The sequence below is a fragment of the Macrobrachium nipponense genome, chromosome 23, assembly GCF_015104395.2.
Source record: "Macrobrachium nipponense isolate FS-2020 chromosome 23, ASM1510439v2, whole genome shotgun sequence".
NCBI lineage: Eukaryota > Metazoa > Arthropoda > Malacostraca > Decapoda > Palaemonidae > Macrobrachium > Macrobrachium nipponense.
Genome location: NC_061090.1, coordinates 49,245,792 through 49,389,970, shown reverse-complemented (window position 1 = coordinate 49,389,970; position 144,179 = coordinate 49,245,792). Strand labels below are relative to the sequence as shown.

At 43.5% G+C, this 144,179-nt stretch overlaps 1 protein-coding gene and 1 long non-coding RNA gene across 2 annotated transcripts; one reads left to right on the top strand and one right to left on the bottom strand.

Annotated features, from left to right (window-relative positions):
* Positions 1 to 28,980: 28,980 nt before the first annotated feature.
* LOC135197823 (tigger transposable element-derived protein 1-like) lies at positions 28,981 to 31,706 on the bottom strand. The gene is made up of 4 exons (XM_064224967.1): positions 31,540 to 31,706; positions 31,130 to 31,428; positions 30,789 to 30,837; positions 28,981 to 29,866 (listed from the first exon to the last, which is right to left on the bottom strand). The coding sequence occupies exons 1-4, from the start codon at positions 31,704 to 31,706 to the stop codon at positions 28,981 to 28,983; spliced, it is 1,401 nt and encodes a 466-aa protein (XP_064081037.1).
* Positions 31,707 to 44,769: 13,063 nt separating this feature from the next.
* LOC135200358 (uncharacterized) lies at positions 44,770 to 94,414 on the top strand. Its single transcript, XR_010311269.1, has 3 exons — positions 44,770 to 44,907; positions 66,740 to 66,909; positions 94,329 to 94,414. It is a non-coding gene; the product is annotated as an uncharacterized LOC135200358 (long non-coding RNA).
* The last annotated feature ends 49,765 nt before the right edge of the window (positions 94,415 to 144,179 follow it).

Genomic DNA, 144,179 nt, shown 5'->3' with positions numbered 1-144,179 from the left:
GATAGACCAGTATGGGTACTGGACATCACCGAAGTCGAGAAGAGGGATAGGTCGTGCGACTATTCCCTTCTTTTCCTCTGAGGTAACTGCATGACTTTTCCTGCGAAGTCAAGCATCCAGGGGATGGGGATCCGTGACGCTCGATTTCGTACCGAACTTCGTAGCGAAGACTCAGAACCCTTCGGTCCCTGACGATCGGTTCGAGTTCTTCACAATCCCCTCCCTAATGGACTTCACCGCCTTCGATGTGAAGGAGATGCTGCTTTGTCCTGTGAGGGTGCGACGGCACTATCTGAAGAAACTTGACACCCCAGGCTGAGTGTTGAAGCCTCTTCGTTAGCACCAGGATGACCTAGAAGAAGTACATTCCCTCGCGTTCCGCAAGAACTTCTCCGTGGCGCAGGTACTGAAGGCAGGGGTCTGGTCCAACCAGACCACATGCACCTCCTTCTACCTTCGGGATATTGCCCACAGGTCCTTGGATCTTTTTCCTTGGGACCCCTTGTGGCTGCTCAACACGTTGTGTAGCGAACCCAGACCCTCGCAGGCTGAACAGCATCGAGTCCTGGTGTGACTGTAAGAATGGATGAGTGAATGAGAGTGTGACTGGCTCCTCTTCCCATCTTTTTCTCCCCCTCTACCTGTGGGTAGAGGAATACGGTCGTCACCCTGCTGGATAAGGACGAGATGCAGGTGAGCTACTCGACAGAGCCCCATCCTATCCCTGTCACTAGGGATGGGAGCGAATATCCACCACTTCCCCCAACAAGGGAGGGGAAGTGGAAGCCAACAAGAGACAAACCCATAACTTTATGTTGCCTCTTGCAAACAGGAACATGTTTTTGCTTGCTGGTACGAAGAGATACGCTCGCCTCTCTCTTAGTACTTGGTCCAGAGGTCTGACCATTGATCCTGCGGTGCACACCCCGATCAAACGGACAGAGGCTTGGATCCCTCCCTCGCTCTTACGACCAGGGAGGCTTCCAAGGTTGGACGAACACCGGTCTGTTCACAAAGACTTAGATTCCTCCCACCAAGAAGTGAGTCTTCCTATTGTTAAAGGACCGATGGTTTGTATAACGTATCGGAACAAATGACAATTTGTCGAAAATTGCATTTTTCCTAACTATACAAACCTGAGGTCCTTTACATATACAGTGTTCCCCCCGTATTCGCGGGGGATGCGTACCAGACCCCCCCGTGAATAGTTAGAATCCACAAATGTTTGGAACCCCTATAAAAGCGCTAAAAACAGCCTATTTTGTTAGTTAAAACTTAAGAAAAACCACTAAAAATGTTCATACTTGGTTTTTTTAATATTTTTATGACAAAAACTGCATTTTATGATGAAATTGATCACAAAAACCAGGAATTTGTGGATATTTCTCATAGAAAAATACCGCGAATGCGCGAATTTTCCGCGAATAATGCGGGGAAACGTTCCCGAGAGAAATCCGCGAATGTGTGAGTCCGCGAATCCGGAGAACGCGAATACGGGGGGTCCACTGTAGTCCCACCTCATGCCACCCTCACTCTGCAGTTTTTGCTTGGGCCTAAAGCAAAAGTGATTCTTCACCTCCCAGCCGCAGTGCGCGCGCACTATCGAACAAGCAGTTAACTACCGAACTCCCTTGTTCGAAGCTTACGACCATTCGAGCTGCCGCTAGTTACCTTCCTATTGTTAAAGGACCTCAGGTTTGTATAGTTAGGAAAAATGCAATTTTCGACAAATTGTCATTTCGCGGTATTTTTCTATGAGAAATATCCACAAATTCTTGGTTTTTTTATCAATTTCATCATAAAATACACTTTTTCTGGGCTCAGCTCGTGTCGGCCTATGAAAGTATCCTTAATATCATTCTTTCTAGGTAAAATTAGCCTAAAATTACCAGAGAAAAAAAACAAAATAAGAAAATGTCAGTAAAACTGACTCGCTCACTAAAAGAAGTGTCGGTATGATAAAGGGGAGCGAGTGTGGAACACTACCACGAGCCAAACACCATTAGAACTTCCTGTCAGAATCCCCCCAAGAGAGAGCTGATACCAACGGGCGATGCAGCCTCTACTACTACTACTAGAGGACGCCACCGGACGGCAGCGCCCCTAGCGGATCCTTAAATTTTTAGCGCTAGCGACATCTTAAATTTTAGCGCTCGCCTCCCATTTCTTGTGCTCGTGCTTTTTTGGATTTTATTCGTAATATCTACGATGGAACGCTCGAATGCAATTGCCACGGCTAAGTTTATGTAACTCATAAGTAACTTTTTTACCATAGTTTTTATCTTCCGGGTACCAGTATTTTCCTTCTTAATATGGTCATATACGGTTCCCCGGTTGTCTCGTGGCGGCCATGCCGCCTCGTAAGAATTCCCGGTCCTCCATACTGGGACTTCTTATACTTATGGGCTTACGTTATCACATTCATTGTTTTACATCGAGTTTTAGCTAGTTCAGCCCTCCTACCATTCTCTTAGCTTGGTATTTAGGGCTATTATTATTATTTCCGGCCCAGCATCCCGGCTCTTGCTCTACATCGGCTATCGCTGGCTCCGAGTAGGCTCCTGTTTCTTGGAACAGTCTGCCTCCTCCTGGGCTTCTTTCTCTTTTTACTAAAAGTGTCTCTTCCACCTTTCGATGTAATTTTATTTACTTATTTAGGGTGTTAGGCTAGCCTAGTGCTTGTTCCATGTATTGGTACAGCTTGGTTCACGTGGCCCTACCACGGTTGTGTTGCTCGCGGCCTAGGCCACTTGCGGTCACGTTCCATAGCACCTTACCCTGCCCCTTCCTCCCTCCCTCTGATGATAGGGAGGAGCTGGGGGACCCCTTGGTTGTTATGACAACCTCATCGCCTTCTCTCACACTTTCGGAGGTGTCCAGGGGTCCTCTCAGCGGGGGTATAGGGCGACCACTCTGAGGTACCGGGTCTCCATGCGGGTAGTTGGTGAGGCGGGGAGGAGTAGGCCACCCTCCCTCCCCCCTTTTTCTCGCTCCGCCGTGTTTCGCCGAGACCTTCCTCCTCCCCTCCCAGTTGCTCAGCCACCTCCCTCCATTACGATACGAAGGAGCCTTCCCGTCGCAGCCGGGGCACCTTTGGTTATAGGTTACTGGCTCCGCTAGCGGCAGGGATGGGCACTACGAGTGGTCGGTTGCTTGCCTACTATATCCATTCTCTGCCCCGCTACCGGAAAGGGAGCTTACCCTTACCTACGCACTCTTCTAGTAGACGGGCGGAGAGAAGTTGTTTTATTTTTGTTATTTTAAGGATATATACCCTAATTATAAAGATATTTTACAATGGAATTGTGTTATTATTATTTTATCAACCATCCCCGCCATTTTCCGTCGTGGTTTTCCATTACCACCACTCCTAGTTGGTTGATTCTTGTGCTTCCGCATCGGCGGAGCCATAGCCTATCTTCCAACCTGGTTACCACACGTATTTTGGCGGGCTCTGGTTTTATCTAACTTTATCGCTCCGGCACCAGCGGAGCATATGTTAGGCTGTAAGTGTTTACTTGGTACTCATGTACTTTTTTCACTTACAGGCTACCAACTGCCAGGTCCCAGCCTGTAATGCGACGCTTTACGACCCCTGTGGACATGACGAGTGCAGGTCCCACGCCCCTTGTGCCACGTCGTTCAACGAGTTGATCGTCTGGCACCCTGAAGCCTGCGCCATATGCTACGACCTAGTCGGTCAGCTGGAGATGGGGTAAGTCCATTATAGACTTACTTATGATTTTACTAACAACTTCTAGTCGTAAGTTTGTTAACCCCGTTCCACAATTGGCAGCTAATCTCACCTTTCTTTCAGGCTAGCGGTGTGAGGGAAGTCGCCCTCGCCACCCTGAAAGCGTGGGTGGGCGTCTTTGGGAAAAACGCCGCCAAGGGCCAGCCCTACATTTTGGATAGGAAGCTGGCCATCCAGATCTTCCCCGCGGGCAAGTCGACGGGTTTACGTCGACCCCCATTGTCCGCTGCCCCACTGATAGCCTCCATCCAGCAAGACCTCAGCAATCGTTTGGGGTCGTAGCCTCACAGGAGTCGGTTTCCGGACGTCGCTGCCCTGGACCTTAACCTAGAGCCCATGGCGGTAGGTGGGGAGGATTTTGTTGTTGTTGAGGTAGGTATGTCGGGCGCCCAAGGTCTTTCCTTGGGCGCTCCTGGATCTTCTCCTGTCCCTCTTCTTCCGCTTCTTTCCAAGGCTTTGCGGGATCCGAGATCCCTATTCGCTCTCCCGCTCTCTCTGTACCTCCTAAGGAGAAGGGAAAGAGAGAACCGAAGACCTTATCTAAGTCGACTTCTAGGAAGTCGTCTTCGTCTTCTTCGGCTAGGAAGTCGTCGACTTCCTATGCCGATGCGGTGAAGGCAAAGCCGGGCTCTTCCCAATCGAAGAGCTCCAGAAAGCAAGGCTTCGAAGGAGAAGGCTCGCACTCCCACCGAGTCCACTGCCTTCTCCCGCCTCCGCTGCTTCCACTCCGGCTATGCCGGCAGGGGTAGCAAGCACCAGCACCTGCGATCCCTCTACTGTCTCAGCAGGGGTGATGGAACAGGTGGGCGTGCTAGTAGGCTCCAAATCTCCGCACTGGGAACGCGGTTTCGAGCAGATGTTGCCCAATTGTCAACAGTCTGTCTCAAACTGGACAGTCAATCCAGGATCTCTCTAATAGAATGAGAGAGAATGAGGACCGAGTAGCTGGGCTAGCTCAGGCTCCTTCCCCAGTCTCCCCTGCATCTAGCACGGGGATTCTTCAACTTCCACCTTATGACTCCTTGCCAGCTTTCTCTATGGAGAAACCCATGGAGAGTAGCTGCCTACGCTCCATTCAAGGACGGAATGATTTCTATCCCGGAGTGTGGAACTCGAAGGATTGAGGACTTCGAGTTCTACCCTCGGGTCTGTCGCAGCCTTTCCATCGGGTATGCTAGGCTGACGCCAACGGCTCTCACGAGAGAAGACAAAATCTCTAAGGAGTCAGTTCTTTACAGTAGAGATCACGCCCAGCGGGAATGGGTTCACTGCCTTGAGGACTGGGAGTGTACTAACACTAAACTCCAGGCCTACAAGAGTCCCTTCACTATTTTCGCGACGGAAGAGGAGGTCTCTCTCCGTTCGCCACGAAATTGGTGGAGAAGTCTCTTCAGGCAGTCCCTCAAGGATGAGCCCATTCCACAGTTGAGGGAGGCGGAGTCCTACTTCTCCTCTCTTCCCGCCTTCGGAGAATTGTGGGAAAACCTGCCAGCTACATTCACGCTGGGTAAACTCAAGCCGGACTGCGCCATGGACCAGTTCGGTGAGAAGTTACCTAGGCTGCCGGATTCCCTAATCCAGGCAGAGTTCGATGCGCGAAACTAGGTTTGGCAGGTCCCGTCAATTCCCTCTCATTACAGAAATGGCTGCTCTTTCCTACGCTACGGAACCGCTGTTCAAGATTCTGGCGAAATCTCAGTTTCAGACGGTTCTGACGGACGCTTTTGACTTCTTCCAGGCTAGGAGGAACTGCCGGAAGCATGTCCTACAAGAGTGCACAATCAGGCATGAGCCTAATAGACTCTTGGCTGCAAGCATGTGGGAGCGGATCTCTTCCCAGAGTCCGCAGTGAACGAGGTCCACCACGAAGCTCTAGACTAACCAGGCTTAGAGCTAGGTGGGGTATTTCCTCAAGAGGAAACAGGAATCCGTTCCCTTCACTGCTGGCAAGAAACCAAAGAAGGCTGGTAAGAGGTTCCAGCCTTATAAAAAACTCCAACAACAGCAGCAATTTGTGCAGGCAGTCCCAGTTACCCAACAGGGACAACCTTCCACCTCTAACCAGAACCAACCTTTCCTCCTGTGCCCCAGCAATCTCAACCATCCACTTCCTACGCTATCTCGCCGGCCTTCAACCCTGCTTATGAGGCTCAAAGGCTACTCTCAACCGAGAGGTAGGGCGAGAGGTTACTTTCGTCAGCGGTGGCGCAGGAAGGGGCACGAGGAGTAGACAGTTCAGAGGAGGGCGTGGTGGCCAACCCGCCCATCAGCAATGAGGCTCCCCAGGTAGGAGGGAGCTGTTCCTCTTCCGCCACGGTGGGGGGTTCAGCAATTGGGCACAGAGCATAGTGTCCAAAGGATTAGGCTGGAGTTGGATCAAAGATCCCCTCCAATCCAAAATCATTTCATCAAGGTACCGTCAAAGGAATTGATAGATTACGCGGAAGAACTCCTTCAGAAAGGAGCTATTGCGAGAGTCAAACATCTAAAATTCAAGGGCGCTATTCAGCGTGCCAAAGAAAAGGCTCAACAAAAAGAAGGGTAATCTTAGACTTGTCAAAGCTAAACTCTTTCATTCGCTGCGACAAGTTCAAGATGCTTACCCTCTCGCAAGTAAGGACCTTACTTCCGCGTGGAGCCGTCACATGCTCATCGATCTTACAGACGCATACTATCATATCCCTATAGCCAGGCACTTCCGCCCATTCCTAGGATTCAGGCTAGGGAATCAGACATTCTCATTCAAAGTGATGCCCTTCGGTCTGAATGTAGCCCCCAGGGTATTCACAAAGATAGCAGAAGTGGTTGTACAACAATTGAGAGCTCAGGGAATCATGGTAGCGGCATACCTCGACGATTGGTTGATCTGGGCACCAACAGTCGGGAGGGAATGTCTCGAAGCCTACCAAAAAGGTAGTTCACTTTCTGGAACATCTGGGGTTCCAGATAAACAAAACGAAATCCAGACTTACTCCGGAATCTGTTTTCAGTGGCTAGGAATCCAATGGGATTTGTCTTCCCACAATCTATCAATTCCAGTGGCCAAACGGAAGGAAATAGCAAAATCTGTCAGGCAATTCCTCAAATGCAAACAAACGTCAAGAAGAAACCAGGAGAGAATCCTAGGGTCTCTTCAGTTTGCTTTGGTAACAGATATCCTTCTGAAGCAAGGCTGAAAGATATAAATCGAATTTGGCGGTCAAAAGCAAACTCCAAATATCGAGACAAGTTGTCAGTAATTCCACAGATCCTTCGCAACCAACTACGGCCTTGGTCAAAAGTAAAGACTTAGCCAAGAAAGTACCCCTTCAATATCCCCTCCCAGTGCTAACCAATTCACACGGATGCATCCCTGTCCGGGTGGGGGGGATACTCTCAGTTCAAACAGGTTCAGGGGACTTGGTCAGTTCAATTTCGCCAGCTCCACATAAACGGGTTGAAGCAATGGCAGTATTTCTTACTCTGAAGAGACTGCTTCCCCCTTCCCGAAGAAGTCTCATCTAAGGCTAGTTTTTTGGACAGTGCAGTGGTAGTTCATTGCATCAACAGAGGAGGGTCCAAATCCAAACATGTGAACCATGTCATGATAGCCATCTTTGCATTAGCAAACAAACACAAATGGCATCTGTTGTGCCACTCACCTGGCAGGAGTAAGAAAGTGATAGCAGACGCTCTGTCCGGTCAGTTCCTCTGGAATCAGAGTGGTCTCTGGAGTTTTCGGGTCGTTCGGGAATTCCAGTGGGTAAGCCGGAGAGTCCCAGGTCTCCAAGTGGATCTCTTCGCCTCACAAGCGAACCCACAAGCTCCCTTGCTATGTGGCCCCCAACCTGGACCCTCTGGCTTATGCCACGGACGCCCTGTCGTTAGATTGGAATCAGTGGAGGAGAATTTATGTTTTTCCTCCAGTGAATCTTCTCTGAAAGTCCTAGACAAACTAAGGTCTTTCAAAGGGATAGTAGCTCTGATTGCACCGGACTGGCCCAAGAGCAACTGGTATCCTCTTCTCTTGGAATTGGTCTCCGACCTCAACGGATCCCCAATCCCAAACTATCCAACAATCAGTACAAATGAGGACTGTGTTCGCTTCCTCAGGAACTCTCCAGACCCTAACTTTATGGACTTCATGAAGTTTGCGGCTAATAAAGATGCTGACATTGATCCACAGAATATTCTCTTCCTAGAATCAGATAAGAGAGAGTCAACCATTAGACAATATGACTCAGCTGTTAAAAAATTAGCATCTTTCTTGAGAGAATCGAACACTACAACCATGACAGTTAATTGGCTATATCCTTTTTCAGATCCTTATTTGAAAAAGGTTTAGCTGCTAGCACGATTACCACTCATAAATCGGCTTTGAAGAAAATCTTTCAAGTAGGTTTTCAGATAGATTTGACTGAATCTTATTTCACATCTATCCCTAAAGCTGTGCTAGACTTAGACCTTCCAGAGGCCTACTACAGTTCATGGTTCTTAAATGACGTCCTCAAACTAGCTTCAGATACTGACAACTCATCTTTGTACATTCATAATGCTCCTGAGGAAGACATTATTCTTATTAAGCCTAGCCTCAGGAGCTAGAATTTCAGAACTGTCGGCTCTATCCAGGATGCGGGTCATGTGGAATTCCTCCCATCAGGAGAAGTTCTACTTGCTCCGGATCATAGCTTTTTAGCCAAAAATGAAGATCCTCTTGCAAGGTGGGCCCCTTGGAAGGTTATCCCACTTCCACAGGATCCTTCTCTCTGCCCAGTATCAACTCTTAGAGCCTTTCTATCTCGTACTTCTTCTAGATCCTCAGGTGCTCTTCTTCATGAGAGAAAAAGGTGGTACCTTATCAGTTAAAGGCATTAGACAGCAAATCCTTTACTTCATTAAACAAGCCAACCCTGAGTCATTCCCAAAAGCACATGATATCAGGGGAGTAGCCACCTCAATTAATTATTTCCAACATATGAAACTTTGAGGATCTTAGAAAGTATACTGGATGGAAATCCCCGACAGTCTTTAAACGGCATTATTTAAAGTCCTTGGAATCTTTTAAAGTTTTCAGCAGTAGCAGCGGGAAACATAGTTTCCCCTGATACTGTTAGTAGTTGTAGTATATAGATCCAGGTCTCCTTTCTACCTACATCAACCAACATGCCTCACCCTATCGTCAGGCTACTCAACATCATAGCCTTAGCCGTTGTATCATATAGTGGTTTGTCCCTTATTTTTTTTTTTTTTGCTAGGGACATCCACATTTGTACTGATAATGTACTTCAGTGTACCTACCCTTATTTTTATGCTAGGGTAGGACACAATATGTTTGTATATATTCACCATTTTATGTTAATGATGAACTTCAGTCACAATGTGTTTGTATATATTTTGAATATTTGTATTGATGATGGATTTCAGTGTACCTACCCTTATTTTTATGCTAGGGTAGGACACATGGGTGTATATATTTTGGAATTTTGTATTTTTGTTAAGTAAATCCCAATTTTTCCTTATTTTACATGCATCTTTGTAATTTACTTTTAATTACCATTTAAGTACTTTAAGATTACTAACATTTTATTATTTTACTGTTAAAATAATAGTTAGTTTAAGTGCTTAATTTGTATGCTGTAATTGATTTACTTATATTATATCCATCATTTTAAATTGTTTTTCATTGTTCCCTTTTCCATCTTGTCTGTTTCTCTGGTACTCTTTCATAGGCCGACACGAGCTGAGCCGAGGGAGGGATTTTGACGAAGGAAAAATCTATTTCTGGGTGATTGGCTCGTGTCGCCCTATGAAACCCCCCCTTTTTTATAGTTTGTTTTCCCCCCCTTGCAGGACAAGATGTATTTAACTGTTTATTTAAGGATGTCCGCTAGGGGCGCTGCTGTCCGTGGCGTCCTCTAGTAGTAGTAGTAGAGGCTGCATCGCCCGTTGGTATCAGCTCTCTCTTGGGGGGATTCTGACAGGAAGTTCTAATTGGTGTTTGGCTCGTGGTAGTGTTCCACACTCGCCCCTTTATCATACCGACACTTCTTTTTAAGAGTGAGCGAGTCAGTTTTACTGACATTTTCTTAATTTTGTTTTTCTCTGGTAATTTTAGGCTAATTTTACCTAGAAAGAATGATATTAAGGACTTTCTCAGGGCGACACGAGCCAATCACCCAGAAATAGATGTTTTTCCTTCGTCAAAATCCCTTTTATACATTCAACTTACCTGTCAGATATATACTTAGCTATTAGACTCCGTCGTTCGACAGAAATTCGAATTTCGCGCACACACTACAGGTAGGTCAGGTGATCTACCGACCTGCCGCTGGGTGGCAGGAATAGGAACCATTCCCGTTTTCTATCAGATTTTCTCTGTCGCCGGTACTGACAACATTGTTGTTAGTTCCTCTGGCTGAATTTCGTTTTTTGCATCGCAATTGATCTTCGTGTTGGCTTTTTTGGTGACGTATTTGGATCGTTGTATTGGCATACGCTATTGTGGACTGTTGATTGGAATTGATTTGGAAATTTTTTTAAGATGTCTGACTCTGGAAATGTTGTGAGAATGTGTGTGAATGAGGGCTGCAAGGTGAGAATGCCGAAAGCTTCGGTGGATCCTCACACTGTTTGTAAACTTTGTAGGAAGTATGAATGCTCTTTAAATAACACTTGTCAAGAATGCAAGAGTTTGAGTGTTGAAGGATGGAAATCTCTAACTTCTTACCTAAAGAAGTTAGAAAGAGACAGGGTGAGGAAGGTTTCTTCCAAAACCTTGCCTAGTTCTAGATCTAGCGATCAGGTTTGTAATATTGTACCCTCTTCTCCTCTTATAAATATTGCTCCTTCTACTCCTGTTTCAGCCCCTTCACCTTTCGTAGGTCCTGCTGATTCTACATTGGAGATTGCACATCTCAAAGCTACCCTTAAGAAAATGGAACTTAAGATGCCGGCAATGAAAGGTAAGCAAAGTGAATGTACAGTGAACAGTGCAGTGGAGAGTGACATAAGTGTCCCTAGTGTAGTGGAGGGGGCGTCTGACTGGCTCCACAATGCTCCCAGGCCTAGACCTCTATCAAGCTCCCAAGCCCAGAGGAGAAGGAATGTCAAAAGCCGTACGGAGGTTGTGGAGGATCCCCACCAGTCAGACGTCCCTTCGGCAGGTTCTGTTACGCCTCAGACTGCCAGAGATCGCTACTGTAAAAGCGTTCTCCGAGAATGTTTCTCTTCTTTGGAGACTTCATCTCCCAAGAAGAGGATGGAGATCCACGGATCTTTCCCGGCCCTTGAAGAGGAGCTGGAAAGCGTCTCGTATAGATTCTAGTCCTGAGCGTTTTCCTGAGGATTTGCCTTCGGACAGGAAGAAAGCTAGAAGTTTGTTACTCTCTCCTGCTGCTTCGTGGGATCCTGCACCGGACCGTTCTCCTTCCCCTCCTTTGGACAAGGACAGAGAAACGACGAGGATTCTTCTTAATATGCAGGATCGGATCACTTCTCTTGTTGGAGTACTCTCCAAAGATCCTCCAAGAAGGAAGGATTCTTCTCTTCCCATCAAGAGGTCCAAGTTTTCCTCTTCTGTACCTCGCTCTATAATGGATAAGGAAGCAGAGCGTTCTCCTCACTCCAGACTCGTTCGCAAACGAGAGGCTCGTTCTAGAGAGTTGTCTTCGTCTGACAGCGATTCTCCAGTCAGGCGCGAGGCGCCAACCAGGCGAGAGCAACCTGCTAGTTCTGATTCGTCGTTCTATAACGAACCTCCCTCCAGGAGTCAGGCTCCTGCCAGGCGCGAGGCGCTTCCCACCAGGCGCGAGGCTCCTTCCAGGAGCGAGGCGCCAGTTTTCTCCCAGGCGCGAGGCGCCAGCTAGTAGCAATTCCACGATCAGAAGTGTATCTCCTTCCAGGCGCGAGGCACTTCTTGGGCGCGAGACACCAGACAAGAGAGAAGAGCCTCCTTTATACCAAACTTCTGTCAGGAGTTTATCTCCTGTTCGAGTCGTTTTAGCAATGGAACAACAGACTTACGCTGGACCTTCGAAAGTGACTGTGTCCACTTCTACTTCTCAGGGTATTTTGAAGAATACTTTGGAAATGCAAGAGAAGAGAACTTCCAGATCTGTCAGTCCTTCTCCAACTAGAAGCATTTCTCCTCGAGAGAGAAGGTCTCCAGAAGACGCGCCTTCCAAACGGGCTCGTTCCCCTTCTGCTACTCTTGAATTAGAGGATGTATCGGATGAAGAGACTCCAGCGAGTGAAGGCCTCTCTAATTATAAGGTCTTGGCTTCTCTGTTGCTACAAGAATTCGGAGACACTTTGAATCCGGCAGCTCCTCCTTCACCTAGATCTCTCTTTTCAAGTACCAAGGCACCCAAGTCGTCTTCATTTTTGAAAATGAAACCTGCTATCTCTATGAGAAAAGCTCTTCAATCGCTTAACTCTTGGATGAGCACGAAGAAGGAAACACTTAGAACGGTGTATTGCTCTCCTCCTTCCAAGCTTGTGGGCAGGAGAGGCATTTGGTACAGGACTGGAGAAGCTATGGGTCTGATGCTCCCCTCCTCTGCGGAATCAGACTTCTCGAGCCTAGTGGAGTCTTCAAGGAGACACTCCCTTAATTCTGCCAAAGCTTCTTGGAGCATGTCAGAGTTAGACCAGCTCCTCAAGGGACTTTTCCACGTCTTAGAATTTTTTAATTTCCTGGACTGGTCTCTTGGGGTGCTGGCTAAAAAGACCCGGGATCCGGACTTTCTCGACTCCGAGGTTCTTCATAGTGTCTTGTCCTGCATGGACAAGGCAGTGCAAGACGGTTCGGGAGAACTGGCGTTCTTATTTGGATCAGGAGTGGTTAAGAAGAGATCACTTTATGGATCTTTTCTTGCAAAAGCTGTCTCTCCTACTCAGAGGTCAGCTCTGCTGTACGCTCCCCTGTGAGATCACCTGTTCCCTTCTCAGTTAGTGAAGGATATCTCGCGTTCACTCTCTGAGAAGGCAACTCAGGATCTCCTGGTCCAGTCTACTAAAAAGAATCGCCCTGCAGTACCAGTTGCCAAGAAAGCTTCTCGTACTCCTCTAGTGCCCTTTCGTGGAGGCTCCTCATCACGACCCTCAACGAAAAGGAAGACCTTTGATAAACGAGGAAGGTCTTCCTTCCGTCCGTTCAAGAAATCCAAGTAGGACTCATGTCCTCCAAACACCTGTAGAAGCCTAGGCCATGAGGAAAGCCGACTCCTGGACTCTGTCTGTTCTGGGGAAGGGGTACATCATCCCTTTCCAAGACAGACCTCCCTTATCTACAACACCGAGGGAACTGTCGGCAAAGTACAAGGACCCTGTTCTGAGAGAGATGCTCCTTCAGACGGTGGAAACGATGTGGAACAAAGAAGCAATCGAAATAGTGCAGGACCCTCACTCCCCGGGATTTTACAACCGCCTTTTCTTAGTCCCGAAGGCTTTGGGGTTATGGAGGCCTGTGCTAGACGTAGACGTGAGCATTCTGAACCGCTTCGTGGAGAAGAAGAAATTCTCCATGGAGACGTCTGCTTCGGTTCTTTCAGCTCTGCGTCCTGGAGACTGGATGGTCTCCCTAGACCTTCAGGATGCTTATTTCCACGTTCCCATTCACCCATCGTCGAGGAAGTATCTTCGATTTGTGATACAAGGCAAGATCTTTCAGTTCAGGGCCTTGTGCTTCGGCCTGTCTTCGGCCCCTCAGGTATTCACGTACCTGATGAGGAATGTGGCCAGATGGCTTCATCTAAAAGGGATCAACATCTCCCTTTATCTGGATGATTGGCTCATCAGGGCCAAATCAGAGAGCCAGTGTTTGGAGGACTTGACTACGACATTGAACCTAATTCAATCTCTAGGATTGCTCGTCAGCCTCGAGAAATCGCAGATGATCCCCAGCCAGAACTTAGTTTATCTGGGGATTCGGATGGATTCTTGGGGTTTTCGGGCTTTTCCTTCCCAGGAAAGGCTCCTTCGAGGCTTCCAGAAAGTCTCGAACTTCCTAGGGAAAGAACACAGCTCAGCGAGGGAATGGTTAAGCCTTCTGGGGACCCTTTCCTCGCTGGAGCAGTTCATTTCCCTAGGGAGACTTCACCTACGCCCTCTTCAATTCTTCTTAAGGAAAATGTGGAATTGGAAGGAAGGGCACTTGACGGACTCTTTCTCGATTCCCTTAGAGGTAAAGTATCACCTAAAATGGTGGCTGGTCCCTCTAGAGAAGAACAAGGGCATGTCTCTGGCTATTCGGAACCCCGACCAAATATTATTCTCAGACGCATCAGAGACAGGATGGGGAGCGACTCTAGGAGCAAAGGAAGTGTCAGGCTCCTGGACGAAGGAGCAGGAAGCCTGGCATATAAATTCCAAAGAACTGTTTGCAGTTTACCTAGCCCTAAAGTGCTTCGAACCAGAAGTCAGAAACCAGGTGATGCAGGTCAACTCAGACAACACCACGGCGCTGGCCTATATCAGAAAACAGGGGGGACCCATTCTTTTTCCCTTTACAAACTGACAAAGAAACTGTTAGTATGGGCAGAAGAAAGAAACATTACCCTCCTGACAAGGTTTGTGAAAGGAGAGAAAAATGTGAGAGCGGACAGGCTCAGCAGGAGGAACCAAGTCCTTTCCCACAGAGTGGACCCTCCACCCGCAAGTGTGTCAGAGCCTTTGGTCCCTGTGGGGGAGGCCACAGATAGACCTTTTCGCAACGTTCCTATCCAAGAGGATAGAAAACTTCTGCTCCTCGGTAGAAGACCTCAGAGCAATAGCGGTAGACGCCCATCTGCTAAACTGGTCTGGCCTAGATGCCTACGCCTTTCCCCCGTTCAAACTGCTAGGGGAAGTTCTCAAGAAGTTTGTGGCATCAAAAGGGACGAGATTAACCCTCATCGCCCCGTTTTGGCCCTCTCAAGATTGGTTCACAGAGGTACTGGAATGGACGGTGGACTTCCCCAGATCTCTTCCAAGCAGGACAGATCTGCTCAAACAACCCCACTTCGAGAGGTTACATCAAAACCTCCCCGCTCTCGCTCTGACTGCCTTTCGACTATCGAAAGACTTGTCAGAGCGAGAGGCTTTTCGAGCAAGGCTGCAAGTGCTATCGCCAGAGCCCGAAGATCGTCAACTATTCGGGTTTACCAATCGAAGTGGGATGTGTTTAGAAGATGGTGTAGAGCGAAGAAGCTGTCCTCCTCCGATACCTCTGTGACCAACATAGCCGATTTTCTGATTTTTCTAAAGGAAGAATCTCAGTTATCGGTGTCAACCATAAAAGGTTATAGAAGTATGCTTTCAGCTGTTTTTAGAAATAGAGGCCTGAAAATAGCTGAAGACAAGGACCTTCACGACCTGATAAGATCCTTTGAAACTTCTAAGTCCAGATCTCCACGTACACCTAGCTGGAACCTGGATGTGGTCCTAAAGTTCCTGTCATCTGAAAAATTTGAACCTCCTCACCTTGCATCGTTTAGGGATTTAACACAAAAATGTATTTTCCTGTTATCTCTTGCTACGGCTAAAAGAACGAGTGAAATCCATGCCCTTGATTCTCGGGTTGGATTTAAGAAAGATTCTGCTATCTGTTCTTTCCAGACTCTGTTTCTGGCCAAGAATGAGAATCCTTCAAAACCCTGGCCCAGGAGTTTTGAAGTGAAAGGTCTTTCAAACTTGGTGGGAGAAGAGCTAGAAAGATCACTGTGCCCAGTCAGGGCTCTTAAGTTTTACCTTAAGAAGAAGAAACAACTTGGAGGTTGTCAACAAGGTCTCTGGTGTGCAGTAAGGGATCCAAAGAGACCCATGTCCAAAAATGCCTTGGCATTCTTTGTTAGGAGCGTTATTACAGAAGCTCATGAAAAATGCACTGATGACTCTTTCTAAGTGCTTAGAGTGAAGGCTCATGAGGTAAGAGCGGTTGCTACGTCGTTAGCTTTTCATAGAAACATGTCTATGAAAGACATCTTAGATGCGACTTATTGGAGATGTAATTCAGTCTTCGCATCTCATTATCTAAAAGACGTCAGAGTAACCTATGAGAAATGCTTCTCTCTCGGTCCGTTTGTGTCAGCGGATACGGTGCTGGGGCTTGGAGCAAATACTGATCCTTAAATTTTATGTGTGTACGTAAACCTTCTTGTTAGATATGTTCTTGGTTTTCTACTAGCAGGGGTGCTTGATGTCGCACGGGCGGCCGTTGCCTTTGTCAGTAAGGAACTAGGGAATGTATCTGACTAGTAGGGATGTACAAAAAATTTTTTTTCGTGCTATAATGTATGCGTGCTTTTGTGGTTCGAGTTATTGGTTGTTTGTGAGGAGTTTGGGGATAACTCCTTTCAATCTTTAGAACTAACACGGGTGTTAGGTTCAGGTGATTGAGATCGGTGTTGTGCTCCTTGAATAAGGTTGTTGTCAAGTTAGTGGATTAGCACCCATTGACAAAGGCCTTTGAGGCTGTGCCGAGTAAGTGGATAAGACCCCTTTGGCAGATCCACAAGAACTCTTAGCCGTAGATCAATATCTCGCTGAGGCTCTTGAGACGAAGCAGACTCCTGGGCAGTAGCCATGAAGTCTTCCGTCTAATCAGGTAGGAACCAAGGTTTATTTTGTTTACCTACAATGTATGTTGTGATTCCTGTCTATTTCAGTAATTAGCTGTCTCTTACCCTCCTCCAATGGTGTGAATCAGCTAAGTATATATGAGGGCCCCAGAACCAGAAAGTCGGATATGCCACTTCCACGGATTTGGAGTTATGCATACTGGTAGATTTGGCAACCTTTTCTCTGTGTATTTGAGGCATTTCTAGGCCATTCCACCATTTACATACGGTCGAAATTCCTACTGGGACAGTCGGAATTATTGATTTTAGCTACAGGAAAGAACATGACTTCGAGCGGTGCTGGCAGCCGCTCGGACGCTTCATGAGGACCAGATCGACGCATATCACTAGCGCTGATTAAGCCAATGAGAGCGCGCGTCACTTCGCGGGTAGCGAATTCTAGGCCAATGAGCGTTTTTCCCCATAAGGCGCGTGTAAGCATCGACCAATCACCGCGCAGCTTACAATCTCCCGCCCATGTTTACATCTCACTTCAGTGATCATAGCGGGAGATTACGATTATCCGTTGTGTTGTGCTGTTATTTTGTCTAAATTACTCTTTATTTGAGTACATTATGTCTTCCTCTGGCAGTAATAATAGTCGTAGTACTAGTAGTAGTAGTAGTAGTAGTAGTAGTGGATGAGGGTCACAGCTGGTAGCGATATTTGGAGCTAACAGACTGCAATCTGATCGAGTTAAGTCCCCTTCACATTGCAGCTTCTATTAAAGGATGGGGGCCCTAGTAGTAGTAGTAGTAGTAAAAAAAAATTATTATGATAATATTATTATTGTGTATTATTGATGGTTAAACATCATGGTGATTCAAGGTTATCATCGTCAACATCATTATTACAACCATCATAATATTATTATTTCTATCATTATTATCATTATGACAATAGTATTACTATTCTATTATAGTATTTTCTTGTGATTGATTATAAGTATCGATGTATTATGATGATGAAAGGTTATCATCATCAGTGTCATTATTAGTACTAATATTATTGTACTATCATCATTATTATTATTACTATTATTATCATCATTATCATTATTATTATTATTATTATTATTATTATTATTCCCATTGTTATTATTATTACTATTATTATTATCATTATTATCATTAGCAATACTCGGTTTCTTATCACAAAAATGTATCGTCTTTTCAGCACACTATTATTACTTATCCATATTATTATTAATAGTATTATTATCATTATTATTACCAGTATTATTACTATTACTCTTATTAATATCATCATCATTATTACAACAATATGATAACACTTTATTATCGTTTAACACATTCAATTATGGTTTAAGTGCTTGTAATGACTCAAATATTTAAAAAAAATGGGAGTTTGGCAGACATTTTGAATGCTAGCGCGCAAGCGCACCCAACAATTTTTTTCAAATTTTCACAAAAAACTTATAAAGAGTATAGCTTTCATATGAAACTAAGTTTAAATCGATATCTTTCTTAGAAGCAGAGTAATGAATGATAAACTTTGAGGCCAATTTACTCATTTTTTAAAAAGTGGCATATACGACTCTCTGGTTCTGAGGCCCTCATATCTGACAGGTAAGTTGAATGTATAAAAATGATATTGTTCTAAAGGGTCCACAATAATACAAAGTGTAAAAAGTCCATGTATAATTTTAAAGACTATACAGAAAGCTTTCGAACCCTTCCCTGGGTTCATCTTCAGTCCAAAATGACCAGGGAAGGGTTCGAAAGCTTTCTGTAAAGTCTCCAAAATTATACACGGACTTGTTACACTTTGTATTATTGTGGACCCTTTAGAACTTTATATATACTCTCGTGATAGAGAGTTTTTCCCTACAAAAAATGATATTGTTATGATACAATAAAGTTTTATACATACTTACCTGGCAGCTATATACAATTAATTGCCCACCCAGCCTCCCCTCAGGAGACAGGTGGTAGAGAAAATCTGATAGAAAACGGGAACGGTTCCTATTCCTGCCACCCAGCGGCAGGTCGGTAGATCACCTGACCTTCCTGTAGTGTGTGTGCGAAATTCGAATTTCTGTTGGACGACGGAGTCTAATAGCTAAGTATATATCTGCCAGGTAAGTATGTATAAAACTTTATTGTATCATAACAATATCATTTTTGTGATAAAACTATTATAAAAACCAAGTATACAAATTGTTAGTGGGTTTTTCTTGAGTTTTAACTAACAAAATAAGCTGTTTTTAGCGTTTTTATAGGGGTTCCAAACATTCACGGGTTCTAACTATTCACGGGTGGGGGGGGGGGGGGAGGGGGGGGGTGTCTGGTACGCATTCCTGCGAATACAAGGGGACCACTGTATACTCGCGTATCATGCGACTTTTGGAGCTAATTTTAAGGCGGTTGCATCTTACATGAGATATAAATTCGAGTACGTATGTAATAATCATATACAGTGGTACCTCGACATACGAAAGGCTCAACTTACGAAAAATTCGAGTTACAAAAGCAAATACAAAGATTTTTTTGGCTCTACATACGAAAATAGTTCAGGATATGAAAGGTTGTTGCTATAAAGTCCCAAGATTCGCCCGGACCACCGATAACAATTTTAAAACTCGCGCGCCGCCAACTGAGTAGACTCGCCACCATCCTCCCGCTCTTCCATTGGTTCCTGATGCTAGTCACCGCCATAAGATCCTGCTCTCCTATTGGTCAGCATCTCTCCCATGATCCCATCATGCATCTACGTAGTGGCATGCTTTTTTGGCCACTCGGCAGCAGCATCGTTATCGTAAGCACGCGAAATTCGTTCGTTCTATACGATACCGTTTATTAATGTAAATTCATTAGTGATTTCGTTGTAGTACAGTGGGGCATCCCTTAATCGCGGATCAGTATTCACGGATCCAGTTAATCACGGGTTTTTTCTTGGACCGCTTCTCATGCTACATCACTGGTACATCGGGTTTGAATCGCTGCATCACGGGTTTGTTGTGTTGCGTATGCGATGTTTTTCGGTAGGCTAACCCTACGGCCGCGGTCCAATAACTACCAACATACATTAAAAGACTCATATTAAGATATTAACTGACAATAAAGGTAATAAAACCATTCTCACCTTATATATTATTGTCCTATCTTCGTAATAAATATCCTATTCAAGGTTTATGTACGACGTTCATTGGTAGGCTAAGCGTAGTTGCAGTGCGATAACCACCAACATACATGAACAGATTCACATTATGACATTAACTGACAATAAAGGTAATAAAACCATTCTTACCTTATATATTATAGGCATATCTTCAAAATAAATAGCCTATTGTTCCGACACGGGATACAAACCTTTCGGTCCTTTTACAATAGGAAGGTTACTAGCGGCAGCTGGATAGGTCGTAAGCTTTCGAACAAGGGGTTGGGGAGTTAACTGCTTGTCCAACAGTGCGCGCGCTGCGCAACTGGGAGGTGAAGAACCACTTTTGCTTTCGGCCTGCTGGTGGATAGACGTGCTTATCTTCGCTCTCTGCCCGCTTTTTCGTTGTTTGCTTTTCGTATAGTTGTGTTTCTTTTTCTGTTTACATTGTGTGACTGAAAATTGTAAGTACAATTATTCACTATTCTTTATTATTCAATTACATTGAAGTGATTTGTTTTGGATCATGAGTTCTCTGCGCCCTCCTGTACCAACGATTGCAGGGACTGAAGGGCGTAAGTGTGGGAAATTCAGAAGTTTCCCAGAATTGATCCTTATATTTTATGTGCTTGGTGCTGAGGGTGAGAGCGTGCTCGCGCCAAGCCGTGTATTTTGGGTGAATGTGTAAGTGAAAATTGTAAGTAAGTACTCCTTTTTTTTTATTTTTTTTTTATTTTTGCCCTGTGCGCTCGGTGCCGAGGGCGCGAATGCGCTCGGCACGAGCCCTTTATTTTGTATGAAGTGAAATCGCAAGTGCAGTATTCTTTTTCATTTTCATATATTATTTTGATTGCATCATATTTATTGGATCAAGGTTTCCGCTCTTACCCGGGAATTGATCCTTCCCCTTTTAATTTGTGTGAAAGTTAAATCGCAAGTGCAGTATTCTTTTTCATTTTCACATATTATTTTGATTGCATCAATGCATCATGGATCAAGGTTTCCGCTCATAATCGGGATGGATCCTTTCCCCTTGCGCTCGGTGCCGAGGGTGCGAATGCACTTGACCCGAGCCGTTTATTTATGTGAAATTTTGGGTGGAAATGTGTGAGTGAAATTGTAAGTAAGTACTCTTTTTCATTTATATTTTGCCCTGTGCGCTCGGTGCCGAGGGCATGAATGCACTCGGCACGAGCACTTTATTTTTGTGTGAAAGTGGAATCGCAATTGCAGTATTCTTTTTCATATATTATTATTGATTGCATCAATATTCATTATGGATCAAGATTCCGCTCAGACCGGGAATTGATCCTTATGCCCTTGCACTCGGTGCTGACGGCACGATTGCTCTCGGGCCGTGCCGTATATTGTTTTGGGTGCAATGGGTGCTGTGCGGGGGTGGGGAAGCAGGGGCCTCCCCCCCCCCCTCAGCTCCCGCGGATGGCCCTTCCCTTCGGGGGGGGGGGGGGGGGGGGGGGCGCCTGTTATCCGGGTTCTTCTCCTCGCCTGATCTGTCGAGCGCGGAGGAGGGCGCTTGGTGCCCTGACGTACAATTGTATTCGGGGTCTGCCGCTCGTTCGGGGTGGGGCTCCCCCCCCCCCCATCACTCTACTAATGCTTCCGCAGGTACTACTGCCACGAGGGATAACCTTGGTCAGGTGTGGGCGTCCTTCGGTCTGCAGGGCGTGCCTAGTGTCCAGGGGCTGCTGCTTTATCTGCCTGGACCTGCTGCGGTCACCCATAGAGCGGTGACCACGATAACGACCTTGTCGACTCCAGGGTACGCCGCCCCTCCTCACCTGGTATACTCGCCTCACGTGGTAACAGTCTCGCCTACAACCGCTGTGCAGGGCCGTTCGCCGTACCGAGGGGGGGCGTGCTGCCGCCGCTCGGGGTTGCCGCGCTGCCGCGACCAGACTTTCATTGCCTAGAGCTCGCCCCTGGACCTGCCGCCAGTACCAGGATGTCGCTGGCTGCTGCTCCACCTCCTGTCTTACCGGTGCTGCCTGCTGTACCTGCCGATACTGTGCTGGCTGTCCCTGCCGTTGCTGTGCTAGCTGTTCCTGCCGATGCTGTGCTGGCTGTCCCTGCCAATGCTGTGCTGGCTGTGCCTGCTGTTCCTGCCGTTCCTGAGATGCCCATACCTGCTGACGTAGTCCCGGTTCGTGGTGGTGCTGCCCCAGACTTTGGTCTGTCTATACAGGTGCGTCCGGGCCCTGTGGCTTCGGCTACAGCAGCCCCGGCTTCGCCCTGGATGGCAGATCTTACGTCTGTCCTGAGGAAGCTGACGAAGTAGAGGAGGAAGGTGTCTTCGTCGTCGGCTGCCGCCTCTTCCCCTTCGACTTCCAAGGCTTCACAGCCGAGGAAGAAGAAGGTTGCCTCTTCCCTCCTAAGAAGTCTCTCTCGGGAGCTTCTCGGGACCCGTCTCACCTCGGTGGGACGGGGGGTTTCTTCCGCTGGTCCTCCTGCTCCTTCGGGAGTGGGGCCCATCTCTTCTTCCGCAAGGAAGAAGACTACGGGGACCAGAGGGGTACCGGCTAACACCGGTACTTCCTCGGCTGGTGTCAGGGGCTCTGCCACTACACCAGGTTCCGTCTCGGCCTCTCGTCCGCGAGAGATACCGAGTGTACCGTCACCTACCAGTGACCGTGCAGCCAAGAATCAGGCGCCAGAGCTCGCTTGGCGCCAGTTTCACGGCACGGAGCGGTAGGCTGGTGAGAGCCGCTCAGGCGCCTCCCACCAGGCCAGCTTTCACTCTCGTAGCGACCGGCTGACTACCTGGGTTGACGTGACGGTCTCGGACCGGCCACGGGCCGAGGCTGGGAAGAGATCCCCCCGATCGCCGGCGGTGCCAGCGGTGTGATGCGCAGTGAGAGCAAGCATCAGTCTCACCGTGACAAGGGTCTCTGCAGGTCGCCTGACCGTCGCTTCTGTGGGAGCGAACGGGTACGGCAACCAGCAGCAGTTCCCCTGACACACGAGATCAGGGCCAATGTTCTCGGTCCAGCCGTTCTCCCCAGGAAAACGACTCAACTAGGCCTGCAGCTCGATCCCCACCACGGGTTGGCGATCGCCTGCAGCCCTCCAAACCTGCTGGTTCAGCCAGCAAGCGAAGGGGAGCGTCAGGTCTTCCTCTCCTGTGCCTTCAACTTCCTCGGTTTACACTGGGAAGAGCGAGGCACAGCGTCGCAGTAATTGTGAGGGGCGCGCCCCGCACGATCCCGTCATGACGCCGTATGTACCAGGCACGATCTTCGCACCGACCAGGACGTACGCGCAAGTGGCAGGAGGAGACCAAGAGGGCTGTCGCTGTTCCCCTTCCTTAAGGGAGAGGTTCTCGGAATATGCTCTTGTTCGAGGGGCTTGACGGTCCTACTCTGCAAGATGCTGTGACTTCCGAGATCCAGAGGAACTTTGCCGAGGTTATGGCGCTGATTCGTCAGCACAACGACCTCGCGGAAGGATCGCCGCTCCCACCAGCAGAGCCCACGTCTCAGCTCGAGTCGTTTTGGGGCCCGAAGAGGGAACCTAAACTGACGGTGGGTCTGCCGCGATCGGAGCTTGCCGACTGTGTTGAACCAGGTAGTCTCTCTCGTCTCCGGACAAGAAGGCTCTCTCAGATCTGGCCGGTCGAACAAGCTACTTCCACCTCCTCTACTGCGACAGCGGCGTTTCTACGTGTCTTCGGACACCGTATTTAAATACCCCTTCGGTTCTCTTGAGAGGTTTCGACCTCGACGAGGACTGGAATGAGTCTGAGGACGGTATCGGCTCTCTCCTGTCAGGTGTCGATCAGCCCCACCCAGACGACGTTCACAGTGGCGGCAGACCCTTACCTACAGTGCGAGTTCGTAACCCTCCTTGGGAACACGTTTTATTCTGACGGTCTGCGGCGATGGCTGCTCGTACTCTCTTCTCCAACTGCTAGTTCCGCTGGGAAGGCGAGCGAGTATCCAATTCCTCCCCCATTCCCTCTCTCCTTATGGCTACAGAGGGAGGGATCCTACAGAGATTTCTCTGTAGGATCCCACGTTGGGGACTGCGCTACCGGGGGGACCTTCGGGTCCTACCTGACATAAGCCCCGGTCGTTGAGGAGGGATCCTGCCCCATCCTCGATTTCTACGGGAATTGAGAGGACCACCAGCCGATATCGTTTGACGAATTCGGTGGGGGTTTTGCAGAGTGCTTAGAATTCTGCGGAATTTCTTGCACTCTCAGAGTGTTCGAGTTTTTTACGATCTCCAAACACTTAGGCGAGACCACGGTCCAAAGTGAGCGAGACGAGAATCCCCAATAATTGTTACACGATAATCGGGAACCTCGCCTTTGCTCGAATTCCTGGAATTTCTAGCATTTGGAAGAAGACTGCTGCTGAAAGAAGAGTATCTCACAGTAGGTGACCAACCTGGAATAGAGAAGAACGGACGGGAACATCCAGTTTTGCTTGAACTGTCGTCTTAGGTATTCTGTTCACCATTGAAGCTTTCCTTCGGGGAAGACTTCTCCTTCACTCTCTTGACTAGAGAACGAAGGCGGTCGATCTCCAATCCTTATTCTCATTCCTCGAGTGGAAAAGAATTTAAGATGGAGGTCGTTGTACAGAACCTACAAATATACTACGTATATTACCCTCGCGACATGATTCTGTTAAGCAGTTAAATTGTCCGGGGGGTAGGCGCATACCATAGGTAACTCTACGGATTGTGACAGACGAATTGTATCTTGATTGAACTGCAACTCGGGGCTGCCTGCAACCTCCCAGGAGTTACCGGTTTTGATTTTAGATACTTGCTATTGTCACGACAACACCAAATCAGCTTTTGTATTTACCGAAATCCATTTCGTTTAAATATACTTGCTCGAGCGTATTTTTTATGCTCGATGGTTCTAGCCGAACGCATTCCGTCGTGGAATGGATTACCTGGTAACTCAGGATGACGAGTCAGCGAGAGCTACTGCGTATTGAACTGCCTGATAGCAGCTCAGTATCAGCTGGGTCTCCGAGATGCACGGTCGGTTATGTCTCTCTCCCCTGCTTTGATTGACTACCGAACCGTATCTCTGCCCAACAATCACGGACTTAGGTCTCTGATTAACCCTTAAACGCCGAAGCTGTAAAAAAAAAAATGTCTCCCGTGTGCCGGAGGTGTTTCAGAGTGAGCGCGGAAGTGGAAAAAATATTTTTTTCAAAAAATCACAGCGCGCTTAGTTTTCAAGATTAAGAGTTCATTTTTGGCTCCTTTTTTTTGTCATTTGCTGAAGTTTAGTATGCAACCATCAGAAATGAAAAAAATTATCATTATCATATATAAATAATGCGATATATGATAGCGCAAAAACGAAATTTCATATATAATTGTATTCAAATCGCGCTGTGCGCGAAACGGTTAAAGGTAACAAGTTACTTTTTTTTGTTTGTTGTAATGTACAGTAAATTGCAATCATTTTGGTATATAACACATTGTAAAACCATAAAAGCAAATATTTTTTTTCAAAAATTCACCATAAATCAAAATATTGTCCTAGAGACTTCCAATTTCTTTCAAAATGAAGACAAATGATTGAATATTACTTTACCGTAAGAATATTAGCTTACAAATGCAGTTTTTGACCATATCTGACGAGTTAAAGTTGACTGAATGTCGAATTTTTTTATATATATTTTTTATATGCAATTATTTCGAAAATAAGAAAACCTACAACCTTCAAATGTTTTTCGTTTTATTCTAAATGAAATTGCACACATTTTCATATATAAAACTCTATGAAATGACTAATATGAAACGGAGCAAATATTTCGAGAATGGAACGTACGCATTTCAGAGATTTGTGGGAGAGAATCCCTTCGCGGAGGGAAGGAAAGTTTTTTTTTTTTTAAATTCACCATAAATCTAAATATTGTGCTAGAGACTTCGAATTTGTTTCAAGATGAAGATAAATGACTGAATATTACTAGACTGTAAGAGTTTTAGCTTACAATTGCGTTTTTCGACCATTTCGGTAGAGTCAAAGTTGACCGAAGGTTGAAATTTTGGCACTTACTGTTATTTATATGAAAATATCTCAAAACTGATAAAAGCTACAATCATGAGTATTTTTTTGTTGTATTCTACATAAAAATGCGCACATTTTCAGATATAATAATTCATCTAACGGCTAATTTAAAATGGTACAAAAATTATGTCAAAGTGACGAAATAATTTCTGAGATGTGTCACAGATACTTTTTAGTGCGGTAAGAAAGAAATTCGCGCTTGCGCGCCTGCGTAACGATTGTAAACAAAACAACACCTTGATCCGTGAACTCCCAGCATCCCCCAAGGCGCATGATTCAAGAGTTTTTGGCTGGTAGGCCTAAAAGTATTTTTCCGCGAATTTTTTAAAAAACTTTTGTATGTTGACGTAAAATACGTCTAGTCGGCACCCGAGAGACAAAAAATGTCGACGTAAAATACGTCCAGTCGGCGTTTAAGGGTTAATGGGGATTCTCGCGTACATGAAGGACCATCTACTGCTGTGACGCTCGATTTCATCGCCTTCGACATTGCGAGAATTTTCAACAGAGATATCTCTTGGACTTTCATCTTTCTGTTTACCGCACGGTAACAGAAGTCTATACTAGTCTCCCGCTGCATCGCACTGCGATAATGCGAATGATTTTTGCAGACATCTGAGTTTGTCTTCAAAATATCTCGTATTCGTAGGTGTGCAATTGTCCCAGTACCCTTACCATCGACACCCACCATGGAGTGTCGGTGTCCTATCCACTACCGAGAAGAAGAACTTCACTGCATGGGGATAGGAGAATGCGAGACACTTCGCTGCAGACGGATAGACAAGTATGGGTACTGGACATCACCGAAGTCGAGAAGAGGGATAGGTCATGCGACCATTCCCTTCTTTTCCTCTGAGGTAACTGCATGACTTTTCCTGCGAAGTCAAGCATCCAGGGGATGGGGATCCGTGACGCTCGATTTCGTACCGAACTTCGTAGCGAAGACTCAGAACCCTTCGGTCCCTGACGATCGGTTAGAGTCCTTCACAATCCCCTCCCTAATGGACTTCACCGCCTTCGATGCGAAGGAGATGCTGCTTTGTCCTGTGAAGGCGCGACGGCGCTATCTGAGGAAACTCGACGTCCCAGGCTGAGTGTTGAAGCCTCTTCGTCAGCACCAGGATGACGTAGAAGAAGTACACTCCCTCGAGTTCCGCAAGAACTCCGTGGCGCAGGTACTGAAGGCAGGGGTCTGGTACAACCAGACCACTTGCACCTCCTTCTACCTTCGGGATATTGCCCACAGGTCCTTGGATCGATTTCCTTGGGACCCGTGGTGGCTGCTCAACACGGTGTGTGGCTAACCCAGACCCTCGCAGGCTGAACAGCATCGATTCCTGGTGTGACTGTAAGAATGTATTAGTGAATGAGAGAGTGACTGGCTCCTCTTCCCATCTCTTTCTCCCCCTCTACCTGTGGGTAGAGGGATACGGTCGTCACCTTGCTGGATAAGGACGAGATGCAGGTGAGCTACTCGACAGAGCCCCATCCTATCCCTTTCACTAGGGATGTGAGCGAATATCCACCACTTCCTCCTACAAGGGGGGGGGAAGGGGATGCCAACAAGAGACAAACCCATAACTTTATGTTGCCTCTTGCAAACTGGAACTTGTTCTTGCTTGCTGGTACGAAGAGATACGCTTGCCTCTCTCTTAGTACTTGGTCCAGAGGTCTGACCATTGATCCTACGGTGCACACCTCGATCAATCGGACAGAGGCTTGGATCCCTCCCTCGCTCTTACGACCAGGGAGGCATTCCAAGGTTGGGCGAACACCAGTCTGTTCACAAAAGACTCAGATTCCTCCCACCAAGAAGTGAGTCTTCCTATTGTAAAAGGACCGAAAGGTTTGTATCCAGTGTCGGAACAAATGACAATTTGTCCAAAATTGCCTTTTTTCTAACTATACAAACCTGAGGTCCTTTTACACATAGCCCCACCTCATGCCACCCCTCACTCTGCAGTTTTTGCTTGGGCCTAAAGCAGAAGTGATTCTTCACCTCCCAGTCGCGCGGCGCGCACACTGTCGGACAAGCAGTTAACTACCGAACCCCTTGTTCGAAAGCTTACGACCTATCCAGCTACCGCTAGTAACCTTCTTATTGTAAAAGGACCTCAGGTTTGTATAGTTAGGAAAAATGCAATTTTGGACAAATTGTCATTTCAAAGAATAATTCCACATCACTGCACTCAACTTATCATCGGAGTGGCCAGCCACAAAATGTAAGCATATAACCATATGAAAATGGTTTATGTATACGGTTGCGTTCAAAGCGACATTTTTTGTTTGATAACCTTTTAGAAATTTTAATAGTAGTAGTAGTGTAATTATGGTAGTAATAACATTAAGGCTAAAATTAATTCGAACTTCTTTATTATTTTGGCAGTAGTATTCGTATATAACTTCTCCGAACAATGAAGTCATACAAACGCTATTTGTCATAGATTATCGTAAGTATTGCTGTTTGCTATTGGCGACGAAGCGTAAACGAAATACGTAAAAGCATTTTTTACCTTTTATATTATCGTCATATCTTCATAATAAAAAGGCTATTCGTGGAGTAATTCCATATCAGTGAAATAAACTTTTATCTATGCAAGGCCAGCCAGCTGAAAAAATGTATGTACGTATATGAAAATCAAATTATGGTAGCGTTCACAGCAAGATTATCTTTCAAAATTTTTATAGTACTATTCATGCTACGTAGTAATAATGTTTGGAATATACGTAGCATTCATTTTCAATACATTGTTATGGGTTTGTGGCAGTGATAAAAAAACCAAAATAACATTTTCCTTTAAGTCAAAGCGTTTAGGAAAAACATGACATAGAATCGGCTTTGCGACTTTGTTCATTTTGATATTTTTAACGGTACAATATCATTTGTACTACTAAAACCATCTTCACATGACTAATTTTTTGTAAGATATGTGCTGTTGCAAAAGCTAGCTTATACATAAAAGGCTTTTATAATTTAAGTCATCTTAGATATACATATGTACCCAACTTCATTGTGGGGAAATTTACTACTGTTTCCTCGGATATTGAAATACTTTAGCATCATTCAAACACTTTAATAATATAATGCATAAATACTAGGCTATACATATATACATCGTATACAAATACTATATAGAGTTATATACACATACTTTTATATACAAAGTTAATCATATGAGTAATGATCAGACGACAGCTGTGCACTGAACTATGTACGTACTACATACCTGTATAAATAAAAAGAAATTTGTTAAAACCAAATACATTAGTATATGTGCTGTGCCACCTTAAACTGTCATGCTAAATCACTTTATGTATATGTATAGCAATATTTCAAAGTTTAATGGTAAATATTACATAGAGCAAATTGGTACTGTACTCACCAGTGATCAATGTTGACTGAAGATACTAATGATGGTGAATTAGCTGTGCAGTCGAATGAAATGAAGATAAGACTGCACAGCAAAGCAGAGGAGTTACGTCTCCTCTGGGGACGTCCCTTTCTCCTCTTCAGGAGGGATTTCAGGGGCTGGAGGGGCCTTCTTCGCCACTGAAAAGTAGCTTGTGATGGGCAGCTGCTGCACTTGCTTCTTCATGGTGCTCAGAAGGTGTGCATAGGGGCTCAGTGCCCCATCAATGCTATTGACGAACTTTAAGGCACGTTCTACGCAAGGATCCCGTTCCAAAATGGTCTCCTTCGCCTCCTCGAACAACCTAATATAATTGTTCAGGAAGTCCAAGGTAAGACCCCCATCCTCATCCCCCTCGTTCCCTGAACCTGTTGAGTCTTCGTTGTCGTCGATGTCAGAGTCAATAATTTCTTCCAGATCCTGGTCCGTTAAGAGTTCAGTGTGTGTGTCGATCAGGGATCCCACTTCGTCCTTGGTGATGTCGTCGAATCCTTCTCCACCAAGGATCTTCGCCAATTTGACGGCATTATCTATTGCCAAATGCTGAATTTCTTGTGGAGAAAATCCCTTGTAATCGTTCACACACTCCGGCCACAACTTCTTCCAGCAGGAATTCAGGGTCTCTTTCTTCATATCCCTCAATGACCTATCGATGACGTTCAGACAGGTAGCGATCTTGAATTTTCGCCAAAAACCTTTCAGCGTGAATTCACTGTCATCATCCATTGCCTTGACTAGGTGACCGAGGGAGTTCCGGGTGTATAGTGCCTTAAAGGCACGGATTACGCCCTGATCCATGGGCTGCAGAAGAGAGGTGGTGTTCGCAGGGAGGAACTCAAGCTGGACTCCCTCATAACAAAGATCAGCAGGGTGGCCGGCGTTGTCCATAAGCAACAAGACCTTGAACTCCATACACAAGTCGCTGAGGTATTGCTTAACTTGTGGAATGAAGCTTTGAAGGAACCATCATTCCGTAAGGACTTTGGTGATCCAGGCCTTGGAGTTATGCATCCAAAACACCGGCAGCGTATGCATATTTTTATTCTTGAGGGCCCTGGGTTTAGCGGACTTGTAAATTAAACCTGGCTTCAACATGAAGCCAGCCGCATTGCCACACATGATAAGGGTCACCCTATCTTTTGTGTTATGGAGGAGTTATGAAGTTCCATTTGACAACGTCTGTGAGAGAGAGAGAGAGAGAGAGAGAGGGTGTAATTGCTGCGTGGATAGTTAATGACTGAATTGGTTGTTGGTAGGTTCTGGGCTGTCTGCTGGTCCTGTTGATTGTTAGAGTTCTGTGTTTTGAGTGTTTTTGAGTCAGTCTTTAGTCAGAACTGATGATGTTCAGTAGTGTTGGTAGAGTTCTTTGAAGGCATTGAAAGTCGGTTAAGTTTTTGTGTGTACGTATTTGATTGTTGTTTGCTTGTTGTTAAGTTAATGTTTTTTTTTGCTTAGAGTTGTTGTGCCTGTGCTGTTGTGTTGTTTGTGCAGTGGTCTTTTGTTGTGTTTTGTTGTTATATGTGATTTTTGTGTTGTTGTTGGTATTTCTGTGACCTCAACCAATGGACAGCACAGGATAGCCCTGAGTAACTGGATTGATTGGTAAGTACATGTGTTTTGTTTTTTCATTTGTTTTTGTATAGTGTTGGTAGGTACATGTGTTTGGTTTTTTGTTTTGTTTTGTATAGGTGTAGGTCAATTGTCCTGCTGTATTTGTTGTGTAATGAAGAAAATGTGATTGAGGGGGGATTTTGGCAGCTGGACTGATTAGGTATATGTGGGGGGAATTCTGCAGCTTGTTTTTGAGCTTGTGATTCCGCCACAGTGTGCCTTGAAACCCGAGGCTCTGGCTTCGTCTTTCATGATATATGTACGTGACGGCATCCTCTTCCAGAAGAGGCCAGTCTCGTCCATATTGAAGACCTGAAAAACATAAAAAGATTAAAATGAATAAAGTATATAATGCTAATGATGTTTGAAATTTAAAAAAAAATAATAATAATAAATAAAGGAATTCAGTTAAACTATGTAATAAAAGTATAAAATCGTATACATAAAGTTAAAACCAACCTGTTGTGGACAGTAGCCTTTGTTGCTGATTAGCTTTTTGAAGGTTTCTGGATATTTTTGTGCAGCGTTCACGTCTGCCGATGCAGCTTCGCCATGCAAGGAGACATGCTTGAGCTGAAATCTATTTTGAATCGCTGAAACCAACCCTTGCTAGCTTGAAACCCCTGAAGAGCTGAAGAAGGTCCTGCTTTTGGCTCTTCTTCATCTGAGGCTTCGTCGAAGCCTAAGAAGTCTGCTTCTTGAGCTACGTCGCTGCCTTCGGTCTCGCTGCCATTTGAAAATTTTGCGTAGAGCTGCCGTGCCTTCTCACATATGAATACATGACCAAGGGGAACATTCTTCTTACGACAGTCGTGTATCCACAGTGCCAAGGCAGACTCCATGCGCACCACATCCTGGTCTCGCACAGTACTCATTCTCTCGACCTCCTCCTTCTGGATGGACCTGAAAATATAAAGAAAATTCATTAATTAATTATCGTTACAGCATATATACGTATACGTATGTGCATTATTTGTACATTATAAGCACTTTCGTTGATAAACGATTACATACCTGACTGTACTTTCATTGACTGCAAAATGGCGACCTACGGCTGCAAAGCTGTTGCCTGCTTTAAGCATATCAAGCAATTCCACCTTCTGCTGGAGGGTCATGACCTTCCTTACTCGCTTAGGCTCTTTGCCAGAAGCCTTACCAGAAGCAGGACGTTTAGGAGCCATGGTATGGGTCAATATAAAAATACATGTAACTGGAGAGAATTAAAAAGATGCTAACTGAACGATCTAACGAACGCGAACGAGGGGTCTGGACATGAGATTGCCACATATAAAGATTCTCTCGCTCAATTACGTACTTTGCGAACGCCCAGGCTCGCTTCTGCATGTGTTGATCTTGGGGAAAACATTTATTCAAAAGACAAAAATACACATCACAGTACGCATTTATTAGTTTGTTCCTGTGATTACATTAATACTACAGCATTGTACTTTTATTTGTACGTACAGTAATAATTTTTTATCATAAATGTGTATTCATTCACAAAATGCTATTAACCTAAAAATGCGAAAGATGACTGCCATACATCCAATCTTGTTTGTATGCATGTACTATCGCGCACAAAGTAATAAATAGTAGTTACACTGTCCCACAAACTTCCCATATATTTCATATACTCTAGTAAAACCATAATAAAACACTTTTTGTACTGTAAATATAATTTCAAAATCATCTTACAAAACACAAAAAAATGAAAAGTCGTATGGTTGCGTAGTAGTACGATGCGCGGACATGTTCAGTCCAGTGTTACCAATTTTGCATTTTTAATGATACCCTTCATTTTCTTGAGGTAATTAGCAAGAAAATTTTCAGTCTAGCATCTGGCAGGAAAACTTGCACTTTTTTTTAAGTACATCTAGCATACGTATTTTGACATCAAATCTTTGCACTGTTAAGTTGAATATTTCTTTTATTCTACTATATTTGATATATCATGTAAGAAAAAAGAACAAAATCTTGCAAAACCATTTTCAGGAATTAAACAGAATAGGTTTCAAAATTATTAGGAATTATGCAACATAATGTACAAGTACACTGTGTATGTTAGAAACATGTTTGAATCGAAAAGGAGAGCAATCGGTTGAAATTGGCTGGGTGGCATTGTTGTGTATTATGTGATTTTTTTTTAGCCTTTTATGGAGCAAAATCTAGCAAGAAATTGCCATTCCCATTTGGCAACACTGACCTACCACGTTTGTCCAAGTTTTGTTTGTTGTTGTTATTAAGTGTGGTGTTTGCCGCATTCTTTAAATTGTACCCATATAAATGAGTTAATTATGTGGCATCCAAAAGCCCTGATTCTTTTACTCTTATGGGAAAGACGCCTAAAGGTCAGATGAAGGTTTTTACGTTGAATATATTAACGTGTTGTGACGAAGGGAAGAGATGTTTCGCTGCATACTGCTGGTAGCATTATCGATATTATATTCTTTGACGATTGCACGGCAAAATCGTCGCCATCTTTTATCAACATAGATTGTTGGTGAGTACCCATATGATTTACATAATTTTGATAGTTCTCTTACCACTCATCCTCTCTTTCCTTGTAAAAAAAGAGGCCCACCATGCATATGTAGGCTTCTAGCTGTAATCCATAGGCTAGTAGGCTACATATGTACAGTACAGTGGTCCCCACGTATTCGCGGGGATGCGTACCAGACCCCCCCGCGAATAGTTAGAATCCGCGAATGTTTGGAACCCTCCTCTAAAAATGCTCATAAACTCCTATCCTAAACATGTAAACACCAAAGTATCCTTACAAAAACCATCCTACATCAAATATACATAAAATATCCTATTATGGTTCATATTAATCTTTGAAATATTATTAATACTGTTTTAAAGTAAATCTTACATTTTATGTTTATACATAAATACATACTATGTATGTACTGAATGACTTAGTTATGTATGTGAAAATAATTCAGTCCCCCCATAAGTATTCAGTCATGCACGTTTTCTTTCATACTGTTACTATTTGAGACATCCATTTTCTTTTTACAAGGGAACAATTGCATACAAGGGAACAATTGCATGTGAAATCACAAATACCAAATGTATTTTAAAGTAATCTTAAACATTTTACCATTAGAAATATATAAACAGCCAATAGCAGAGAGAGAGAGAGAGAGAGATTACATAAAACCATTAAATTTGTTGACCATTGTATGGCATTGTCACTTTCTCAGCTCCGAGCATCACTGGAGTTGAGGTAGGGAAATTGATACAGAAAAAGACAAAGGGAAGAATTTTCATTTGAAATTAGTTATCGTATTGTTACTACATTAAATTATTATTATTATATTATTATTCTATTATTATTATTATTGATTATTATATTATTATTATTATTATTATTATTATTATTATTATTTGAAAATAAAATAAACACGTGCATCTACCATAAAAAATTCTTTCATCTCGGTAAGAAAGAGGGGTTATCCTTACAAGTGAAATGGAAAGGTCATTTTGATCTCTTTAAAACACTACCATTATGAATTTTGTAATTATTATTACAAAATTCATAATTATTATTATTAAATAACTGAAGTTATCAATAAACATTTTACATACTAGTACCATAAAAATTCTTTCATCTCGGTAAAAGAGGAGAGAGAGAGAGAGAGAGAGAGAGAGAGAGAGAGAGAGAGAGAGTAGTTTATCTCTCTCTGTTCTCTCAAAAAATACTTATAACGCTTCCAGCGAAAGAGAGGGAGGGGGTTACCACTATGACACATTATCTTGTGTGGCAAAAGAGAGAGAGAGAGAGAGTTAACCTTAATTAAAAGTGACATGGATAGATTACTATTGTATTTCTTTAAAATACTATCACATAATATGAATTTTGTAATTACAGTTATTATTATTATTATTATTCATAGTATTATGATTATTATTATTATTATTAATTACTACTTATGATTATTATTATATTATTATTACATTATTATTATTATTATTAGTATATTATTATTGGAAAGTATAAAAAACAAATAGTAAAAGTAAAAGTACTATAAAAAATCTCAAGTCTCGGTAAATGAGAGAGAGAGAGAGATGAGAGAGAGAGAGAGAGAGAGAGAGAGAGAGAGAGACGAGAGAGAGAGAGAGAGAGAGAGGAGAGAGAGTGGGGGTGGAAATTTCATGAGCACTTGATGGCAGCAACAAATCAGCTCCTTCCCCCTCCGGTCACTTAACTTGATACGTATATCTGAGTTTTAGTACCTGGAGTTAGAGAAAGAATCTGACTGGGATTTCCTTCATTCTTCCATAATTTTTAAAATGTATAAGCTAAAATTTTACTAATTCACTATGGTATTTTCTTTAATGAATTGATATTATTGCTGTATAAATTAATATTAATATTTGAAAATAGTAAATCATTTATTTATCATACAAAAAAACATACATCTTTGTAGTAGAGAGAGAGAGAGAGAGAGAGGAGAGAGGACGAGAGAAGAGAGAGAGAGGAGAGAGAGAATTATTATTTTTATTATGTGATATCATTTAAAACTTTTAATTAAGCCCCTTACTAAATACAGTATTAATTCGTAAATTATATTTGAAATTAGTTAAATCATTTTTGTATCATAAAAATGTATTTAGTCATGAAAATAAACATAAAAATACACTAATTAGTGATTATTTTCATCGGAAAATTCCGCAAATGGGCGAGTCCGTCCGCGAATAATTTCTAGATAGGTTCCAAAGAAAAATCCGCGAATGTCTGAGTCCGCGAATCCGGAGAACGCGAATACGGGGGGATCACTGTAGTAGTACATATACTACATATATTTTTAAGGCTAATGTTGTAAAATAACTTTAAAACTGTCTTGAATTTAGTTTAAGGGGATAGTTGAAAACATATTTGGTGTTTGAACTAAATTAGACAGTTATAAACATTGGAATAGTGGTCGTGGTTGGGTTAACTATTAAAGTAGGCAGTTTTAAGCAATTTTTGAGGGGAGTATCAGGATAACACGCGTATTTACTTATCACGGGGGTTTCTGGGCCCTATCCCCCGCGGATAACGAGGCCCTACTGTACTACTTTATCGCGTTGTGTGAGAACTTTACTACATACGTATACTACATAACTTAATTACGTACAGTATATACGTAGTCATGGGTCCCAAGAAAGTTGAAGTTCACGGAAAGAAGAGGATGCTTTCTTTGGAGACAAAGAGGGAGATAATTAAAAAGTATGACGCTGGCATGCGATTGAGTGTGATCGCCAAGGAATATGGCCGAAATCTGTCGACAATAGGCACCATCCGATGGAAAGGCTGCTGCTTGTCTGGATAAAAGACAAAGAAATCACTAGCGATATGATAACGGATACGGCAATCTGCCACGAGGCCAGCACTATTTTCGGCGATTTGATTGCCCAGGCCGAAGATGACGGAGGAGAAAGGACATCGACGCCAACCCCAGACTTCAAGGCTTCTCATGGGTGATTTGAAAAATTCCGTAAACGGACTGGCATCCATTCGGTGGTGCGGCTTGGGGAGGCGGCTAGCTCGGACAGAAAAGCGGCCGAAGCCTTTATTAAGACGTTCAACGAGATGACGATCAACGAAGGCTACAGTTCTCAGCAAGTCTTCAACTATGATGAGACTGGCCTTTTTTGGAAAAAAATGCCTTGTTGGATGTACATCACGGAGGAAGAGAAGAAGCTACTCGGGTATAAGCCTATGAAAGAAAGGCTTACGCTCGCACTTTGTTCGAACGCCAGTGGGGATTGCAAGGTGAAGCCCCTACTTGTGTATCATTCGGAGACTCCTAGAGTCTTCAAGGCCCACAAAGTGCTAAAGGAGAAGCTTCCAGTGATGTGGAGGGCTAATGCAAAAGCCTGGGTAACAAGACTTTTGTTCACCGAGTGGGTAAATCTGTGTTTCGGCCCAACAGTGAAGAAATTCTTGGAAGAGAAGCGCTTCCCTCTGAAATGTCTGCTGTTGTTGGACAGTGCCCCTGCTCACCCTCCTGGCCTTGAGGAAGATATCCTAGCGGAGTATTCTTTTATCAAGGTTCTTTGTTTTCCACCTAACACCACCCCTCTCCTCCAGCCCATGGACCAGCAAGTGATATCGAACTTCAAGAAGCTGTATACGAAACATATTTTCAAGAGATGTTTCGACATCACCCGATACCACAAACCTCACCTTGCGTGAATTTTGGAAGGAGCATTTCGATGTTAAGATATGCATCTGACTCATCGATCAAGCTTAGCAGGAGGTTTCGAGGCGAACCTTGAATTCTTTGAGGAGGAAACTCTGGCCTGATGCCGTATCGGCCTGAGACTTCGAGGGATTCGACGTGGGTGAAGCTGGTGCTGCAGATTCAGGAACAGTTGACGATCCTGAAATTGTTTCGCAACCAGATCTTGACGAGATCATTGCACTCGGCAAGTGCAATGATCTCGTCCATGGGGCTGGTCGTCGACGAGGACGACATCAATGACCTTCTCGAGGAGCACCAAGAGGAGCTTACGATGGATGACCTGAAGGGGTTGGAGGCCATGCAACATAACGTCGTTCAAAAAGAGTTCTCTAGCAGCGGCGAGGAGGAGGACGACGACCGTATGACAATGGCAGAAATTAAGGATGCTCTAGCTGCTTTTCATAAGGTGCAATCATTTGTAGAAAAGAGACACCCCGAAAAGGCTTACACGGTCATATGCTTGGGCAGTTCGATGACGTTTGCCTGAGTCGTTTCAGGAACATTGTGAAAAGTAGGCAGAAGCAATCTTCCTTGGATAGTTATTTTTTAAAGAGGCCTTTAGTAAGAGTAAGCAAAAAGGAAGATCCAATTGATGCTACAAAAAAAACAAAGTTGAAAGTGGTGAAAAATTGAAAAAAAAAAAAATATATATATAATAATATATATATATATATCTCTATCTTATTATCTATATCTTAATATATATATAACCACCATACATACATACATACATACATACATACTATACATACATACTACATACATCATACATACTACATACATACATACATACATCCATCAAAGACCCTTGGTTCCTTTCAATTATAAGAGGCCAATCAGCTTAGACCTGTGACCCAAACAAGTTCAGTTTGGAAAGTTAGAGTCAGTAGGGAATTAGTGGTCGACGGGTCAGGGCGCGTTTCAAAGACAGTGGTCGGCGCGTGTCGCCTTAGAGTACCTTCCGACTATATAATAATCATATAATTAGTAGCGTATTATTAGCAACAGGGCCCTGTGTAACTATTAAGGGGGCCGGCCGGAACCTCTATATATGGAGGTATAGGGCGAAAAATGCAAAGTCATGAAAAAATTCATGGAGCTTCATATGGCAATTGAGAATACGTATACGAAATATTTCGTCAAAATTCCTCTTACTTTCGTAGTTACAGGGTAATTAGTTAACGTAACTCAATAAGCCTAAAACATTGATCCGTACAAGAAAATGCAATATTTCTTCTATTATCGTAAATTTTGATAATTATTGTCAAAGAAATTGGGAGAAATGGCATCTGTAGACATTCCCCGAGTCGAGAAGGAGACTTCAGGCTCAAGCTACCAAGTTTAGTGCGATCACAGACGTCAAGTAGTTTACACGTTCCATTTCACGTCTGACATTCGCCTGATTTCACGTATGTTTATGTATGTTTCGGCAAGAATTTCATCATGCCAATGAGGAAAAGACAAGGGAAACATCTCGCTAACATACAGACGAAGAAAATTCGCTCAAGTATTATTACAGAATATCATAATATATGCGTAGTTAGTGAAGAGAGAGAGGGGAGGGTTGCTTAGTAACGCCCCCGTATTGCTTGACAGCACACGTCACACTGTGCCTAAGGCTACGATCTTTGAGCAAAGAGATCTTCATTTATGATAAATAACAAAGTTTTGGTTTTTTAAAACCCAAAATGGAATATGAAATTCATAATAATCATGATTTATTAAATTGTCTTTGTAAAAAAAAGTGTACGCCTTCGAGTTTCACCTCTTGACATTCTCTTGCAATTACGTTTGTTTATCTTTGTTTCGGGCAAGAATTTCATCATGCCAAAGAGGAAAATACAAGGAAAACATCTCTCTAACATACAAAAGAAGAAAATTCGCTGTAGTAAGCCGAGTTAGTGAAGGGGAGAGAGAGAATGCGTAGGAAGGAGTTGCCCAACAAGTAGCCTGGCCCCAGGCTGCGATATATGAGCAAGGGGATCATCATTTATGATTAAATTATGATAAATAAAATAGTTTTGGTTTATTAATACACAAAAAACAAATATACATTCATAATAATCATTATTTATTAATACTGTCTTTATAGAAATACGAAGGAAAACTTTGAACGCCCGTATCTCAAAACTATACTTATTGACCTTCAAAATCTATCTTCTCACTTAGTTTTAAAGCTATAACATTGGAATTTGGTATATAACTCAGAAAGACATTATAGAACAATCAAATAGAGCCCTTTTTTCCAATTTTTGTTTCGTATTTTTTTTATAAATTTTTTTTCTCCTGATTTATAGGGTTTTTTTTTGACCATATTGAAAAATTCATATCTAGCAAAAAATGACTTTTAGAAAAAAAACTCTCCATTCGATTGGAGGTCTACATCAGGTCTATATATGGTAGTAATCCCAGGTCTTAATATTAAATATCAAGGGAGGAGATAGAATTTGAAAAATGGTTATTTTCGGGATAAATTGCCCTGGCGTCACAAAACCGAAGGTCAGAGGCGAAAATCATATGCGGTTTGGAGATGTCCCAAGTCACCTTATTAAGTGGTATGAATATCAAAGTCCTGTCCTTGAAAAAGGGCATTAGCCGGCCGGCCCCCTTAAGGAAAATACGTGTGTTAATTTTATATTACGCGTTTCATTGTACTGGTAGAACCCTTGTATGATCGAAAATCAGGTCATATAAATTGGTGTCAGTCGTGGGGTCGTGCCAGTGCATAATAATTAACAGCGTAATTGTGAAGGTGAAATAAACTATGCAAACTCGAAGAAAAGCGGCGCGTGACGGAGGGAGTGCCAGTACTAGCAGCACGAGTGCTAACAATAACAGTGCCGAGAAAAAGGACAGTGAGAATGATCCGGCAGTGGCAACAATTATCCAACACGCGTTAGAAGAGTTACACAAATTAACAAAAGAAACGCAAACAAAAAAGCCCGTCGACCCACCCGCAATTTCGGCCAACGTCGCGTAGTTCACGCAAGTGCGATCAGACGGAAAAGTAGAAAAACTGCCAGTGCTAGATGGATCCGTGCCTGAGTTTGATAACTTACGCACTGGTGAAGGCTTCCTTTCGATCGAGACCTTTATAAAGTGTGTTGAAAACGCCACAATTGGTTGGACAGATAGAGAAAAGATTGTGCAAGCGAAACAGAAGATCATCGGTGATGCAGCACGACAGATCAGGAGCTGGGACGTCCGTTATTCGGCAGACTGGGGTACTTTTAAACAGCACCTCACTCAGCAGTTTGCCCTACATCGAGATGAAAAGATGGGGCTAATGGAAGGTTATGACCCCAGGTTAGGGGTGGGAGAGTCAATTTCAGCCTTCTACTATCACGTCGGTGAGGACTATGAGTCCCTCACCCCTAACGAAGACCAGACTGTAGAGGGAAAAGAAAACTTCTGTCGACGCATGCTGAAACGAATTCTTCCCACCTCCGTAGTGGGATTTCTTGTTGACGACAAGAGGCCCTTACACACCTTGCTGCCAAAGGTACAACAACTACTCGACCACAGACGACGCCAGCAAACAAGGATGGGGGCAAAGGCCACCTCCCAACCGGTTGTTGCAACGGTTAACCAGTCTGACCCAGCGAATCCTCAGCCAGCCTCACCCACCATCCAGGGGGCCGGGTCACGCCGTACCCAGGGGCCTCGAAGAGGCAAGGGGAAAACAGCCGGGAATTACACGGTTGGCCGTTGCTGGGGGGTGTAGGAGAGAGGGCCACCTGATTGCCCAGTGCCCCTCTTTCATCGAGCCACGACGTTGTTTTCGATGCAAAGCAACAGACCACCTCGTGAGCGCTTGTTCAAAAAACGACGACGGCCAGCGGAACAACGTCCCTCCCTCACCAAGGAGAGGAAGGGGAAGGCGGCGTGGAGGAGGAGTCTGGAGGACCCCCGACTACACCCACGGCCGCCGGGTCCAACCAACGACCGTGTCCCCGGTAGGACAAGGGACGCCTTGTCGGGGAGGAGGGGAAGTCAGCCAACCCCTCGAGAAGTAGTGGATAGCCCTCCCCCACCTGTCGCTGCCCATGCCCGGACGTACAGGGTGCCAGAAGAGGAGGTAAGGCAAGGGCCTATCTCCCACCCTCAATCCACGAAGAAAGCCGTGGTGCTGATCGTGCAAATATGGGTAGGGGAGCGACAGGGAAGGGCGTTGATCGACACTGGTGCAAGTGTGTCTCTGTTAGAAGAACACCTGGTGACAGGATCGGTGCAGCCGATGAAAGGTTCTTTGGTTTTGAGTACTGCAGGTGGTCATCGGATGGTAACCCAGAGGGCTGTGAGGCAACAGGTAACCATCGATGGGCGAGTGGTGACACATACCTTTTATGTAGTGCCAGCATTACAAGTAGAAGGAATTTCAGTTATTTTAGGAATTGATTTTGTGGATAGGAACGAAATAATAGTGGCTGGCACAGCCGGGAAAGGGATCGAGGTATGTTTAAAGGGACAAAGAATTCCCACAGAGGGGGAGAGACCGAGGTGCCTATATATATAATAAAAGTAAAAAAAAATTAAAAAAAACAAAAAAATGTTAATTTTAAGTCTTAGTAAAGTTAAGTGTTACGGTTTTGTTAATGTGTTTCGTAAAGTTTAGTTTATCTTTCCTGACATTTTTAATGTGCTTTGTCAAGTTAAGTGTACGTATGTACTACGTAACAAATTTTCTGCCGTTTGTCCTCCTCCTCTGTTGCCACTTTCGGAGATAGCCTCACTCAAAAGGTAAGGTTCCACATTTTACTACATAAGTACGTATGTACGCACAGTACGTATTTCTTGTATACCATGTACACTAATACACTTTATTTACAGGTACATATTAGTAGTATGTATTAAGTTAGGTATTGAATGGTCCAAATTGTTGTAGCATTTCATTGTTTATTGGTCAATTTAGCTTTATTATAAAATTTACTGGGGTGTTTTTGGAGGGCTTGGAACGGATTCGGCAATTTACATGTAAAATGCGGTTCAAGATACGAAAAGCTCATGATACGAAGGCCGCTTCGGAACAGAATAATTTCGTTTGTCGAGGTACCACTGTATTTGTATCACATGATTATAAACATAATGGATATGCATCTTTTCCATGGATCTTTTGAAAAGTTATGTTTTACTTCACTGCATCCAATAATATTTTATGTATTTTCAGATTACTATTTGTTTATATTATAAAATACAAACATAGCAATCATCTGAGGGTGATTGCAAGTTAAGTTTTGTTTTGTTGTGTTGAACTCAAATCAGAACGACTTTCTTGCTTCTCGTTAGCGCGAATGAATCTCAAGATACAGTGGTACCTCGAGATACGAAGTTATTCTGTTCCGAGGCGGCCTTCATATCATGAGTTTTTCGTATCTTGAACCGCATTTTACATGTAAAATGCCTAATCCGTTCCAAGCCCTACAAAAACACCCCAGTAAATTATATTTCCAGGCCTACAACACATATTCTAGGGTTACGACGCCAATCCGACGGAAGAAATATGACTCCAAAAAGGCAAAATACTGTACATACTTGAGTAATATTCAACTGCATGTAATGTTCAACCCCATTTTTACTGCATATATTAGGACTTTAGCATATGTCCCTTAGCAATAAGCCTAGCCTATGTTAGCAGTTGCTACTGTAGCCTAGTCTATGATTCTGACATCTAAACCTAAGAAGCTAAAAGCTTAGAATATGTTGAGTGTCTAAGCTCTACCCCTTTCTCCATAAGCTGTAAACAACCTAATGCACTGATGAAATTTCTTGACTTTTCCGTTCCTTCCAAATTTTGATAAGAAATTGGGCTACTTGATGCTAAGCGACCAAATAGCTTGATTAATGTTTATTATTATTATTATTATTATTATTATTATTATTATTATTATTATTATTATTATTATTATTATCATTATCATTATCATTATCATTATCATTATCATTATCATTATCATTATCATTATCATTATCATTATCATTATCATTATCATTATCATTATATAAGATTAGTTTATCCAGACCTCTGTCCCAGTCTTGGGAATCTGAGACATGGATTCCTGTCCTGGGGACATAGCAGATGAGGACATTTTATCCTAGCTATGGATGCCATCCAGTCATCCCTCTGAATGGATAACATAACAAATTGGGCTCTCTCCACCCTGAACTTTGTCTTATCTATGAAGAAGTTCAGGGTGCTCACATCCAATACCAGCTTCCACTGATGAATTGGGTACCACAAACAGCCGGTTGTAAAATCCCTCCAATTTGATGTTCCAAACTTCCTCAATAGCTCTTTTCTCAAGGAGGGAAATTACCTCCTCCTTGAATGCTGAAAACCTCTTGGAGCCTACTGATTAGGCGGTCAATACAATGGGTTTGTTGACCAACGAAGGTTCATCTTTGAACAAGAGATATAGAGCAGTTATATATCTTTGTGAGGAAAGCGAGCCATCTACAACAAAACTTATGTCGTATACATCTAAGGTATGTGTATGTATAGATAATATACTTGAATAGATATGATTATATATATAAATATTTTTAGATATTTTTCTTAAGCTCCTTTTAAACCTGTTTATTAATTTTTAGTTTCCTATGTAATTTTATTATGCTGTCAATAACCTAGGTGTTGTGACACCAGTTTTAATAGACATGAATGAGTCAATCAGTCAATCAGTCAGTCAGGTTTTATGTATCATTTGTATTAATACAGTAAAGTAATCTATATTATCATCACAAATTCTTTTGGTTTTATGTATAATTTTATTAATAAAATATGTACTCTATAAAATACAGTACAGTGTATTGTGTTTGAGGATGAAAAAAATACAGTAATGTACATAAATACTTTATGTTTATCATATTGTACTTATGGAACAGCCATTTGGAATGTAACTAGTTTATAAGCAGAAGAGCATCTGAATAGTATTGCATAAGTAGAGTTGCCTTCATGCTCAGTACGTTAGTTTGATGGATGGTGAAAAGACTAGTTACATGAAATGTTGTGGCTCACCACTACTTGATTATGTAATGTAATATCTCATTCTTAAAACCATGTAGCGTATTCCAAAAGAAGGATAAGATTGCTTCTATTCAGGAAATTTCTGATGATTTTGGCTAACACTTTTGAATAGTTGAATAGTGGAAGTAAGTTGTGTACAGTACTTTGCATGGTCGTTATGTGGAATTAAGGATTATGCAAGTTTATGATATTCATGGTCAGTTAAAATGTTAATGTTTTTACAGATTAAAGTCTTATATTGATAAGCTCATGGGCCTTTTTTTCTTTTGATAAAATAGTCAAGTCAGACAGGTACACTGATAAATATTTCTTAGTCATTGATAGTTCCATTGTGTTTTGAAGCTTACATCTAGGGCTGGCCTAAATAGTTGAATGGAAGTACTGACAGTCCCCAGTTTACGGCAGGGGTTCTGTCCCCAGCTGTGCGCTGTAAACTGAAAATTGTGTAATCCAAAGCATCATAGTTATAATGGGAATAAATAGCTCACAGCACTGTTAACAGCCCCTTAAGTGCTTTAATTCTGGGTATCGGCGCTCTAAAGTGGGTAATGGCACTTTAAATCCAAATATGGGTCTGAAAAATTAGGTTAATGGCACCGTGAGGCAAGTGCTGTAAGTCTGGAACAATGTAACCTGAACCTCACATAACCCAGGGACTGCCTGTATAGGAATGTGCAATCACTATTCAAATCTGTTTTATTAGTAATTATCTTAAAGGACTGGTTATGACTTCAAGAAGAAAATGGATAAAAAATGCCAAAAATATAGTTTTTTCTGTTATTGATGGCATTTCAGAATGGTAATGATATTTCTTATAATTTAAAATCTATTTGTCATTAGTGCCCGGAAAGATTTGGTTATTTTCAAAGCTTATTTATGTATAAAAGTTTTACAGGACATAGTGTATGATAAATCTATTTTTTTTTTTTCAGGGTGAATGTGATAGAACACTTATTTACGTTACTTTGTACATCACAGAATGCCTGAAAAAGTTGGCAAAATGCAAAGACAAGAATATGGGTCTCAACGAAATGTATTCCCTTGCTTTGTCAAAATTCCCTATTCCAGGAGATGCTTCATTTCCTCTCAATGCTGTTTATGCCAGGGCCAAGAATGATGCTGAATTAGGTATGTTACCATTAGGATTGTATTCCCATATAATATATTTAAAACTGGATAAATATGATATTTATATATATGTAACTTCCAAAGTAATTTTTACAGTGGTCCCCCCGTATTCATGGGGGATGTGTACCAGACCCCCCTGTGAATAGTTAGAACCCATGAATAGTTGGAACCCCTATAAAAATGCTGAAAACAGCCTATTTTGTTAGTTAAAACTCAAGAAAAACCCACTAAAAAATTTTATACTTGGTTTTTTTAATAGTTTTATCACCAAAAGTGCATTTTATGATGAAATTGATAAAAAAAAACCCCGGGAATTTGTGGATATTTCTCATAGTAAAATCCCGCGAATATGCGAATTTTCCGCGAATAATGCGGGGAAACGTTTTCGAGAGAAATCCGCGAATGTGTGAGTCCGTGAATATGGGGGGTCCACAGTACTTAGTTTCACTTGCCAGCATCTTAATATTTGACAATAGTTGTAGCACTAGTTACGTTGTCGGTATAGGTATTATATTGCCTTGCCCACTTATGGGTTAAGAGAGGAACACCTATAGCAAGCATAGTGGACCCCCGTATTGACATTCTCCCGATTCATGGATTTCTCTCTAGACCACATATACCTATTATTTGCAGGAAATTTGCCTATTCACACTATTTTTCTATGCAAAATATCCACAAATTCCTGGTTTTTTTTTTTTTTATAAATTTCTTCATAAAATGCACTTTTTGTGATAAAACTGTTAATAAAACCAGGCATAAAATTTTTTAGTGGGTTTTTCTTGAGTTTTACCTACCAAAATAGGCCGTTTTCAGTGTTTTTATAGGGATTCCAACTTTTTGGGGATTCTAAACATTCGCGGGGGGGAGTCTGGTACACATCCCCCGCGGATATGGAGGGACCACTGTAGTCACTTGTTTCCCTCCGGCTCTCGACTACGGAACTGGTTGGGAGCACTCTACTTGGATTTGATTTTCGTTGTATTTTGCCTTTGAATGTATAATGTTTTTCTTGGATTTATTCTCTGTTTTAGACTTCAGTCTTGAGACAGTTACTGAGTTTGACTTGTTTAAGACCATTCTTATTTTTTCAATATACTTATAGCCTTGTGGGTAAAAGAAAACTTCACTGTACGTCCTGAATTCTTGATTCTGTGGTTTGCACCTATGAGCCCATGAGCCGGTGAATTCCTTATCAACTAAAAAAAAATCCCTTGCACATACATGAAAATATATTAATTCCGAGATACAGTGGGTCATCCCGTAGTCACAGATCGGCAGTCGGGAGATCAGTTAGCCATGGGTTTTTCCTTGGACTGCTTCTCAGTCTATATCATGGGTATGAATCGCAGCATCACTGATTTGTCTGTGTCCGTGTTGCATAATGATGTTTATCAGTAGGCTAAGACTCAGCCATGGTGAGATAACCATTGTCATGCATGAAAAGATTCACATTATAAAAACTGACAATAAAAGTAATAAAACTATATTCACCTTATATAATATTGGCATAGCTTCATAATAAATAGCCTATTCAAGGAATAATTCCATATCAATGAAATCAACCTTTAACTCTTGAGTGGTAGGCAAACAAAATGTAAACATTTTTATGATTCTACGTCTGGTTAGGCCTTAGTATTATTAGCAAACGTATATCCTAATTTATATAATTAAGTTAAGGGAAGTGGGAGGTCGCCAGCCGGCATATAGACACTGAATACCGGCAATAATGTATTTACTTCTATTTACAATTAAGAAGGCACAACGGATAGGATGTAAGGTACATGATTTTTTTCTGGTTAACCGTGGCTAACCGCTGGAGCTTGAAGCTGCAAGGTGCTTGTTATGGAGTGGAATGTGTACGATATCCGGTTCGTAACCAGATTACGTGGAAGTTCAGTAAATGTACTCTCGTCCCTGAAAGGGAAATTTACGACAATTAAAGACTAGTTAATATGCACAGATACGCTAATCCACTTAGCCATTTCTTACACTGCACTATTTGACTTATACAGATTATTTCTACTAATGGACGTAGCAATAAGTCTTATAGGAATTACAGTTTATGACTGCTAGTTACAAACGGTTAGCACTTAAACATTATGGAGAGAGAGACTGCGCTCTGGTGAGGGGAGACGGTCTTGGGCAAGGCCGCCACGAGGGCACGCCGGAGGTCAGGAGAGGGAGAGGAAACAAAGGATCGGTGGATAGGATTTCTTTCTGTACGGATAGGAGGGAAGGATGGGATGTTATCATGGAGAAGGAGGAAGGATAGGTTAGGGTACGAGGTTCTCATACAACAGACACCTACCTTTTAAGGGAGAGACAGTTGCCTCTCGGAAGGGGCGGACAGAGGCCAGCACGTCCACCTCCTAAGGCTATCAAACGGTGAAGAACGGCCACCCACGCCTCGGTTTCCTGCCGCGCGTCCTGCGAAGGTGGGGGTTCACCCCTGGAGCGTTTTCTACTGGTCAGGAACCTTTTGTCCCTTTTGTTTTAGGCCTAGACTTGCATTACGATTCCCCATTTGGGGGCTTCCAACTTGGCGCTGCCGTCTTGCGGTGGCATCTGAAAGTAAGAGACCTCGGGGAGGAGACTGGTCTAGGATAGGTGGGTAGGTGGTGAGACTCCGGCTAGGGGCAGTCCTGCTGCATTCGTTCAAATTCCCGGGGCAGGTTCTCTCGAATGGGAGGCTATAATGGCGGATAGACCACCACGATTGAAAGCCCCCCATTTTAGCAGAGATTTTGTCCTTAAACGGGTCAAGAACTCTGCAAGCAAGGTCTGGAGCCATTTGACTCAGTGCCCCCACACCTAGTGAGCCCCACCACAAAATGAACTAATTGCTAAGCTGCTTCTAGGGTCAAAATCTCTTAAATAAATTGCCGAGGTTAACTTTAAGTGCCAATTAAAGAAAGCAAGTGGGCTACAAGGCAGTAACTTGACAAAATGGCATGTATTACTAGTTTAACTCAACAGTGACCTAGCACAGCGACATGCATGAAACAATTTTCATTAAGTTCATATGGAACCTAAGCAAAGGAACAAATAATGGCATGACGCTAACTAAAGCAAAACAAAGCAAATGTCATAAAAAAAAATATTAAAATGAGGACAAAATAAAACAAATAAATAAATAAAGAAAAATGGGGCCAAGATGGCTCCTCAGTTTGTGAAGCTGGGGAAACCACCAAGGCTCAATACAACATTCATACAACCTACAGTCTAAGTTCTATATATACATGGCATTGTGCATCGGGCACTAATGCCGAGAGAGCACATCGGCCATCTTATTGTCCGTGCCCTTGATGTGCTAAACCTTCCAATTGTAGTCCTGGAGGTCCATACACCACCTCATGAGCCTCTTATTCTTGTTACGGAACTGAGTGAGGTAGATTAAAGGATTATGGTCCGTCAGGACTGTCAGTGGGAACTTATGGTCAGCATGGTAGGATTCAAAATGTTTAAGGGCTAAGACCATGCCAAGTAGCTCCTTCTCGATCGTACTATACCTCGTCTGAGCTGGGTTCAATTTCTTTGAGAAATAGGAGACAGGGTGTCGCACCTGGTTTTCCTCCTGGAGGAGGACCGCACCCACCCCTACATCGCTGGCGTCTACTGCTATTGAGAAAGGCTGAGAGTAATCAGGTGTGCGGAGCACCGGGCGACTCATGAGGACCCTCTTCAGATGGTCGTAGGCCTCCCGACACTCCTCTGTACAGCAGAACTGGTTATCGCCCTTGAATAGGTCAGTGATGGGAGCAGCTACTTGGGAGAAGTTTGGCACAAATCTCCTGAAGTACTGCACCATCCCCAGGAACCGTTGGGCTTCCTTCTTAGTTTTTGGATAGGGCATATTCTGTATAGCAAGAATGTTGGCATCCTTTGGCATTATTTTTCCCCCTCCTACCTGGTGGCCCAGGTATGTGATCTCAGACACTCCCAAAGTACACTTCTTCAGGTTGATGACCAAATTGGCTTTCTGGAGTGCGCCCAGCACCTTCTTTAGGGTCTGGAGGTGTTCGTCCCACGTTTTGGAGTAGATGACAATGTCGTCTAGGTAGACCACACAATTAGGAATCCCTGCTAGCACCTTGTTCATGAGTTTCTGGAAACAGCTAGGTGCATTCCGTAGACCAAAAGGCATCACCCGACACTGGTAAAGCCCGTCCCGTGTAATGAATGCAGTCAGGGGCTGTGACTCCTTGGCCAATGGTACCTGCCAGTAACCCTTCTCTAGGTCTATCTTACTTAGGAATGGAAATTCGCCTAGGCCCTCTAAACAATCCTCGATGCGAGGGAGCGGGTAGGATTCCGGTTTGGTCACTGCATTCAACTTGCGAAAGTCAATGCAGAGTCGGTCTCCTCCCCCCTCCTTTGGCACCAGGACTACAGGGGATGCCCAAGGGCTCTCACTCTCCTCAATGAGACCCAAGTCGAGTTGTAGTTTAACCTGTGCCGCCACCCGTTCCGCCCGCTGGGGGTTAAGCCGGTAATAATTTTGCCGAATGGGGCTTGTTCCCTCAAGCAATTCAATCTTGTGCTCCAAGAGCTGGGTGCTACCTAGCGTGTCCCGCACGACCTGTGGATGCTGAAGGAGTAATTCCCTGATGTCATTTCTCTTCGCTGTATCTAGTGCAGGAGTGATCAGTTCAAAATTGGCTAGGACCTCCGAATTACTCTGGGGTGAGGAAACCTGGGTGACTGTCCCCACCATTTCGCTCCTCTGGTGGTAGGGCTTAAGGAGATTGATATGGAGCCACTTAGCCCACCTAGTGCCGCAATCCACTAGATAGTTTAATGTGCCCTTCTTTTCCAGAATCTTGTAGGGGCCCATGAACCTTGTGCTTAGAGGCCTCCGCTCTCCAGTGCGGAGAACCAGAACTTGGTCTCCCACTTCAAAACTCCGGTCTTGAGTCTCCCGATCCACCCGACTCTTCATACTACTCTGCGCCACCGTCTCTGAAGCTTTGGCAACATCCCATGCAACCCGTAATTTAGCCTGTATGTCTGGCGGCTCTTCCAGCCAGGAGGCCTTGGTGGGGTTTTCCCAAGCCTCGTAGAGTATATCTAGGGGGCCACGTGTGGAGTGAGCATATAGCAGCTCAAAGGGACTGTACCCGGTGGTTTCTAAACGTGCCTAGCGGAGGGCAAACAGAACGTAGGGCAAATTTTCCTCCCAGTCAGGGGAGCCAGTCTCTCCCAACTTGGTCAAGACTGTCTTCAGTGTCTGGTGGGAGCGTTCCACAAGGCCCTGGCTCTCTGGATGGTAGGCTGTAGAGGTCCGGTGGCGAATGCCATGGCAGGCCATCGCCTCCTTAAACTCCTTTGCCATGAAGTGGGAGCCCTTGTCCGACTGAATGGTGGCAGGGAAACCAAACCTACAAAAGAACTGGGTCAGTCCTCTGACAGCGTGGCAGGCATTGGCACTTCGGGTTGGAACGGCTTCCGGGTATCGAGTGAACTGATCAATCATCGTCAGTAGGTAACAATTTCCACGTTTACTCCGTGGCATGGGACCCACATAATCTACCAAGACATCATGGAAGGGAATGCCCGCTGAAGGGATGGGCTGGAGAGGCGCCCTTGGCACTACTTGGTTTGGGTTCCCAGCGACCTGGCAGGGCAAACAGGAGGCTATATAAGCCTTAAAACACTCTTGGGCAGGCCTGGCCAGAAGAATTGACGCTTGATTTGCTGGGTAGTGCGTTTCACGCCAAAGTGTTCTCCCAGTCCCTCATGGGCCATGCGCAACACAGCTAATCTAAGGTTACGGGGATCAACTACTTGCCGGTGTAGCACTTCAGCGGGTTCGTGGGCACCTCTGGTGACTCTGAGGAGCACCTCATCCTTCAACAAGAAGTTTTCCTTAGAGAGGTTCACTATTTCTGCTTCATCCAAATAGGCCGCCTCCCGATAAGGGTTAAGGGTCTCATCCAACTGTTGGTAACGGATGAGCTTGGTCCTGCTCCTTAGGGTGGCTGGGGTGACGGGAGCCTCACTGGTGCCTCCTGGGTCCCCTGAGCTGGTGCTTGGTGGAGAGCTATCCACGGAGGTGGTAAGCAGCACAGTAGGGTCTTGTGTACGAGGCTCGGACTCATGGCTGGGAGACGAGGGCTCTTGATCCTCCTCCTTTAGCCAGGTTAATTCTCCCAGGTCAATGCCAGCAAGCCACTTGTCACCTTCTACAGGTGCTATATCCAAAGGTTCGGGCTCAGGCTCAGGCTCAGGCTTAGGCTCAGCTGCTGTCATGCACCTTAAGGGCACATGCTGCACTCCCTCCAAGAGGTCCCTACCCAGGAGCAGGTCATAGCCCTCACGGCCTAAGTCAATCGTGACTCCAAGCCTGCACTCTTGGCTGAGCTGGGGGGTCGTCACTCTCAACACGACCGTGGGGAGGTCCCTGGTGACACTCTCAATCCACCGGACAGTCATACACTCATCCTGCCGGACTTGGGCGCCAGCGGGTACCTGGTGCCACAAGATTAGGGAAACATCTAAACCCGGATCCTCGAATGCTCGGACCAACTGTGGAGGGGTGCCTCCTTCAAGTGGGGCTACGGTGATCTCCCCTTCTGCAGGCCGCCCCCGCTATGCGCCCTGAGTAGCGATGGAGAGGACAACTGGGTTTGGAGCTGAGGTTCGGCTAGGGCATTGTGAGTAGTTCTTAGTGTGGCCGTAGACCTTGCAAACCTCACAGTATGCTTTGGCAAAACTTCTTTTTGGCCCTTTACCCTTGGGTTTGGACTGAGGGCTCGTATCCGAAGGGGCAGCCGCTGGTGTTGACTGCTTTGTCGGGCAGTCTGCGTCAGTGTGGTTGGATTTGCCACCGAGGTTGCACTTGGCGGAAGAAGATGGTTTTTGCTTGGGCTTAGACTTGCCAGCTAGAGCAGTGGCAGGGGGTGGAGCAGGGCGCTGGGACCCTGAGTTATGCCGGACGAGCTCGTATTCATCGGCATACTCGCAACAAGCCCTAAAGGTTGTTGGCTTCTTCTCGGTAATGTAGAGAGAGAGCTCTGGTGGGGCATGCCTATGGAAATCCTCAATTTTGACAAGCTCGTGGAGGTCCTCGATGGTAGTGCACTTCGCAGCCCCAAGCCAGAGGGTATAGAGCCTATCCTTCTGAAAAGCCCAGTCAGCCCAAGGTTGCGTGGAGGGCTTAACTTGCCCACGCCACTGACGGCGCCAATGTTCAGGGCTCAGCTTGTAAACCTCTATCACGGCCTTCCGGACAGCCTCGAAATCTCCTTGTCGATCAACGGGTAAGGCAGAATGAGCAGCCTTCCCTTTTCCCTGCATATGCTTGGCCAGAAGTAGGGCCTTCATCACCCCTGCCACAGCACATGTCTGGAACACTGACTCCACTTCGTGTAGCCACCTTACGGGATCCTTATCGTCCCACTGAGGAATGAGAGTATGGACAGGCAAGGATGGAGAGCCGGGCCCCGGTAGCGGAGTACCATTAGGTGGAGCTTGTGAGGATTGGAGCTGGGCTAATTCAATGGCTTTGTCCTGCATCTTTAATTCATGCACCTGCTTCCTTAATTCATGCTCCTGCCGTTCCTTCTCTCTTTCTCTCTCCTCTTGCCTTCGATCCCTCTGGCTTGGCCTGGGTTTCTCGGACAAATTCTTGCAATTCTGTTCCATCATATCCGAGCCTCTGTCCCAATTCCATTATAGCCTGGATCTCAGTGGTGGGCATTTTGCTAATTTCCTTGAAATGACTACTGGATCACCCTCAACAATAATTTGTAAGTGGGGTGTTGGCCATGCAAGCAATTGCACGGAAGGGAAAGACACTCTGGCCAAAGCAGAAGTCTGGCAGCAGGAAGGATACAGATAAAGCGGTGCAAAGTGGCACCACGACCGATAATTGTACCTGGAAGAGACTACACTGTCGAGGTGTGCAAATGACAGGAATACACAGCAAGAGGTGTACCTGTAAGCTATATGGCACTAAGCCGTAAGCTATATGGCACTAAGCCGTAAACAGGAATCACAAAGATGGGTGATCCTGAAAGTTAGCTAGGAAAAATGGGCCTATGGCAGGAACCACAGCGATGGATGATCCCCTAGGCTAGCTAGAATAATAGACCTATGGCAGGAATCACAGCGATGGATGATCCCCTAGGCTAGCTAGAATAATAGACCTATGGCAGGAATCACAGCGGAATCACAGCGATGGATGATCCCCTGGGCTAGCTATTAAAATTAGGGTTTGTAGTTGTGGCTGTCTGTTTAAAGGAGCAATAAGAACTCTAAAGGTAAACAAACGTCTAAAATAACACAACTTTAAATTGCCCCGGGGGGGGGGGGGGGGGGGAGGTTTAAGCGTAGGTTAAGATTGCGTAGGAACTGCTATTTTGGTTTAGCTGGCAATCAATGAAACACTAATTAATTTTGCTTCACTAGAGATGATTATCCCCAATAACTAATCCCTTCACTTAAAATAAATGAATTATGTCTCCCAATACTAGTTTAGAAAGATCCACACATTATAATGATATGAAACTTAACCTGAACGATCTAGCACCACCGCACAGGAATTATTCCTTTCCCAACCATTTACACATGTCTATCACACTTAAGTGAGAAAAAAAAAAAAATTACAAAGTAACAAAGCATATACCGTTATTTACCTTCTCCTCACACTAAAAAAGTTTGCCCTATTAACATAAACACGTAAAGTTGGAGCTCGAAAGTGAAAAACAAACAAACAAAACACTCGTGTCTCCGCTCTGGGTTACGTGTGTGTGGGGCTAGACTTTCCCAGGTTTACCCTCTGTTTACAACTGTGCAAAAGTTAAGTCCCGTAAAAGAAAAAAAAAATCTTAAATCATAATTACTTTGAAATCCCAGGATATATTTGCATTAAATATACGTAATAAGAACAATCTAACACGACGATTTCCGTTACTATTTATGAACGATATTGTAACTCGTTATGGAAAATCGTTTAAACACATGACGGTTGGCTGCCCTGCGAGCTAGCAGCGTGCGTGCACACACACATACACTTTCCGCGGGATTTTAAACGACACTTTAGGATGTAAGAATGAACGTTAAACACAGTGATCGTTTTTGCGTTATGATTACGAACGTTAGCGGGAATTTATTCCTATCTGCCCTGTTTATTATTATGCAAATTCCTTGTTAACACTTACGAGAGATTTTAACGAAATATTAAAGTTTTCCTGGCTGTTTTGCTTCCACGGTTCCAACTCCAGTTATAATATAATTTACTCAAAAATGAAGTTAAGGTTCGTCTCAGTCACCAAAGATAGAAAGGGGAATATTTACTTTAAAACAAAGATATTAACCAACTATCTTAGCGAATCTTGGCTTTGGTCGCCAGTTTTATGATTCTACGTCTGGTTAGGCCTTAGTATTATTAGCAAACGTATATCCTAATTTATATAATTAAGTTAAGGGAAGTGGGAGGTCGCCAGCCGGCATATAGACACTGAATACCGGCAATAATGTATTTACTTCTATTTACAATTAAGAAGGCACAACGGATGGGATGTGAGGTACATGATTTTTTTCTGGTTAACCGTGGCTAACCGCTGGAGCTTGAAGCTGCAAGGGGCTTGTTATGGAGTGGAATGTGTACGATATCCGGTTCGTAACCAGATTACGTGGAAGTTCAGTAAATGTACTCTCGTCCCTGAAAGGGAAATTTACGACAATTAAAGACTAGTTAATATGCACAGATACGCTAATCCACTTAGCCATTTCTTACACTGCACTATTTGACTTATACAGATTATTTCTACTAATGGACGTAGCAATAAGTCTTATAGGAATTACAGTTTATGACTGCTAGTTACAAACGGTTAGCACTTAGACATTATGGAGAGAGAGACTGCGCTCAGGTGAGGGGAGACGGTCTTGGGCAAGGCCGCCACGAGGGCACGCCGGAGGGCAGGAGAGGGAGAGGAAACAAAGGATCGGTGGATAGGATTTCTTTCTGTACGGATAGGAGGGAAGGATGGGATGTTATCATGGAGAAGGAGGAAGGATAGGTTAGGGTACGAGGTTCTCATACAACAGACACCTACCTTTTAAGGGAGAGACAGTTGCCTCTCGGAAGGGGCGGACAGAGGCCAGCACGTCCACCTCCTAAGGCTATCAAACGGTGAAGAACGGCCACCCACGCCTCGGTTTCCTGCCGCGCGTCCTGCGAAGGTGGGGGTTCACCCCCCCTGGAGTGTTTTCTACTGGTCAGGAACCTTTTGTCCCTTTTGTTTTAGGCCTAGACTTGCATTACGATTCTCCATTTGGGGGGTTCCAACTTGGCGCTGCCGTCTTGCGGTGGCATCTGAAAGTAAGAGACCTCGGGGAGGAGACTGGTCTAGGATAGGTGGGTAGGTGGTGAGACTCCGGCTAGGGGCAGTCCTGCTGCATTCGTTCAAATTCCCGGGACAGGTTCTCTCGAATGGGAGGCTATAATGGCAGATAGACCACCACGATTGACAACATCCAGTTATGCTGTTGCTTTCACAGCAACGTTTATTGTTCTGTAACTTTTCCAAAATTTTAATAGTAGTGTAATTTTGGTAGTAATAACAGTGAGGATGACAATGTTTAATTCAAAATTCATTAAATTCAAAATTCATTATCATTTTGATAGTTAATAACTTCTCCGAACAATGCAATCATACAAACAATAATTGTCGTAGATTATTATATTATATTGTTCTTTGCGATTGCAGATGAAGCGTAACAAAATAAAATAATTTTATACCTTATATATTATTGGCATATCTTCATAATAACAAGCCTATTCAAGGAATAATTCCATTTTTATATTTGTAACTTACATAGCTAAAAGTTTAAGGTACTGGCGGTTAAAGATTCTGAAATTCCCGTTAGCGATTCTTTTGTTTTAAAAGTATAGGTTAATGGCCCTGCCCACTTTTGGGAAAAAGAGGAACAGCTTAGCAGAGAGAGCCATTTGTTTATGCCGGCTCTTGGCAACGGTCATGAGCAGCAGCGAGGTTTTGAAACTCTCTTCATTGATTTTGTGGGATTTTATTGCAAATTGGTGAAATATTTTGTTTTCGGTAGCCTTTCAGTGCTTAGATGTACAGGGTTTTCTCTGAAAATAGTGATATTCTAGATAAAGTCCTGCTTTTCGACATGTTAGATTAAAGATGTCTGACACAAGTTTGACAGGTATTCGTTACTGCAGCACAGGCTGCAATACTAGACTTACTTCAGTGAAGTATGATTCATACACTAAATGTACATCTTGCAGGGGACAAGTGTGTTCAACTAGTATGACTTGTGATGAGAAAATCTTACTCTCATTTGAATAAACTAGAGAAAGACAGAAAGAGAAAGGAGACTGCTAGGGAAAAGTTTAGCTAGTCAGGAATCAGTTAATTTTCCTGTTGAATGACCTGTTGTTTCTCGCTCTGCTTTGTCCGCCATTAATAATCCTGCCTCTCTTACACCTAACCCTGGACCCAGCTCCCACACTCCTGTTCCTAGTGCCATTACCATTCTTGAGAAAAAATTTGACATGTTGGTGAACACAGTAGCTCAAATTGGGGCTTCTGTAAAAGCTGTTATGAGAAATTAAAATGTTGTGAGTGATCGTGAAGTGACAGTGGAGGAGCTGGCTTCTAGGCCCGCCGATTCTTCTGGACAGAGGTCCCTAGCATACTCCCCCGCACCAGGGAGAAGCTATACTGGAAACCCAAGGGAGGTTGGTAAGGTCTGCCCCCAGGGAGTCGGCCCCTCCGTCGCATCTGCCGCAAATGCCCAGGTGTCAAGAGATGGTCAGTGGAAAGGCGTATTTCAGCTAGTTCAGATAATTCAAGTCCAGAACAGAGGCGCCATGGCGCAACAGTGGTAAGTCAAGACCAATGAAAAGGTCAGCAGAACTGCTTTACACCCCTCAGGTGCCTTGTAAAAGAGTGAGAGAAGCTATTTCATCGTGTAGTTTCTGGGACGGCCCAGGGAGTTTTTCCAATGAGCATTCAGACAAACGTCAAGTGGTGGTGAAACGCAAACGTGCGGTAACACCAGTAGTTTCAGGTGATGAAGTTTCTTCGGATCGACCTTTAGTGTTACAGTGCCAGCTGGCGCCACAACAAGATGCATCGAATGAGTGCTCTTTTGTGCCTGAGCAGTCTTATGCTCCTGAGCGCTTGTTGGCTCCCAAGCTGGTGCTAACGCCCAAGCGCCCACTTGCACTTGAGAGCCGGCTTGCGCCCGAGCTCCCACTTGTGCCCAAGCTCCCACTTTCGCCCGAGCACGTGGTTCCGCTCCAGCACCCTCTTACTCCTGGATGGTACTTGGTGCTAGAGCTCCCTCATCATAGACCTGGATTCGAGCCTTTTCGTACAGCAGGACAGTGTCAGTTGTCTTATTTAGATTATCGCTTGGAGTCAGTCAGACTTGAGTCCGCGGCTCCAGCTCCTGTACAACAGCCTTCAGGGTCGTTGGATCCCTCCCTTCCACCGATTAAGCAGCAATTGGACGACATTTTGAGTTGTTTAAAAAAGCCGTCCACAGCTACGAGGGACTTAACAATGTCTCTGATACCTTCGGTCGAGGAAGAAGAGGAAGTGGAGGAAGACACTCCCCCTACGGTTTACACATCCTTGTTGTGCTATTTACTACTGAGCTACCCAACTTACTTTTCTCCTGCAACACCTTCATCTCCAGTGTCGATTCTCCAATTGAGCAGGCCTGCAGGATCTGCTCATGAAACTCAGATGGTGCTTTCTATTTCAGCAAGGAAGGCTTTCAAAGAAGTAGAGAAATTGATTTCAGAGAAGAGAGAATTGGGTAAATTTTATCTTTAGGTATCCACCATCTCATATTTTGAAGAGAAGGTTCTCGTACTACTTGACAAGAAGTTCCTTCCTTGGTTGTGGCTGCCTCCTCCCAAAGGGACTTCTCCCGTGGCCACCGAGAGTACAAGGCCATTTCACCCTCTGGCCGCGTCGTCCTAAGTAGGCTGACCTGGCTATCAAACACTGGGACAGGCTGGTGACATTGTAATTCTGTGAGGAACTCATTACCTGAAGTTTTTATGCATTCTTACATACATACATACATACATACATACATTGACTTTACATTAACTATTGACCACCAAATCCAAAATAATTCTATAAAATTTGCTGTATCATTGTAATTAGGCAATTTCATACATTCAACTTCCCTGTCAGATATATACTTAGCTATAGACTCCGTCGTCCCCGATAGAAATTCGAATTTTGCGGCACACGCTACAGGTAGGTAGGTCAGGTGATCTACCGCCCCGCCGCTGGGTGGCAGGAATAGGAAACATACCTTCTGGAACCAGATTTTCTCTATCGTTTGGAATGTAAACATACGTTTACAGTTCCTCCTGATTTGATTTTCGTGTTTCATCGCCATCGATCTTCTGGGCTGTCTTTTGCAGGGAAGTACTGGGTCTTTGGTTCGGCATACGCTTTTATTAAATTTTTAATGAATTTCGCTTCGAAATTTCAAAGAAAATACTAAGTGAAACTACCGAAATTATCGGTAGACACTCACATAGTTTGCAATAAAGGGAATTATTAATATTTATTCATTATTACATGTAATAAAGGTTACAACTTTATTGAGGAAATATTAAACTCTAATTTCCTACTTTAGGAAGTCAGAAAAGCATATAACTAGATACACTTACTTTATAAGCTTTAATAGCGTTTGTGCTAACGAGCAGTTAGAGTATTAGCAGTACTAGTAGTTGTTGCATCCTCATCACCTTCTTACTCCACAGAAACTACAAATTTATATATGCAAATTTGAAGATAATGGATGTAGCTCAAAAGCGAGCTCTTAAAAGGTAAGAAGTGAATATAGTGTTCCCCATTGAAGTGGAGGGTGCGTCTGATCGGCTCTGTCTTGCTCCCAGGTCTAGACCGCTTCCAAACTCACAAGCCTAGAGGAGAAGGAATGTCGAAAGCCGCACGGAGGTTTCAGAGAATCCCCACCGATCAGGCGTCCCCTCGGCAGACTCTGTAGAACGTCCCAGACTGCCAAGTTCGCCATTGGAAAGGCGTCCTAAAATAGTGGAGGGTGCGTTCCGATCGGCTCTGTCTCGCTCTCAGGCCTAGACCTCTTCCAGGCTCACAAGCCCAGAGGAGAAGGAATGTCGAAAGCCTTAAGGAGGTTTCAGAGAATCCCCAACGGTCGGGCGTCCCCTCGGCAGGATCTGTAGTAGCGTCCCAGACTGCCAAGGATAGCCGTTGGAAGGCATCCTAAAACAGTGTTTTTTTTTCGTCATCCGAGTCTTCATCGAAAGGAAAATAGGGTGGAGTTCTCACAAGCTGTCGAGACCTTCTAAAAGATCGTGGAAATCGCCAGCTTGGGATTCTATTCCGGAAATTTTTTCCGGAAGGCTATCCACCTGAGAAGAAGAAAACATTTATTCATTAAATCCTCCTTCCCCTAGATCGGATACGGAGAAAGAAGACGACCCTACGAAGATCCTAGGATAAAGGCAACAGTAGATATCTTCGTTAATAGAAGTTTTGAAGAAGGATCCTCCCAGGAGAAAGGATCTCTTCCTTCCCGTTAAGAAATCCCGTCCGATAGAAATCTTTGACAGCTCGGACGAGGCGGCCAGGCGCAAATCGCCGACAAGGCGAGAGGATTCTAAAGAGGCGCCTGAAGCGGCTGAAATGAGGCACAAAGCGCCTGAAACGAGGCGCCTGAAACGAGACGCAAAGAGCCTGAGGCACCTGAAATGAGGCACAAAGCTTCTGAAGTGCCTGAAATGAGGCGCAAAGCGCCTGAAGCGCCTGAAACAAGGTGAAAAGCGCCTTAAGCGCCTGAAGCGCCTGAAATGAGGCGCAAAGCACCTGAAGCGCCTGAAACCTCTAAAGCGCCTGAAATGAGGCGCAAAGCGCCTGAAGCGCCTGAGATGAGGCGCAAAGCGCCTGAAACAATAAACCAGGATCTTCATCGGAGATGGAGTTGGAGCCTGATTCTGCGAAAGGTGAAAGACATTCGAGGCCTTCTTCTGATAAGGACGGGGGTTGTTGCACAGGCGGCCGTCGCCCTTCTCAGGATAGTCTTAATTCAAGTAAAGGCAAGAGCAAGATCGGCTTTTTTCCTGGCGGGGACTCAAGATGTTGCACAGGCAGCCGTAGCCCTTGTCAGGTTAGAATCGGTACTGCTAAAAGCTCTTCACCTTACGAAAGCAGGCGCTCTCCTCCGGTTGCTCATTCTTCTCCTAACTTGATGGACAGGAAATGGAAGATAGATCGGAATCGTAAACCTTTTTTATTGGAAAAATTAGTTCATTACTAATAAGACGATATTAAAATCTTCCCCCTTCTAAAATAATGCACCCAACCATTTACAGAAAGAGTGGCAATCGTTTGCAAATTAAACAAGATTCATACGAGCTCTCATTCATTGATTAGAGACTCTTCCAAATAATAGAGGCGTAGAATACGGCCTTATATCCAAGAGAATAAAAATTTGAGGGATTCTCTTCGATCCTAGAGTTTTCATTGGGATCTCTTTCGACTAATACTAATTCGTGTTTATTGACGAAAAGAACGAAGAGGGTAAGATTTCCATTCTCTCTCTGAATCGGAGAGGAAAGAATGTAGTAGCAAGACTTGCTGTATACGACTACTGAATGACAAGTCATATACGCATACCATAGTTGCCTTTGTGGTTCGCTACGGAATTATCTATATCCTTACAGGATTTTCCTGGTAAGGATTTCGCTTAAAAGGTTTGTTACGACAATACCTACTCAGCTTCGGTATTTAACAAAGGTTGTTTGGCTTAAATTTGCATTATTAAGAGCTTCCTTAGGCTCGAGAATAATTTTATTATATTCCTTCATTGAATGAAGTAACTGGCAACTCATGATGAATGCAGTCAGGCAGCGAGCGAGAGCTGCGAGACTGCCGAGCTGTCATTCTAAGGCCAATACAGTACCATCCGGTTCTCGGTCATGAGCTTTCGGTTACATCTCTCTCCAACGGGATCGAATGGTTAACCGTATATTCCCCCTACAATCATGGACTTAGTCTCGAATGGAGGGGATAGTTAAGCTAACATAAATAAAATATTGTCTGCCTTTTGCTAAGAAGCTTTCAATAAGAAAGATATTATAACCTTTCAATGCTGTTTACCGTAGGTAACATTATTAACCCTTAAACGCCGACTGGACGTATTTTACGTCGACATTTTTTGTCTGTCGGGTGCCGACTGGACGTATTTTACGTCGACATACAAAAGTTTTTTTAAAAATTCGTGGAAAAATACTTTTAGGCCTACCAGCCAAAAACTCTTGAATCACGCGCCTTATGGGATGCTGGGAGTTCACGGATCAAGGTGTTGTTTTGTTTACAATCGTTACGCAGGCGCGCAAGCGCGAATTTCTTTCTTGCTGCACTAAAAAGTATCTGTGACACATCTCGGAAATTATTTCGTCACTTTGACATAATTTTTTTACCATTTTAAATTAGCCGTTACATGGACTATTATATATGAAAATATGCGCATTTTTATGTAGAATACAACAATAAAATACTCATGATTGTAGCTTTTATCAATTTTGAGATATTTTCATATAAATAACGATAAGTGCCAAAATTTCAACCTTCGGTCAACTTTGACTCTACCGAAATGGTCGAAAAACGCAATTGTAAGCTAAAACTCTTATATTTTAGTAATATTCAATCATTTAACTTAATTTTGCAACTAATTGGAAGTCTCTAGCACAATATTTCGATTTATGGTGAATTTATGAAAAAACGTTTTCCTTACGTCCGCGCGGTAACTCTTCCGAAAATAATCATACATGCGATTGTGGTAATGTTTGCACCATTTTAAATTAGCCGTTACATAAAGTTTTATATATGAAAATGTGCGCAATTTCATGTATAATACAACAATAGTTGAAGGTTGTAGCTTTTCTCATTTTCGAAATATTTGCATATAAATCACGATAAATAGAAAAAAAAACCACGTTCGGTCAAATTTGACTCTACCGAAATGGTCGAAAAACGCAATTGTAAGATAAAACTCTTACAGTCTAGTAATATTCAGTCATTTATCTTCATTGTGAAACAAATTCGAAGTCTCTAGCACAATATTTAAATTTATGGTGAATTTTTAAAAAAAACTTTCCTTCCCTCCGCGCGCGGATTCTCCGCCACAAATCTCCGAAATGCGTAAGTCCCATTCTCGGAATATTTAATCCGTTTCATATTAGGCATTTCATAGAGTTTTATATATGAAAATGTGCGCAATTTCATGTAGAATAAAACGAAAAATATTTGAAAGTTGTAGCTTTTCTTATTTCCGAAATAATTGCATATAAAAAAATATATATAAAAAAAATTCGACATTCGGTCAACTTTAACTCGTCAGATATGGTCGAAAACTGCATTTGTAAGCTAATATTCTTACAGTATAGTAATATTCAATCATTTGTCTTCATTTTGAAAGAAATTGGAAGTCTCTAGGACAATATTTAGATTTATGGTGAATTTTTGAAAAAAATATGTGTTTACGTCTGCGCGTTACGAATTCATGCATTATTTTGTGATAATATTTTCTCTGTGTTGCTTTTATCGTTTTACAATTTGTTATATACCAAAATGATTGCAATTTAGTGTACATTACAACGAAAAAAAAAGTAACTTGTTACCTTCAACCGTTATGCGCACAGCGCGATTTGAATACAATTATATATGAAATTTCGTTTTTGCGCTATCATATATCGCACTATTTATATATGATAATGATAATTTTTTTCATTTCTGATGGTTGCATACTAAACTTTAGGCAATGACAAAAAAAGGAGCCAAAAAGAAACTCTTAATCTTCAAAACTAAGCGCGCTATGATTTTTTGAAAAAAAAAATTTTTCCGCTCCCGCGCTCACTCTGAAACGTCTCCGGCACACGGGAGACATTTTTTTTTTTTACTGCTTCGGCGTTTAAGGGTTAAAGGATTCTAACGCAGCAGAACATTATATTATATAATGCTCTCATGCTTACGAAAGCATGGCTTATTAGAATGCATGCTTAGTAAGAAGATGGATGTAGTAGACAATTCACTTTAAGACTACGGTATGGTCAAGTCTTTCGAGAAACGCACACAACCTTTTTAGAATCGGATATGGCTCAAGAGAAGATGAATGAGTGGGATGGGAAACATTCTCTTCGTGGCAGAAATGGTTCCCCTGAATGGACTATACTACGTATATAAGAGTTTTTTCCTACTAAGAACGGAATTAACGTGAAAAGATGTCGGGTACCATAAAGGCACAGATGTTTTGGCACATAACATAAAGAGAATTAGAAGAAAGCGCAGCCTTTTTGAAGCGCCAGCCTGGCGCAATGAGCCAAGAGCACCATCCAAGATATTTTCTCGTTTTAGCGAGTTATTAACCTAAGAGTCCATTAGCCTCTCAGACAGCACGCTCGGTAACGGCAAGATTCGTTCCTGATTTCGTTACCCATTTAATCACTTAGGCCAATTCCACGACTCTCTCATATCGCAAAGAGCATCGAGAATCTCTTTTTTCGCTCCTGTTCGCGTTAACAAAGAGAACCTATTTGGAAAACAGACAGGGAATGCAACGATCCTTAAGAGGTTCGATGCAAGATTTTGCATGTCCGTGAGAACCTTCTCGATCGACGATAATAACTGTGAAAGTATGTCTAACATTTATTGCAAATAGTTATGAGAACCTGCGAAAAGTCTTCTTCATAGATCTCTTAGCAAGGTAGAAGACGAACAGTCTTCCTGTAGACTGCTTCCTTTTCCTCGAACCAAGAGAGGTAGCAATATACGCCATCTTTATTTTATAGAAAGGGGAATAAACTTTAGTCTTTTTTCCCCTAAAATATAAATTCTTTACAGAATTTAAGATAAAGGGCGTCAAAGAAAGAGAGGATAATACTTTATACCTCATTTTGGCCTTAGAGAGGTTGGATTCACAAAGGTCACGTTCTTCTCACAGCATGTTTTGGAAGTCTTTTCCAAGACAGTCTGAATATTCTATCAGCATCTATTATAAATGGACCTTAACAACCTCTCCACTCTGAGTCTGTCTGCGTGCAGACTGACCAGAAGTGGACATGAATGAGAGGATTTTTCAAGGTAAATGACAATAGTCATGGACAAGATATAGAATTGCTGCAGATCGTGCTAGAGGGAATGAGGAAACTGTCCTCTTCCGATACCTCTGTGAACCACATAGCGGTTTTTTCTTTGTATATATCTGCTATCAAAGAACGCAGTAAAAGGCTATACTCGGTCTCTATAAAGGGATTGGAGATAGCAGAGGATTAAGATCTTCGGGATCTTATACGATACCTCAATATGACAAGAGTAGGATATCATGTACTTCTAATGGGATCTTTTTTTGTGGCCACAGATTCTATGTTCCGACAAGATGGAACTGCTCCTCATCAAACTTCTTTTGAGAAATTTTTATGAGGGAATTCTTTGTTTCTCTTGGTCCTAAACGATCAAGAAGACAAGTGAATTTTTTGTTTGAGCATTGGAATCTCGCATCAGATTCTATGGAGATTAGGCAATGGGTTCTTGCCAGCATAGTATGTCTGGCAAAAGAACTAAAACCCCCTATTCCTGATTCAATGTCTTCAGATAGAGGTTTCGTTGTCCAGGCAGGGTACTTACGTTTTCATCTACAGTAGAATGGTTCAAACGTTTGCCTACAGAGTCTTTGGAATGCGATGACGGCTCGAAATGCTTCCCAGAAGGTGTTCAGAGGGATACAATAAAGAGCTAGAAATCAGGAGTACTCCCAATTTCAGCTCGGAGTCTCCTTCGACTTCCAGGCTTCTTCCCTTCCTTCGGGCAAGGATAGGGAAGATTCTGCAACGAGACACCCCTTCAACATGTAAGAAGAGATCTCGTGAGCACGGAAGTATTCAGGAAGGACCCTCCTCGGAGGAAGACTCTTATCTCTCGTACGGTTAGATATCCTATCGTCTACTGGATGTAGCTGATTACAATCACCTCCCCTTGCCGGAGAGGCCAAAGCTCAAAGTGGAAGAACTTCTTCCACTCTTCTCCAGTCTCCTGATAAACTATTGTGGATGTTCAGGACTTTTGGACAATGTAGCGCCAACCAGGTGCCATATGCCAAAACAGGCGTAAAAAACGCCAGAGACAGACATTTTCAAGGAACACTGTCATTGTCTGATGAAGAGAAAGAGGGGCCCTCCAACCTAGCGCAGATGCGCTAGAGACGAACAAATCGGACAGATAAGAGTGTCCGATGTGGACATCGCCAGACATCCTCGAGAGACTACCAAGCTCGAAGCTCCAGCAAGTGGAGAGGAGTCAGCCAGGCGCCAGACGCCAAATAGTGCCAGTCTGGAACCAGGCGCGAAGCTACTCCCAGGCGCGAGGCGCCAGCCATGAGTCGGGCGAAAAGCGCCTTCCAGGAGTTAGGCGCCAACCAAGTGTTAGGCAGGCGCGAGGCGCCAGCCAGGCTCGAGGCGCCAGCCAGGCTCGAGGCGCCTCCCAGGCGCAAGCCAGGCTCTAGGCTTCATCCAGAAAAGATCCATTTCAAAGGAAGCCCTGGTCTTCTTTGAAATAAGTGTGATCGCTAAAGCACTTCATGAATAACTTGATGATTCCTTCAAACAGCTGAGAATTAAAAGCGCTTGAAGTGCGAGCTTTTATGAATTCTTGTTCGTTACATAACAATATGTCGTGAAGGACATATTAGCTGTAACTTACGGGAGATGCAACTCTGTGTTGACTTCCCTTTGCACGAAGGAGGTCAAGTTGACCTACGAGAGATCCTTCTCTCTTGGTTTTACGTGTCTACGGATACGTTGCTGGGATAGGGAGCCGACACTGATCCTTAACTAAGAGAGTTAATTTTTATGTTAACATAGTGTTTTTTTTTTCTTTGGTTTGTTTGAAAGGAGTTTGGGGATAGCTCTTTTCAAACTAAGCACAAACCCTCGTGTTAGGATCAGGTGATCGGGATCGGTGTTGTATACTCCTTAATTATGCCCCTAGGCATAGGTGTATTGTCATGTAAGTGGATAGGACCCCATTGACAAATGACCATTAGATTCTGTCGAGTAAGTGGATAAGACCCCATTGACAGATCTACAAGAACTCTTAGCCATACGTCACATCCTCGCTGAGGCTCTTGAGACGAAGCAGACTACTAGCAATAGCTAGGAAGTCGACCCTTCGTCTAAACACATAGGAACCAAGGTTTTATTTATTTATTACCTACAACGTATGTTGTTTACCTGTCTAATCAGTAATTTGCTGTCTCTTACCCTCCGCCAAAGGTGCTAATCAGCTAAGTATATATCTGACAGGGAAGTTGAATGTATGAAAATGATATTGTTATTGTACAATAAAGTTTCATACATACTTACCTGGCAGATATATACGATTGAATGGCCCACCCAGCCTTCCCTCAGGAGACAGGTGGAAGAGAAAATCTGGTTCCAGAAGGTATGGTTCCTATTCCTGCCACCCAGCGGCGGGGCGGTAGATCACCTGACCTACCTACCTGTAGCGTGTGCCGCGAAATTCGAATTTCTATCGGGGACGACGGAGTCTATAGCTAAGTATATATCTGCCAGGTAAGTATGTATGAAACTTTATTGTACAGTAACAATATAATTTTTTTCTCTTTTCCAATATTTTGCATTGCTTGAATAATTTATTCATTAAAAATTTTTAGGACTAAATTCACGTTTTGTTTTTCAAATGTCGATGGCCGCAATGCTTTTATTGTTAACTTATGAGATTGTCTTAACAATAATTCTGACTCTACTAAATATAAATCCTTTAATGATTTCCAGGGAGCAAAGGATACATTTGGTTCGCTACAAATTTCGCTGAATGGAAATTTTGGAAATACCATTGTTTTGGATTCATCTTTGAGACCCAACCAGTTATTTCTGATACACTTCAGTATGTGTACACTATCAAACAAGAAAAACAAAGGTCTGCATTTTGCAGCTGGATGGGGGTAGGCAATTGACAGCTTTGGTGGGGTTGCAAAATGCGACATCGCTTTTCCTTTTATCCTATTATTATCAGTAATGACACTGATTACTTTCAATCCAATTTTTTCCAACCCTAGTATTACTTTTTTTATAACTTGGAATAGCGTTTCTGGTTTTATAGTTTTTACCGGAATAATATGTACCACATCTTGAAATTTTGATAGAACAGCACCTATCATGAAAGCATATGCAGTGGTTGCTGCTTCATTGCTGTTAAATGCAGATCCTATTACAGCACCTCCCTTATAATAAAAAAAAAAGCTTTAAATGCATCTGGTCAATCATTTATGTTACTGTTTTGTCTGTGGGTTGTAATGATTTTGATTTTTGCCTGATATACGAAAGAAAATGATCATCATACTGCTCTGTTTTTGGACTAAGTTGCTTAGATATAAACACCTGTCTGATCGTTGACATGCTGGGTAAAATTAACCATCTTCTATCCCTAAAGAATCTGTAAGCTCGAGGTGAAATATTGCATAGCAAAGATGAAGAAACCAAAAGATCTGTGGAATACTGAATGCTCTTTTGAGTCATCTAGTTTAGTTGCTCAAAGATAAATTTCAAAGTTATTGAATGCTTGAATGGTTGGTCTATTATGGTGATTAGAAAAGTTAAAATTAATTGAATAATAGCAACTGGGTTTATGAAAGAGCTATATTGTCTGTCATACTTTCTAATTTCTTGTAACATGACTTCGATGGTATTTGTAACTTGCACGTACGGGCACATTATCGATATACGCCTGGACAGATTTATCAGGATGTATTATTACAGACATCATCATATTGGGAGAAGGTGAAAGCGATATGTGACTGATCAAGAGATAAAGTTCTTTATGAATTATGTCCCAGTACTTATCCAGCTTAAGTTTCCTCAAAAGTTCTTGCAAATCCCTAAATCCAATTTGCGTTTCGTATGCCTTTGCATCTGATATACTACTTTCAATTGCTACTTTGACTGCGGTTTCTTCTATTCTTTGTCTTTTAGAATCGGGTGACTCTCTTCGATGTTCAGTTAGGTACAAATATTGAGGATAGTTTGGAAACACTGTGGGAACAGCATTTTTTTTAATGTATGGATGCTTTAATTTTGGAGTTATTTTCCTCCCAGTTTTTTCATCCACAATAGAAGTTTCCCTCACAATATCATCAGGAAGAAAATGCATACCCGATGATTCTCCGTAGGACGAAAATTTTCTCTCTTGATGTTTCTTAGCCATTTCTCTTTAACTTGTTCATTTTCAGGACACCTGAAGATATTAACAATTGGTCCGTTGTTGTAATTACCCTTACATTTAGTTACGCAGCACTAGTAAGGCATCTTCTTCCAGGAGCAAGCACGTGTGGTATTGTACACAAAACTTCTATCAGCCTTTTTCTTCTTTAAATCTTATTTTTCAAATTCAATAATTGTTCGTCCACATAAACTTATAAAGAGCCACTTAAAATGTACCAGCACTTGAATGTATTCTCCTAAATTTCACTTTAGAATTTGACTCCAAGCAGCGTGACCTCACTCGACCAGTAACCCAGAAGGACTACTTATCTTAGCCCAGGTCAGCCTACATACGAAACGTATTAGGGATTTAAATGCCCGGGTGAAAAGGCCTTCTACTCTCGGTGGCCACGCTTCTGCAGCCTCATAGATTCCTATCAGCTGAATTGGACCATTTTCTAAAGAATCTTTTCAAAGTCTTGGAAATTGTGATTTTCCTTGGCTGGATGATAGGCTTTCTGGCTCGTAAAATCCATGATATCCTGATCTTCCAGCAGAATTTTTGTCATGTCTCCTTAACGTACTTTTATATGCAGATAAGGAGTTAGAGATGGCTCTAAAGAACTGGCTGCCCTCTACGCCATGTGAGTTTTGAAGAAGAGGGAGTTATGGTGTTCTCTTACCACAAAAGGGGTGACATCAATTCAGAGATCGGCCCTTCTGTTTTCACCTGTCGTGAGAAGGTCTGTTTCCACAGGTGATAATAGATGGGATTTCCTGTGAGCAACAGAAGAAGTTGACACAGGATTTATTAACGAAGTCATCCAGACTGCCTAGGGAAACAAATGTCTCCTCCTTTAAATCTTTGTCTCCTTTGCAGCCCTATTCCTTTGAGAGGAAGGGGCCAAAGCCTCTCGATCGAAGGTGCTATAATTTTTCTCTGCCCCTTATAATGCCCGCAATGCAAAACATACTGGTCCTTCATCACCTTCACTGTCAATCTGAGAGATTACTCCTATCGCAATCTCACTTGCATCTGTAGTCACTTAAAAAGGGCGATCAAACTTTGGATAAGCCAAGAGTTCGTTGCTCACTAGGGCATCTTTTAATTTCTGTAAAGCTTCTTCCTCTTTCTCACCCCATTGGAAATCAGGTTGCTTCCTTAATGCATCTAACGGTAACGCCATCTGTCCGAAGCTCCTAATGAACTTCTGATAGTAACCCTTGAGTCCGAGGAAGCTGGCTACATCCTTCACATGTTTTGGTCATGGAAGCTCTTTAATTGCAACGACTTTACGGCACAAGGCTTAAGGCCTTCAGAAGTTACTAGGAGCCCCAAAAACGCTACTTCGGCCTGGAAAAACTGACATTTTTAAATATGTAACTTCCCTGGTAGTTACATATATATAGCTTTAACCCGCCGATTCATTGCGCGCACGGCAGAAATTCAAAATTCGCGGCTATCGCCGATAGACGGTCAGGTGATCATACCTGTGCTCCCTCTATCCAGGTACCTGGAACCATTCCCATTTGTCCTCAGAAATTCCCTGCCGTCGCTCGGTGCAGCACGTTTGGAAATTCGCTCTTCTTTGTTTGGGTTTGCTACAATTGGTGAAGTACCCAATACTTGGTTTTTTCGTTGATGGCTTTCGCTGATTTTGGATTATTCTTTGCTTTTCTTTGTGCATAGATAGGCTTTGTTGATTTCCGACTTGGATTTTTTCACTGATTTTCGGTTTTCTCAAGATGGCTGACTCTGTTGTGAGAATGTGTGTGAAGGGGTGCAAGACCTGGCTTCCAAAAGCCGCTCTTGATCCCCACTCGGTATGTAAGCATTGGAGAGGGCACGTTTGTACTTTTGACAGTAGATGCAATGAATGTGAGAGAGTGTCGGAGAGAGAATGGAGAGAGTATGATAGATATGTGAGACGTCTAGAAAAAGACAGAATTAGGAGAGCTAGATCTTCTAGTGTTCTTTCTTCTAGATCCTCTGATAGTCTGCCCCCTTCTAACGTCTCTAAGGCTAATATTCCTAATCCTGATCCTAAGGTAGTAGTACCAGACCCTCCTATGGAGTCGGGGGTAAGTGAACCAACCATGAAAGATGTTATGGTTGCTAGTTCTGCCTTAGGTGTACAAGTGCAATCCCTTACTTCGGATAAGGAAGTTATGTGGGGTGCAGTGCGGGGTTTGCAACGCAAATTCGGTGATAGTGATAGTGTAGTGGAGGGTGCGTCCGTTCGTGTCTGTCATGCTCCTAGCCCTAGACCTCTTCCATGCTCCCTAACCCCTGGGAGAAGGAACGTCGACAGGCTAAGGGAGGTGAGAGACGTTGAACAGCGAACGGACGTCCCCTCGAGTGATCCTGTTGACGCATCCCAGGACGCTCTCCCTCACCACAGGAAAGGCGAGATGAGGAAGTGTTCGTCTTCCTCTGATGACGCAAGACCTTGACACGGTTACCGTCAACCTCTAGAGTCAAGACCCCTCAAGAGACGCAAGTCCCCCGTCGCGTTCCAACAACCGTCGTGCAGTAATTGGAGCTTGCCGGAGAAGTTCTTGTCAGAGGAGGACGACGCATCCGTTCCGAAACAGAGACGCATGAAGCACAGCTCTTCGGAAGAAGGAGACGTTCTCTTTACATCAGTGCACGCTTCTCCCCCTCCCCCGGACTGGGAGGTGTCGCAAGGAGCGTCTCCACCTTGTCGCCAGAAGACCGCTACTAGTGTCTCCGAAGCGTTAAACGTGCGGGCAGTGCCATCTCCAGTTATTCCCCAGCAGCAAGAGGCACCGCAAGCAGCGTTCTTGTCGGGACTTCAACAGTCCATTACGTCCCTGTTGACGTCTTCAAGTCGCAAGTACTAAGAGAAGAGATGCACAAGAGAGAACCCAAGGACGTTAACAGACCAGTCAAGAGGATACGACTGGAATCGGTACTGACAGATGCTTACTGTCAGCGAGACGTGGACTCGCTGCAAGCTGCAGCGATTGTAGACGCTCCCTCGCAGCAAGCTGGACGCATGACGGAAGGCGTCAAGGAGTGTGACGCTCCGTCGCAGGCTGCTGGACGCAGTCAGGACACATACAGACAGGACGACGGACGTGTTTCTCCCGCTCATTCGACTTCGGATAACGTCAATCCGCTGGAAGAGATCTCGGACGATGAGACGCAAGAAAATCTGCATGAAGCAGATCTCAAGAGGTTACTTGCGGTCTTGGCAGACTTGTATCCAACAGACTTCCAGCAAGCAGTTCCTCGAAGTCCGCCCTCGCAATTTTTGAAGGGTAGACCTCAGAAGTCTTCCTCCTTCAGGAAGACGGTTTTGGCCAGATCAGCCAAGAAAGCTTTTTCTACTTTGAACGAATGGATTGTCAAGAAGAAGGAACAGGGTAGGACAACTTTTTCCTTCCCCCCTACGAGATTGGCGTCTCGATCGAGCGTGTGGTACAAGACTTGGGAGGCTTTCGGCTTGGGAGTTCCTGCCTCCTCCCAAGGAGACTTCTCCAGGCTTGTAGACGCATCGCGTAGGACTGCCATGTCCAAGGCTAAAGTTATGTGGTCCGGTTCAGAAATAGACCACTTGCTGAAAGGCATTTTCAGGACGATTGAAGTATTCAGCTTAAGGGGGCCGGCCGGAACCCCTATATATGGTGGTATAGGGCGAAAAATGCAAAGTCATGAAAAAATTCATGGAGCTTCATATGGCAATTGAGAATACGTATACGAAATATTTCGTCAAAATTCCTCTTACTTTCGTAGTTAGTAAACATAACTCAATAAGCCTAAAACATTCATCCGTACAAGAAAAGGCAATATTTCTTCTGTTATCGTAAATTTTGATAATTATTGGCAAAGAAATTGTGAGAAATGGCATCTGTGAGAAATGGCATCTGTAGAGATTCCGTGGCTCACAGAAGCGACTCAAGCGAGTATCTGGTTCAATCATGAATCAGTAGGACAACAGACTTCAAGTAGATTACACATTCGAGTTTCACCTCATGACATTCGCTTGCTTTTACGTATGTTTATGTATGTTTCGGCAAGAAGTTCATCATGCCAATGAGGAAAAGACAAGGAAAACATCTCGCTAACATACAGACAAAGAAAATCGCTCAAGTATTATTACAGAATATCATAATATACGCGTAGTTAGTGAAGAGAGAGGGGAGGGTTGCCTAGTAACGCCCCCTTCTTGCCTGACAGCACACGTCACACTGTGCCCAAGGCTACGATCTTGAGCAAAGAGATCTTCATTTATGATAAATAACATAGTTTTGGTTTTTTAATACCCAAAATGGAATATGAAATTCATAATAATCATGATTTATTAAATCGTCTTTGTAAAAAGAGAGTACACCTTCGAGTTTCACCTCTGACATTCTCTTGCATTTACGTTTGTTTATCTTTGTTTCGGCAAGAATGTCATCATGCCAAAGAGGAAAATACAAGGAAAACATCTCACTAACATAAATAAGAAAATTCGCTGTAATGAGCCGAGTTAGTGAAGGGGAGAGAGCGGGTTACGTAGGAAGGAGTGCCCCATCTTGCCTCAAGCAGTGCCCCAGGCTACGATAAATGAGCAAAGGGATCATCATTTATGATTAAATTATGATAAATAAAATAGTTTTGGTTTATTAATACACAAAAAAGAAATATACATTCATAATAATCATTATTAACATTGTCTTTATAGAAATACGAAGGAAAACTTTGAATGTTCGTATCTCAAAACTATACTTATTGACCTTCAAAATCTATCTCCTCACTTAGTTTTAAAGCTATAACATTTGAATTTGGTACATAACTCAGAAAGACATTATAGAACAATCAAATAGAGCCCTTTTTTCCAATTTTTGTTTCGTCTTTTTTTTTTATAAATTTTTTTCTCCTGATTTATTGGGTTTATTTTTTTACCATATTGAAAAATTCATATCTAGCAAAAAAATGACTTTTAGAAAAAAAACTCTCCATTTGATTGGAGTTCTACATCAGGTTTATATATGGTAGTAATCCCAGGTCTTAATATTAAATATCAAGGGAGGAGATAGAATTTGGAAAATGGTTATTTTCGGGATAAATTCCCCTGGCGTCACAAAACCGAAGGTCAGAGGCGAAAATCATGTGCGGTTTGGAGATGTCCCAAGTCACCTTATTAAGTGATATGAATGTCAAAGTCCTGTCGTTAAAAAACAGCATTAGCCGGCCGGCCCCCTTAATGGATTGGACTCTCGGAGCTCTTGCTGATGTGTCGGACGGCAAGAACGAGAGACAGATGCATCTTATTACCTGTCTCGATAAAGTGGTAAGGGACGGTATTGTCGAGCTAGCGGCCCTTTTAGCAGCTGGCATCCTTAAGAAGAGGGCTATGTTTTGTTCCTTCCTTTCTTCAGGAGTGACTCTGGCCCAGAAGTCAGAGCTTTTATATGCTCCGTTAACTAAACAGCTATTCCCTTCAGAGCTGGCAAAGGACTTGTCGGCTGCTCTTGCGCAACAAGTGATGCAAGACTTAATCACTAGGACTGCAAGGAAAGTTCTTCCAGCTAACTTTTTAGCCAGAAAGGAGAAGGAGACTCCTCCCACGCATCAGCCCTTTTGTGGGAAGAGCTCTTGCGAGAGGAACCCAGAGGACGGCTGCAGGAGGACAACCTAGGAAAACCCCTAAACTGCAACCTAAAACCAGAAAATGATTTCGTCAACCTCCAGACACGAGTGGGAGCCAGGCTATCCCACTACTGGCGAGAGTGGAGCCAAAGGGGAGCGGACGAGTGGACAATCGATGTTCTGAAGGAAGGATACAAGGTCCCCTTCGTAAGAAAGCCCCCTCTTTCGTCAGAGCCGTTAGAGTTGACTGCCACTTACTCAGGAAGCAAAGCAACAGCTCTGCAGGAACAAGTAGATCAGATGCTGTCAAAAGCGGCGATAGAAATAGTAGAGGACACCTTTTCGGAGGGATTTTACAACAGGCTATTTCTGGTACCAAAGAACTCGTGGGGGGGGGGGGGGGGGGGGGGGGGGGGGGGTTTGGAGACCCGTGCTGGACGTAAGTCTACTGAACAAATTCGTAAGCAAAATCAAGTTTGCTATGGAGACAGCAGCGTCAGTCCTAGCAGGCCAGACAAGGAGACCGGATGGTGTCGATAGACCTGCAGGACGCTTATTTCCACGTCCCAATCCACCCGAATTACAGAAAATATCTGAGATTCGTTCATCAGTCAACAACGTATCAGTTCAGAGCACTTTGTTTTGGACTAAACACGGCTCCTTACGTTTTCACTCGAGTAGTGTCGAACGTGTCCCTTTGGTTACATCTGGAAGGGGTACGGATATCGATGTACCTGGACGACTGGATAATCAGAGCCAAGTCGCAAGTAAAGTGTCTGGAGGACCTACAAGTAACTATGACGTTAACGACAGTTGGGGCTTTTAGTAAACCTAGCCAAATCACAGCTGACTCCTTCACAAGACATCATCTACCTGGGGATGAGGATTCAGTCAGTGGTTTTTCGGGCTTTTCCAGCCCCAAATTGCATTCTAGAGTGCTTAAGAAACGTGAAGCTCTTCCTAGGGAGATGGACCTGCTCGGCAAGGGAATGGATGAGCCTGCTGGGGACCCTTTCCTCGATCGAGCAATTCGTCTCCCTGGGAAGACTGCATCTTCGTCCACTTCAGTTTCATCTGGCAAGTTACTGGACGAGAGACCAAGACCTCGAGACATGGATTCCAATTCCTCGGGGAATCAAGAATCATTTGAGTTGGTGGGACGATCCCAAAAAACTTCAAGAGGGCCTCGAACTTCAACAGAAGAACCCCGACCTAGTGTTGTATTCAGATGCATCGGACGTGGGATGGGGTGCAACACTGGGGAAGGACGAGATCTCTGGTCTATGGCAAGATCATCAAAAAGAATGGCACATCAATGTGAAGGAGCTGGCAGCCATTCAGCTAGCCCTTTTGCACTTCCAAGAGGAAGTCAAGAAAAAGATAGTTCAGGTCAACGCGGACAACACCACAGCGTTGGCCTACATCAAGAAACAGGGAGGCACTCGTTCGGACTCCCTTTACGAGGCGAAAGAGAAGAACATTACTCTATTAACTCGCTTCATAGAAGGAGAGAGGAACATCAGGGCGGATCTCCTCAGCAGAGGAAGACAGGTTCTCACGACGGAGTGGACCCTGCATCATGAGGTATGCAGCAGGCTTTGGGATCTGTGGGGAGAACCGACAATAGACCTCTTTGCGACGCAGAGAACAAAGAGGTTACCTGTTTATTGCTCGCCAGTTCCAGACCAGGAAGCAGTGGACGCCTTTCTCATGGATTGGGAAGGACTAAACGCGTACGCCTTCCCCCCATTCAAGATCCTAGACAGAGTCTTGAAAAAGTTCAGGGAATCGATCAACGCCTGAATGATACTGATAGCTCCGTTTTGGCCCACGAGACCCTGGATCACGGAAGTGATGGAATGGCTGGTGGACACCCCCAGATCGTTGCCCTGTCGGAGCGATCTACTCAAACAGCCACATTAGAGAGATACCATCAAAATCTCCTCGCTCTCAGTCTAACTGCCTTTCTACTATCGAAAAACTGCCAAGAGCAATCGCAAGAGCGAGGAGGACGTCCACGATCAAGTAGTATCAATCTAAGTGGGACGTCTTTAGAGAATGGTGCAGGATTAGAAACATTTCCTCTTCCAATACCTCTATAATTCAAATGGCAGACTTTTTGTTATTTCTACGAAACCAACAGAAACTAGCGGTTTCTACCATCAAAGGATACCGCAGTATGCTGACATCCGTTTTCCATCATAGGAACATTGACGTATCGCGGAACAAGGATCTCTCGGACCTCATAAGGTCTTTCGAGACGGCTAAGAGAAAGGACAATCCAACCCCCTTTTGGAATTTGGATGTTGTCCTGTTGTTTTTAACTTCGAGTAGGTTCGAACCCCTCGACAAGGCTTCATGGAAGGACCTCACCAAGAAGACTCTATTCCTGGTTGCAACAGCCAAGAGAATAGGAGAGCTGCAAGCCTTTAGCAAGAATGTAGGCTTCAGTGGGGAGAATGCAGTCTGCTCGCTGCAACTAGGTTTTCTCGCCAAAAATGAGAATCCTTCTCACCCATGGCCTAGATCCTTTACCATCCCAGGGTTATCTCATTTAGTAGGACAGGAAAAGGAGAGAGGCCTTTGTCCAGTGAGAGCCCTAAAGTTTTATATACAGAGAACCAAACACTTAAGAGGACAGACGGACAACCTCTGGTGTTTGGTAAAGAAGCCTTCACTACCTTTGTCGAAGAACGCACTGGCGTTCTTTATCAAAGACTTGATAAGGGAAGCTCACCAGAACTGTGATGAGAAAAGCTTCCCAATCCTCAAAGTCAAGGCGCACAAAGTAAGAGCTGTGGCGACTTCGATGGCGTATCGACACAACAAGTCGATGAAGGCTATTTTAGAAGCGACTTTTTGGAGAAGCAAGTCTATCTTCGCAGATTGCTACCTCAAAGAGGTACAGACCCAATATGAAGATTGTTGCTCCCTGGGTCCGTACGTTGCCTCCGGCGCCGTAGTTGGAGAAGGTGCTACTGCCTCTAACCCGTAACCTTTTTTTTATACCCTTGCTTTTCTTGAACTTGGTATCACAGGTTGTCTGTGAAGGTTGTCGCAACCTTCCACAGTCTGGGATGCAAGTCTAGGTTAGGTTTTTATGGTGTGTGTTTTTAGTGTGTTAGTTGGTCAGGTGGTCAGCTCATTGTCCATGGCTTTGCCGGCATAGCAAGGGTGGTGGTCTAGTCATGTTAAGGTCGAGGACTGTGTGACAGCCCCACAGAGACTTTCTACAGCCCCCTGGGTGGATCGCTGGGTCTCTCAATGAATGCAGGCTAATGAGGCAGGAAAACTTTGAAGCCAGCCTCCTTATCAGGTAAGAACCAGATTATTAGTTTCAGCTAAATTGTAGCGATTAATAATTTTACGAATTCCCAACGTTGTTGAGGTTCTCTAACCCACCACCAAAGGTGTCAATCAGCTATATATATGTAACTACCATGGAAGTTAGATATTTAAAAATAGTATTTTCATTTTAAAATAAGTTGTTAAATATACTTACCTGGTAGTTACATATATATAAAGCTCCCTCCCTCCTCCCCTCTGAGAACAGGGGCATGGAATTTCTGAGGACAAATGGGAATGGTTCCAGGTACCTGGATAGAGGGAGCACAGGTATGATCACCTGACCATCTATCGGTGATAGCCGCGAATTTTGAATTTCTGCCGTGCGCGCGACGAATCGGCGGTTTAAAGCTATATATATGTAACTACCAGGTAAGTATATTTAAAAACTTATTTTAAAATGAAAATACCATTTTTCTAAATTTATTTTCATCCCATGACGCTTAATGTTTCCAAAACTTTTATCAGGTTAGCTGTATGCTCCTCTACAGTAGCACCAACTACAATGATATCGTCTAAATATACAAAAACCCCAAGGCCAATTATATAGGCTAAAACGGACATCATTACTCATGAAAAATGAGCCGGAGCATTCTTTAATCCAAATGGAAGGAAATTACATTCATATAGCTGATTATTCGCTATAAAGGCTGTTTTCTCTTTACTCTCATTATCAAGGGGTATTTGATGATAGCCGGACTTGAGATCCAATATGGTGAAAAATTTATTCTTCGATCGAGGGCAATGGATAGGTATTATCCTTGGTAATGGCATTCAATCGTCTATAGTCAACACAGAGCCCAGGGAGACTCACTTTCCCGAATGATACCCTGCTCTAGCATCTGTTTTATCTTTTCCCCAATTGCTTGTTCATGACAGGCAGGTGTTTTGTAAGGTTTACTTTGAATAGGGGGATGATCATCTGTTTCTATTTTAAAAGGTAACTTATTCATTCTCCCTGGAGGCTCTTTTCCTATCGCCAATGTGTGTTGATATTCTCTTTGTATTTCTCGTACGCAACTGCGGTAATTCAAAGGAGTTGCTTTTACAGCTGTTTGCAATCATTTTCTAAACTGGGGTTCGCCGCAATCTTAACTCTGTGTAGTCAAGGCTAACAGTGCGTTATCGGTTTCTACAAGGGAACACACTTCTAAATCACAGAGAGAGACATTACTTAATTCTAACCTACTACTACTCACATTTACAAAAGGGACATTTGCCTTGCCATCGACGATGGTAGCGACATCAGGCAACAGAAAGTCTGCCCACTTTCTATGGGGATTTATATATACCAACATTCCTTCTTGTAGTTTCCTTGCCGGGACAAGAGGAAGGAAGTAGAGATAGGCGGATGGGATTACTTCCCCTACCTCAGGGCTGGCAGGCACCACTCCCATATCCCCCGTGGCAGCCAGGGCAATTTGACAGCTGCTTTTGTTTCCCCCAATACAGGAATCTGTTGGTATTGCCCCCCTCCTACTGCATCGCCAATCCCACTCCTCCTCCCTCCATGCCAAAGAGAACCACTTTGTGCTTGCTCCCGAACCCGATTCTCAGTATAATGGGAATGCCCATTTGCACTGTGCAACGTTAGACACCCATTCGAGCGTTTGTTTGTACAGGGATGGGCGGCAGGAGCGAAGAAAGGACAGGGAGCGACTTGACCTCCTCCTCTATCTTGTTTCCGCCGCTTGCTATTCACTAGTTCTTGTAAGGCTGGAATAACGTCTTTTAACGGCACTTGTAGTGCTTCATTTCCATTGATGATACCTATAGCAGCTGTTGGAAGGACCTCCTCCAATATTTGCTTGCAGAAGGCATCTTTCGCAACTCCCGTTTGATCCTTTGCCGCTATCAGACTATCATAGTCCTTTGACAGTCAGTCGACAAAATAGGCCACGGTCTCCCCCACCCTCATTGGGGGCCGGTAAGCTGCCCTTAACTCCCTTCGTTCATCCTCCAGGAGGCCTAAACGGTGGATCAGTTTCTTTTTTAATTCGCCCCAATCTTCAGAAGAGTCATAGTATCAACCCACCTTCACACACCCAGTGTCCCCAGTAATTTTCTGTTTGGCAACCAAACCTCTTTCCTCGTCCATCCACCTTTCCGGAGCGAGTTCCACACACTTTAAAAAGGCCTTTACGGAGAAGAATCCTTCTTTGTGCTGGGAACCATTGAATTCTGGCACTTGCCCTGCAAGAACTGGTAGTTCCTCACAGGATCTGGTCTTCTTCCTGCGTCCGGAGGCGGTAACATCATTCCCTACGATGTGGACCTACTTATTACACTTTCTCTGTTACCATTTGTTTTTCCCGAAGGTCTGCTACTGTCCGTGTCCCTCGCGTTCGTCTGGTTCCCGCCCCCATGCTGTTTCCATTTCACAAATGCTTTAATAAGAGTAATTTGCTTGTCTATTTCGTGATTTACCTCACTACTTACCGGACTAACTTCTACCGCTCTAGACATTTCCTGTTGGACGAGTGGACTTCGCGCACGGCTACCAATCCGGTGGTGCGAGTTCGATTCTTGACTCGGCCAATGCGAAATCAGAGAAATTTATTTCTGGTGATAGAAATTCATTTCTCAATGTAATGTGGTTCGGATGCCACAATAAGCTGTAGGTTTCGTTGCTAGGTAACCAATTGGTTCCCAGCCACGTAAAAATATCTAATCCTTCGGGCCAGCCCTAGGAGAGCTGTTAACCCTTAAACGCCTATTGGACATATTTTACGTTGACGAAAATTGTCTGTTGTGTGCTTAATTGACGTAAAATACGTTGACTCAAAAAGTTTTTTTAAAATATTCGCAGAAAAATAGTTATAGGACTACTTGGCGAAAAATTTTGAATCACGTGCCTTGAGGGATGCTGGGAGTTCACGGATCAAGCTGTTGTTTTGTTTACAAGCGTTACCCAGGTGCGCATGCGCGAATTTCTTCTCGTACTAAAAAGCATCGGCGACACATCTCAGAAATGATTTCGTCACTGTCGTAATTTTTGCATCGTTTTATATTAGCCGTTACATAGTTTTATATATGAAAATGTGTGCAATTTCATATAAATAACAGTAAGTGCCAAAATTTCAACCTTCTGTCAACTTTGACTCGACCGAAATGGTCGAAAAACGCAATTGTAATCTACAACTCTTACATTCTAGTAATATTCTATCATTTACCTTCATTTTGCACAAATTGGAAGTCTAGCACAATATTTCGATTTATGGTGAATTTAAAAAAAAAACGTTTTCCTTATATCTGCGCGGTAACTCTGCTGAAAAAATCAGAAATTCTTTCGTCAGATTGTTGTAATGTTTGCACCGTTTTATATTAGCCGTTGCATAAAATTTTATATATGAAAATGTGCGCAATTTCATGTAGAATACAACTAAAACCAACCCATGGTTGTAGCTTTTATCAGTTTTGAAATATTTTCATATAAATAACGATAAGTGCCAAAATTTCAACCTTCGGTCAACTTTGACACTACCGAAACGGTCGAAAAACTCAATTTTAAGCTAAAACTCTTACATTCTAGTAATATTCAATCATTTACCTTTATTTTGCAACAAATAAATCAATATTTTGATTTATGGTGAATTTTTGAAAAAAAAAACTTTTTCCTTACTTCGGGCGGTAACTGCTGAAAAAATCAGAAATTCTTTCGTCAGATTGTCGTAATGTTTGCACCGTTTTATATTAGCCGTTACATAAAAGTTTATATTTGAAAATGTGTGCAATTTAATGTAGAATACAACTAAAAATAACCCATGGTTGTAGCCTTTATCAGTTTTGAAATATTTTCATAAAAATCATGATAAATAAAAAAAATTTGACCTTTGGTCAATTTTAACTCGACCGAAATCATCGAAAACTGCAATTGTAAGCTACAACACTTACAGTCTAGTAATATTCAATCAATTACCTTCATTTTGCAATAAACGGGAAGTCTAGCTCAATACGTATTTAGATTTATGGTGAATTTTTAAATTTTTTTTTTTTACGTCAGCACGTTACGAAATAATGCATCATATTGTGATAATATTTTCTCTGTGTTGTTTTGATCATTTTACAATTTGTTATATACCAAAATCATTGCAATTTAGTGTACAATACAACAAAAAAAAATTAACTCCTTGCTCTCTTCTTACCCCTGGGCTGTGCTCCAGAGGATTCAAATCTCCTCTTGGGGATCAGGCCCCAGCGAACTCGCAAGCTCTGGTTGACCCTAGCTGCTTCACCCAGAACTTTGTTCACTACGGTCTCGGGGAACAGGTTCGCACCCCAGATCGAAGCTTGATGAGCCTATTTGGTTCATGGCGAATGAAAGCATCGGCCAAGACGTGCTTCCTGCAGTTCATCCTGGCTACTGCGAAGTCATACACATCACACTGTAAGGTGTGAAGCAATGACTTCGTCAGGATCTTGAACAATGGTTCATCCGTGTAGACCAGGGTCGTCATTTCCGCTATAGTGGTGGAATTGATAGACCTACACAAGCGACATCTGGCTACATACTCCGCCTTTACCAGTGCCTCTGGGAGTCTGGGTAAGCGCTCGCTAAAGAGCGTCATAGCACAATCTTGGCTCAATTTGCCTACCGAGAATGTTGCCGGGGCATCTACCCAGCACTCCATACCTCCCAGGAAGAGCACGGATGGTAAATCCATCTCTCTGATCTGAGGCATGGGTTTGTCCTCTGCTGCTGCCTGAAGTGTAAGCTCTACCACCTTTGAGGTACACGGAATGGGAGTGTCATCTGGCACTGCAAACATTGTGAAGGGACTTTTGTGGCGTGTCAGCTTTGTGTTAGTGCACTCCCAATCAGTTAGGGTTCGAACCCAGGCTGATTGAGCTTGATCTCTGGGGAAGATGACCGTTTCTTTAGGTACTTAGTCTTCCCTGATCAATGCCTCCTCCGTCAGGCGCGCATAACCTGAAAAGGGAAATTGAAGAACTCAAAATCTTCTACTGGCCGGGTTCCGCACTCCTCGATCGTTAGCATGCCCTCTGAGAAGGGGGCATGTGCTGCTAACCTCCAAGGGTTATTGTTCTTGAAGGGTGGCAATTTAGAAGCGTCCGGTACTGCCCGGGGTTGCTGTGGTTGTCCGGACTGAAGGACTTCCTGCATCAAGATCTCTTGGTTCTTCAGTCTTTCTGCCAAAGACTGAATAGACTGACCTGACGTCTCCAGGCTCGAGACCAGCTGAGCTGAGATCTCTTGGAACTTGGAATTGAACCAAGTTCCCTATCTCTTGCATCAGCATGCTGGAAAAGGCTGTTGAGTCAAATCCAGGGTCCTGGAATCTGGGTTTAGACGCTTTTGCCCTCGATCCCTGCCTAGTTGTGGCAGCTTTTGTCGTGTCCGTCATCAGTTGGGGGCTGATGACGGACCAGAACGGGTTTCCCTAAGGGGCTTCGGTTTGGAAGGCTTAGGGAGGGACTTGGTAATAGACCTATGGGCGTCTATTTTAGCCTTACTTCAGGGATTACCGACCCCGACTCGTCCCTAGAAGTCTTAGGTCTCTTGGTAAACCGCTGAAATGAAAAAGAGGAATGAGACGGGCTAAAGGACAGAACTTTAGCCCGTGTAGCAACTGTCTATTATCATTGGCTCGCGGTCCAGATTGATCGCTGCGACCTCTCCGATGATTTCATCCCCTAAATCCTCCAGGTCTTCCGCCAGCCCGGCCTGTGTTTCCTCGCGGATCTTGCCGATGATCGGGTCCGCCAAGTCCGCTGCTACCGCTGCCGACATCTTTGCATTGGGGTAGATGAGGGAGCACATTTCCTCAGCCAGCATGTAGGGCTGTTTGGCCTTGACGTTGCGGCCAATTCCTCCCACCCAGATCTTGAGGGTGGAGAAGGCCGAGTCCTTGACGGCTTGGGGGTTCGTCTGGGAAGTGAGGTCTAACACCAAATTGTAGCAGATGGGTGCGAGACCAACAAGTTGTCCACTTGGACTGCACAACCTGCATGAGTGCGGCACACTTCATGCCCGCACGGCTGCTGCAGGATTGCAGTACATGCTGTCTCCTGACAGCGTACTAACTGTAAGTTAAAATGATACATGAGTATCATTACATGGACCCGCCGGAGATGTATCCGGCGGAGCATGCACTAAGTTATAATTGATACAAGAGTATCGTAATATATAGACCCGCCGGAGCGGAGATGTATCCGGCGGGTTATGCACTAAGTTATAATTGATACAAGAGTATCGCAATATATAGACCCGGCGGAACATGCCTTCCTACATTATAGTCGCCGTAATAAATTCCAGCTGCATGCATATAAAAGGCATTCATATTCATCCTCTCCCGCCAGCTTTCCGGCCCCGATATGCATTCTCCTCACAGTCTTATATAAAATTTAGGCTTGGTACCAGCAGAACAGGGAAAGATTAAACCTGGCCTGAATCCGTCGGGACCGGAGAGGCTTTCTTAGTAAACTAGGATCACCTCTCTTAGCTCATGTCTGCCTCCATCGGAATGAGGCACAGGGGTACAATGGTAAAACAGGAGAAGCTAGGGAAGGGAAATCAAAAGTACTTTTGGTCCTAGGATACCCGGCGGGGTAGAAATGCCTGGCGTAGTAAATGAACCTAATGCATATAACATAACTTAAAACTAAATAAATTACTGTGCCGGGGCACTGTATTCTATGCTCGTTCCAGGCCCAGTTCCCATTCAATACTATCTCTCTCTATCCCCAGGTCCGGCTAAGGGATCGAAACGGAAAATAGGTAAAACCTAGGCCTGAATCTGATCATATGAGGGATCGTGCTTGTTATATGCATAACCAAACGAGCTCTAGCCGGATCCCGGACCCGCCAGGGCGGAAGGATAGATGCTGGATAGGGGACTGGGGATAGGAACGGCGAGATGAGGTAGTACGCTGTGTATACCGTCCTGACGAGCCGGGTGGTCTACCAGGGCTCGTCTGGGTGGGCACCCCCGTACCACCCCGACTACGTAAGGTGAGGAGTACCACTCCTCCGACCGTACCCCCTACCCTTCCCCCGCGAGAGGGGATGGGGCTCGGATGGCTACCTGAGGTAGCGACTGGCGAGCTGTGACACCCCACCAAGGTGGGATGGGGGGAGGGAGGTCGTCTAGAGGGGTGGCTCACTCGCGATCAGTTGGTCACTCCAACCGGCCAGGTGGGACACCTCCCGGAAAGATGTGGATCCAACTGATCACAGGGACAGCCGGCCTATGGGCCGACTGTCCACCGAGTACAATACAACAATACGATATACCATATGATAATAAACACAATATAATAGCCCTGGCGTGAGAGGGAATAAAGGAGAATGAGGAGAAGGAGGGGGATAGGTGCGTATACTGTTCTAATGAGCGGCTAGCCTAACCTTCACATAATCGGAACGATCTGGTCAGGTCGGCCAGGGAGGCTCTGAACAGCTAGTCTAACCTTCCAAAAACGTAAATTCAATCACGATCTGGACCGGTAGGCCAGGGTGGCTCAAGGGACAGAAACGAAGGCCCATGAGGGCCATACAGCCCTCCATCAATGAATATTCGGCCTGGTCAGGTGAAGGAGGTATCCTCCTCATAGAAGACCCAGGGAAAAGGGATAAGGCTGCTCCCCTCCGATCCAACGAACCGGAGGGGAGCAGCCTATACGGGTAGGATAAAGGAATTCAGCCTAGCCTACTTCCCAAACCAATGAGGTCTGGGCGAGTAGGGGAGTATAACCCTCACGCCAGGATACATATCATAAAACGTCAGAATATCTATAATAAACTCGTAAATTCTTGAGTAAATGCTAAAATCAATATCAACACGACTACAATTAGTATGGATGACTAATTGAAAGTCGTCAAGAATAAAAGTTACTGCTAGCGATGCATGTAATGGCTGACTCGGGAACGGCGCATGCGGGGCTCCCATATATAAACAAATGCCTAAACATACTTATGATTAAAATCGCTACCATTACAATAACAAATTGATAATTGCAGTACTCAACTTAGATACAGAAGATTTCTGACGCTCAGACATCTTAATTAAGTCCAAAATAAGAGACTTCCAAAAAACATGTGTTTACACACTAGTGCTATTAACCCTTAAACGCCGACTGGACGTATTTTACGTCGACATTTTTTGTCTCTCGGGTGCCGACTGGACGTATTTTACGTCGACATACAAAAGTTTTTTTTAAAAATTCGCGGAAAAATACTTTTAGGCCTACCAGCCAAAAACTCTTGAATCACGCGCCTTGGGGGATGCTGGGAGTTCACGGATCAAGGTGTTGTTTTGTTTACAATCGTTACGCAGGCGCGCAAGCGCGAATTTCTTTCTTGCCGCACTAAAAAGTATCTGTGACACATCTCGGAAATTATTTCGTCACTTTGACATAATTTTTTTACCATTTTAAATTAGCCGTTACATGGAGTATTATATATGAAAATGTGCGCATTTTTATGTAAAATACAACAACAAAATACTCATGATTGTAGCTTTTATCAGTTTTGAGATATATTCATATAAATAACGATAAGTGACAAAATTTCAACCTTCGGTCAACTTTGACTCTACCGAAATGGTCGAAAAACGCAATTGTAAGCTAAAACTCTTATATTTTAGTAATATTCAATCATTTAACTTAATTTTGCAACTAATCGGAAGTCTCTAGCACAATATTTCGATTTATGGTGAATTTATGAAAAAACTTTTTCCTTACGTCCGCGGCGGTAAACTCTTCCCGAAAAATAATCATACATGCGATTGTGGTAATGTTTGCACCATTTTAAATTAGCCGTTACATAAAGTTTTATATATGAAAATGTGCGCAATTTCATGCACAATACAACTAAAAACAACCCATGGTTGTAGCTTTTATCAGTTTTGAAATATTTTCATATAAAAAATGATGTGACAAATTTTCAACCTTCGGTCAAATTTGACTCTACCGAAATGGTCGAAAAACGCAATTGTAAGCTAAAACGCTTATATTCTAGTAATATTCAAGCATTTGCCTTCATTTTGCAACAAATTGGAAGTCTCTAGCACAAGATTTCGATTTATGGTGAATTTATGAAAAAAATAACATTTTCTTTACGTCCGCGCGGTAACTCTTCCGAAAAAATCATACGTGCGATTGTGGTAATGTTTGCACCATTTTAAATTAGCCGTTACATAACGTTTTATATATGAAAATGTGCGCAATTTCATGTATAATACACGATAAATAGAAAAAAAAACCACGTTCGGTCAACTTTGACTCTACCGAAATGGTCGAAAAACGCAATCGTAAGATAAAACTCTTACAGTCTAGTAATATTCAGTCATTTATCTTCATCGTGAAACAAATTCGAAGTCTCTAGCACAATATTTAAATTTATGGTGAATTTTAAAAAAAAAACTTTCCTTCCTTCCGCGCGCGGATTCTCCGCCACAAATCTCCGAAATTTGTAAGTCCCATTCTCGGAATATTTGCTCCGTTTCATATTAGGCATTTCATAGAGTTTTATATATGAAAATGTGCGCAATTTCATGTAGAATAAAACTAAAAATATTTGAAAGTTGTAGCTTTTCTTATTTCCGAAATAATTGCATATAAATAAATATATATAAAAAAAATTCGACATTCGGTCAACTTTAACTCGTCAGATATGGTCGAAAACTGCATTTGTAAGCTAATATTCTTACAGTATAGTAATATTCAATCATTTGTCTTCATTTTGAAAGAAATTGGAAGTCTCTAGGACAATATTTAGATTTATTGTGATTTTTGAAAAAAAAATTTGTTTACGTCCGCGCGTTACGAATTCATACATTATTTTGTGATAATATTTTCTCTGTGTTGCTTTTATCGTTTTGCAATGTGTTATATACCAAAATGATCGCAATTTAGTGTACATTACAACGAAAAAAAAGTAACTTGTTACCTTTAACCGTTTTGCGCACAGCGCGATTGAATATAATTATATGAAATTTCATTTTTGCGCTATCATATATCGCATTATTTATATATGATAATGATAATTTTTTTCCATTTCTGATGGTTGCATACTAAACTTCAGGCAATGACAAAAAAAGGAGCCAAAAATAACCTCTAATCTTCAATACTAAGCGCGCTATGATTTTTTGAAAAAAATATTTTTTCCGCTTCCGCGCTCACTCTGAAACGTCTCCGGCACACTGGAGACATTTTTTTTTTTACCGCTTCGGCGTTTAAGGGTTAAAAGGAATGACGATTGAGGCGCTAGTTGTAGCAGTAGCGGGCATTAGATGGCTTTGGTACGGCTCCTCTTTAGAAGGGGGAAATTGACAAAGGAAGAGACTAAATGGCAGGGGACCTCTGGTGGTGGTTTCACTCGCTCCAGTTTTATACTGACACCCTATACAGGGGTGAGCAAACCAGGTTTATTCTGGTATAATCCATGTAGCTTTTTCTCTTGTATATTTAGCAATATTTATACCTTAGAAATGAATGCTATAGGAACATTTCACGGAGCGACACAGGTTAGGCCTAGAAAAATTCTCGAGTCTCAGTAAATGAGAGAGAGAGAGAGAGAGAGAGAGAGAGAGAGAGAGAGAGAGAGAGAGAGAGAGAGAGAGAGAGAAATTTCATGAACACTTGGTGGCAACAACACAACTGCTGCTCCCCCTCCGTCCCATTACTTGATATGTTTGACAGTTTTAGTACCTGGAGTTTGAGAGAGAAGACTGGGATTTCCTTCATTCTTACATAATTTTTCAAATTTATAAACTAAAATCTTACTAATTCACTTAAGTATTTTCTTTAATGAATTGATGTTATTGCTGTATACATTAATATTAATATTTGAAAATATGAAATCAATTATTTATCATACAAAAATACCATACATCTCTGTAGGAGAGAGAGAGAGAGAGAGAGAGAGAATTATTATTTTTACTATGTGATATCATTTAATCTTATTAAACTTACTAATACAGTATTAATCAGTATTAATATTTGAAAATTAGTAAATCATTTTTGCACCATAAAAATGCATTTAGTCATGAAAAAAACATCAAAATACAATAATTGGTGGTGATTTTCGCCGGAAAATCCAGCGTATAGGTGAATTCCCCGCAAATAGTGGCTAGATAGGGTCCAGAGAGAAATCCGCGAATCAGTGAGTCTGCGAATCCGGAGAACGCGAATATGGGGGAACACTATATTATATATATATTATATATATAATATTTATATATATATTATATATATATATATATATAATATATATATAATATATATATATATATGTATATATATATATATATATAGATATATATATATATATATATTATAATAATATATATATATATATATATATATATATATATATATATATATATATATCATATATATATATATATATAATATCATATAATATGATATATAGTTATATATAATTATATATATATTATTATATATATATGTATATTTTAATATATATATTATATATAGTATGTATATATATATATATATACATTTTTTATATAGATATTTTTATATACTATATATATAGATAGATAGAGGTAATTCATGATGAGTTAGTTCATTACTAAGATATTCTAAAATAGTCTATAGGGACTTTAGTAAAAATAGAATATACATCAAGACTAACGAATCTGTCCGTGGGGCAAAGAGTAATTTTGTTTAATTTATCAACTAAATCTAAAGAATTATATACAGTATATGAGAATCGGAGATGGTTCCAAGTAACAGGGACAAGATCTTAGTGATATATTTTAGAATATCTTAGTAATGAACTAACTCAGCATGACTTACCTCTACCTATAAGTCACATTATTTCACTCACTAGGTTGTGCATTTGTGATTGTAAGTTTATATTCAATGGTGAATTTTATCAACAAATATTTGGCATGGCAATGGGCAACCCTTTATAGCCTTTCCTCTCAAACTTGTACATGGAAGTCTTTGAAAAACGCTGCTTACCTAATATTATTTATATTCCTGTAAAGTGGTATAGATATGTTGATATTTTAGCTGTTCTGCCGTCGGTATTGATGTAAATGATTTACTCTCTAAATTAAATAACCAGGTACCATCTATTAAGTTTACTCTAGAATTAGAAAAAGACAATTATACCTCCCTTTCTTAGATGTTTTGATACACAGAGAACCATTTCAATGTAAATTTAGTATTTATAGGAAACCTACCAACAACTTAACTTATGTTCATTTCTATTCAGGCGACCATCTTAGCATAAAAATATCAATTTTTTCTTCTATGTTTTTACGAGCATTATGCATTGTCAGTCCCCAATATTTGGATCAAGAAATTGAATACATAAGAAAAATAGGGAAAGATTTATGTTATCCTTCACATATACATATTAGATATTTGTTATAATAAAGCCCACAAAAAGTTTTATAGTGTAAGTAACATGGAGAAAGAAAATTCTAAGAACATTCTCAGTTTGCCTTTTTTTAATGGATTTGAAACCATTAAATCATTGCTAAAAGCCTTTAAGGTCAACCTTGTTTTTTCCTATAATAACACACTAAAAGGAATGTTAATAAATAATGGCCCCAGAGAAAGTAACAACATAATATATAAGATTCCATGTCCCTCATTTTATCTCAGACAGTCGAGCAAGGGCTTACAAGTAAGGTTAAGCCAGCATAAATATTCTTTAAAAACTAGGCAAACATCTAATGCAATATTCATTCATTTAAGTGAAAACAACCACCGAATAAATTGGATTGGTAGTTCAGTAATTGCAAGGTCAAAAGATGTCTTATCACGAAATCTTTTAAAATCTGCTTTAATACAACTTACTTCTCATTGTAATTTCAATATTAGTCGTGGCCTGTTTCATTTAAACCCTTGTATTTGTAACATGTTTAAGAATGACCTCAAAGATATAATTACAGACTTAAATAAATATTAGTTGCCTTAGAGATATCTTTGTTGTATATGTATGTTTAATATGTATTGTGAATATGTATTGCAAATATGTTTTTGTTTACCAAAGTTCTGAATAGCTGTCACCTATAATAATCCTTTAATTGTCTTGTCCTTGTGTCTGAGGAGATTGTCTTAAACTTTTAATTGTACCCATGTTTTTGCTTGTTTGGGAAGGTTACTCATCTTCCAGGTGTGTCGGATTCTTGGTACTAATCTCTTTATAATCCCTATCTGTCAGTTAAACGACCTTTCGTGTATTGGGTAGAAGTGGTAGTAAAACATCTAGGACAAGAAAAAATGAAACGATTGAAGCTAATAATTGGTGAGACTAGATGGTTAAAATGAGCACCAACCAGAGGCAGTATTCATCTACATAGCTCTCTTAATTGATAGGAACGACAAGCATTGTTTTTTTCCAATGCTAGCAACTTTTCTGTTTCAAATTCATTACATGATTTAATGCTTTGGAGTAGAACATCCCTATGATCCCACCTCCATTCAATGTGGAATCAGCTATATAATTACTGGGTAAGTCACATATACAAAAATGATATTTTTATAATAAAATTACTATGTGAGGGTACTCATGGATGTATTATGGCATAATCTCTTTCATGCACTTGAAATCCAAGTGTAAACACACCAACAATCATACACGCTGATTGCTCTCTCTCTCTCTCTCTCTCTCTCTCTCTCTCTCTCTCTCTCTCTCTCTCTCTCTCTCTCTCTCTCTCTCTCTCTCTCTCTCTCTCTCTTACTGACACAATCGGGTACACACACTATCGATTCCTTTGATTATCCTCATAAAATGTGAATAAAATTGATTTTGTTATCAACCTGTGACTGCTGCAACCATTACTTCCTCAAAGGGTTCCCGTGTCTCCTCCCAGCCGGCCATGTATTATTCCCACCAAACAGTTCGTAAATTGTACATAGTAACAAAGTTTTCGAAAATTTTACTTCATATACCATATTGTTTATTACTTTACACTCTTAAATTTAACTTTTGAATACATTAACAATAGAAAAAGAATGTGAAAAGGGGGACTTTTTGGGTTGGCTGGAACGAATGATCCTGATTCCCATTATTTCTTATGGGAATATTTGTTTCATATTTTGAACAAATTGTATTTCAAACAGCCTTCTGGAACGGATTAAGTTCGAAAAGTCTGAGGTACTACTGTGGTTGGAACATAACCCAAATGTTTATCACCATAAAACTTGCATTCCTTGAATGTGTTTATATCAAAGTTAAACAAATAGCTAAAAAATACTTGAGAAGAGGTTAAGGGATTACTGTATGACTCCATGCGCTTTTTAAGTCATTTCCATCACAGAAACTGTCTGTCATATCAAAATAAATTGATATCAAACACTTTATAAGTACTTCAGCATACTCTCGGATAGGGTCTGTACATCGTATTATTTCTGCTAATGAATGATTCTTTGGTGATACTGGCACTGAAAAGCAACAAAAATTTGTTCATTTGCTTTGGTTAAGAAAACTGAATTTTTTCTCTAAAATAATTCATGAGAAGTGCCTTGACTTCTTGGTTTGTGATTGTGCTGGAAGATTCTTTTCATTCATGCAATCTCGAACATAACTATGTTCCAAACGTCTTCTCTAGACAAGCACATTTCAATCTCTATTACAACCTCTAACCACAATTCCTTCATTCTACTCATAGAATCTCTCTGATTTAAGCATTCTCGTTCATAATCAACTAAATATCTACAGATATACCGTTTATGACATATTAACTGCACCAAAAGATTGCAGGTCCTTATGTATACATCATCCTGCAAGAAAACGGTTGCATGTAAGAATTTAGCTGCTCTGTCTTTCTCTGAAATTTGATATTTTTCACATACATCATGGCACTTAATTTTACTGCATCGCATGTCTTTATACCGAGACAAAGGACTGCATACTGTTGGGTGCACGGGGAGTACTCTTGGATCTTAACTTATGGGTTAGTACTACTTTAGCAGTTTCTCCCACCTCTTCTTAATTTTTGTGCCAGCTTCAGTTGCATGACTTTTCTTGAAAGCTTTTTTCAAAGTGTACCTCTTACAACATTTGTTGTTCATATGATATCTAAAATTTTCTTCTCCAATCAACCTCAACCTCTTACAAACATTTTCATTTCTGATTTCTGCTGCTTCTCCAATTCTCTACCTTCCATTTTCACTGCTTGTACTACTTCATACCTTCCATTTTCATTGCTTCCAGTTCCCATGTCTGATGCCTGATATATTACACACTTTGAAAAGTCAGACATTTTAGCCGACAGTCCAGTTCTTTTAAGCTTGACAGTATTTTTAGCCATTCCTACTCAGTAACCTGGAATGAAGAATTTTTATCAGTTAGTTGAAAAATATTATTGATTTTCACAGTTAGTAACCTTCATTACTTACTGAGATCACATCTAAGAACAACAAATCAAAACAAATCGTAACTCAAATTTTTCACAGAAAATTGTCATTATTAATGTTTTTATCACATAGCTTTTATCATTTTGAACCTTTCCTATATTATAGTACATGAAAATGAGACTTAATGTTTTTCACTTGGCCATACAACTGAAATTTGGACAAAACCTAGAATGTCATGACCACTTGACTTCTAGTGATCCTCAAATCAGATTTCAAGTTGTGTTACATATCATTTTGTAGAGCTTTCCGAGACGAACATTTTGAGTGGTACATTTACTATTCTTGCATGCTTCTGAAAGAAGTTATTCCACTTTAAATTTTCTTCATTCATTATTTTGAGTCACTTTTTTGTCACAATGACTCCATAAATAAGTGAGTTTCTGCCAAATGCCCATCAAGCCAAAGTCAACCCTACCTTTTCTGATGACCAGTATGGTCTACTATTGAAAATAGGTGATAAACTTAGGGTACAAAATTTTCTACGAAAACCTCCTCAGCTGACAGACTATATTGAAACCAAAATAGATTCAAATTTATCCTTAGTAAAACCAAAAGGGATCTGAAGGCACAGGTCAGTATGGATTTCCTCTAAGGGCCCCCATACACTGAATGATTGTATGAATAACTGTGTGAACGATTGTCATTATCCACACACACACACACACACACACACACACACACACACACACACACACACACACACACACACACTATTCAGACAGTATGAACAATCTCCGCACCGATTTTAGTCTGAACAAAAGATTTTGTCTTGGGAAGACATGGCATCATCTCTAGAAGAGACATGCACTATAGCGTTATATCAGCAGACAAGCATATACATTGAACAACCTGTGTATGACAGACATAAGTTGCAAGCCAGCAACCTGGTCGTGACAGATTTCAGCTGAGATCGTTCAGACACGAAACTCCACCCACTTTTGCATTCAGAGAAGCCCATGCACAATGTTTTTACGAACGATACAGACAGTCGTTCAGACAATTGTTCAGTGTATGGGGCCCTTAATATTGCAGACTTAACAATATTACTCCTGATTTCATCAAGTTTAAAGTTTACTGCACTACACTTTATCACTCCTGGTTCTACTATGATGTTAATCGGCAGCTATTGGATATTGAAATCAGATACAAAGAAAACCTTTTTGTTAAACGTACGGATACATCAAGTTCTCAAACGTTATAAAAAATACTGTATATCATTTATCAATTTTATTCAACTAAAATGCACTTAGCAAAACTCTTAACTTTTATTCTGCACTCATACAAAATACTAATTCTAGGATACTATAGACTGACCATTGAAATCATTTTGGTTACATGTTGAATATTGATTTTTTTGCTAAAAAGATCAGATGTAGCGTTTGATATATTTTATTACAAAATTATATTTTTTGCGTTAGTTTGTGGTGTTTTTTATTTTTTTTATCCTTTTCTGTACCATACAGTGGAAAGCTTATTTATGCATAGAATTAGAACTTTGACCAAAAAATGGTTTAGATGGCAAGGAGTACACTGAAAAATGTTTTTCATTTAAGAAAAATTGTGAGATTTTTATTTGAGTTGACAGACACATTGTGATTTATCAGAATGGAGAAACAGCAAGAATTTTATTTTTGATTAAATTTTATGAAGTTTGTGTTGGAAAGAAATTATGCTTTCATGTACAGTGGGGTTGTTTCATAAAGCAAATCCAGTTTTTATTGATTTTTTTTTAGTAGTACAGATAACCTTTTTGTTAGGGATTAACACAATGAGGAAAACACTAAAATGTTGGACAACTGTAATTTTATTAAAATAATTAAATTCTCCGCTTGCTACAAGTTTATTTCCTCTTTGCAGAACTCATGCAGCAATATCTTCAGCAGCTGAGACAGGAGACAGGTCTCCGAGTCTGTGAACGAGTCTTCAACACAGCCGACGGTAAACCTTCCAAGTGGTGGCTCTGCTTTACAAAGAAGAAGTTCATGGACAAAAGTCTTTTGGCACCTAGTGCTTAATTGTCATGTGTGCTTGTATGTATGTGTATATATATATATATATATATATATATATATATATATATATATATATATATATATATATATATATATATATATAAACCTTTGTGGAATCATATTTTCAAATTTATGTTTGATTGGATAAGTGGAATTGATTTAAAATTTTTAAAATTTGAATTAGCTATATAGCGATGATGATTATGTGTTACAGATTTTATTAAAGTTGGGAAATAAGTTTGTTTTATTTGATGAGGTTGGCATACTAGTAATTTTTCTATATAGTGGCTTTAATTGGAGGAAGCAAAGGCATTTCATGTTCAAGTCAAATATAGTTTTTGTACATGCAACTTCCCCGGCAGATATATACTTAGCTTATGTCTCTGATGTCCGACAGAAATTCGAATTTCGCGGCACACGCTGCAGGTAGGTCAGGTGATCTACCCCCCTGCCGCTGGGTGGCAGGAATAGGAACCATTCCCGTTCTAGAACCAGATTTTCTCTGTCGCGGTAGTGTCAACATATGTTGTTGCTACCTCCTGACTTGATTTTCGTTTTTCATTGCCATCGATCTTCTGGGCTGTCTTTTGCAAGGAAGTACTGGGTCTTTGGTTCGGCATACGCTTTTATTAACTTTTTAATAAATTTGGTTTCGAAAATTTCGAAGAATATATGATGTGTAACTACCGAAATTTTCGGTAGACACTCACATAGTTTGCAAGAAAGGGAAATATTAATATTTATTCATTAATATGTGTAATAAGTGTTAGAATTGATTGAGGAAATAAACTGACTTCCTACTTTAGGGAGTCAGTAAAGCATGTAACTAGACACGTTTCTTTTAAAAGTTTTTTGGATACTCGTACTAACGAGCAATTAGAGTATTAACAGTACTAGTAGTGTTGCATCCTCATCACCTTCTTACTTCGCAGAAACTTCAAATTCATAATTGCAATTTGAAGACAAGGATTGTGGCTCAAAATGCGAGCTATTAAAAGGTAAGAAGTGATTACTAGTGTTCCCCATTGCAGTGGAGGGTGCGTCTGATCTGCTCTGTCTCGCTCTCAGGCTTAGACCTCTTTCAAGCTCCCAAGCCCAGGGGAGAAGGAATGTCGAAAGCCGTAAGGTGGTTTCAGAGATTCCCCACCGGTCAGGCGTCCCCTCAGCAGGTTCCGTAGAGCGTCCCAGACTGCCAAGGATAGCCATTGAAAAGGCATCCTTAAAAAAGTGCGTCTCTTCATCTTACATCCGAAAAGACGAAGAATGTATATGTTTGGAGTTTGGATGATCTAGCGCGTTCTCTGAAAACTAAGAGAACACTGAGCAAGAGCCAGCCAGGAAGCCGCGTTCCAGCAAGCTAGCGTGAGCCACGTTCCAACAGCCAGCAGCGAGCCGCGTTCCAGCAAACAGACTAGCACGAGCCGCGTTCCTACAACCAAACGCGAGCCGCGTTCCAGCAACTGAGCGCGAGCCACGTTCTAGAAAATTTTTCTGGGCGCAAGGCACCTTCAAAGAGACGAAGCGCCAGCCTGGCGCAATTTGACAGCTAGAGCAAGGAGCCTTATAGTAGAGTGGCAATCAGAACGATCCTTCCATTGAACGTTTCCGGGCAAGAGGCTCTTTCTAAAAGGGGTCTAGTAGGCGCTCAGAACTATCAGGGCGCACGGGACCTTCCACGCAAGCGGAACGTTCCAGGAGCGAGTCTCCTTTCTAGCGTGCGGAACATTCCAGGCGCGCGGAACTATCCAGGCGCTAGGCGCAAGGAGCCAGGCGCCAGAATATTCCAAATCTTCTTATGAGAGAGAGGTTAGTCACGAGGCTCCTCTTTGAGTTTTTAACTTGAGCAACTTTCCCCTGGCAAAGGTGCAAGATGTTGCACAGGCGGCCGTCGCTTTTGTCAGAAGGATTCTGATACTAAGAGAAGCCATTTTTTCATTATTCAGAAGACTCCTGTGTTTGGCAGTTCCTCTCAATGCGGACTCTCTCCTTCATTCATGCTCTTCCCTCGTTATGAAGAGGCAAGAGCTTTGGGAGTTTTCTTATAAGAATCTCTTCGACGTTTGGGCATGATGACGGATAGGAAATATCTACTTCCTTCCGTAAACCCTACAGATGAACAGGAATTCTGTCTCTTCAGCGATTTATGAGGAAATCACGAAGATTTAAAGAGTTCCTGGATTAACTTCCTTCCTTAAGGAGATAAATATATTCTTTCTATCGTTCTATTAACGAAAAGAATGAAGATAGTAAAAATTTTTCCTTTATCTGCCTCAGCAGGGAAGAAGGTAGTAGAGTATCTGCTGTATGAGAATACGATACAGCAAATCATAAGCACATACCATAGTTACTTCTTTGCTGAGCAACTCAATTACCAGTATCCTTCCAGGAATTTCCTAGGAAGGACTACGTTTAAAGGGATTGTTAAAAGAACACCTACTTAGCTTCTAGATTTATCGAAGTCTTGTTTCGCATAAATATGCATTAATAAGAACTTCCTGAAGTTCGATAATAATTTTATAAGATTCCTTTATTGACTGGAGTAGCTGGCAACTCTGGAAGAGTAAGGCCAGACGGCTAACGGAGACTGCTATCGCTTAGTCTTAGACCAACGCAGTACCATGTAGGTGTCGGTCATGAGGGGTCGGTTACATGTCTCTCTCCTGCGGGATGGAATAACTAACCGTGTCTCTCCCCTACAATAGCGGTTTTAGCCTCGGATTGAGGGGATAGTTAAGCAAACATAAATGAAATATTGTCTGCCTTTTGCTAAGAAGCTTTCAATAAGAAAGATATTACAACATTTCAATGCTGTTTACCGTAGGTAACATTATTAAAGGATTCTAACGCAGCGGAACTCTATATTATATAATGCTCTCATGCTTACGAGAGCATGGCTTATTAGAGTACATACTTAGTGAGAAGATGAATGTAGTAGAGAATTCACTTTAAGACTACGGTATGGTCAAGTCTTATGCACATACCGAGGTTAACTACAGAATTCCTAGTATCCTTACAAAGGTTTCCTAGTTTAATGCTGTTTACCACAATGTGACAGTATTATAAAGGATTCTAATACGGCAGAGCACAATATAATATAATTCTCTCATCCTTTCGAGAAAAGCACACAACCTTTTTAGAATCGGATATTGCTCAAGAGAAGATGGGTGAGTCGGATGGGAAACATTCTCTTAGTGGCAGAAGTTGTTTCCCTGAATGGACTATACTACGTATATAAAAGTTTTTTCCTACTAAGAACGGAATTAACATGTGAAGGATGTCGGGTACCATAAAGGCACAGATGTTCTGGTACATAACCTAAAAAGAACTAGAAGGAAGCGCCAGCCTGGCGCAAAGCGTCAGAAGCGCCAGCTTGGCGCAAAGCGTCAGAAGCGCCAGCCTGGCGCAAATTGCGCCAGAAGCGCCATCCAAGATATTTTCTCGTTTTAGCCTCTCGGACAGCAGGCTCGGTAACGGCAAGATTCGTTCCTGATTTCGTTATCCATTTAATCGGAAATGGGTCGCTTACAAGGAATGATGAAATGATTTATTTTAATCACTTAGGCCAATTCCACGACTCTCTCATATCGCAAAGAGCATCGAGAATCTCTTTTTTCGCCCCTGTTCACGTTAACAAAAGAGAACCTATTTGGGAACAGACACGGAACGTAACGATCCTTAAGAGGTTCGATGCAAGATTTTGCATGTCTGTGAGAACCTTCTCGATCGAAGATAATAACTGTTAACGTATGTCTAACATTTATTGAAAAGAGTTGTGAGAACCTGCGGAAAGTCGTCTTCATAGATCTCTTCGCAAGGTAGAAGACGAACAGGCTTCCTATAGACTGCTTCCTTTTCCTCGAACCAAGAGAGGTAGCAATATACGACATCTTTAATTTAAAGAAGGGGAATAAACTTTAGTCTTTTTTCCCCTAGTTATAAATTCTTAACAGATATTAAGATAAATGGGTGTCAAAGGAAGAGAGGATGAATGCCTCATTTTGGCCTTAGAGAGGTTGGATTCACAGAAGTCACGTTCTTCTCACAGCATGTTTCGTAAGGCTTTTCCAAGAGTATCTGGATATTCTATCAGAATCTATTAATAAATGACCTGAAAAACCTCTCCACTCTGAGTCCTGTTCGCTGGCAGACTGACAGAAGTGGACATGAATGAGAGGATTTTTCAAGGAAAAATGACAATAGTCATGGCTAAGGACATAGAATTTCTGCAGATCATGCTAGATGGAATGAGGAAACTGTCCTCTTCCGATACCTCTGTGAACCACATAGCGAGGTTTTTTCTTCACTTTCAGAGGGAAGAATCACCTAGGTATATATCTGCTATCAAAGAACGCAGTAAAAGGCTATACTCTGTCTCTACAAGGGGAATTAGAGATAACAGAGGATTAAGATCTTCAGGATCTTATACGATACCGCAACGACAAGAGTAGGATATCATGTACTTCGAATGGGATCTTTTTGTGGCCACAGATTCCGTGTTCTGACAAAATGGAACTGCTCCTCATCAAACTTCTTTGAGAAAGTTTATGAAGGAATTCTTTGTTTCTCTTAGCCCTAAACGACCAAGAAGACAAGTGAATTTTTTGTGCATTGGAATCTCGCATCAGATTCAATGGAGACTCGGCAATGGGTTCTTGCCAGCATAGTATGTCTGGCAAAAGAACTAAAACCCTCTATTCCTGACGCAACGCTTTTCATATAGAAGTTTCGTGCCCAGGCAAGGTACTTACATTTTCATCTACAGAAGAAGAGATGGTTTAAACGTTTGCCTACAGAGTCTTCGGGGTGCGATGAGGGCTCGAAATGCTTCCCAGGAGGTATTCAAGAAGAATACAATAAGAGCTAGAAATCATGGGTTCCGCCCAATTTCAGCTCGGAGTCTCCTTCGACTTCCAGACTCCTTCCCTTCCTTCGGGCAAGGATAGGGAAGATTCTGCAACGAGGAACCTCATCAACATGTAAGAAGAGATCTCGTTAGCAAAGGAAGTATTCACGAAGGATCCTCCTCGGAGGAAGACTCTTCTCTCTCGTATTGTTAGATATCCTGTCGTCTACTGGATGTAGCTGACTACAATCACCTCCCCTTGCCAGGGGCCAAAACCTCAAAGGGGAAGAATTTCTTCCACCCTTCTCCATTCTCCTGATAAACTATGTGGTTGTTCAGGACTCTCGACAATGTACGCCGCCAGCAGCGCCAAAATGCCAATACAGGCGAAAAACGCCAGAGACTGACAGTTTCCAAGGAACTCTGTCATGGGTCGGATACTGAGAAGAGCGGGCCTCCAACCTGGCGCAAATGCGCCAGAGGCGAACAAATCGGACAGATATAAGAGTGTCAGATGTGGACATCGCCAGACAGCCTAGAGACTCTTCCAAGCTCGAAGCTCCAGCAAGTGTGGAGGAGCCAAGCCAGGAGCGAGGCGCCAGCCAGGTTCTAGGAGCCAGCCAGGCTCTAGAAGCCAGCCAGGCGCCATCCAGGTGCCAGGCTCCTTCAAGGCTAGGCTCCAGTCAGGATTGAGGATCCATCCAGGCGCAAGGCTCCTTCCAGTAAAGAGAAACCTAAAGCTCTGCCATGTAAGTGGGTCAGCCCCCATTGGCACGATCCGAGAAGGCTCTGTCGTGTAAGCGGGCTAGCCCCCATTGACATGATCCAGAAGGGTTTGTCAGTCATAGGTCCCTACCTCGCTGAAACTCTTGAGGCATGCAGACTCATAGACAGTAATCATGAAGTCTTCTGCCAGGCTCCAGGCGCCAGCCAGACGCAAGGCTCCAGCCAGGCGCGAGGCGCTAGCCAGGAGGGAGGAGCCAATCAGGTGCCAGCCAGGCGCGAGGCGCTAGCCAGGAGGGAGGAGCCAAATCAGGCGCCAGCCAGGCGAGGTTGCCAGCCAGGCGCGAGGCGAGGCTCCAGCCACTCCAGGCGCGTCAGGCGCAGCAGCCCAGGCGAGGCGCTAACAGGCTCCAGGCTTCACCCAGAAGAGATCTATATCAAAGAACGCCCTGGCCTTCTTTGAGACAATGTGATCTCCTAAGCACTTGATAAGTGCATTGATGATCCCTTCAAACAGCTGAGAATTAAAAGCGCATGAAGTGCGAGCTTTTCCGAATTCTTGTTCTTTCCTTAACAATATGTCATAAGGACATATTAGCTGTCACATACGGGAGATGCAACTCTGTGTTGACTTCCCATTATCCGAAGGATGTCAAGATAACCTACGAGAGATCCTTCTCTCTTGGTTGATACGTGTCTGTGGATACATTGCTGGGATAGGGAGCCGATACTGATCCATAACTAGTGAGTTAAATTTTATTTAACATCGTGTTTTTTCTTTGGGTTGTTTGAAAGGAGTTTGGGGATAACTCTTTTCAACTTAAGCACTAACCCTCGTGTTAGGATCAGGTGATCGGGATTGGTGTTGTGCTCCTTAATTATGCCACTAGGCATAGGCGTATTGTCATGTAAGAGGCTCTGTCGAGTAAATGGATAAGACCCCATTGACAGACCCACAAGAACTCTTAGCCATAGGTCACATCCTCGCTGAGGCTCTTGAGGCGAAGCAGATTCCTGGGCATTAGCCATGGAATCTTCCGCCTGAACAAGTAGGAACCAAGGTTTTATTTATTTATTACCTACAACGTATGTTGTTTACCTGTCTATTCAGTAAATAGTTGTCTCTTACCCACCACCAAAGGTGTCAATCAGCTAAGTGTATATCTGCCGGGGAAGTTGCATGTACAAAAATGATATTGTTAGAATACAATAAAGTTTTGTACATACTTACCCGGCAGATATATACGATGAATGGCCCACCCAGCCTCCCCTCAGGAGACAGGTGGAAGAGAAAATCTGGTTCTAGAACGGGAATGGTTCCTATTCCTGCCACACAGCGGCAGGGGGGTAGATCACCTGACCTACCTGCAGCGTGTGCCGCGAAATTCGAATTTCTGTCTGACGTCAGAGACATAAGCTAAGTATATATCTGCCGGGTAAGTATGTACAAAACTTTACTGTATTCTAACAATATCATTTTTGACAAAGTATTATGATAAAGAAATGTATCTACACAAATAATAGGTAACGGTTTCATCTACACATTTAAAAGGGAAAAATTATTTTGTCATATGCTGTCCTAGAGTACATGTTAGACAGAGGTAGAACTGAAAAAAGGGATTTTGACGAAGGAAAAATCTATTTCTGGGGGAAGACCTGTGTCGCCCGGTGAAAAATCCCTGTAGCTCATTTTTCAAGTACAGTGGTACCTCAAGATACGAAATTAATCCGTTCCGAGACGGCCTTCGTATTATGAGTTTTTCGTATCTTGGAACACATTTTACATGTAAAATGGCTAATCCGTTCCAAGCCCTCCAAAAACACCCCAGTAAATTATATTTCCAGGCCTAAAACACATGTTCTAGGGTTACGACGGAAGAAATATGTCTCCAAAAAGGCAAAATACTGTACATACTTGAGTAATATTCAACTGCATGTAATGTTCAACCCCATTTTTACTGCATATATTAGGACTTTAGCATATGTCCCCTAGCAATAAGCCTAGCCTATGTTAGCGGTTGCTACTGTAGCCTAGTCTATGATTCTGACATCTAAACCCAAGAGCTAAAAGCTTAGAATATGCCAATAAAATGTATAAATAATCAGTATGTACTCATTTCAAATAATTATTAATTAATCATTAACTATAATACACAAACAAAGAAAAAACAAACCTTCCAATCGATTGTTTACATTCTTACGAGTATCGAACGAGCGCCAAGCAATCATTTTTCCTAGCACACAGTAAGCCATAAATTGTCATTAATATCTCTCTTCAACTAATGAAACCACCAAACAGTATATATAACCATTCATGTTCTAATTCTTTTTTTATTTATCTTATCCTAATGGAGATACCGAGTTACTGACAGCTGTAATGAAACATCATAATACGTAACGTAATAATAAAAACAGAAGAAGAATTCTAAAAAATAACCTATTTGTTGGCAGACTGATTTATTTTATATTTTCTGATATCTAATTCACAATTTTTTTATTAAATGTATTGCATGTACTCATTTCAAATAATTATTAAGTAACCATTAACTATAATAAACAAAAACAAAAAAAGAAAAAAAGCTTCGAACGTCTGTTTACATCCAGCCCACCTTACTAGTATCGAACGATCGCCAAGCAATCACTTTTACACAGTAAGCCATAAATTTTCATTATCTCTCTTCAACTACTGAAACTACCAAACAGTATGATAACCATTCATTTCTATTCTTTATTCTATCTTTAGCTAATGTTTTTTTTTTATTAAATGTATTGCATGAATAAGTTTTTCAATTTACAGCAACCTTTTACCTATAGAATACTTAAAGCACAAGGGGTAGATGCTGACCAATAGGAGAGCAGGACCTTATGGGGTGACTAGCATCAGGAACCAATGGGAGAGCGGGAGGATGGTGGCGAGTTTACTCAGTTGGCGGCGCGGGAGTTTTAAAATTGTTCTCGGTGGTCCGGGTGCGAATCCTCGTGACTTTACAGCAACACCTTTCGTATCTTGAAAACTTTTCGTATGTAGAGCAGTAAAATTTTTCACATTGGCTTTCGTATCTCGAGTTTTTGGTAAGTAGAGCCTTTCGTATCTCGAGGTACTACTGTATAAATACTTCTAGATATACCAGAGAAAAGGCTAGCATGTTATGCTGAAGTTACTACCCTCAGTGCGATCACCCCGAAGGGCGTCGGTATAAGTAAAGGGGCGTTGTGGAAACCACAATACACAGGGCCTTCGCCACTTAGAAGATTCCTTCCCAAAATCCCCTTCCGCAGTGGGAGCCGCTACAACGAAACCCACCGACAACTCCTCTCGCCACTACTACTAATACCCACGTGCTCTTCTCATTCCTACAGTAGTCCTTTTTTGCTTCGATTAACCAGGGTAGGGAATGTAAAAAATAATAAAAGGTTGGGTTCACCGGGCGACACAGGTCTTCCCCCAGAAATAGATTTTTCCTTCGTCAAAATCCCTTTTCTGGGATCGACCTGTGTCGGCCGGTGAAAACATAACAGAGAATTATATCCAAGCTTAACAGATATGTTTCCAAAAGGGGGTTAATAAAACCCAAAGTAAGATTAAATAGAAATTATTTACTACTAAAGTTGCATAAAAATAGAATTACTTATGAACTAATTAAGCCTTAATCTACTTCAACTATAATTAAGCCTTAATCTACTTAAAACTAACATCATCATATAATATGAATTATAATATAAGACTGTGAAGTCAAATAAACTGGAAGTTAAGCAAGACACAATTGGTATGGCCGATAAGGCACTATCAAGTAACTATTTACACTATGTATAAGCTCCGGTGGCGGGATGAACAGGTCTAACCCGGCCCGGAGAAGAGGATGGTGGGGAGTACGAGCGAGTCATGTAAGTAGGAGAGAGTGAAAGGGAAAGAAAAACAGAAGGGAAAGGTAGGATGTCAACCCCGATCTTCGGGGAGGACTATGCTTCCTGCCGCCACAGTTGGGAATTTAAGGGCCTGTAGGTTCTTCAAATAGTGGCGTTTAAAAACTGCCGGAGATTTCCAACCCGTGTATTTCTTCAGGTCCTCAAAGTTCATATTTTGAAAGTAATTAATAGACGTGGCAACTGCCCGGATGTCATGGACATGTGGAACTGAGTCCGGATTGGCTTGTTTAATGAAGTAAAGAATTTGTTGCCTGATGCCTTTTAAGGTGATTGTACCACCTTTCTCTCTAATAAACAGAGGGCCTGAAGTTATTTGAGAAGTCCTGGTTAGGAAGGTTCTAAGAGTATAGACAGGACATAAAGAACTATCTTCCGTAAGGGGAAGGATTTTCCAAGGAGTCCACCTATTTTGTGGGTCCTCGTTTTTGGCTAAAAACTGCCTGTCCGGTGAGAGAAGGACTTCCCCTGATGGGAGGAACTCGACATGGCCTGGGTTTCTGGAGAGAGCTGATAGTTCAGGTATTCTACCTCCTGATGCCAGTGCTACTAGAAACAGTGTCTTTCTCAATAGAGTTGAGAAGGAGCATGATTCATTATTTGAGTCTGAAGCCAATTTAAGTACGTCATTTAAGAACCACAAAACTGACTGAGGGTGGTCTGTTGGTCTTAAACGGGCGCATGCTTTTGGGATAGAAGAAAAGTAGGCGTCCGAAAGATTAATATTAAAGCCTATTTGGAAGATTTTCCTTAGGGCTGATTTCACTGTGGTAATAGTACTGGCAGTTAGACCTTTCTCAAATAAAGATCTAAAGAAAGAGATTGCCAAATTTGTAGTCATTTCGTGAACATTTGAGTCCTTTAGAAACTTGGCCAGTTTCTTTACTGCTGAATCATATTGTCTAATTGTGGACTCCCTCTTATCAGATTCTATAAATAGAATGTTTAGAGGGTCTATACTTGCATCTTTCTGAGCTGCAAATTTCATGAAGTCCATAAAGTTAGGGCATTCAGAATTCTTGAGGAAGCTGACACAGTCTGAGTTTGTACCACTTTCGTCAGCTTCGGGGGTGGTATCAGCTGGGGATTGAGTTTCAATTCTATGAGAAGTGGATACCAGTTGCTCTTCGGCCAGTTGGGGGCTATCAGAACTATTTTTCCTTTGAAGGATCTTAGCTTGTGTAGCACTTTCAATAGAAGGTTCACTGGCAGAAAGAGATAAATCCTCTGCCAGTTGTTCCAGTCTAGGGACATTGCTTCGGTTGTGAAAGCTCGAATGTCTAGGTTGGGAGCCACATAACAAGGCAGTTTGTGATTGGCTTCCGTGGCAAATAGATCCACCTGAAGGTCCGGGATCTGATTTGCAACCCAATTGAAGGATTTGTTTTCTAGAGACCATTCTGATTCCAGAGGAGTTGTCCTGGACAGGGAGTCCGCTATAACATTTCTCACTCCTGCTAGATAAACTGCTGACATATGCCATTGATTCCTTTCCGCCAACAAGAATATTGCTATTAATACATGGTTCAATTTGTTGGACCTGGAGCCTCTTCTGTTTATGCAGTGTACCACTATGAGACTGTTTGAAACTATCTGGATGTGGATCTTTTTGGCCGCAGACAGACGTTTCAGGGTCAAGAAGACTGCCATTGCTTCCAGGATGTTATGGAACTGGCGGAATGTCTCTGACCATGTTCCCTGGACTTTCTTGTGTGGCGAATACCCTCCCCACCCGCTCAGAGAAGCGTCTGTGTGGATGGTTAGTGATGGCGGAGGGAACTGCAGAGGTACTGACTTGGACAGGTTCCGGCGCTCCGCCACCTCTTTTTTAGAATAGGTGGGATAACCGAAACCTTGTCCCTGAGCTTGTTGTTGGTTCTTGATCTCCAGACTTGATTGATGTCTTTCAGTCTGGCTTTTAGCAGGACGTCTGTGACCGATGCGAACTGAAGTGAGCCTAGGATCCTTTCTTGGGTTCGCCAAGAAGCTCGTTTGTTCTTGAGAAAGTGCTTTGTAGCCTTTGCTATTTCTTTGGCCTTTTTGGGCGGGAGAGATAGCTCGTGTTTGTTCAGGTCCCATTGAATTCCCAGCCATTGGAAATTGGAAGCCGGAGTCAACCTGGATTTGTCCTTGTTTACTTGGAACCCTAGGAATTCCAGGAATCCTAGTACCTTGGTGGTAGACTCGTGGCATTCTGCCACGCTGGTTGCCCAAATCAGCCAGCCGTCTAGGTAGGCTACTAGCAAAATGCCTTCCTTCCTTAGTTCCTGAACTATCATTTCTCCTAGTTTGGTGAATACCTTGGGCGCAATATTGAGTCCGAAGGGCATGACCCTGAACGAGTAGGCTTGTTTGCCTAGCTTGAAGCCCAGGTATGGGGAAAAGTTCCTGGCTACTGGAACGTGATAGTATGCGTCTGTAAGATCTATAGAGGTGGTGATGGCCCCACGGGGAAGTAAGGTCCGTACCTGCGAGATCGTCAGCATGTGGAACTTGTCGCAGTGAATGTAAGAGTTGAGACGCGACAAGTCCAGTATCACTCTTTTCTTGTCTGAGTCCTTTGGGACACTGAACAATCGTCCCTGGAATCTCAGGTTCTTCACCTTCCTTATGGCCTGCTTTAGGAGGAGATCTTTGGTGTAGTCCAAAAGGCCCGCCTTGGGTTTTTGGTAGAAACTGACTGGGTGAGGAGGGCCCTTCTCCCATTTCCAGCCTAGGCCTTTCGAGATTATACTGTGGGCCCATGGACTGAAGGTCCATCGGTCCCGGAATAGATATAGCCTCCCTCCTACCTGAGATCTCTCACGGGTTGGCAGCAGGTCTGGTGCCTCTACCTCTCCTGAAGCCCCTGCCTCTAGAACCGGGTCGTAACCGTGATCCGCCTCTGGCTCAGCTACTTCCGGCATGCCTGCTGTATGAGCGAAAGAGATCTTTCGTTTCATAGGTTGGGTTGAAGGCTGGGGATGTTACCACTGCTGTGGAAGTAGAGGGTTGAGGAGCTGTGGGGGTCTGTACTAAGACAAACTGTTGGGGAGGAGCCTTAGAAGTAGAAGGCTTACCGACCTGCGACACAGGCATCGCCTGCATGAATGTTTGTGGTCGGGCCGTCTGGTAGGGATTATACCGCCTTGCCTTCTTCTTAGATCTACCTTGCTGTGAGGGTCCTTCAAATTGACGTTTGAAAGGGAGACCCCAGCGGATTCTTAGGCTCTGGTTGGCCCTGGCTGCCTCGTGGAGAATATTGTTAACCTCTTCCTTAGGGAAGAGGTTATCTCCCCAGACTGATGATCTTATGAGTATTGGGCTCATGTTTGATTGAGGCCCCCGCCAGTACGTGCTTCCTACAAGCCCTTCTGGCTATAGCGAAGTCGTACAGATTCACCTGAAAGGTCTGCAGCAGTCCTTTTGCCAGGACTCTGAAGACTTGCTCCTCTTCGTAAGTGGTGGCTACTAGCTCCGCTGCTGTGACGGAGTTGATGGATCTAGCCCGCCTGTTCCTGGCCTTGAACTCTGCCTTCACCAAGTGATCTGGAATTCTTGGCAGTCTTTCAGAGAAAAGGTCGGAGGCACAATCCGGGTCTAGTTTACCAGTAGTAAACGTGGCCGGAGCGTCCGCCCAAAAGTCCATTCCGGTGGGTAGCAAGAGGGAGGTAGCCTCTGTTTCCCTTAGCACTGACATCGGTTTGTCCTCCGTTGCTGCTTGCAGTGTTAACTCCACCACCTTGGAGGTACAAGGTGACGGAACACTGTCTGGGGTCACGAAAATCGTGTACTTTCCCTTGTGAGGCGTCAACTTTGTGTTGACACAGCCCCAATCAGTGAGGGAGCGAACCCAAGTTGCTTGGGCCTGCTCCCTAGGAAAGATGACCGTTTCCTTAGGGACCTTATCGACCCTCACAAGAGCATGTTTCGCCGACCTCAAGAATCCTGGGAAGGGAAACTGAAGCCCGGGTGGGAAGAATTCAAAATCTTCGATGGGGTGGGTTCCGCATCCTTCAATCGTTAACTTTCCGTTGGAGAACGGAGCATGCAGAGCCTGTCTCCACGGGTTCTCCTTATCGAATGCGGGGAGCTTAGATGCGTCCGGCAGTATCATAGAAAGGGCCGGAGCTCCGGAGTGGAGAAGTCCTGAAAGCATCTCCTCCAGCGGCCTAATTCTTTCTGTCAGTGACGAGAAAGCTTGGCCGGAGGAGTCTGGGGCTGAGGAGAGACGTGGAGCCTCTAGCCTTTGGTCAATAACTCCACAAACTTTCTCCAGGAGGCTAGTGAAGGCTTCAGGATCAAACCTGTGCTCCGCCACCATATGAACAGGTGTTATTACTGTCCCCATAATAGGGGAGGGGTTCATGGCAGCAGGCGATGGGCTGGAGGATGTCGACGGCTGGGGGGCTGAGGACAACTGCTTCGCTGCTGGTGGGGCTGGTTTGGAGACCTTCTTTAGAGTCTTAGGTCTAACAGACTTTACTTTCGGGGCGACAGAAAGCGCTCCTATTAGTTTGGGAGAGGGCCCTGAGAAGCCCCTGAAGGAAGAAGAGGAAGAAGGAGTAGGGCTAAAGATGAGACTGCTCACTTACCTCCCCACCTACCTGATCGTCCATGGTCATAGGTTCAGAATGGATATTCATGGCCGCCACTTCTTCCATTAAGTCCTCCTGCTCCTCAGGTCCTGGCATCGTGGCAACTCGAATGGCCTCGATGAGGGGTTCGGCAATGTTAGCTGGAACGGCGCCGTTGTCGCTGTGGCTCCCGAAAAAAGCAGGGAGCACAGCCTAGCATCCAGCACGTATGGCTGTCCCTTAGGCGCGTTCTTACCGAACCCCGCGACCCACTTCCGGAGAGCTACCCTCACTTCGTGGCGGGAGGCCGGGTCCGCCTGTTAAGAGAAACTCGTGTAAGTGTTTCGTCTTGAAGGAGGAATTTTATTAAATACATAATTTAATACATAATACCATGTTAAGCATATAACACCTTTGATTAAAAGCGTTACTCACCTGCTCATCAGACAAGGTCATCACCATTTCATAACAAATGGTGCAGGCGTCCGGGTGCCAGACCACGTAGTTATCCAGCGGCACTGCGCAGTTGGCGTGAGATCTGCAAACTACATGGCCATAAGAGTTGCCCAGCGAAGCTTGGCAATCCTCCGACTGACAACGGACCATCTGTAATGCAATGTGTTTATGAGTCCCGAACTCCGGTAATGGGGATAACTCCGGAGAGTACATGCATCTTATTCTAGTAGTTAAAATTAGATGTATACATGATAATGTCTACAAAGAATAAAGTACACTTTTAACTTTTGTTTGTATGGTCTAGTCTCATTCCCATCCCTGGAGAATGTCCAGGTTCGTTATTGTAAAACCTTTCCATCTGCCTATGCCGGAAGGGTAGGACGGATCCTTCTTCCTCGCATAAATATTTCTATTGTCACATACGGCGGAGACAGATGGCTACGTATACCGTAGACGAACATGCTTATTCCCCTTCCTTGCCGGAGCTTGGAAAGGGATGAAATTGAGTTTCGGCTATACTAATTTTAGTAACTGAACAGCGAGTGTGAAGTAATCCACTCGACCGGTCCCTCACGAGACCGGAGCTGTAAGTAGAACTATCGCCGGAGCTCCGCCTAGGCAACGAATTGGTTCCCTGTTCCCTGTATATGCCGGAAGGGGCAGGGGGGTTGAAGCCATGGGCTGGAGGGGGAGATTCCCTCTGGCTCCATTAGCTATATAGTAGGAGGATTGTTCCTTCCTCTACCCCCACCCCTACCCCTACCGGAGCGGTAGAGATACAGAGAGAGAGACGTTTCAGCCCGAAGTTGCTGTCATGCCATGTTCGGCGCAACCCGAACGACTGATGTGGTTGTAGACCACAGGGTCGCCGGAGCAACATCACGGAGCGTAATGGGTCAAGTCTACATGGATAATGGTAACCCCTCCTCCCTCCCCTCCTTCTGGAAGGAGGGGGAGGGGAGGGGTTAGTATGCATGGCCGGTCGTGATCGCCTAGCTCCCACCCGATCAGGGGTGGACCTAATTCTAGGCTATATAGCCTACCTCTCCTTTGGAGACTTGCAGACTGGCCGTGGCTCGTCACGATTGGTAGTGGTCACACCCGATCAGGAGGCTATGCCAGGTAGGCCAGGCTTAACTGACCGGCCACACAATGAATATTCATACAAATACATGTAAAGAGGTTTTGTGGAAGAGTTGCCCGAGAATTAGGTAAGGAAAATGGGGTCGTTATCAGTGTTCCGGGTTACCACCGTACTAGGCAAGGTAGGCCTATAGCCCCCTTTGGCCAACTAAGAAGGACGATGTTCCTCGACCAAACCTACTAGGACAAATTTTTCGATCCAGACCGGTAGGGCAGGAATGAATTCTACTAAACCTACTAGACTAACTTATCAGTCTAGACTGGCCAGAAGGTAAGTCCAACTATGTACGAGGTGTTAGGAAGGAACACATAGGCTACTCGCCAAGCCTAGCCTAGGCTAGATTGGCTTTGAGGGAGAGGAATAGGGGCAACTCAACCGCCTCTAGAATTAGGTCATGTACATGAATAACACTTATATATAATGAACTATATAATACTAATTACAGTATAACTGTAAATAAAATAGGGACTGACACCCGTCCCCTACGCGAACTCATGGGGTGAATTTTTACCAAAGTGCACGTTAGATAACTACTCTTTTAACCGAACGAATCCACGGTTGGGACGAGTGTCAGTCCCATCTTTAATTTACCTTAACATAGTTTATATCTTCAATAGACTGGTGTGTGAAATTCCCTCGCGCTGCACCGACTACCCAAAATGGCCGCTCAGCCGGTGGCACCCACAACACATCTTTGAGGGGCCGAGGCAGTAAAATTATATCATTGTTCCGACACAGGATACAAACCTTTCGGTCCTTTTACAATAGGAAGGTTACTAGCAGCAGCTGGATAGGTCGTAAGCTTTCAAACAAGGGGTTTGGTAGTTAACTGCTTGTCCGATAGTGTGCGCGCCACGCGACTGGGAGGTGAACAATCACTTTTGCTTTCGGCCCGTTGGTGGATAGACGTGTTTATCTTCGCTCTCTGCCCGCTTTTTTGTCGTTTGCTTTTCGTATAGTTGTGTTTCTTTTTCTGTTTACATTGTGTGACTGAAAATGATATTTCTGGGCTCAGTTCGTGTCGCTGCGCGAAATATCCCTTTAATCCATTATTTCTAAGGTAAATGAACTAACAAATACCAGAGAATAAATAAAATATTGAAAAGGTCAGTATAACTGACTCGCTCACCCTCCAAGAGGGCGTCGGTATGAACACTAGGGCGAGTGAGACCACTACCACGAACCTCTTACCAATAGAAATCTCCTACGACAAAACCCCCACAAGAGGGGAGCCGACCCACAGAATGGGCAGCAACTACTACTACTCCACCCCACGCTACCGACTGCTGCGCCTCTGGTGGACATCCTTTCTGTTAGCACGCGCCTTACCAGACGTACTTTTTTGTCTCTGTGTTTTTCGTCCCCCTTTGTGAGGATTTTATCTAGTTATGGAGCGTTCAGCCATCGCATCAGCTAAGTTAAGTATTCTGTAAGGTTCCTACTTAGTTTTTTCCAGCTTTGAGTCAGTATTTGCCGTTTTTTAGGTATAAATACTGGCTCGCGGCCGGAAGCATGGCGGCATTGTTCTGCCTCGTGGCGGGTTCGTTCTTGGTCTTCCATACCTAGAACCTTCCCTTTTACTTTACGCTCTATTACTAGTTATCTACATTATGTTAGGGGTCCAGCCTACTTGGTTTATGTCATGAATGCATGTCTTTTCTTTTACCTTGCGTAGGCATTTAGTTTCTATCCACCCTAGCCACAGCTCTTAGTATTGGCCCCCGGCCCCCGCTAGCTTTGAGTGGTAGACTTTCTCTCGGGTTAGTCGTACACTCCTGGATTTTTTCTCCTACTGTTTTATTTTCCTACTTTCTTTTTAATTTGATTTTTAGTGATTTTGTGTATTTTAGGTTAGCCTACGGCGTCTGGCACGTTAGCGTAGCCTAGGTTCAGTATATCATGGTCCCCACATCGTTTTATCGCTTCCTCTCATCAGTTTTGTTGCATCTACGATAGCATCTCGCTGATTAGTTTGGTTGCATTAACCTAGGCTATGTTTTTTGTGTGTTTTATCGAGTTACCGCTTCGTGGTCACCATGTGATCGCGAAGCAGCCAGGCGCCCGTCCAGTCACCCTGCCCTCCTCCCGCTCTCCTATAGAGCCGGGGGGAGGGAGGTCCGTCCTCGCTCGCTCCACCCGGGCCTGTCTCCCTCTCTCCCTACGCGGAGGGAGTAGGGGAGGCTGGACAGACACAGGACTGGACTTGACCGTTCTCTCTGCTTCACGGTGCTTTGTTGTGACTGGGTAGGGGGATTGGCCTTCCCCCTCCTTTGTTACTCCGTTGCCCCGTTGTTTGCTAGAGTCTGTTTCGCCCTCTCGCTCCTTCCCGGATTGTCGGTGCTTTTTTATCTTACCGGAGCTCCGTCAATCACGAGGAAGAGATTAGAGCGTTCCCCGCTTGCGGGCGGATCTCAGGCGTACAGTTGGTCTTTTTAACTAACCATCCCGTCTCCGTCGGTATACTGGGAGACGAACACCTCCGCGACCCGGAAACTATTCCGGAATTTAGTGCTATTTATGCTTAAGTGTATTTTAAGTTTATTCTAACTGTATCATGAAGTTTAATTTTAAGCTAGCTTAAGCCGGGTTCCTCCCTTACCTACGTTGTCACAACCGGATCATTCCGGGGTTGTGGTTATAGCCTATTCAGGCTGTAATGGGAGGGGTTTATGCCCAAAATTTTTTCGCTCTCCGGCATGCATCGGAGTTCTATTGGCCTGTAAGTGATGTCTTTTATGGTACTCATGTATCTTTTCACTTACAGACCACAAACTGTGAGCATCCGGGATGCAACGCCATGCTCCAGGACCCCTGTGGACACGAAGTCTGCAGGGTCCCACCACGCTCCGTGCGCAGACTCCGCATGGGAATCTGCAGGTCTGGTTCCACGAAACCTGCACTATCTGTTACGATCTCGTGAGTCAGTTCTTAGACGGGGTAAGTATTTGCCAACTCCGTACATGAATTCAATGAATGTTTTAGATCTTAAGTTAAATTTTAATCTTTTATTTTAAGCTTAAGCTCTCTTTATATTGGGTATTACATCCCCGATAACTTTTAGGTTAAGCCTAGTCTTAGTTTAAGGTTTAATTTTAAGTTTAAACTTAAAACTAATGAACGCCCTCTCTTCCAGGCTGCTGCCGTTAGAGAGACCGCTCTGGCAACCCCTCCCTGAGGGCTTGGGTCGGCGGATTCGGGAAAGAAGGACGCGCCAAGGGACAGCCCTACATCCTGGAGAAGAGGATGGCTGTCCCTGCTGTTTCCCCGGCGGCAAGTCGACTGGTTTACGTCGACCCGGCAGAAGCAGCCCCGCTATTGGGCGGCGCATCCAACCAGCAAATACCCGCGCCACTTCGATAAAGGAACTAAGAGGCCACGCTATCTCAATCGTAAGTCGCGACACTGATTTAAAATGTAGAACCGAGGTAGGTGTTAACGACCTGTTGGTCCCGAGTAAGGTACGTTGGACGCCCAAAGGGCTTCCCTTTGGCGCCACTGGATCTCTTCTCCTGCTAATTCGTCCCAGCTTTCCTTCCAAGGCTTTACAGGAGCTGAGCTCCTTTATGCTTCACCCGATGCTTCGGTGAAACCTAAGATTAAGGGCCAGAGGGTACAGAAAACCCTCAAAAAGACGTCGTCGTCGTCCAAAAAGACTTCGTCGGTGTCAACATCTCGTAAGTCTCCGGCTGCAAACCCCGTCGCAGAGAAGTCTAGAGCTTCTGCTTCAAGCTCGAAGTCCTCTAAGAGCAGGTCTTCCAAGGAGAGGCCCCGTACTCCGGCTGAGCCGGCAGTCTCTCCTCTCCCCTTGGTACCTGTTCAAGTTATCCCTCTACCTCCGCGAGCAGCTCCGGCTTTGGATCCAATGCTGGATTGTTGCAACACATGGGAGACTTGGTCGGCTCTCTGAGGAGCAGCATGGAGCAGATGTTCTCCCGGTTGTCGATAGGATTACGTCCCAGGACCAATATAATCGCCGGACTTAATCAGGCCCCTCTAGCTACTCCTCCAGCTTTCGGTGCTGGACTGCTTCAGCTTCCACCTCATGACTCTCTGCCTCCGTTCTCTATGAACAACCCCTGGAGAGTGGCGTCATACGCCCCTTTCCAGGACGGCCTTATTTCTATTCCGGAATGTGGTACTCGAAGGATTGAGGACTTCGAGTTCTACCCGGAGGGCCTCCAACCGCCGTTCATTGGCTACGCCAGACTTACTGACGCAGCCATGACTAGAGAAGATAAGGTACCGAAGGAGACAGTCCTCTACTCACGTGACCAGGCTCAGAGAGAATGGCTCAGGTGTTTCGAGGAGATGGATTGTTCTAACACGAGAATACAAGCCTTTAAGAGTCCCTTCACCATTTTTACGATGGAGGAGGGAACTCCTCTTCCCTTCCTTACCAAGATAGCAACGGTCACCATTCCAGCTGCCCCCCATAAGGGGAATCGTTACCGTCAATTAAGGGAAGCAGACCCCACATCTCCTTTGCTCCCTTCACTTGGAGAATTGTGGGAAGATTTGCCTAACACCTTTTCGGCTGGCAAGCTCAAACCAGACTGTGCTATGGATCAGTTCGGCGAGAAGCTGCCTAGGCTTCCTGGCAGCCTCATTCAAGCTGAATTTGAGGCCAAGTCTAGGCTTGCCAGGTCCATGAATACCATGGCAATGACGGAAGTAGCGGCTATTTCTTATGCTTCAGAGCCGCTCTTCAAGCTCCTGACTAAGTCCCAGACGCATACCGTCCAGTCTGACATGTTTGAGTTTGCTATAGCTAGGGTTAACTGCCGGAAGCATGTCCTCCAGGAAGCAACTATTCGTCATGAGCCGAATAAGTTGCTTTCCTCCAACATCTGGGGGGCAGACCTCTTTCCTGAGTCGATGGTCAAGGAGGTCCAAGCTGAAGCAACAAGGCTCAACCAGAGCCTTAAAGATCGTTGGGGTCTCACAGCTAAGAGACGCCAAGACCAAGCTGCAAAAGGTAAGTCTCAGAAGAAAACTTAAGCTTAAGTTTACCAGCCTTACCAAAAGAAGCAGCAACGTTTTTACCCAGGCTGTTTCGGCTGTACCTATGGTACAATCAGCCCAACCCTCTACTTCTAAGGCTCAGTCACAACCTATTTATGTGATTTCCCCCCAGCCTCAGCCTTCCACCTCCTACGCTGTCTCCCCAGCCTTTAACCAAGTGTTCGAGGGCCAGGCCTTTCAGCACTATGACCGGTTTTGGCAGGGGAGGAAGAGCTAGGGGATCCTTTTCGTCAGAGAGGATCAGGAAGGTCTCTCAACATGGGGAAAACACTTCCGTGGAGGCCGCGAGGTCACTCAACCCAGTAACAGTGAGAGCTCGAAGGTAGGAGGGAGGCTGTTTCTCTTCCGGCATCGGTGGGGATTCAGCAATTGGACACAGAGCATTGTGTCAAAAGGCCTGGGTTGGAGTTGGATTGCGGATCCTCCTCCATCCAGACCATTCCTTCAACTTCCATCAAAAGAAATGACGGAGTATGCGGAGGACCTACTTCAGAAAGGAAGCAATAGCGAGAGTCAACAGATTAAAGTTTTCAAGGTCGCTATTCAGCGTGCCAAAGAAAGCTCACAAAAAAGAAGGGTAATCTTAGACTTGTCCCGCTTAAACTTGGCCATTCGCTGCGACAAGTTCAAAATGCTGCTATCTCGCAGTGCGGACCTTACTTCCCCGTGGGGCCGTCACCACCTCTGTCGATCTTACAGACGCATACTATCATATCCCTATTGCAAGACACATTTGCCCTTATCTGGGCTTCAAGATAGAGATCAGCATTCTCCTTCAAGGTAGTTCCCTTCGGTCTGAACGTGGCACCCAGGGTGTTCACGAAGTTGGCGGAATAGTCGTCCAACAACTGAGGTCTCAGGGGATAATGGTAGTAGCGTATCTCGACGATTGGTTGATTTGGGCTCCAACAGTCGAGGAATGTCACAAGCCACACTGAAAAGTAATCCAGTTTCCTAGAGTATCTGGGGTTCAAGATAAACAGAACAAAGTCAAGACTCACTCCGGAGTCCAACTTTCAGTGGCTGGGCATTCAATGGAATCTATCCGCCCATACTCTATTGATTCCATCAGCCAAGAGAAAGGAAATAGCGAAGTCAGTAAAGCAATTTCTAAAGCACAAATATGCTTCAAGGAGAAGCAAGGAAAGAATCCTGGGTTCCCTCCAATTTGCCTCAGTGACAAACATCTTGATGAAAGCCAAACTGAAACGACCTAACCAGAATCTGGCGCTCACGAGCAAATGGTCAGATCCAGGGACAAGTTGTTCATCAATCCCAGATTCTACGGAATCGTCTGTGCCCTTGGGCGGGAAAATTGAAGAACCTGTCCATATCAGTACCCCTTCAGTTTCCTCCTCCGGGATTACCATCCACACAGACGCTTCATTAAGCGGCTGGGGAGGATATTCTCAGTTTCAAGAAGGTTCAAGGACCTGGTCACCTCAGTTCCGCCAGCTTCACATAAACGTATTGGAAAGCGATGGCGGTGTTCTTGACTCTGAACGAGGTTACGTCCGCCAAAGAACTCTCACATAAAGTTAGTTCTGGACAGCGCAGTGGTAGTCCATTGCGTAAACAGGGGAGGCTCCAAGTCAAGACATCTGAATCATGTCATGGTAGCCATCTTCTCCCTGGCGGACAAGTTCAGTTGGCACCTCTCCTCCACCCATATAGCTGGAGTGAGAAACGTCATAGCAGATGCTCTATCCCGCTCAGTTCCTCTGGAGTCTGAATGGTCACTGGACAACAGTTCGTTCCAATGGATTCTCCGGAGGGTTCCAGGTCTGCAAGTAGATCTATTCGTATCTCAAGCGAACCACAAACTTCCATGTTATGTGGCCCCCAACCTGGACCCTCTGGCCTATGCCACGGACGCCCTGTCCATAGATTGGAACAACTGGGAGAAGATTTATGTCTTTCCTCCAGTGAATCTTCTCCTGAAGGTACTGAACAAACTCAGGACGTTCAAGGGTCAAGTAGCTCTAGTAGCCCCAGACTGGCCGAAGAGCAACTGGTACCCTCTGATTCTGGAACTGGGTCTTCGTCCTCTTCGGATTCCCAATCCCAGGCTCTCCCAGTCAGTACAAACAAAGACTGTGTTCGCTTCCTCAGGAATTCTCAAAACCCTAACTTTATGGACTTCATGAAGTTTGTGGCTAAAAGAGATGCAGATATCGATCCACGAAATATTCTTTTCTTGGAATCTGATAAAAGAGATTCAACTTTGAGACAGTATGATGCTGCAGTAAAAAAGTTGGCAATCTTCCTGAGAGAATCAGACATTAGAATCATGACAATCAATTCAGCTATATCCTTTTTCAGATCTTTATTCGAAAAAGGCTTAGCAGCTAGCACTATTACGACAAACAAGTCAGCCTTGAAGAAGATTTTTCAACTCTGTTTCAACATAGACTTGACAGATTCTTACTTCTCGTCTATTCCCAAGGCTTGTGCTAGACTTAGACCTTCAGTAAGGCCTACGTCAGTGTCGTGGTTCTTGAATGATGTTCTAAAGCTGGCTTCAGAACGACAATACGACATGTTCATTATAATGCCTCTTAAGAAAAACTATTTTTATTAAGCTTGGCTTCAGGAGCTAGAATTTCAGAACTGTCGGCGTTATCCAGAGATCCGAATCATATAGAATTTCTTCCCTCAGGAGAAGTTCTACTTTCCCCGGATCGTAGCTTTTTAGCAAAGAATGAGGATCCTTTGTTGAGGTGGGAACCGTGGAAGGTTATACCCCTTCCGCAAGATGTTTCTCTTTGTCCAGTATCGACCTTACGAGCCTTTCTGTCCAGGACATCCTCATCCTCTTCGGGTCCTCTCTTTAGGAGAGAAAAAGGTGGTACTTTATCAATTAAAGGTATCAGGCAACAGATCCTGTACTTTATTAAATAAGCCAACCCTGATTCCTTCCCTAAAGCTCATGATGTCAGGGCAGTTGCCACCTCAATTAACTATTTCCAACACATGAATTTTGATGATTTGAAAAAGTATACTGGATGGAAATCGCCGACAGTATTTAAGCGTCATTACTTAAAGTCCTTGGAATCTCTGAAATTTTCAACAGTTGCGGCGGGTAACATAGTTTCCCCCGACTCTGCTTAATCTTAAGTTGAAGATCCAGATCTCCTTTCTACCTATCTCAGTCAACAGTTTGTCTATACCTACCATGTTCATCTACGTCTACCTTGAGTCTTAGCTGCTCTTGTGATGGTACAGTGGGTGTCCCTTATTTTTTTGCTAGGGTCACCCACAATTGATTGTATATAATGATCTCTATGATGTGGTCCCCTTATTTTTATGCTAGGGTGACACATCTCCATTTACAATGGTTACGGGTTTTGTCTATTAAGATCTATAAATTTATTTACTATATAACATATAAATTTATTTACTATATTGCATTCTAAGTTTGTTCAGAATCATTTTATTTATTATAATTGCTTTATTTACTATTGTATGTAATAAGTATACACAGATGTTAAGTTCAACATATATTCCATGTAAGCCCTGTACATATATGTTAACTTTAAGCTAATTTTAAGTATTAATTTTCTAAATTGTATAAACAATTGTGTATATATATATTTTCTTGCAATTATAATACTTTATTTTATTTTAAGTTTTATTGAGACCTTATTTATTTTCATTTACAATCTTGTGCTAATTCTCTGGTACAATTTCGCGCAGCGACACGAACTGAGCCCAGAAAAGGGATTTTGACGTAAGGAAAAATCGATTTCTGGGCGATTGGTTCGTGTCGCCCAGCGAAATCCCACCCTACCCATCCCTGTGCTCAAGATTGTCTGCTAACTTCAGGATGGCCACCAGAGGCGCAGCAGTCGGTAGCGTGGGGTGGAGTAGTAGTAGTTGCTGCCCATTCTGTGGGTCGGCTCCCCTCTTGTGGGGGTTTTGTCGTAGGAGATTTCTATTGGTAAGAGGTTCGTGGTAGTGGTCTCACTCGCCCTAGTGTTCATACCGACGCCCTCTTGCTCTTGGAGGGTGAGCGAGTCAGTTATACTGACCTTTTCTTTATTTTATTTATTCTCTGGTATTTGTTAGTTCATTTACCTTAGAAATAATGGATTAAAGGGATATTTTGCTGGGCGACACGAACCAATCGCCCAGAAATAGATTTTTCCTTACGTCAAAATCCCTTTTTTATGATAAAATAATGTTTTACGTATACTTACCTGGTAGTTACATATAGCTATAGTCTCCGACGTCACGGCAGAATTTCGAATTTTGCGGCAGCGCTAATTGACTGGTTAGGTGATTCCCGTACCCCATCCCTCTACCGGGGAATGTAGAACTACCACAACTAAACCTCAGAATTTTGATGCCTACCTGTCCATGTGAGGGGAGGTGGGTGGGCTCTAATGATGTAACTACCAGGTAAGTGTACGTAAAACATTATTTTATCATAAAAATATCATTTTTACGTATGCAACTTACCTGGTAGTTACATATAGCTGATTGGTACATTTTGGAGGTGGGACCATGGCAGCTAACCATATTTAATGAGGAATTTCTATTGGAATTTAGTAGTTCTCTTTTAGTCCTTACCTTTTAAGATAGCTGACTTGAAGGTTACTGCCTCTTAAGTCTGCTGATCTTGAAAGCCTTGACGAAGTACACGGAGCCTTGCGTCAAGCTATAGACACGTACCCACGTACCCAGCATTGGCGAGGTATATGGAACCGTGCGCTAAGCTATATATACGTACCAGCATTGGCGGGGTATATGGAGCCGCGCACCAAGCTAAAGAAGTGTACCAGCGTTGGCGTGATATATGGATCCGAGCGCCAAGCTATAGACACTTACATGTAGTCTAGGACTAACCGTGGACTGACATGCGATAATTATACGTCTGCTCATGGAGCCGTACACAATAAACAATAAGGACAACAACAACATGGGAATCACCTTCACCTAAATATTTTTACCCTTTACCTAAATGGACTGTAGGGTACCACTAGTACACTTCCGTACCCTCAGACACCCTTAAAAAACAACACCAAAGATCAAGTTAAAAATTATTAGGAAGGATTGACTTCCTTTCTTCCCTTACCCAACACCGTGCCAGTTACTACAAAAGGTCCCAATGTGAAACAGTTTTCGTACACTGCTTGAATCTCTGTTAAATAATGTGTTGCAAACACTGACTTACATTTCCAATACGTTGCATTGATAATGGCGTCTAAAGATAAATTGCGTTTATATGCCATAGAAGTTGCAACAGCTCTGACTTCATGGGCCTTCACTCTAGCCAGATCAACCTCTGGTTCTCCCAACTGAGAGTGAGCTTCAACTATTAAATCCCTCAAAAAAAAGGATATTGCATTCTTAGATAATATCCTCGAAGGATTTCTTACTGAACACCAAAGATTGTCTGACCCTCCTCTTATTTGTTGATCCTGTGTATATAATACTTCAGGGCTCTTACTGGACATAATGATCTCTCTGGTTGCTCCCTCTCCTACTAACTCTGAGAGGCCCTTTATTTCAAACGAACGAGGCCAATGGTGGTTGTGAGGGTGACTCGTTCTTTGCTAAAAAGCCAATCGTCGATGTGCATATTGCTTTGTCTTGTGCAAATGCCACTCTTTTATCGATGGCGTGAATTTCACTTATCCTTTTGGCCGATGCTAGAGCCACTAAGAATAATGTTTTCCTAGTGAGATCTCTGAAAGCTATCTCACTTAACGGTTCAAACCTCGTAGATAGAAGCCATTTGAGCACTATATCTAGAATTCCAAGAGATCACCTTATTTCCTTCCTGTTTCTTTGTTCAAAGGATTTTAATAAATCTGACAGTTCCTGATTGTTCGAGACATCCATTCCCCTATGCTTGAATACTGAGGATAGCATGGCCCTGTATCCTTTGATAGTAGTAGTCGAGAGTTTCCTTTCTGTTTTAAGGAAAATAAGGAAGTCTGCCATTTGAATTATAGAGGTTTTAGTAGACGAGACTCCATGCTGTCTACACCAAGCCCTAAAAATTGACCATTTTGCCTGGTAGACCGCTGCTGAAGATTCTCTCCTTGGCCTGGCAATAGCCCGTGAAGCTCGTCTCGAAAACCCCTTCTGTCTGAGGGTACGCTCGACAGTCTGAATGCGGTCAGACGTAGAGTGTGGATATTCTCGTGGAATCTCCTGAAATGAGGTTGTTTGAGTAAATCTACTCGCTCTGGAAGTTTCCTCGGGTAGTCTATTAGAAGGTCCAGGATCTCCGGGAACCATTCTCTTGCTGGCCAGAATGGAGCTATTAACGTCATTCTGACATTTGCGTGTTGCCTGAACTTTGTCAATACTGCCCTGATCATTTTCATTGGAGGAAAGGCATAGAGGTCCAAGTCCGACCAATCTAGCAGCATTGCGTCTAAAGCGAACGCTTTCTTGTCGGGTACGGGGGAGCAATATATTGGCAATCTTGTCTTTTCCGTGGCAAACAAGTCCACTAGAGGTCTTCCCCACAGATTCCACAACTGCTGGCATACCTGTAAGTGCAGAGTCCACTCTGTAGGTAGTACCTGATTTCTCCTGCTCAACTCGTCCGCTCTTACATTGTATCTCCCCTGTACAAACCTGGTGAGCATTCTTGTCCGATTTTCTTTCGCCCAGATGAGTAACTCCCTCGTCGCTTCGCACAGAGAGAAGGAGTGAGTCCCCCCTTGTTTCTTGATGTATAGATAGCTGTGGTGTTGTCGCAATTGATGACGACCACTTTTCCCTGTACTTCCTTGGCAAAGGCCTTCAATCCCAAATGTATTGCCTTTAGTTCTTTTAGATTTATATGCCACTGTCTTTGACTGATTGTCCACAAGCCTGACACTTCCTTCTTTCCAAGCACCGCTCCCCATCCTTGATCCGAGGCGTCTGAGAAGAATGCAAGGTTGGGGTTCAGTGCCAAGAGACAGACCCTCCTTGAGTCTTTTTTCTACCTCATCACCAAAGGAGATCTTGCTTTATTTCCTCCGTTATTGGAAAAACAAAGTGTCTGGAACTCTCTTTCTTTCCCAACTTGCTCTGAGGAAGTACTGAAGCGGTCTCATGTAGAGTCTTCCCAGAGTTACAAACTGTTCTATTGACGCTAAGGTCCCCAAAACGACTCATCCACTCGTTGGCTGAGCATGTCTTTTTTGCTAAAAATTGATTGACTTTTCTCAGGCATGAACTCACTCTCTGTTCTGACGGAAAAGCCCGAAAAGCTACTGAGTTTCATCGCACTCCAAGGTAAGTTAAAATTTTGGTCGGAATCAGTTGAGATTTTTTGTTTTGAAATTCACTAGAAGACCCCAGCTCTTCTGTCAGTTGAATTGTCTTCTGCAAATCCTTCACACACCCTTCTTTTGACTGTGAACGGACCAGCCAGTCGTCTAAATAGAGCGCTACTTTCTTATTTCTTCTAGGTGTAACCACCTTGCTACTGATGAGAGGACTCTTGTGAATACTTGTGGCGCTGTTGATAGCCCAAAGCATAGGGCCCTGAACTGGTATGTCCTTCCCTGAACCACGAATCTTAGGTACTTCCGGTGAGTCTATGTGAATTGGAATGTGGAAGTACGCATCCTGTAGGTCTATGGAAGCCATCCAATCTCCTGACGAAGTGCTGACAAAACCGACTGTGGGTCTCCATCGAAAATTTTGTCTTGCTCACAAATTTGTTCAGGGCACTGACATCCAATACTGGTCTCCACCCTCCCGAAGTTTTCGGGACAATGAATAGGCGATTGTAAAAGCCTGGGGTGTTCTGATCTTTTACCAGCTCTATCGCTCTTTTTTCTAATATGAGCCGACAGTTCCTTTCTCAACGCGCAACATTTCTCTAAGTTTGACGAGTAAGCTGTCAAAACTATCGGTACCTTTTGACAGAGGAGGATGTTTTACAAACGGAATCGAATATCCTTCCTTCGTACCGATACTGTCCATGATCTGCTCCTCTTCGTTCCCAAACTTGCCAGAACTCATGGAGTCTGGCTCCGACTGGTGTGTGAAGGATTCCCTGCTCATTTCTTAGAAGTTGTTGTTTTATTGGGCTTAGGACCGAACCTAACTCTAGGCCTCGATCTCTGGAATCCTCTTGTTGGTGCTCTGCCCCGAAAGGGTTTTCCTGCTCGGCAACTGGCGTTGGGCGTACACTCGAAGTCGTCGTGCCTTTCGGCTTCTTGGCCAACTGAGCTAAAAGGTCTTGAGTTGCTTTCTGGACCAGAGAGACAGAAATTTCAGACACTAAATCCTTAGGAAAAAGGTTACGCTTATCAAGTGGAGCGAACATAAGCGCCGACTTCTGGGTTCTTGTTACTCCCTGAGATGTAAATGCACACCAAAGCTGACGTTTCTTGAGGATCCCCACAGTTAATAAGGAGGCGATTTCAGTCGCTCCATCCCTTATTCCTTTATCAATACAGGACATCACATTGGAGAAGTCACTAAAAATGTTCTTCGACAGGTTAAAAGACTTTGCCTTTCTTCCCAAGGCGCCAGTCGACCATCCAAGAAGCTTATTACTTCCATAAGACTGAAAACCACCTTCACAAATGATCTAATTCGCAACTCGTAAAGAAAATCTTCGCTGAATTCAAAGCGAACGTCTGGACGAGTCCACTAGGCTGGAGAAGTCTCCATGGGAGGAGGCAGCGCCTCCCAGGGAGAAGGCTTCCCCAGTTTTGTACCAAACTCTGCTCTTAGTTAAAAGTCTCGAAGGAGGGAAACAAAACACGGTCCTACCTTGCTCCCTCTTTTCTCGCAACCACTCATCCATCTTTTTCAACGCCTTTTTAGCTGAAATTGACAAAACCAGCTTAATGAAAGTCGAAGAATCTGGTTTAGTATCCCTAGCATACTGGGATTCAGGAGAGGCGGGAGTGGCTGGCGAAAAAGATTCTGGAAAGTTATCTAGGAAAAAGTTGAGTAATTGTTTGTATGCCGACGACCGAGTCTCCTCGCCTTCTACTGCTTCTCCTTCTGACGCTCCTGCTGATAAATTGTCCTCCGCTTGTTCTTGATCCACTGGACAGTCTAACTCCTGCTCCACCAACTGCAGTGGCTCTTTAGACTCCTCCGGTAAAGTTCTAATTAAAGAAGGCGCAGAAGTAAGAAGTGGTTGCTGCTTCTTACCAACTACCCCCAAAATATTCTCTAATTTTTTATTCATCTCTACTAAGAATCTATTAGAATGCCCTGAAGCACCCAAAACTTGACTTGGTTTCGTAAACTCTCTCTGTTCCAAGTCAATCATCAAGTTAGGCGTATGGCGCCTGGGGTCTGATACTACCGTATCAAAGCGCTTGGCCGACGTCAGAATCCGTGGTCTCTAATAGCTTGGCGTTTAGCGGCTGCTTCTTGAGAAGCCAGGCGCTTTGGCGTCTGGTGTAACGCGGTTGTCATGTCATCAGGCTGGCGCTTCTCTACTGGCGTAAGCTCCTTCTCTCGTCTAGGTACATCAGACTGGCGCTTTTCAGTCACCCCGCGACTGGAAGACTTATGCTTCCTCCTCTTCTTCAACATCGGTCTCTCTACTTCCTACTCCTCAGAAGTCGAAGAGAAACGCTTCCGGCGCCTCCCAAAAACTACTATGACGGCTCTTCACAGAAGCCGCGATCTTCTTGGGAATTGCGGCTGGCGAAACTTGTCTCGTTCTCTTTAGTGGACGAGATTCGTCCTTAAACCTCCAACCTCTGCGAGGCGAACCGTTTGCGCTCGAAGAAGACGAAAGACACTTCTGCAATACTCCTCGAACACCTTTATAGCATTGCTCTTCTGCCTCAGCCGAACTTGCGGCAGAATCGTGGGGGGGGGGGGCACTGAGGGGAACGACTTGCTCGGGATGTCAACTCCGCTCGTCTCCCTTCGGCTTTCGGCATGGCCATCCTCCCAATGTCTGGGGAGTTTGGCAGGGGCCAGGCCTAGGAGAACGAGAGGACCGAACAGCCGCCTCCTCCACTGGCACTATCACTTAACACAACACTTTTCTTATTCTTATCTAGCATCAAAGAATGCACAGATTCTCCTAATTTATCCATTGCTGCCATAAGCACGCTAAATCTTAAATCCATCTGTTCCCGTAAGCTGGCAACGGTGGTCGGGGTTCGGGAATAACGGTGTCATGGTCAGGTAATATGTTAGGCAGAATCTGGGTTAGACATAGAACAAGGAAAATCCTTGACTCTCTAATTCCTGAGAAGCTAAGGAAGAAGTCCTAGATGAAGCTTTCCTTAATTTATCTTTTTCTAGCTTTCTCATTAATAACCTCTCCAACCCTTCCTTCCCAGCCTTTTATCAGTCAACTCCTTAAATTCATTCGTGCCATGTTAAACATTTTGCTACCGTTTCTGACCTCTTGCAATTTAACGCTCAAAAAAGTGTGCGGGTCTAACCTATCTTTAAGTAAGACCTGGTTTTGCAACCCTTGCTGCAAATCCTAAAGTGAGCTCCCGAATCTGACATTTTAAATAAACCTTGATGAAAAATCACATAATTGTTGCCTATCTGGCTAAATAAAGATAAATAGCAACTGCCGCAAAGCCAAATCCACAAAGAGTAACGTCACCAAATCGATGAGTATCCGTCGTGAAAAAACAAAGAAATTCCACCAAACAAAACGGTGTTCCGGTTGCGACGGTAGAAAAATTCTGTGGTTTAGTTGTGGTAGTTCTACATCCCCGGGTGGGGAGAGGGAGGGGGTACGGGAATCACCTAACCAGTCAATTAGCGCTGCCGCGAAATTCGAAATTCTGCCGTGACGTCGGAGACTACAGCTATATGTAACTACCAGGTAAGTTGCATACGTAAAAATTGTAAGTACAATTATTCACTATTCTTTATTATTCAATTACATTGAAGTGATTTGTTTTGGATCATGAGTTCTCATGCCCTCCTTTGTACGCGATGCAGGGGGGTACTGAAGGCGTAAGTGTGGAAATTAGAAGTTCCAAGAATTGATCCTTATATTTTGTGTGCTCGGTGCCGAGGGTGAGAGCGCGCTCGCGCCGAGCCGTGTATTTTGGGTGAAATGTGTAAGTGAAAATTGTAAGTAAGTACTCTTTTTCATTGATATTTTTGCCCTGTCCGCTTGGTGCCGAGGGCGCGAATGCGCTCGGCAAGAGCCCTTTATTTTGTGTGAAAGTGAAATTGCAAGTGCAGTATTCTTTTTCATTTTCATATATTATTTTGATTGCATCATATTCATTGGATCAAGGTTTCCGCTCTTACCCGGGAATTGATTCTTCCCCTTTTAATTTGTGTGAAAGTGAGATCGCAAGTGCAGTATTCTTTTTCATTTTCATATATTATTTTGATTGCATCAATTCATCATGGATCAAGGTTTCCGCTCATAATCGGGATGGATCCTTTCCCCTTGCGCTCGGTGCCGAGGGCGTGAATGCGCTTGACCCGAGCCCTTTATTTATGTGAAATTTTTGGGTGGAAATGTGTGAGTGAAAATTGTAAGTAAGTACTCTTTTTCATTTATATTTTTGCCCTGTGCGCTCGGTGCCGAGGGCACGAATGCGCTCGGCACGAGCACTTTATTTTTGTGTGGAAGTGGAATCGCAAGGGCAGTATTCTTTTTCATTTTCATATATTATTTTTGATTGCATCAATATTCATTATGATCAAGATTCCACTCAGACCGGGAATTGATCCTTATGCCCTTGCACTCGGTGCCGATGGCACGATTGCTCTCGGGCCGTGCCATATATTTGTTTTGGGTGCAATGGGTGCTGTGCGGGGGTGGGGGAAGCGGAAGCCTCCCCCCCCGCGAGGGGCCTCCCCCCCATAATTACTCTACTATTGCTTCCGCAGGTACTACTGCCACGAGGGATAACCTTGGTCAGGTGTGGGCGTCCTTCGGTCTGCAGGGCGTGCTTAGTGTCCAGGGGCTGCTGCTTTATCTGCCTGGACCTGCTGCGGTCACCCATGGAGCGGTGACCACGACAACGACCTTGTCGACTCCAGGGTACGCCGCCCCATTTTTTTTCCGTCCTCACCCTGGTCATACTCCGCCTCAAGTTCGGTAACAATCTCGCCTACAACCTCTGTGCAGGGCCGCTCGCCGTACTGAGGGGGGGGGTGCGTGCCACTGCCGCGACCAGACTTTCACTGCCCTAGAGCTCGCCCCTGGACCTGCCGCCGTTACCAGGATGTCGCTGGTTGCTGCTCCACCTCCTGTGTTACCGGTGCTGCCTGCCGTACCTGCCGATACTGTGCTGGCTGTCCCTGCCGATGCTGTGCTGGCTGTCCCTGCCGATGCTGTGCCGGCTGTCCCTGCCGATGCTGTGCTGGCTGTGCCTGCTGTTCCTGAGATGCCCATACCTGCTGACGTCGTCCCTGTTCGTGGTGGTGCTGCCCCAGACTTTGGTCTGTCTGTACAGGTGGGTCCGGGCCCTGTGGCTTTGGCTACAGCAGCCCCGGCTCCGCCCTGGATGGCATATCTTACGTCTGTCCTGAGGAAGCTGACGAAGAAGAGGAGGAAGGTGTCGTCGTCGTCGTCTTCATCTTCTTCATTGTCGTCGGCTGCCGCCTCTTCCCCTTCGACTTCCAAGGCTTCACAGCCGAGGAAGAAGAAGGTTGCCTCCTCCCCTCCTAAGAAGTCTCCCTCGGGAGCTTCTCGGGACCCATCTCACCTCGGTGGGATGGGGGGGTTCTTCCGCTGGTCCTCCTGCTCCTTCGGGAGCGGGGCCCGTCTCTTCTTCCGCAAGGAAGAAGACTACGGGGACCAGAGGGGTACCGGCTAACACCGGTACTTCCTCGCCTGGTGTCAGGGGCTCTGCCACTACACCAGGTTCCATCTCGGCCTCTCGTCCGCGAGAGATACCGAGTGTACCGTCACCTACCAGTGACCATGCAGCCAAGAATCAGGCGCCAGAGCTCGCTCGGCTCCAGTTTCACGGCACGGAGCGGAAGGCTGGTGAGAGCCGCTCAGGCGCCTCCCACCAGGCCAGCTCTCGCTCTCGTAGTGACCGGCTGGCTACCCGGGTTGACGTGACAGTCTCTGACCGGCCACGAGCCGAGGCTGGGAAGAGGTCCCCCCGATTGCCGGCGCCAGCCGTGCGCGCCATGAGAGCAAGCATTGGTCTCACCGTGACAGGGGTCTCTGCAGGTCGCCTGACCGTCGCTCCCACAGGGAGCGAACGGGTACGGCAACCAGCAGCAGTTCCCCTGACACACGAGATCGGGGCCAATGTTCTCGGTCCAGCCGTTCTCCCCAGGGAAACGACTCGACTAGGCCTGCAGCCCTCCAAGCCCGCTGGTTCAGCTAGCGAGCGAAGGGGAGCGTCAGGTCTTCCTCTCCCGTGCCTTCAACTTCCTCGGTTTACACCGGGAAGAGCGAGGCACAATACAGTGATTGTGAGGGGCGCGCCCCGCACGATCCCGTCACGACGCCGCATGTACCAGGCACGATCTTCGGACCGACCATGACGTACACGCAAGTGGCAGGAGGAGACCGAGAGGGCTGTCGCTGTTCCCCCTCCTTAAGGGGGAGGTTCTCGGAATATGCTCTTGTTCGAGGGGCTTGACGGTCCTACTCTGCAAGATGATGTGACTTCCGAGATCCAGAGGAACTTTGCCGAGGTTATGGCGCTGATTCGTCAGCACAACGACCTCGGGGAAGGATCGCCACTCCCACCAGCAGAGCCCACGTCTCTGCTCGAGTCGTTTTGGGGCCGGAAGAGGGAACCCAAACCGACGGTGGGTCTGCCGCGATCGGAGCTTGCCGACTGTGTTGAACCAGGTAGAGTCTCTCGTCTCCGGACAAGAAGGCTCTCTCAGATCTGGCCGGTTGAACAAGCTACTTCCACCTCCTCTACTGCGACAGCGGCGTTTCTACGTGTCTTCGGACACCGTATTTGAATACCCCTTCGGTCCTCCTGAGAGGTTTCGACTTCGACGAGGACTGCAATGAGTTGGAGGACGGTATCGGCTCTCTCCTGTCAGGTGTCGATCAGCCCCACCCAGACAACGTTCACAGTCGTAACCCTCCTCGGGAAAACGTTTTCTCCTGATGATACGTTTTCCCAGACTCTGATTGCGGCGATGGCTGCTCCTACTCTTCTCCAACTGCTAGTTCCGCTGGGGAAGGAAGGCGAGGCGAGTATCCAATTACTCCCCCACCCATTCCCTCTCTCCTTACGGCTACAGGGAAAGGGGTAGGGATCCTACAGAGATTTCTCTGTAGGATACCACGTTGGGGACTGCACTACCGGGGGGACCTTCGGGTCCTTACCTGACTGTAAGCCCCGGTCAGTTGAGGAGGATCCTGCCCCATCCTCGATTTCTACGGGAATCGAGAGGACCACCAGCCAATAATCGTTTGACGAATTCGGTGGGGGTTTCGCAGAGTGCTTAGAATTCTGCGGAATTTCTAGCACTCTCAGAGTGTTCGAGTTTTTTACGATCTCCAAACACTTAGGCAAGACCACGGTCCAAAGTGAGCGAGACGAGAATCCCCGATAATTGTTACCACAATAATTGGGAACCTCGCCTAATGCTCGAATTCCTGGAATTTCTAGCATTTGGAAGAAGACTGCTGCTGAAAGAAGAGTATCTCACAGTAGGCGACCAACCTGGAATAGAGAAGAACGGAAGGAAACATCCAGTTTGGCTTGAACTGTCGTTTTCGGTATTCTGTTCACCATTGAAACTTTCCTTCGGGGAAGACTTCTCCTTCACTCTCTTGACTAGAGAACGAAGGCAGTCAATCTCCAATCCTTATTCTCATTCCTCGAGGGGAAAAGAATTTAGGATGGAGGTCGTTGTACAGAACCTACAAATATACTACGTATATTACCCTCGCGACATGATTCTGTTAAGCAGTTGAATTGTCCGGGGGGTAGGCGCATACCGAAGTTAACTCTACGGATTGTGACCGAGACGAATTGTATCTTAATTGAACTGCAACTCGGGGCTGCCTGCAACCTCCCAGGAGTTACCAGTTTCGATTTTAGATACTTGGTATTGTCCCGACAACACCAAATCAACTTTTGTATTTACCGAAATCCGTTTCGTTTAAATATAATTGCTCGAGCGTATTTTTTATGCTCGATGGTTCTAGCTGAACGCATTCCTTTGTGGAATGGATTACCTGGCAACTCAGGATGACGAGTCAGCGAGAGCTACTGTGTATTGAACTGCCTGATAGCAGCTCAGTATCAGCTGGCTCTCCGAGATGCACAGTCGGTTATGTATCTCTCTCCCCTGCTTTGATTGACTACCGAACCGTATCTCTGCCCAACAATCACGGACTTAGGTCTCTGATTAACGGGGATTCTCGCATACATGAATGACCATCTACTGCTGTGACGCTCGATTTCATCGCCTTTGACATTGCGAGAATTTTCAACAGAGATATCTCTTGGACTCTTTCATCTTTCTGTTTACCACACGGTAACAGAAGTCTGTACTAGTCTCCCGCTGCATCGCACTGCGATAATGCGAATGATTTTTGCAGACATCTGAGTTTGTCTTCAAAATATCTCTTATTCGTAGGTGTGCAATTGTTCATTGTTCAACCCGAATTAACAGATGTGTCAGAAGACATCGCCTACTCTCCGACCTGACAGCTCTACTTCCAAATGTTCAGCCCATGAGAAGCAGTTCTTCAGGCAGTACTTCCCTGTGTCTTCATTACTGAAAAGTGTTCCGCTTTCATTGCAACTACGACACTCACTGGACAGCAATGAAATAGCGGTTAGCGTTCTCAGTCTTTGTAAGCACAGGTTCAGAATCTTGAGAATCCTTCTCTCGATTCAGCTGTGAAGACGTAGGTTGCATTTTCTGTCCACCTTCGTCTTCAACGGCACATAGTGTTGTTTCTCCTTAGCTGAGATTCAACTATACTATGAGATGTCTTGCCATCAGGGACCTCGGTCGCTAGAAGGCAATTGACTTTCGCCTGTTGGGCACATGCCATAAGAGAATCATCACCTCGCCGTCTGGCATCGGTGACGAACAAATTAATTTGTTTAGTCTCTTGGCATAACCCTTTTAGGGTCAGTCGGCAGCTGTCAGAGCGCCCGAGTCAGTTACGAACTTCGATATGGACTTAGTTCGGTTGTTCCAGATCAATCATTTCTTAGTCCTAACGGCTTGTCCCAGTACCCATACCATCGACACCCACCATGGAGTGTCGGTGTCCTATCCACTACCGAGAAGAACTTCACTGCATGGGGATAGGAGAATGCGAGACACTTCGCTGCAGATGGATAGACCAGTATGGGTACTGGACATCACCAAAGTCAAGAAGAGGGATAGGTTATGCGACCATTCCCTTCTTTTCCTCTGAGGTAACTGCATGACTTTTCCTGCGAAGTCAAGCATCCAGGGGATGGGGATCTGTGACGCTCTATTTCGTACCGAACTTCGTAGCGAAGACTCAGAACCCTTCGGTCCCTGACGATCGGTTAGAGTCCTTCACAATCCCCTCCCTAATGGACTTCACCGCCCTCGATTCGAAGGAGATGCTGCTTTGTCCTGTGACGGCGCGACGGCGCTATCTGAAGAAACTCGACATCCCAGGCTGAGTATTGAAGCCTCTTCGTCAGCACCAGGATGACCTAGAAGAAGTACACTCCCTCGAGTTCCGCAAGAACTTCTCCGTGGCGTAGGTACTGAAGGCAGGGGTCTGGTACAACCAGACCACTTGCACCTCCTTCTACCTTCGGGATATTGCCCACAGGTCCTTGGATACCTTTTCCTTGGGACCCGTGGTGGCTGTTCAACACGTTGTGTAGCTAACCCAGACCCTCGCAGGCTGAACAGCATCGAGTCCTGGTGTGACTGTAAGAATGGATGAGTGAATGAGAGAGTGACTGGCTCCTCTTCCCATGTTTTTCTCCCCCTCTACCTGTGGGTAGAGGTATACGGTCGTCACCTTGCTGGATAAGGACGAGATGCAGGTGAGCTACTCGACAGAGCCCCATCCTATCCCTTTCACTAGGGATGGGAGCGAATATCCACCACTTCCTCCTACAGGGGGGGGGAAGTGGATGCCAACAAGAGACAAACCCATAACTTTATGTTGCCTCTTGCAAACAGGAACTTGTTCTTGCTTGCTGGTACGAAGAGATACGCTCGCTTCTCTCTTAGTACTTGGTCCAGAGGTCTGACCATTGATCCTGCGGTGCACACCCCGATCAATTAGACAGAGGCTTGGATCCCTCCCTCGCTCTTACGACCAGGGAGGCATTCCAAGGTTGGGCGAACACCAGTCTGTTCACAAAAAACTCAGATTCCTCCCACCAAGAAGTGAGTCTTCCTATTGTAAAAGGACCGAAAGGTTTGTATGCCGTGTCGGAACAAATGACAATTTGTCCAAAATTGCATTTTTCCTAACTATACAAACCTGAGGTCCTTTTACACATAGCCCCACCTCATGCCACCCCTCACTCTGCAGTTTTTGCTTGGGCCTAAAGCAAAAGTGATTCTTCACCTCCCAGTCGCGCGGCGCGCGCACTGTCGGACAAGCAGTTAATTACCGAACCCCTTGTTCAAAAGCTTACGACCTGTCCAGCTGCCGCTAGTAACCTTCCTATTGTTAAAGGGACCTCAGGTTTGTATAGTTAGGAAAAATGCAATTTTGGACAAATTGTCATGTCTCAACTAAATGCTATATGAAAACACAAATTGGGGTAGTACTCAACTTGGAAGCCATCAACAAGAGAATACGGGAAAAATCCTGGAGAAACGAAAGAGCATGGATCACACACAATCTCTAGTACAGGAATGAGAAGAGCGCGTGGGTGTTAGTAGTAGTGGCGAGAGGAGTTGTCGGTGGGTTTCGTTGTAGCGGCTCCCACCGCGGAATGGGATTTTGGGAAGGAATCTTCTAAGTGGCGAAGGCCCTGTGTATTGTGGTTTCCACAACGCCCCTTTACTTATACCGACACTCTTCAGGGTGATTGCGCTGAGGGTAGTAACTTCAGCATAACATGCTAGCTTTTTCTCTGGCATATCTAGAAGTATTTATACTTGAAAAATGAACTACAGGGATTTTTCACCGGCCGACACAGGTCGATCCCAGAAATTATTTCTGGATAAAAGTTTTTAGTATATGGGTGTTTTAATACTTATGGAAAAAGTGGTAAAATATGTAAGTGAAAGAGTACTTGCAAATGTTATACATTATAGACACAGTGGAGGGTAGATGACTGATTAAGATAATCAAGTGTCCGGTCATAATGAACAAATTGCACTGGACATGAAAAACTTTCTAAGCATTTGTATAGAAGCAAAGTCAAGTGAATAAATTTATAAGTTTATACCGAGGAGGATAAAGTTAAGCAAGATTGTATGGATGGATGGATGTATGAGTTTTAGGGCAAAAGCCCAGGCACTGGGGCCAAAGAAGCCATTCAGCGCCGTAATGGAGATTAAATAAATTACATTATGAATGAGTTAATAAGTGTATGAAGAAAATGGTTCATATATAAATTACCATATGAGAAATGAATGAATTAATGAAGAAATAAATGAAGAAAATGCTTAATAAATAAATATATATATATCTATGATGTGATAGCTAAAAAATAATTAAATGTTATTAAAAATATTTATAGACTTTAAAAAGGAGATGAGAGCAGAAATATCTGCTTCATCTCCCAAAATATCACAAAGGGATTTACCCCTAAGATATCTCTCTCTCTGGTTAAAATATCTGGGGCAAGCAACCAGAATGTGCTCCACTGTTAGCATCTCGCCACCGCAAGCACACTCTGGGAGGCTGCCCCCTTCTAAAATAAACTGATGGGTCAAATAAGTGTGCCCAATCCTCAGTCTGCTTAAAACTATTTCTGTTCGCCTATCAGACTGGAAAGACGAAGGCCACGGCAATATATTATTTCTAATTTTTCTGTACTTTCTATTATTGGCAAGATGAGAAGTCCATCTTTCTTGCCATTTGCTTAAAATATAAGACCTAAAAGGACCTTTTAGATCTGTATGAGGCACTTTACTAAAGGCTGTTTCTGATGAGACACTAGCAGCTTTCGCTTCCCTATCTGCCATCTCGTTTCCACAAATCCCCACATGTGAAGGGACCCAACAGAAAGAGAGAGATTTATGCAAATAATACAAAATGGAGGAGCGATTCCTAACTTTTTGAACTAACGGATGGAAGATTGAATTTTTTAATAGCTTCTAAAGTGCTTTTCGAATCCGAGTAAATGACAAAATTAGTGTCGCTACTTTGAACAACTATATCCAAGGCAGAGACTATGGCTGTTAATTCTGCTGTGAATATGGATGCAAAGTCAGGTAGTTTAGCTGTAAACGCTGTATCACCAAGGTTAACTGCACAGCCAACACCACTACCTGGCTTTGATCCATCCGTATATATTTTTGTCACATTAGTATGGACAGTTTTGTGCTCCAAGAATTTTCCCCTAATCTCTTCCTCAGGACAGTCTTTTTTGTTAAAAGCTTTTTTGCACACGGATGCTTCTGGAATAAGCCATGGAGGATACACAGATGTACTTCCATGACTTTCTGGGATTTAAGATTATTACCCCTAACATCTTCATTTAGTCTAACTTGGAATGGTCTAGAGGCTCTTATACCAGAAAAGACCCCGTGAGTCTGCTTCCCTCAGCACCTGAAAGGAGGATTTTTTGGGAGCACTTTTAATTCTAGCCATGTACCTTAATCCTAGTTCTTGCCTTCTCAGATCAAGGGGAAGTTGGTTAGTATCAACATATATGCTTTCAACAGGCGAAGTTCTAAAGCCCCTGAGCATATTCTCAGCCCCATATTGTGTACAAACATCTAGTTCCTTCAGCTTGGTTTGACAAGCTGAAGAATAAATCTGACAGCCATAGTCTAGCTTGGACCTACACAACGAGTCATATAGTCTCAGCAGGGATTTTTTATCAGCTCCCCAACTAAATCCAGAAACAACCTTTAAAATATTCAGAGATTGTTTAACCTTAATCTTTAAGGAGTTTATGTGGCTGGCCCATGTCAATTTCTGGTCAATGGTCATTCCCAAAAATTTCACTTCATTTTCATAAGGAATGATAGATCCTTTTAAACTGAGTGTGGGAACCTCTTCCACACGCTGGCACCTAGTAAATCTTGCAGAAACTGTTTTAGAGGAGGAAAATTTAAAGCCATTCTCATCAGCCCACTTTGTAATGGCATTAACAGACCTTTGCAGATGTTTACATACTGACAAGGCATCATATCCTGTGCAGTATATTGCAAGGTCATCAACAAAAAGTGAGCATTTAACAGGTGATGATATTTGTTGGACTATACTGTTTATTGCCACTGAAAAAAGTGTTACGCTTAAAACGCTTCCTTGTGGAACACCCTCCTGCAAAAAGGTTGGGAGAGAGTGTTGCCCACTCTATACCTTAAAGAATCTCTCTGTTAAAAAGGAATATATTTAATTTAATCATTCTTCCACATATGCCCATCTTGTGCAATTGTTTTATGATGCCAATTCTCCAAGTAGTGTCATATGCTTTCTCAAGGTCGAAAAATACGCCAATAGTCTGACATCGTTTGGCAAATCCTTGCTGGATTTGATTGGTCAGCCTCAGCAAGGGATCAAGGATGGAACGATTTTTCCTAAAACCAAATTGAAATGGAGATATTAGTCCTTTTGCTTCCAAGTGCCAAACTAATCTGGTGTTTATCATTTTTTCCATCAGCTTACACACACAGCTGGTAAGAGCTATTGGTCTATAGCTGGTGGCTTGGGAAGCGTCTTTATTAGGCTTTTTTATGGGAACAATTATGGATATTTTCCAGTCCTTGGGTAAAATTCCAGTTTCCCATATTTTGTTTATAATCTTAAGTAGATACTTTTTGGCATCATCTGGGAGGTGTTTAAGCATTTTATATAAAACAGAATCACACCCTGGAGCTGTTGATTCAGTTGAAGAGAGTGCCTCCCGAAATTCTCTTAAGGAAAATTTGTGATTGTATGGTTCAGATTTACCAGATTCAAATTTCAGTGTCATTTCGGCATTCCGAATTCTTTGAAATTCTAGAGAATAATTGTCAGGGCTAGAAACTTGAGAAAAGTGTTTTCCCAGCTCATTGGCAACTTCAGTGGGCTCTGTGATCAGAGTGTTATTGACCTTTAATGAGGGTAATGGTGACGCAACAGATTTTCCACTTAGTTTCCTGATTTTTCGCCACACCACTCTCATTGGAGTTTTGGAATTTATTCCATTGATATAGTAAAGCCAACTTTCTCTTTTGGCTTTCTTGTAAAAGCGCCGCTGCTTGGCTAACGCACGATTATAGATTAATTTAGACTGAGGGGAACCACTACTTTTGTATCGTCGGTAGCACTTCCTAGTGACTTTCCTCAGAATACCACATGTCTTATTCCACCAGGGAACTGCAGGTCTACGAGGTTTACCTTTTGTCTTGGGAATCGAGCCCTCAGCACTCTTCAGAGTGGATTCAATGAAGTAGTCATAGGCATCCAGGTGAGAATGAAATGACTCAAACTTCCTATCTAGATTGACTCCTTTACTGAACTTGTCCCAGTCAGCATCTTCTACCTTCCACTTAGGTAATGTTTCAGATGGAGCATTTACAACATGTTCAGATGGATTCGGGTAATGATCACTTCCATTCAAATCTTCATTAACAGACCAGTTAAAGTCAAGGTGGATATTTGTTGAGGAAATACTAAGGTCCAGTGCAGAGAGATGATTATTATGAATGCTGTGGAAGGTCATTGACCATTATTATATAGGGGGCGACATCATTCGTGTCAATAAGGTCCTCGATTATTTTCCCTTTGCTGTCTAAACACGACTTATTCCCCAAAGGGGGTTGTGGGTCATTAAAATCTCCTAATAAGAGAAAAGGAGTGGGAAGTTGGTTAATCAAGGACTGAATATCTCCAATATTAAAAGAAAGATCTGGTGGGAGGTATAATGAACAAACCGTTATCCTTTTGTCTAATATGACTGAGACAGCAACAGCTTGTAGAGTTGTATTTAATTGTATTGTGGAGTGCTGCAGAGATTTATTAACAATAATTGCAGCCACCTCCATGGGCACGATCACCCAATTGGGGGCAAAAGAGTTTTAAAACTAGCATAAATCAAGTCCAGGATTATCCCGGGAGAGTTACCTAACATAGTCTCCTGCAGGCATACAATCCCTGGATTGAATTCATGCATTAAAACTTTAAAGTCTTCTGTCCGGGCTCTGAGACCCTTACAGTTCCACTGAAGGACATCGAATGTGAATGTTAAGGTGGTAATGTACTACTTCCCACTCTTTGGAGGGGAAGTACTGATCCTAGGTTGGAGAGGAAAATTCTCCTTAATAAGAGATTGTTTTCTTGATCCCTTTTCATCTTTATCAGAGATTAGGGTTCTTGGCTGACAAACAGCTTTCTGAATTCGAGGCTGATGCTCAGGATTTTTACTATGATTAGGTGCATCACTACTGCTATTAGTCTTGGGGCGGCAAGACTGATGAGAACTCGCATGTCTTTGAACTGGATCTGCTTTTATGATAAAACTTTCATTATTCGGGGATGTGTTTCTTATACGCTTCCTGGTGGGCGCAGCTTTAGTTTTATCATGTTTCTTAGTAACTGTGATAATTGATGGATCCGAGCTAGATCTCTCTAGTTTGGACCACTCCTTTGGTTGCTTCTTGGTGATGATATTATTTGTGGATGTTTGCAAACTTTGCTTAGGGGCTGAATTTGCAACCGTTACATTTGTATCAACGTGAGAGGATAAATTGTCCATGCTTTTGGAAGAACAATTTTTAGTATTGGGCTTCATAACGCGTGCTGACTCAAGTTTCTGATTTTTTCCATTGCTAGGGGAAACAGGTTTCTGATGCTTACTATTTGATCCAATTACTGGTGGCCTCTCATTGCTAGAACTCTTCATCAACTTTATTACTGAAGCATAGGTAGAGTTGGCACTCTTGTTAGCCCCCATTACCACACGCTTTGCTGCACTGATGCTGAGATGTTCATTATCAGCCACTGCCAACACATCTTGCTCAAACTTGTATCTGAGGCAAGTCCTACTGTTTGGAGAATGATCACCCTTGCACTGGAAACAATAACGGGCTGCTTCGCACTTGTCCAAATTGTCATGCTCAGCAGAGCACACAGAACATCTCTTATTGTTTCCACATGAGTCTTGAATGTGGCCATATTCGAAACATTTGCGACATTGTTTAGGGTTTCTTTTATATTTTTTGACTTGCATCCTCTCATGGCCAACATTGATGGTATCAGGCAAGTAATTGGAGGAGAAAGTTAAAAGCATAGCTGCATCCCCTCCCAATTTTTTTACATGAGATACACAAGGAGGGCACCTTAGGAGAATCTCCTCCTCATTAAAAACATGCAAGTCTCTTGAATAAACTACCCCCCTTTCAGCCGTGTTAAAGAAATCTGTGCGATGTTATAGCCTCAATATTTCCACTTTGCCCTGGGGGTTTAAACCTTTGATAAATAAAATAGCTTGCGTCTCATTGCCTGCTTTTATGAGTAAGTTCTTTTCCATATCGTTTCAGATTACCAATAGGAATAGAACCCACTTTGTTCTCAATACATTCTGCAGCTTTAATGAAATTTTTCCTTCCCTCTTTATAACTGGCAACATGCCATATAGGGGGAGGAAGCGTCCTGGTATATGTTGCTGGTCCACATTCTTCATTCTTAGGAACAAAATCGAATGGCTCATCATTCAAATTCCTCACCGAAAACACCTTGGTGCTTAAAACAGAGTCATTTAGAATGTGGCCATTTAAATTCGTTTGTGCCTCTTTAGCTTCTTGGGGAGAGGAAAATCTAATGTATGCAGAAAAAGACTGCTTGTCTTTTTCTAGAAGCATCTTAATCCTCTCCACCTTACCAAACTGTTTTGCGACACTATGCAAGCACTCGTAGTCTAACGAAAGGCTTGCATTAGTGCAATAAAGCACTCTATTGTTCATATCAAATTCCCCCCAGTTTTAATAGCACCCTGGTGTCTCGGTGCATGTTCTTTGTTGATAGCCGAGCTCATATCCGTGTCCATGCCCTGAAGTTTGGTCGCCGCAGTTGCCGGTTAAGTCGTCAGATCCAGGGGAAGGCAAACATTGGTCGATATCCATAGATTCAAATATATTTGTAGACTGCTTGGTTATATCAAGAAGGTACCGTGGGTCAGTCAGGTATTCAAATTCTCCACCAATGGCACAAGTGAGAGTCGACTCTCAATGGTCCACCCCATACCCTACCCTTACGGGATAGCACCAATATGCTTGCAGTGGCCCAGGTATAAGCCTATCCGCCTGCTGGGAGTTCTGCCCCCACTAATGGGGACCGACTCCCCACTCCAAACGTATTGGTGGGCTTCCGGACAAAAGCCAGGAGTCCCATCCCAAACACCAGCCCCCCCTGGATTCCGATGGGCTGATGTTTGGAGATGGTTCCGCCCTCAAGGTAGCAATGGGAGGGTCCCATCACTACCTCTTGGGTCCAAACCATATCAGGTGGCGACTCAACCACCACAACTCCCACAATTAGCTTCGAATGCAAACCCCTTCCAAAACACGATCCCTTCTCAGACTCACCTAAGCAGTAAAATTTAACAAAAGTGGAAAATTCCACATAATTAATCCGAAATGCTAATAAATAATATTACATGAAGGAGAAGGATGTAGTAAGAATGAAAAATTGCAGAAAGAAGGAAAAGTTCTGACTAATTTAGTTGGATCAGCAGCTGGGCCCCAAGGACCACTGAGAAAACAACCCCAACAGGCATCAGAGCCCAGCTGCTGGTCCCTAAGCCCCCTACCCACGCTACAAGATTGTATGGATAGACAGAAGTGGTTCCTGGCTGACAGTTTCCAGCATGGTACTGCAGAGCCACCTTGATTGGTTCTCATATTTCAAGAAAAAGGAAAGTATCCACAAGAATGACCAAGGATGCATCTAGTATTGCTGTATTACACCAGCATTGAAATTTTTTATTCATTATGTCTTTCTTGTGTTAACTTTATACAGAGATTTCTTGGGAGTAGAGGTGTGATTGTGGCACATGATTAATATTAAATATGGTATTAACATCATCATTTAACAGTTTTCAAAATATTTCCTACAGATATTGATATTCAAGGTTTGACTCTGACACTAGTGTGATTTAGTTAAGGTAATTCATCATTGCTAGTGCCACAAACATTGATTAATCAATAGCAAACTCTTTACCTACTCTAGCATTTCTGCATATTATCTTTGGACTATATTTACCTTAATTTTTTATTTGCAGGATGTTACGGCCTCTGAGAAAGGTCCGCTTCAGGTTCGATATGAAATAAAAAAAAAAAAATTTCAACACCAACAGTTGAAACTGGGGATACGAATATAGAAAGAAACACTAACACAACAAAGGTTTATTTGCAAGCTTACTAACAAAGGTAAATGCAGAATGGTATCTCCTATTTACATAAAAAGATAGAATCTTACACTGCATGAACTGGGGGAACAGCGAGGTAATTCAAATAATTGCTAGTTAGTTTTGCGACTCGAAGCGATGGCTTCACAAAAGGAGAACGGTGATTGCAGACGTCCTCTTGACTCCGTATTGCAGAAAATAATGTCTACTCTTGATACTTGGAAGGCAGGAACTCCCCAAAACCTCTAGGACATTTTCTTCTCTGAAATCTGCTCAACGTCGAGATAACTCGGTCGTCCACTCCAGAATACGACTAGACCAGAATCCAACCAACTCTCGAGCAACTTTTCTTCTGATCCTTCATCGGTCCCTTTTTCTCTTATCTCTCTCGGATGATCTCTGCTGCTGCTGATCTCTCACTGATAATCTGATCTGTGGCTCTTACTGAGGTTATCTCTCTGTGACTAACTGATGAACTCTCTCTGCTTTCTCCTACTTCGTCCGTCGTATTTATATGGCACTCTGGGGGCGGAGCCTATGGCGAACGTCACAGGCTCCCGAGATTACTAGAACTTCTAAGAAGACTCTCAACGGAATATTGCATCATATTTCGCTGCGTTTCTCCCGACACTTAGGCGCTCCAAAACACGCCCGACGATTCCAGTACAACCGCAAGAACAGGCGCCTCCAACACGGGTGCTTAGGCCTCCTTATTGCAGAATTTCTTGAAGATGTGTTTTCCTTTCCTTTATCTTCCTTTGCTATAAAGCAATTACCATCACCTCCCCCCCCCCCCCAAGAGAAAAAAAATGAAATCAACTGATTTTATTTTTTCTAAAGAGAAACAAGAATTAAACAGCGGGGAACAATTCTGCATAAAGCTTTAATCCAGTCAAACACGCACGCTTCTCCACTCACACACTCACTCATGCAATAACAGAAAACGGTTATTAGGCTACTCATTCTGAGAAATCTCTAGAGAGGCTATCAGCTAATACATTATCCTTTCCCCTTATATGAACTATCCTCAGGTTATAGTCATGTAATTCTAAACTCCAACGCATTAGACGTTTATTCTTGTTCCTAAACCTCTCCAAATAAACTAACGGATTATGATCAGTATACACAGTTAAAACAAAACCTCTACATGCGTAAATCTCAAAGTGTTGCAAGGCTGTAACTAAACCAAACAATTCCTTTTCAATAGTGGAATAGTTCTGTTGCGCTTTATTCAGTTTCTTTGAATAATAGGCATCTGGGAGTTTCATTCCATTTACTTCTTGTAACAAAACCCCTCCTACGCCAATATCACTGGCATCGATCGCTAAATTAAATTCCTTACCAAAATCGGGTAATAATAGAACTGGCTCGTGAATCATTATAGCCTTTAACTTGTTGAAGGCTTCCACACACACACGTCATCAAATACAAAACTGAGTCCTTTCTTAAACAGATTAGTTATGGGAGCGCTTATTTCCGAGAAATTTGGTACGAATCTACAGAAATACGAAACCATTCCGAGAAATCTCATGGCCTGTTTTTTAGTTGTTGGGATTGGGAAATTCACGATAGCTTCTATGTTCCGATCCTTTGGACAGATTTTACCAAGACCTACCTTATGTCCTAGATAAGTAATAGAGGCTTTCCCAAATTGGCATTTCTTTAGATTAAGAACGAGGTTCGCTTTGGTAAGGGCCTCCAAGACTCTCGCCAAAATCCTTACATGATCCTCCCAAGTCTCTGAAAATATCACAAGATCATCTAAGTACACGACACAGTTGTTGATGCCATTTAAAACTTTATTCATTAACCTTTGGAAGGTACTGGCTGCGTTCTTCAAGCCAAAAGCCATAACTTTGGGCTCGAAACTACCAAATGGCGTTATAAAGGCAGAAATTTTCTGGGCTCGTTCACTTAAAGGTATTTGCCAATAACTTTTAGCCAAATCAAGCTTTGAGATGAACTTGGAATTTCCGATTCTATCTAAGCAATCGTCAATCCTGGGTTAAGGGAAAATTACTTTGCTTCGTTACACTGTTTACCTTCCGGAAATCAATGCACAATCTTTCTGATCCATCTTCCTTTTTCACCAGAACTACTGGGGAACTCCATTCACTCTCGCTAGGTACTATCAAATCATTATCTAGCATGTAACTAATTTCCTTCCTCACAGATTCTGCCTTCTCTGGGTTCAGACGATATGGACTTTGCCTAATGGGTTTCGTGTCCTGCAACTCAATATCATGTTCTAAAACATTGGTTAGGCCTAGTTTGTCACTAACAGTTTCAGGATAATTCACTAAAACATTACGTACTTCCCTCACCTTTTCCCCCTCTTAACCCTCTTACGCCGATTGGACGTATTAAACGTCGAGTCAAAATGTCTCCCGTATGCCGATTGGACGTATCATACGTCGGCTCAAAAAAGTTTTTTTAAAATTCGCGGAAAATACTTATAGGCCTACCAGCCGAAAACTTTTGTATCACGCTCCTTGGGGGATGCTGGGAGTTCACGGATCAAGGCGTTGTTTTGTTTACAATCGCTACGCAGGCGCGCAAGCGCGAATTTCTTTCTTATCACACTAAAAAGTATCAGTGACACATCTCTGAAATTATTTCGTCACTTTGACATAATTTTTGCACCATTTTAAATTATCCTTTACATGAAGTATTATATATGAAAATGTGCGCAATTTCATGTAAAATACAACAAAAAAATACTCATGATTGTAGCTTTTATCAGTTTTGAGATATTTTCATATAAATAACGATAAGTGCAAAAATTTCAACCTTCAGTCAACTTTGACTCTACAGAAATGGTCGAGAAACGCAATTGTAAGCTAAAATTCTTATATTATAGTAATATTCAATCATTTGCCTTCATTTTGCAACAAATTTGACGTCTCTAGCACAATATTTCGATTTATGGTGAATTTATGAAAAAACTTTTTCCTTACGTTCGTGCGATAACTCTTCCGATAAATTTTTTCGTGCGATTGTCCTAATGTTTGCACCCTTTTAAATTTGCCGTTACATAAAGTTTTATATATGGAAATGTGCGCAATTTCATGCACAATACAACCAAAAACAACCCATGGTTGTAGCTTTTATCAGTTTCGAAATATTTTCATATAAATAACGTTAAGTGCAAAAATTTCAACTTTCGGTCAACTTTGACTCTACCGAAATGGTCGAAAAACGCAATTGTAAGCTAAAACTCTTATATTCTAGTAATATTCAATCATTTACCTTCATTTTTCAACGACTTGGAAGTCTCTAGCACAATATTTCGATTTATGGTGAATTTATGAAAAAAAAAAAAAAAAAATTTTTCCTTACGTTCGCGCGGTAACTCTTCCGAAAAAATCAGAATTTTTTGTGCGATTGTCGAAATGTTTGCACAATTTAAAATTAGCTGTTACATAAAGTTTTATATATGAAAATGTGCGCAATTTCATGTAGAATACAACTAAAAATGATTGAAGGTTGTAGCTTTTTTCTCTTTTTTCGAAATATTTGCATATAAATAACGAATAAATAGAAAAAAACCACGTTCGGTCAAATTTGACTCTACCGAAATAGTTGAAAACGCAATTGTAAGCTAAAACTCTTACGGCCTAGTAATATTCCATCATTTTTCTTCATT

What these genes read in the sequence shown, in the direction of transcription:
- LOC135197823 (XM_064224967.1), bottom strand. Translation starts at nt 31,706, where the DNA reads ATGGCTCCTAAACGTCCTGCTTCTGGTAAGGCTTCTGGCAAAGAGCCT. An exon ending in GTCAATGAAAGTACAGTCAG is followed by an intron (nt 31,429 to 31,539) that starts GTATGTAATCGT and finishes TTATATTTTCAG; the next exon opens with GTCCATCCAGAAGGAGGAGG. An exon ending in CTGGAAGAGGATGCCGTCAC is followed by an intron (nt 29,867 to 30,788) that starts GTACATATATCA and finishes GTTCCTTCAAAG; the next exon opens with CTTCATTCCACAAGTTAAGC.